The sequence below is a fragment of the Bombina bombina genome, chromosome 2, assembly GCF_027579735.1.
Source record: "Bombina bombina isolate aBomBom1 chromosome 2, aBomBom1.pri, whole genome shotgun sequence".
Classification (NCBI taxonomy): Eukaryota; Metazoa; Chordata; class Amphibia; order Anura; family Bombinatoridae; genus Bombina; species Bombina bombina.
In genome coordinates, this window is record NC_069500.1 from 1,084,424,701 (window position 1) to 1,084,568,879 (window position 144,179).

Sequence of the window (144,179 nt, forward strand, 5' to 3'; positions counted from 1 at the left end):
GAAGAATAAGTGAGTGCACACACGCCCCTCCCCCATGCAGCATTGTCTAGTGCAGGGTGAGAGGGAACTTGTTCCTAGAAAATAAGTGACATGTGCTGCTGTGGCTGATGTATAATGTCATGCTGATACTTCACACATTAAAGTAAGGTTTATTGTTATAGTTTTTTTTGCTCTGTCTCAGATTTTACAGCTTCCCATAGTAGTTCTGCTATTCCAGTCAGTAAACTTATATTTGTCTGCACCTCCATGCTTCCTCCTCAGTCTTTACCTTGCTTTGCTCCTGTTGGCTGCCCTAAATCTCTTTAACCAGCTAACCTCACACCAGAATCACATTCAAAAGCATATTAAATTAATCCACAGTGGAGGAATTTATATATTTATTTACTTATTAGTACTGCTTAGGTCCAGTTTCACATGTTGCAATTTATTTCACAGTGGATGATCCACTGCTGAGCTAATAATTTAAAAAACAATTATAAAATTAATTGATTTAGTTGTTTTTTGGCATGTTGGGGTGTAGAGTAAAATTGCATGGGGGGGGGGCAAGAAAATGTTTGCCCAGGGTCCAGTCAATATTAAAGACTGCCCTGACAAAGCGTAATATTAAACTTGCTACACTTAAATAATCAGTGGTATTTTAGCAATATATTATAAATACATGCGCTGCTCTCAAACGTGCTGCTACTTAGTTTAACTCTAAATCAAGCTCTGGGATGTGCACAATTAGCATTCACATTCATTAAGACAATGGCCTAGACCATTTGTAAAAGTAACATATCATATATTGGGTATATCACACATCTATAGATGTTAATGTTACTATAGTTGTTAATATAGTTGCTTTTTGTTCTCCCCCAAAATATTATACCACCTGTAGGTGATTGGAAATGGTTGGTAGGTGTGGTCACACATAAGGTCTTCCTTTGACCGCAACCTTGACCCCACCATGTATATTTTTACAACTGAACAGGCATTTTATTCCCTCTGGCTGCCAGTAACTTACCAATCAATGTGTTATTATATTTGGCTGCAAGTAACACATGTACACAGTAGTTACTTGACCCCTTTACAGCCAGGAGCACACACTGAGCAGTTATTTAACACACCCAGGACCGCCAGCAACATAAAACTGTGTTTTCTTTCATAAAGGTGGTGAGAGTCCACAATCCATTACTCCTGATAATTACCTTTCTTGACCAGTAGAAGGAAGCAAAGATTCCCAAACTTCAAAAGCTCTATAAAACCCCTCCCACTTTACCAGAAACTAGTCTTGTTTTTGCCTCTGCTGGAGGGAGGTTGAGAATTAAGATGTGCATATGATTCTTCAGTGAGAGGAGCTTTCAGTCTATGTTGAGGTCCATTTTTCTCCTCAGAGTACAGTGTTTGTCAGAGGGATGTATATGGGGTATGGTTAGCAGCTCTTTTTTCACCTCAAGGGAAAGTTTTTCCCAGACCTTCCATAGTGGTCGCAGGGACTTGTGTTTTGCATCCTCTTATGGATCATCAATATACTCCTATTCCATAACCTCTGCTGATATGTTTCTGTACTGGTTTGGCTTTCTACTGGTTGTTTACTAGTAGATGAGTGTCTGTTGGTAAGTATCATATTTTTATTTATGACACTCTGTAGCCTTGTTGGGCAATTATAATTATGTATGTATGAATATATATAGCCTTGAGACAGAATCTTTATATTTATTATTATCCCCTTTAAATCTTTGAGTGCATCAGATTTTTGGAGCGCAGGGTTTAGTTTGAATTTTGTTACCGCACATCGGCCCTCAGGTTTTACTTTAGGGGTCAAAAACTCTAAGGGCTCTAAAGGTTGAGCCTTATAATCACTTAGATTGAGTCATTAAAACTGTTGCTAAAACCCCTGAGGTTTTTCCTATTCCATATGCTGTCTCTAAGATAGTTTCTAGGGAATGGTCTAAGCCAGGTAATTATTTTAATACCTTCTGCAAGGTTTAAGAAGTTATATCCCTTACCTGCCTTTAATATTGAACTGTAAGAGACTGTCCCTAAAGTAGATAAGGCCATTTCCACTCTGGCTAAGCATACTGCTATCCCTTTTGAGGACAGTACTTCTTTTAAGGAGCCTTTAGATAGGAAGTTAGAATCCTTTCATAGACAAGGCCTTCTGCAAGCAGGATATTTGTTGAGATCAGCTATCTCTATTGCTAATGAAGCTGCTGCTTCTTATTAAGAGTTAACTAGTCTTTCATAGCAGTTTTTGAATTATTCTGCCAGTGAAGTTTTTTTTAACCTTTTGGGATTACTCAAGAGTGCTAATTCCTTTATTTGTGATGCTGTATTTGACATATAAAGATTAATGTTAAAAACATGTCCTTGGCAGTTCTTTCTAGAAGACCTTTATGGCTTAAGTCCTGGTCTGCTGATATGGTGTCTAAATCCAGACTTTTTCTCTTTTTTTTTCAGGGAAAGAAATTGTTTGGTTCTAATTTGGATTCTATAATTTCTATGGGAGGTAAAGGGGCTTTTCTTCCTCATGACAAGAAGTCCAAGGGGAAATCCAAAGCCTACAATAGTTTTTGTTTCTTTTGTCAGAACAAGTGGAGGCCTAGTGCTAATTGGAAAAGACCTAGACAAGCTAAAAAATCCACCCCTACTTCTAAGTCTGCATGAGGGTGGTGTGGCCCCTGATCCAGGGGCTCTAGTAGGGGGCAGGTTATGGCTTTTTTTTCAGGATGCTTGGTTTCAATCTGTTCCAGATCCCTGGGTTCTAAATATAGGTTTTCAGAGTTATTGGATAGCTTTCAGAGGCTCCCTTAAGAAGGTTTTTTTTCTGTCCAATGTTCCAAGGAATCCTTGAAGCCCCAAGTCTTTTTTCAGTCAGTTTTAGATTTAGAAATTATGGGAGTTATTGCTCCAGTTCCTTTGCAGGAACAGGGAATGGGATTTTATTCAAATCTCTTCATTGTTCCAAAGAAGGAGGGGAATTTCATACCAGTTCTGGATCTAAAAGTTTGTCAGAATTTCTATTCTGCCTTTTATTCAGCAAGGTCAGTTTCTGTCCACAATATATTTAAATGATGCTTATCTTCATGTTCCAATTCACAAGGAACATTACCATTTACTGAGGTTTGCCTTTCTAAACAAGCATTTTCAGTTTGTTGCTCAACTATTTAGTCTGGCTACAGCTCCAATAATTTTCTTAAAGGTCTCCATGAATCTTTTTCTAATAGATCAAAGAAGCCTAAACTTTGTGTCAGCCTGTCTGAGCCTTCAGTCTCTCTCTCTTTTCCTTCTGTTGATCTTTGTATGGAAGTACTAGGTCTTATGATTGCAGCTTCAGAAGCAATTCCATTTGCTTAATTTTATATGAGAACGCTTCAGCTTTGTATGCTTCATCAGTGGTGCAGGGATCATACTCTGCTGTCTCAAAAGATTTTTCTTGATGACATAACAAGTTAGTCCCTGACTTTGTGGCTGTTCATTATTCAGGGGGATTTTTTTTACTTGTACTACCTGGACTGTGATTACTACAGATGCAAATCTTTCAGGTTGGGGAGCTGTTTGGGGGACTCTGAGAGCACAATGTGTTTGGGCTCCTTGTGAGGCGAGGTTGTCAATAAATGTTTTAGAACTCTGTGTTATTTTCAGAGCTCTTTAGACTTGGTTTCTGTTGAAAAAAGAGTCCTATCTCCGTTTCCAATCAGACAATGTCACAGCAGTGGCCTATATCAATCATCATGATGGAACCTGCAGTTCCCTAACCATGAGGGATGTGTCTTGAATTCTTTCATTGGCAGAAGCCAATTCTTGTCTGATTTCTGCAGTTCATATTTTAGGAGTGAACAACTGAGAAGCAGATTCTTTTACTCATCAGTCTTTGCATCCAGGGGAATGGTCTCTTCACCAGGATGTGTTCAGATTGTGGGTCTTTGGGGTCTTCTATAAATAGATCTGATAGTGTCTTGTTTAATCCTTTGAGTGCTAAGCACTTTCCCTGTTTCCCACATGGGTGCTAAGCTTTTTTAAGTTTTTTTTTTATTTTTTGCAAAAAAATGTTTAACTTTTTTTTCCAGACTTACATTGTTGGAAAGGTAAGTCGATTATCTTTCCAACGATGGGTCTTGGGGGTCTGTAGCTGCTTAGATGCCTGAGATAAAAGCTTCTAAGCAGCATACCCTTGCTCCTATACTTAACATTGTTAAGTTTAAATAAAGTTGCGCGGTGACATCATCACGTCATTGTGAGTGAAGTCACCACACATAACGTGAAGACCCGGCAATGCCTGTCACTATGCAGGGCCGATTGCCAGGGAAGGAGCGGGTGGGAGAGTGCTAGCGACGGCTCTGAGCCAGCTTGGCCTTACAGGATTTGGTATGCAGATCTGGTTCAGATGTCCAGTTGCCCTACTTAGCTTCTTCGTTTATGACCAGACTGTCTCAAGGTCCATTTTTCCATCTAGATCTCAAATCTATAAGCTTGATTGCATGGAGATAGAATGGTTAGTTCTTAAGTATCAAGGTTTTTCAGATTCTGTGATTGAGACTTTGATCCAGGCTCATAAGCCTGAAACAAGGAAAATTTATCATACAGTCTGGAAGGCTTTTTATTCCTTTGTGTATGGATCATGGTTTTTCCTGGCATTCGGGGAGACAGGGGCCCCCATTTTGTCATCCTGCCTTGGGCCCTGCAATGGCTTGGGCCGGCCCTGCCTGCATTCTGAGTTCCACACACCCTAAATTCCTCACACATGGTTTGTTCAGGCTTTGGCATGGATTAAGCCTGTGATCAAGCCAATTTATCCTCCCTGTATTCTTAACTATGTGTTAAAGGTTTTACAGGCTGTTCCATTTGAGTCTATGCATAAAGTAGATATTACGCTTCTTTCTTGGAAAGTTTTGATCATTTTGGCTATCTCTTCTGCTAGAAGAGTATCTGAATTAACTGTTCTTTCTAATGATCCTCCTTATCAGGATAAGGGTGTTTTAAGAACTAACTTTGACTTTTTACCTAAGGTGGTATCTTCAGATAACATTAGTCTGGATATTGTTGTCCCTTCTTTATGTCCTAATCAAAAAACTTCTGCAGAGAGGCTTCTTCATAATTTGGATGTTGTTAGAGCCTTGAAGTATTATGTTAATGCTACTAAGGATTTTAGACAAAGTTCTAGTTTTTTTGTTAGTCTTTCAGGTTACAGACAAGGGCAGAATGCTTCTGCTGTTTCTTTTGCTTCCTGATTGAAACTTTTAATTTATAAAATGGATTACAGCTCCTTCTGCCAAGTCTGTGACTACATCCTGGGCTTTCAAGAATAATTCCTCTGTTGATCACATTTGCAAAGTGGCTACTTGGTCTTCTTTGCATACTTTTATTAAATTCTACCATTTTTATGTTTTTTGCTTCTTTTGAGGCAGCCTATGGTAGGAAAATCCTTCCAGCAGTGGTATCAGCTACATACATACACATATATACACATACATACATATACACACACACACATATATACAGTGTGTCCGGCGAAACATGTCAAGAGAAGGGGGAGTTGGGACCCCTTATTTTTAATTATCTAGGTGAACTTTAGGGTTGTTAAATTACTATGATATCTGAGCTGACATTGATCGTATACTCAGATTAGTCAGAATTTCATTTGGGAGCGTGATTCTAGTAGCATCAGACTTAGACCAGAGGTCTTGTATGTTCTGGCTACCTACTTTCTCAAGAAAATGTGAGAAAGTCCCTACGTCACTGGGACAAAACGCGTAGAGCCCCGCCCCTTTTAGTCAGCTATCAGATCCTGTGAGGCCGTCCCTAGTTCCAAGTCTGCAGCCGGGAACTTTGTGGTTTGAGAGCCTAGGATCGTTTGTACTTGTGATATTATACATACTATTTGGTAGCTTATCACCCTCTATTTTGTTTATATCCTGAAAACTGACTTTGTACTCTTTTTTCTCTGCCAGCCTGGTTTCTGGCATCCGTGGGAACAAGTCAGGCTGTCTCTCCTGGAGCTGTCCTGGATGCACTCGTTGAGGGGATAAGTTACTTGGTGTTTTTAACACTTTATATGCTGTTTTATATTATGCATCTTGTGAGTTGCCATTTGTCTGTGTGAATGTTATATTAAACGTTTTATACTCTACGTTTGAGTCTGCGCTCCTCTCCTCTGTTTTTTTAGATTCTGTGTATACAATCAAGGTCTGTGGATTCACCTGTTATAGAGGAGCAGCTGGATTTCTTTGCACTACCTGCAAAACTTTGGATTTGAACATTGTTTATGTTTATACATTGACTTTTACTGCTTATTATTCTATATTAAGTATATTTATTTATATATTATCTAGTATATGTGCTTTTAATACAGTTTCTATATATATTTTTAACTTTTAAATTTAAAAGGATTCGCGCTACTTTGGTGTGTTTTCAACACATCTTTTTCCGTTTGAATTCTTGGTGAGACTAAGCAAGGTTATTAATAGAGCTTCAGTGTACATTCTAACAATATGGCGACTATCTAACATAAGCAATCGCTGCAATTCATATGCAACCTCTTATGACCATACTATCATTGTAACAATTATATGGCTTAACATGGGGCGTTACTAAACAAAGTATAGAAGTTACAATAAAGTAACTAAGTTGTAATATAAGCTGCTTTAGCAGCTGTAACGCTAAAGATATTAGTCCTTGGGGCACACTTAATGCAGTTACTACGTCTATTATTTTCAAATGCAGCGATATCACTCATGTTATAACCCTCTTCATTTGCTGAAATTTATGCAGCAACTGTCATAGATTATAACGTCATTTTTTGTTGGCTAAATATTATACTTAACCGGTAATCTGGACAAATAGGCCTGTTTTAATAGACCTATCATTTTTTGTCATAATTCCTATTATATATAATATTTGGACATTAAGTCTCTGATCCCAAGTGGGAGTATTTCTAACACAATATATTGCCAAATGTACGGCACTATTTAAGGAAACATCATAATAATCCCCACTGCTACTCTATAAGTAACTAAGGGGTACTACATCCACCATATAATAGGTGCAGAACCAACCAGCACATTGTTCTAATAATAAACACCTACCCAATACTAAGATGTTGATATTAGGTTTTACTATTTGCACCAAACACTGCTATAATGTTTGATTAAACAGCTTCATATGCTACATAGCTATTAACCAATAGGTAAGGATTACATATAGGCGACCTCGGTCTATCCCAAAGCACAACTTACTGGTTCATATTATAACTTATCCTGGTTCAAACTAATTCCAGGCAAATATATAATGATCATCCATATAGTTCTCTAGTAGTTTTTAATGAGTGCCCATTTTTAACCGAATCTATTAAAGTTTGATGTTTTAATAACTTGTAATTTTTTCACACACACCACGCCACATTCATAATAATTCTTGTGGGATTAGAGTGCTGCAAGTGTACCCTTTTTTGCAACTGTCTTTGGTTGTATAAGTAAATAAGTGTTTGTATGTACACAGCACCTACGGGTCATCATTACTGTCTATGAGGCCAGTCGTATATTATTATTAGCCCATCCCAATATATTACTAATTAGTAGTGCCATCACCTTCTGTTCTTTTTTTGTTCCAGTCAAACCTCATCAACAGAGCTAAACTGGAAGCTTCTAAGTAAGTTTTTAAAAGGTTTTATATTGTATTTTTAGATCAACATCTGTGCATATTCTTCTTTATAGTAGTGTCTATTACATGCAGTTATATGAACATTGGTGTATACTGTCCCTTGAACTCATTACTTGTAATACAAGCTTAATGAGCGCACTACTCACACTCCCTGCACTATTCATTAAAAATATAGAGGATCCTAAAACATTTCAGCCATGTTAAGATGCTTGGGTTAAAATATTTAACCATCCACTTGTAATGCCAGATACAAAAGGTAACAGACCCTGTCCTTTCACTTATGCTCCACCCGTTTGTAAGGGTTTAAACACAGTTATATGCAAGAAGCAGTGCAGTAATAAAATAATTTGTTAGAGCATTTTCTTTTTGCACTTTTATTTCCCTTTAAGAGACGATCCCTAGTTAAACAAAACACACACAAATGAAGGTACATGTTGTCATGTGACCTAAGAGCATAACTCTTACATAATGTTGCACATTCATCATCTCACTACTTGACAGCCCATATTAACAGCGGTATTACAATAAATCTTATTACTTTTTCATTGTCTGTCAAGTACCTCCCATATCCTGCTTCTTGTCCCTGCATTGGGCATTTTATAATCAGTCTTGGAAACCGCTCTGAACTCTGCACTCTAAGGGAAATTTTATTGATACTTTGAGCATTGGGACCTACTTTAAAGGGATATAGAGCATGTATTTTTAAGCAGCTTTCTAAATTACTCCTATTAACAATTTTTCTTCGTTTTCTTGGTATCTTTATTTGAAAAATGTAGCAATGTAAGCTTAGGAGCAGGCTCATTTTTGGTTCAGTATTGTTCTATATTTAGCTACCAATAAGCAAGAGCAACCCAGTTTCTGAACCAAAAATGTGCCGGCTCCTAAGCTTTCTTGCTTTTCAAATATAGATACCAAGAGAACGAAAAAAATGTGATAATAGGAGTAAATTAGAAAGTTGCTTAAGATTGCCTGCTCTATCTGAATCATGAATGTTTAATTTTGACTTTAGTGTCCATTTAACCCCTTAACGACCGGGCATTTCAGACAAAAACTTCCCCAAAAGACCAGAGCATTTTTGCCATCACTACATTTAAACAGAAATAGAACCTTTTTTTATATTTACCTATCAAAACTATTTTTTAATTTATTTTAGTAGACAACCCAAAGTATTGATCTAGGCCCATTTTGGTATATTTCATGCTACCATTTCACCGCCAAATGCGATCAAATAAAAAAAATTGTTCACTTTTTCACAATTTTAGGTTTCTCACTGAAATTTACAAACAGCTTGTGCAATTATGGCACAAATGGTTGTAAATGCTTATCTGGGATCCCCTTTGTTCAGAAATAGCAGATATATATGGCTTTGGCATTGCTTTTTGGTAATTAGAAGGCCGTTAAATGCCACTGCGCATAACACTTGTATTGTGTCCAGCAGTGAAGAGGTTAAATAGGTAGCGTGCAGGGTTAATTTTAGCTTTAGTGTAGACATAAGCCTCCCACCTGACACATCCCCCCCCGATCCCTCCCTGACCCCTTTCAAACAGCTCTCTTCCCTCCCCCACCCCCCAAAGGTCACCCCTATCTTAAGTACTGGCAGAAAGTCTGCCAGTACAAAAATAAAAGGCTGCTTTATATATATATATATATATATATATATATATATATATATTGTTTGTTTTCTGCAGTGTATTATCCCTCCTTACCCCGCAACCTCCCTGATCCCCCCCTAAACAGCCCTCTTAGCCTCCCCCCTCTATCTGTTTGTCGCCATCTTAGGTACTGGCAGCTGTCCAGTTTGCAGCAAATTAGGCATTTAAAAAAAAAAAAATACCTTTTTTCCCTGTAGTGTACCTGCCCCCCCTCATTACCCTACCCCCCTTCCAATCCCAGATCACTTTCCCTCAATGGAATTTATATAGGATCCCCCTTATTGCCCTTCCTCCCTCCTTCCCTCTCACTTCCCGGTGTAACCGGCACTTTTTTTTCCCTAACGTGTTGCGTGGCGTAGCGATCCCACCCACTCCCGTCCTCCTCCCACCTCCTCCAGCGATGGGCCGCCCATCCACCCCCCTTATTACACTCACACCCACCAACGATCACCACCACCGCTGTGCGATGCAGAGAGGGCCACAGAGATTGGCCTTCTCTGCATCGACAACTCTGCAAATCTATTTCTGCAGTGCCCCACTTCCTCCCTCCTCCTTCCTTCCCGGTGTAACCGGCACTTTTTTTTCCCTTAACGTGTTGCGTGGCGTAGCGGTCCCACCCACTCCCGTCCTCCTCCCAGCTCCTCCAGTGATGGGCCGCCCACCCGCCCCCCTTATTACACTCCCACCCACCAACGATCACCACCACCGCTGTGCGATGCAGAGAGGGTCACAGAGAATTGCCTTCTCTGCATCGACAACTCTGCAAATCTATTTCTGCAGTGCCCCACTCGTGGGGCATGCCGTTATAGCGCAATCTCGCTATTTTGAGCGAGATCGCGGCAGAAAGAAGCCCAGGACTGCAGCGACATCCTTAGGGGCATAACGACCAGCATCGTACAGGGTACGGCGCTGGTCGTTACGGGGTTAAGAATATATTAAAAGCCTTAAAAATATGTACATTTCAATAGTTTTTCCTTTATTGTGACTTTGTGTGAAAAACAACTGCAGTAAAAATAGTATTCATAAACTTTTGACACTTATCTAGTATTCTATTATTATTATCATTTATTTGTAGAGCGCCAACAGATTCCACAACGCTATATTCTATTTGAAATACTTCACAAAAGTCTTTGAGTTACAAGGTATTTTAGGTTCCTTTAAATTATTAAAACAAAGCATCATACAATTAATTTTGTACTATAAACTGCTTTCATAAACTAACAATTCTATTGCCCAGTGGCAAGTAGTATTTTTGTATTTAATATTTTTGATATCATGTAAGGAGAATGTTAAATGTAGAGAAATAATATTTTTTTGTTTACAGCTTTGTTCTACTGAAAATGTTGTTATTTCTAAAAAATATAATAGCATATTATAGTCATTAGTTATAATACTAACAATAACAGATTAATGATACTGTATATCTTTTTTTACCTAACACAGAGCTTTAGAGAACTAAACATGATAGTATTCTACATACTCATTATAATAAGTGATTTTCTTTGTAAACAAAAAATAAGATGGAGGATGGAATAAATACCAAGATTTTCCTCTTTGGATGGACCTGTATCAGCCTGTATTTCATTTCTTCCACTGCTGCTTTCTCGCATGGTGCCAGCCTTAGTGCCTGCTCTGACATGAGACCAAAGCATATCCGAGCGCATCCTCAGAACCCCAAGAAGACCTACATCACCATATACACTAACAGGTCATTCTATGTACCTGGAGACAGAGTACCAGGTGAGTTGAATCTTCAATGTCTATGGCACCAGTAATCATTGTTATCTCAAACTTAAAAGAACATGAAACCTATCATTTTTCTTTTATGATTTAGGTAGAGCATACAATTTTAAAAATCTTTCCAATTTACTTCTATTATCAATTTTGCTTCATTATCTTAGTATCCTTTATTGAAGAAGCAGCAATGCACTACCGGGAGCTATTTATGTGCAGCCACCAATCAGCAGCTAGATCCCAGCTCCTGAGCCTACCTATGTATGCTTATCAACACACGATACCAAGAGAGCAAAGCAAATTAGATAATAAAACTAAATTTGAAAGTTGTTTAAAATTGTATGACCTATCTGAGCCATAAAAAATTGGTTTTATCTCCATTTAAACCACCACCCCACACTCAAATTTGATATTGCTCTATACTGTGTATGTTCATATATCACACACAATGTTTTAGAGTTACACTTTTATTTGTTTACAAAGATATTTGCTACAAGGGATATGTGTGTTGATTACACATTAATTACGTTGTGACATTATTGTTTATATGCATAATGAATCACAGAACACCAGTTTTTACACATTGGGGGAGCGAGTACATTGTTCATTATAAATACACCTTTGTTTCACTGTTCGCACTGTTCCAAAGAAAGGGCAAATACTTCCTCGAAACATCAATAAAAGTTCTATGATTTTTTTTTCAAAGCCTCTGAATGCTGTACTGTTTTTGTTTTGTTTTTGGATATATTTATATATCTCCCATAATTCCTGTTGTGCAAAGGATTGCCGGACGTCAACTGTAGTGCTTCTTTGATTCTAGGGACTGGACTGGGAAGTATGAAAATACCATTTTCCAGGCAAATGTAGTTAGATTGTCAAACATTGCAAACACCCTTGAATATAGACATTTTGTAAAATTGTGCCTGAATATTGAATGCCTTGCCAATTGAGAAGATTGGCTTTTACATTTGCATATATACAATAAAGCATTAAAGGTAAGCTTTCTCCCTCCAACTCCCTGCTATGAATTCAGTGGCTTAAAGATAACTCTGGTTGGGACTTACCTCCATTTTTTCAACAGCATTGCACAGGTAACGTATTAAAAAGAAACAAAAAAACAACAACATGGTCACCGTAAAATTTGCTGCTGCTGCAAAGAACACTTGGAGGCCCATTTATCAAGCTCCGTACGGAGCTTGTGGGCCCGTGTTTCAGGCGAGTCTTCAGACTCGCCAGAAACAGCAGTTATGAAGCAGCAGGCGGACAGGAATCACCACAATTTGATTGACACCTCCCTGCTGGCAGCCCATTGGCTGCGAGTTTGCAGGGGGCGGCGTTGCACCAGCAGCTCTTGTGAGCTGCTGGCGCAATTCTGAATATGGAGAGCGTATTGCTCACCGCATTCAGCGAGGTCTTGTGGACCTGATCCGCACTGTTGGATCAGGTCCGCAAGACCGTTGTTAAATAGGCCTCATAGGGCTAGATTACAAGTGGAGCGCTGAATTATTAGATTTTATTAGATTAGATCTTCTTAGATTTTCTAAAAGTGCCCCAAATGCCCTCAAAATAGAGGGCACTATTGTTTTTGAATACAAAAAAACTGCACTAGGCAGTTAGGGGCTTTAAAGTTGGTGGGAGTGGGTGATAGAAAAAAAAGGCACTGAAAAGTGCCTTTACATTGCGGCCTATGGGGACTGTGTATTCCCATAGACCACAATGTAAAAATATATGTATATGACTATATACATATATATTTATGTTTAAATATATGTATAAACACATATCAACGCATAATATATATTATATATTCATATACATATATATTTATGTTTAAATATATGTATAAACACATATCAACACATAATATATATTATATATTCATATACATATATATTTATGTTTAAATATATGTATAAACACATATCAACACATAATATGTATTATATATTCATATACATATATATTTATGTTTAAATATATGTATAAACACATATCAACACATAATATATATTATATATTCATATACATATATATTTAAAAATGCTGCCTATCGCTGTGCGAGGTTCTGATGCCGTCTCTGACGGCATCAGGAAGAGGCTACCATAGGAGCCTATGGAAGCACGTTCTCATGAGGGCAATGCTTCCTAGCAATATGAACGTGAGCTTGCATTTGCATTGCGATTTACTTGTAATACCAGCGCACTTTATCGTGCGCTGGTATTACACAGTGGAGCGCTAATATCGCTTGCATGCAAGTGATATTTAGTGCTCCACTTGTAATCTAGCCCATAATCTAGTGTTATTTAACCTATAGTACGGTTAACTGTCAGAATGCATGCACAGGTTGCTGGCTCATCTAGATGGGCCAGGTTTTAGGGAATCATGCTAATTATCATAAATATATATTTATTTTAACTTAACAGGGGAACACACTAATATACATCTAAATAATACAATATTTATAATGGAAGAATTGTATGGTTACAGCTTTTTCTACTATCTATTAAGATCTCTTATAAAATATAAAAGATATTAAAACGGCTGCTATCTATCTAGTTATAATCTATTATTGTTGTAACATTAGTCTGGCTAAGTATTTTTAAATTTGAATTTATATCAAATATAATAGACATAATTTTGTTAGAATTATGTTCCTCTAGTTAGGAGTTCTATCCTATTATATTTATTCAAGATTGAATTGCAAGTTACAAATAAACAATAGGGAGGAGTGACAATCTCAACATGATTTTATTGCAACCAATGAGAATTTAGAGAAGGGTACTAAAGGTTTAATGCAGGTGTGCCCATTAGCTATGATTACAGCTGTGTGCCGAAACATGTCAGCTATTTGTTCTCATGTTTGATTTTTGTTTTTCATTCTATTTTTATGCTGGTACCCCCATGTTTTAATGAGTGTGACTACACTTGAATAAAGTTTATGTTTTTACCGCTATTTTGCACTTTTTGCTGAAAAACTTTGGGCTTGTGGATTCGTGTACTTTTTCAGGTCAGCAGATGTGCAATAGCTGTGTTTAAGTGCTCCATCATACCCCAGTTTGGCGTGGACAGCTAGACTTCCCTATTGAGGCTTGCTATCATTCAAGAAATTTGTCCCGGAATCTCTCCAATCTGATTGGATGAGCACGTACACGTGGTACGTCACACACGCATTCACACGTATTCACGCTGTTTCCAGTGTTTGGATATCAGAAGGGCATCGGAAGTACAGAGGGCTGCTTCGATGCTGAAGTAAGAGTACGGACATAGCGGTGGATAACGACTTCCAGGACGCCAAGAGCAATCACTTATCGAGGAAATATCCGGTGAGGTCGGTAAGTGGGTAGCCGCATAGCGGTTTCTTGCATGAGTAAGACAATTTTTAACCCCTTAACGACACATGTCGTACAGGGTACGTCGCACACAACCTGGTCTTTAAAGACCAGCGACGTACCCTGTACGACATCAGGGTTTAAAGCGGCTGGAAGCGATCCTGATCGCTTCCAGCCGCTTTCAAGGTATTGCTGTGATGCCTCAACATTGAGGCATCACTGCAATACCTTTTTTCCCAAACCGATGCAGAGAGAGCCACTCTGTGGCCCTCTCTGCACCGGTTGCGATGGGCCCGATCGTTGGTGGGTGGGAGCAGCTTCAGGGAGGCGGGTGGGCGGCCCATCGCTACCCGGCATCCGGTTCCTGAATGTGCAATGTGCACGCCGGGTGCCGGGAGCGTGCAGGGGGCCTGCAGGGAGCGCGCGTGCGCGCGCATATGTGCGCGCGATCGCGTAACAGCCACTGCCACCAATGAATTTATGAATGGGAGAGAGGGAGAGGGAGGGGGGGAGAGAGGGAGAGGGAGGGGGGGAGAGAGGGAGAGGGAGGGGGGGAAATAATTTTCAAAAGGATCTGGGAGGGGGAGAGGGAGGAGGGTATTAGGGGGGGCAGCTACACTACAGAAAACATTTAATTACATGAAAAAAAATAAAAATAAACATTTTTTGGAGGCAAATTGGGTACTGGCAGACAGCTGCCAGTACCCAAGATGGCAGCAAATAGGATGTGGGCAAGTGTTATAGAGCTGTTTGGGGGGGATCAGAGAGGTTAGGGGCTAAGGGGGGGGTCCATCACAGCTAAACATATATTTTTTTTTAAAAAAAAATTCATAAAAAAAAAAAAAAAGCCTTTTATTTTAGTACTGGCAGAGTTTCTGCCAGTACTTAAGATGGCGGGGACAATTGTGGGGTGGGGGAGGGAAGAGAGATGTTTGGGAGGGATCAGGGGGTGGGATCTTTCAGGTGGGAGGCTGATCTCTACACTAAAGCTAAAATTAACCCTGCAAGCTCCCTACAAGCTATCTAATTAACCCCTGCACTGCTGGGCATAATACACGTGTGATGCGCAGCAGCATTTAGCAGCCTTCTAATTACCAAAAAGCAACACAAAAGCCATATATGTCTGCTATTTCTGAACAAAGGGGATCCCAGAGAAGCATTTACAACCATTTATGTCATAATTGCACAAGTTGTTTGTAAATAATTTCAGTGAGAAACCTAAAATTGTAAAAAAATTTAACATTTTTTTTTATTTGATCGCATTTGGCGGTGACATGGTGGCATGAAATATACCAAGATGGGCCTAGATCAATACTTGGGGTTGTCTACTACACTACACTAAAGCTAAAATTAACCCTAGAAGCTCCCTACATGCTCCCTAATTAACCCCTTCACTGCTGGGCATAATACATGTGTGGTGCGCAGAGGCATTTAGCGGCCTTCTAATTACCAAAAAGCAATGCCAAAGCCATATATGTCTGCTATTTATGAACAAAGGGGATCCCAGAGAAGCGTTTACAACCATTTATGCCATAATTGCACAAGTTGTTTGCAAATAATTTCAGTGAGAAACCTAAAGTTTGTGAAAAAAAATTATGAAAAAGTGAATTTTTTCTTTATTTGATCTCATTTGGCGGTGAAATGGTGGCATGAAATATACCAAAATGGGCCTAGATCATTACTTTGGGATGTCTTCTAAAAAAATATATATACATGTCAAGGGATATTCAGGGATTCCTGAAAAATATCAGTGTCCCAATGTAACTAGCGCTAATTTTGAAAAAAAGTGGTTTGGAAATAGCAAAGTGCTACTTGTACTTATTGCCCTATAACTTGCGAAAAACGCAAAGAACATGTAAATATTGGGTATTTCTAAACTCAGGACAAAATTTAGAAACTATTTAGCATGGGTGTTTTTTGGTGGTTGTAGATGTGTAACAGATTTTGGGGGTCAAAGTTAGAAAAAGTGTGTTTTTTTCCATTTTTTCCTCATATTTTATAAATTTTTTTATAGTAAATTATAAGATATGATGAAAATAATGGTATCTTTAGAAAGTCCATTTAATGGCGAGAAAAACGGTATATAATATGTGTGGGTACAGTAAATGAGTAAGAGGAAAATTACAGCTAAACACAAACACCGCAGAAATGTAAAAATAGCCCTGGTCCTTAAGGGAAAGAAATTGAAAAATGGCTGTGTCCTTAAGGGGTTAAGGAAGATTGTGTATTAGACCCACACCGACATTTACTCACAACAGTGACTGCGCTCTATGATTGATCTAATTGTTTCTGATGAGACTGTTGTTGCCTCTCACATGAAGTCTTAGGGCAATAGCCATGTGGGGTTAATAAAGGATAAGACTATCTTTGGACATATTTTCATATATTTAATGAAGGATTGAAAACACTTTCTTTATTTTTGTTTAATTATCTGTGCATACCTGATAAAGCACAGTTTATTCATATCCTCATTTATCTAATTTGTCCATGAGCACTTCAAACATGGAGGGTACTGAAAATTCAAATTTTTATTCACTTATGCCAGTGACTGATAGAGAATGTATGGATTTGGACAGAATTTTTTCTACGAATATTATGGACTACAACTTGAGTTGCTTGTTTGACGAAATGGAGAAACTACTCATTAAGGAAATGAAATTGCAATATGATATTTGGACTTTTGAAAGATACTTGAAATTAAATATGATACCAAGAGGACTTAGGCTCAATAAATTTCCAACCTTTGAGGTCCAGGATGAGGAATTTATTGAGGCCTGGAATAGTATTCTCACTGAGTGTTCTGTTCGACTAATGTTACATTTGATATCATATAAAGTTAAATTGTTAACAACAGTAAGAGAGGAAATTGGGATACTGCAAATTGAAATGAACAGCAGAAAAAATGAAATAGATTTCCCTAAGTTTGATAATATTCTGAAAACATCTCTTACTGAGATTAAAACTTCTGTCTTGAATTTAAAGCACACAAAATATGTGAGAGATAAAACAGATTTTGATAACAAGAATGTTTATGTTTGGAACAAGACAGATAGATCAAACACAAGGAGATCACAGAATAGGGGTAGATCCAGGAGTAGGAATAGGAATAGCAATAGACATAATAGATCTCCAAGTAATACACTTACACCTGCACCCCATTCTGAAAGTAACAAGAATTCAGAAGTATTAAAACAACAAGGAGAAAGTAATCAGGGTCAGAGCACACAGACTGGTATCTTAAAACCCAGTACACATCATAATGTTAATTTTCAGATTCCCAATTCACAAGTAGCTATATACAATGATGATCAGGGAGCGAAACAGAAGGAGATAGTGTCACAAGCAGCAGCTAGTAGCAAAGGTTCTAAATATGTGATGAGTCAACATACTAATCAATCTGGTCAGGCAAACCAAGATAAAGCAGAATTTGAGAAGGTTTTTCACATAGCATCAGAAAAAACAGGTATAGGTCACGAGCAAATAAGGTACCCAGTAAGAGGGAACAGGACCAACACGAAGTACAAATAAACAATTTCATCTAGAATACTCACTAAAGAACATCTTAATGTATTGAGTCTGGGTCTTAACTTTGCACCAACAAATATGTTCAATGTTTTTGAGACTATGCTAGATCTAAATAAATTGATAAGGAACTTAACTTTACAGAAATTTTTTAGGGAATCACCATTGAAGGAGGAAACCAGGGTTGGAAGTGGTATACCTGAAGCATGTGAGGGTAATTGTACCTCTTTTAAGGATGCTTGTGACATTAACACCCTTAATGCTTTGTCTATTGAAGGTCATATTGATCAGGACCACCATTCTGTAAATGAGTTTAGTGGGTTTAAACCCTCATCTGACTTTTACCCTATACATTATAGGGGCACAATACTAGAGACCTTTTACAGAAGGGTGGAGAATGATCTTTTGAGTTTAAGAGAAACGGCTGTTTCTCATGATAATTTATCACGCAATGCAAAAAGGGCATTAAATGAATTGAAAAGAATGGATGATATTACAATACGCAAGGCAGATAAGGGTGGTTCAATAGTCGTTCTCGACAGGACCGATTACGTTAAAGAGGCCTTACGCCAATTACAAAATACTGACAATTATGTTCCGTTACCAGGTGACCCTACACAGATGTACCAAGCTACTCTAAAGACCATTTTGGATGATGGTTTGGAAGATGGGCACATTAATGAATCCACGAGGGATTATCTATATGTAACATGTCCCGTTGTGCCCATCTTCCATCATCTTCCCAAAGTGCATAAGAGCATTGATGACGTTAAAGGCCGCCCGATTGTGAGCGGTATAGGTTCTGTATCAGAGCATTTATCAGAGTGGTTGGATTCTATTCTGAATCCATTAGTTCTCAGATTACAAAGTTACTTGAGAGACACTAAACACGTCATAAATCTCTTAGAAGAAGAAAAGTGGGTGGAAGGAGAGTATAGTTGGGTGACAATTGATGTCACATCACTCTACTCCTCCATACCACATGAGAGAGGGCTTGAAGCTATAACATATTTTCTGCACAATTTTACCAACTTTTCTGATGAATTAAAGGATTATGTACGAAGAGTCACTATGTATCTCCTGACACACAATTACTTCAAGTTTGAAGGACTATTCCATCTCCAGAGGTGTGGGACAGCAATGGGTGCCAAGTTTGCACCATCTTTCGCCAACCTGTATATGGGTTGGTGGGAGCTGTCCCACATCTTTGGGGATAAGAATGTATTTAAAGATCAGATTGTGTCTTACAGGAGATACATAGATGACTTGCTTCTTATATGGAAGGGCACGGAAGATGAGTTGAACAACTTCATTTCCGGGATCAATAATAATGATATGGGTTTGAATTTTACTTTTGAACACCATAAAGAGAGCATTTGTTTCTTAGACTTTGACTGGTACTGGAAACGGGCGCATAATATGTGACACATACCGCAAGCCAATAACACGCAATACACTTTTGCATGCTAGGAGTTGCCATCCTCCACATGTACCCTTTTCAGTGGCAAAGGGACAATTTATAAGGTTAAGGAGAAATTGTACGGAGGATGGAGCTTTTAGCATGCAAAGCGAGGAGTTGAGAAAAAGACTCAAAGAGAGAGGCTATGCAGACACTATCCTGGATAAAGCACAGGGGCAGGTAGCCAGGATAGATAGGAAGACATTACTCAATACAAGAAAGAGATCGGATAATATCAACCCAGTGAAAAAGAGTGAGTCTTACTTTGTCACTGAGTACAGCGCCCAATACAGAGATATCTGTAGAATAGTGAAAAAACACTTTAAAATGCTGGCAGCAGATGATGGTCTAGCAGAGTGTGTGGACAGAGGCCTAAAATGTTCATATAGGAAATGTAGAACTTTGGGTAATATTCTGTCCCCCTCTTGTTTACCAAACCAAAACCTAATAGAAAGTCTGAGAGCTCATGGATACAACACAAAGGGCTATATAAGTGTGGTAAACGTAAATGCAGACCTTGTGAATATGCAATATTTTCTGATAGCTTCCATTCTACTAGTACAGGAGAAACATTTAAGATTGATACATGCCTCAACTGTACTACTACATATGTTATTTATTTAATAACATGTATAGAGTGTTCTGTACAGTATGTAGGATTAACCTCGAATGATGCCAACACGAGAATTAGGAATCATTTATCCACAATCAGTTCAGGCACAGCGACAACCCCTCTTGTCCAGCACTTTGCTAAAAGGCACAATAAGGCTTTGACCACTTTTCGCTGGCAGGCTATTGAAAGGGTGGCTACCCCCCTAGGGGAAGGGATAGAGACAAATTGCTGGGCAAGAGGGAGATGTTCTGGATATTTAGACTGGGTACCAGAGTCCCCTCAGGTTTGAACTCTGAGTTCGACTTAATTAATTATTGGAAATAGATTTTTTCCAATTTCTCTCAATTTGTGTAATGAATGTGGATTTGGTATAGTATATACTTAAATAAAGATAGGAATAATCCAGAATGAATAAATTTGATTATATTTGTCAATTCATTAGCTATATACCAAGTCCAAATTCGTTGCTGTATTGGGTGTTAGAAAATACTATTTTAAATAGTTAGAAAATACTCTTTTACACTTTCATAGAATTTTTCATACATTCTTTATCAACATATTTGGATGCAGTTAGTTTTTTCAATATTTATAATGGAAGAATTGTATGGTTACAGCTTTTTCTACTATCTATTAAGGTCTTTTATAAATATATAAGATATTAAAACGGCTGCTATCTATCTAGTTATAATCTATTATTGTTGTAACATTAGTCTGGCTAAGTATTTTTAAATTTGAATTTATATCAAATATAATAGACATAATTTTGTTAGAATTATGTTCCTCTAGTTAGGAGTTCTATCCTATTATATTTATTCAAGATTGAATTGCAAGTTACAAATAAACAATAGGGAGGAGTGACAATCTCAACATGATTTTATTGCAACCAATGAGAATTTAGAGAAGGGTACTAAAGGTTTAATGCAGGTGTGCCCATTAGCTATGATTACGGCTGTGTGCCGAAACATGTCAGCTATTTGTTCTCATGTTTGATTTTTGTTTTTCATTCTATTTTTATGCTGGTACCCCCATGTTTTAATGAGTGTGACTACACTTGAATAAAGTTTATGTTTCTTTCATGTAATTAACAAGAGTCCATGAGCTAGTGACGTATGGGATATACATTCCTACCAGGAGGGGCAAAGTTTCCCAAACCTTAAAATGCCTATAAATACACCCCTCACCACACCCACAAATCAGTTTTACAAACTTTGCCTCCAAGGGAGGTGGTGAAGTAAGTTTGTGCTAGATTCTACGTTGATATGCGCTCCGCAGCAAGTTGGAGCCCGGTTTTCCTCTCAGCGTGCAGTGAATGTCAGAGGGATGTGAAGAGAGTATTGCCTATTGAATGCAGTGATCTCCTTCTACGGGGTCTATTTCATAAGGTTCTCTGTTATCGGTCGTAGAGATTCATCTCTTACCTCCCTTTTCAGATCGACGATATACTCTTATATTTACCATTACCTCTACTGATTCTCGTTTCAGTACTGGTTTGGCTTTCTACAAACATGTAGATGAGTGTCCTGGGGTAAGTAAGTCTTATTTTCTGTGACACTCTAAGCTATGGTTGGGCACTTTATTTATAAAGTTCTAAATATATGTATTCAAACATTTATTTGCCTTGACTCAGAATGTTCAACTTTCCTTATTTTCAGACAGTCAGTTTCATATTTGGGATTATGCATTGAATTATCATATTTTTCTTACCTCAAAAATCTGACTTTTTTCCCTGTGGGCTGTTAGGCTCGCGGGGGCTGAAAATGCTTCATTTTATTGCGTCATTCTTGGCGCGGACTTTTTTGGCGCAAAAATTCTTTTCCGTTTCCGGCGTCATACGTGTCGCCGGAAGTTGCGTCATTTTTTGACGTTATTTTGCGCCAAAAATGTCGGCGTTCCGGATGTGGCGTCATTTTTGGCGCCAAAAGCATTTAGGCGCCAAATAATGTGGGCGTCTTATTTGGCGCTAAAAAAATATGGGCGTCGCTTTTGTCTCCACATTATTTCAGTCTCATTTTTCATTTGCTTCTGGTTGCTAGAAGCTTGATATTTGGCATTCTTTCCCATTCCTGAAACTGTCTTATAAGGAATTTGATCTATTTTGCTTTATATGTTGTTTTTTCTCTTACATATTGCAAGATGTCTCACGTTGCATCTGAGCCAGAAGATACTACAGGAAAATCACTGCCTGCTGGATCTACCAAAGCTAAGTGTATCTGCTGTAAATTTTTGGTAGCTATTCCTCCAGCTGTTGTTTGTAATAATTGTCATGACAAACTTGTTAAAGCAGATAATATTTCCTTTAGTAATGTACCATTGCCTGTTGCAGTTCCCTCAACATCTAAGGTGCAGAATGTTCCTGATAACATAAGAGATTTTGTTTCTGAATCCATAAAGAAGGCTTTGTCTGTTATTTCTCCTTCTAGTAAACGTAAAAAGTCTTTTAAATCTTCTCTCTCTACAGATGAATTTTTAAATGAACACCATCATTCTGATTCTTTGGACTCTTCTGGTTCAGAGGATTCTATCTCAGAGATTGATGCTGATAAATCTTCATATTTATTTAAGATGGAATTTATTCGCTCTTTACTTAAAGAAGTACTAATTGCTTTAGAAATAGAGGATTCTAGTCCTCTTGATACTAATTCTATACGTTTGGATAAGGTTTTTAAAGCTCCTGCGGTTATTCCAGAAGTTTTTCCTGTTCCTAATGCTATTTCTGCAGTGATTTCCAAAGAATGGGATAAATTGGGTAATTCATTTACTCCTTCTAAACGTTTTAAGCAATTATATCCTGTTCCGCCTGACAGGTTAGAATTTTGGGACAAAATCCCTAAAGTTGATGGGGCTATTTCTACCCTTGCTAAACGTACTACCATTCCTACGTCAGATGGTACCTCGTTTAAGGATCCTTTAGATAGAAAAATTGAATCCTTTCTAAGAAAAGCTTATCTGTGTTCAGGTAATCTTCTTAGACCTGCTATATCATTGGCTGATGTTGCTGCAGCTTCAACTTTTTGGTTGGAAACCCTAGCGCAACAAGTAGCAAATCGTGATTCTCATGATATTATTATTCTTCTTCAGCATGCTAATAATTTTATCTGTGATGCCATTTTTGATATTATTAGAGTTGATGTTAGGTTTATGTCTCTAGCTATCTTAGCCAGAAGAGCTTTATGGCTTAAGACTTGGAATGCTGATATGGCTTCTAAATCAACTCTACTTTCCATTTCTTTCCAGGGAAACAAATTATTTGGTTCTCAGTTGGATTCTATTATTTCAACTGTTACTGGTGGGAAAGGAACTTTTTTACCACAGGATAAAAAATCTAAAGGTAAAAACAGGGCTAACAATCGTTTTCGTTCCTTTCGTTTCAACAAAGAACAAAAGCCTGATCCTTCGTCCTCAGGAGCAGTTTCAGTTTGGAAACCATCTCCAGTCTGGAATAAATCCAAGCCTGCTAGAAAGGCAAAGCCTGCTTCTAAGTTCACATGAAGGTACGGCCCTCATTCCAGTTCAGCTGGTAGGGGGCAGGTTACGTTTTTTCAAAGAAATTTGGATCAATTCTGTTCACAATCTTTGGATTCAGAGCATTGTTTCAGAAGGGTACAGAATTGGTTTCAAGATGAGACCTCCTGCAAAGAGATTTTTTCTTTCCCGTGTCCCAGTAAATCCAGTGAAAGCTCAAGCATTTCTGAATTGTGTTTCAGATCTAGAGTTGGCTGGAGTAATTATGCCAGTTCCAGTTCCGGAACAGGGGATGGGGTTTTATTCAAATCTCTTCATTGTACCAAAGAAGGAGAATTCCTTCAGACCAGTTCTGGATCTAAAATTATTGAATCGTTATGTAAGGATACCAACGTTCAAGATGGTAACTGTAAGGACTATATTGCCTTTTGTTCAGCAAGGGAATTATATGTCCACAATAGATTTACAGGATGCATATCTGCATATTCCGATTCATCCAGATCATTTTCAGTTCCTGAGATTCTCTTTTCTAGACAAGCATTACCAATTTGTGGCTCTACCGTTTGGCCTTGCTACAGCTCCAAGAATTTTCACAAAGATTCTCGGTGCCCTTCTGTCTGTAATCAGAGAACAGGGTATTGTGGTATTTCCTTATTTGGACGATATCTTGGTACTTGCTCAGTCTTTACATTTAGCAGAGTCTCATACGAATCGACTTGTGTTGTTTCTTCAAGATCATGGTTGGAGGATCAATTTACCAAAAAGTTCTTTGATTCCTCAAACAAGGGTAACCTTTCTGGGTTTCCAGATAGATTCAGTGTCCATGACTCTGTCTTTAACAGACAAGAGACGTCTAAAATTGATTACAGCTTGTCGAATCCTTCAGTCACAATCATTCCCTTCGGTAGCCTTATGCATGGAAATTCTAGGTCTTATGACTGCTGCATCGGACGCGATCCCCTTTGCTCGTTTTCACATGCGACCTCTTCAGCTCTGTATGCTGAACCAATGGTGCAGGGATTACACGAAGATATCTCAATTAATATCTTTAAAACCGATTGTTCGACACTCTCTAACGTGGTGGACAGATCACCATCGTTTAATTCAGGGGGCTTCTTTTGTTCTTCCGACCTGGACTGTAATTTCAACAGATGCAAGTCTCACAGGTTGGGGAGCTGTGTGGGGATCTCTGACGGCACAGGGAGTTTGGGAATCTCAGGAGGTGAGATTACCGATCAATATTTTGGAACTCCGTGCAATTTTCAGAGCTCTTCAGTTTTGGCCTCTTCTGAAGAGAGAATCGTTCATTTGTTTTCAGACAGACAATGTCACAACTGTGGCATACATCAATCATCAAAGAGGGACTCACAGTCCTCTGGCTATGAAAGAAGTATCTCGAATTTTGGTTTGGGCGGAATCCAGCTCCTGTCTAATCTCTGCGGTTCATATCCCAGGTGTAGACAATTGGGAAGCGGATTATCTCAGTCGCCAAACGTTGCATCCGGGCGAATGGTCTCTTCACCCAGAGGTATTTCTTCAGATTGTTCAAATGTGGGGGCTTCCAGAGATAGATCTGATGGCCTCTCATCTAAACAAGAAACTTCCCAGGTATCTGTCCAGATCCCGGGATCCTCAGGCGGAGGCAGTGGATGCATTATCACTTCCTTGGAAGTATCATCCTGCCTATATCTTTCCGCCTCTAGTTCTTCTTCCAAGAGTAATCTCCAAGATTCTGAGGGAATGCTCGTTTGTTCTGCTAATAGCTCCGGCATGGCCTCACAGGTTTTGGTATGCGGATCTTGTCCGGATGGCATCTTGCCAACCATGGACTCTTCCGTTAAGACCAGACCTTCTGTCGCAAGGTCCTTTTTTCCATCCGGATCTGAAATCCTTAAATTTAAAGGTATGGAGATTGAACGCTTGATTCTTAGTCAAAGAGGTTTCTCTGACTCTGTGATTGATACTATGTTACAGGCTCGTAAATCTGTATCTAGAGAGATATATTATAGAGTCTGGAAGACTTATATTTCTTGGTGTCTTACTCATCATTTTTCTTGGTATTCTTTTAGAATTCCGAGAATATTACAATTTCTTCAGGATGGTTTAGATAAGGGTTTGTCCGCAAGTTCCTTGAAAGGACAAATCTCTGCTCTTTCTGTTCTTTTTCACAGAAAGATTGCTATTCTTCCTGATATTCATTGTTTTGTACAAGCTTTGGTTCGTATAAAACCTGTCATTAAGTCAATTTCTCCTCCATGGAGTTTGAATTTGGTTCTGGGAGCTCTTCAAGCTCCTCCGTTTGAACCTATGCATTCATTGGACATTAAATTGCTTTCTTGGAAAGTTTTGTTCCTTTTGGCCATCTCTTCTGCCAGAAGAGTTTCTGAATTATCTGCTCTTTCTTGTGAGTCTCCTTTTCTGATTTTTCATCAGGATAAGGCGGTGTTGCGAACTTCTTTTGAATTTTTACCTAAGGTTGTGAATTCCAACAACATTAGTAGAGAAATCGTGGTTCCTTCATTATGTCCTAATCCTAAGAATTCTAAGGAGAAATCGTTACATTCTTTGGATGTTGTTAGAGCTTTGAAATATTATGTTGAAGCTACTAAATCTTTCCGAAAGACTTCTAGTCTATTTGTCATCTTTTCTGGTTCTAGAAAAGGCCAGAAAGCTTCTGCCATTTCTTTGGCATCCTGGTTGAAATCTTTAATTCATCTTGCCTATGTTAAATCGGGTAAGACTCCGCCTCAGAGGATTACAGCTCATTCTACTAGGTCAGTTTCTACTTCCTGGGCGTTTAGGAATGAAGCTTCAGTTGATCAGATTTGCAAAGCAGCGACTTGGTCCTCTTTGCATACTTTTACTAAATTCTACCGTTTTGATGTATTCTCTTCTTCTGAAGCAGTTTTTGGTAGAAAGGTACTTCAGGCAGTGGTTTCGGTTTGAATCTGCTTATGTTTTTCATTAAACTTTATTTTGGGTGTGGATTATTTTCAGCAGGAATTGGCTGTCTTTATTTTATCCCTCCCTCTCTAGTGACTCTTGTGTGGAAAGATCCACATCTTGGGTATTCATTATCCCATACGTCACTAGCTCATGGACTCTTGTTAATTACATGAAAGAAAACATAATTTATGTAAGAACTTACCTGATAAATTCATTTCTTTCATATTAACAAGAGTCCATGAGGCCCACCCTTTTTTGTGGTGGTTATGATTTTTTTGTATAAAGCACAATTATTCCAATTCCTTATTTTATATGCTTCGCACTTTTTTCTTATCACCGCACTTCTTGGCTATTCGTTAAACTGATTTGTGGGTGTGGTGAGGGGTGTATTTATAGGCATTTTAAGGTTTGGGAAACTTTGCCCCTCCTGGTAGGAATGTATATCCCATACGTCACTAGCTCATGGACTCTTGTTAATATGAAAGAAATGAATTTATCAGGTAAGTTCTTACATAAATTATGTTTTTTACCGCTATTTTGCACTTTTTGCTGAAAAACTTTGGGCTTGTAAATAATACCACTGATATACATCTAAATAATACCACTAAAATACATCTAAATAATACCACTAATAGACATCGAAATAATACCACTAATATACATCTAAATAATACCACTAATATACATCTAAATAATACCACTAATATACATGTAAATAATACCACTAATATACATGTAAATAATACCACTAATATACATGTAAATAATACCACTAATATACATGTAAATAATACCACTAATAGACATCTAAATAATACCACTAATATACATCTAAATAATACCACTAATATACATCTAAATAATAACACTAATATACATGTAAATAATACCACTAATATACATGTAAATAATACCACTAATATACATGTAAATAATACCACTAATAGACATCTAAATAATACCACTAATAGACATCTAAATAATACCACTAATAGACATCTAAATAATACCACTAATAGACATCTAAATAATACCACTAATATGCATCTAAATAATACCACTAATATACATCTAAATAATACCACTAATATACATCTAAATAATACCACTAATATAGATCTAAATAATACCACTAATATGCATCTAAATAATACCACTAATATACATCTAAATAATACCACTAATATACATCTAAATAATACCACTAATATACATCTTAATAATACCACTAATATACATCTAAATAATACCACTAATATACATCTAAATAATATACAAGTACAAGCAGGAAAGGAGATTTCCCTTCTTGTGCTTATTTACAAGTACTACAGGTGCAGATGTAAGGTACAGCAATTTTCACAGTTACCTGCATTAGAGCACAGCAATAAATTGCCCTCAACATCAATAAATATTGTATTTTGCACTACCTTACTTGTAATGTTTATAGGTAATAACGGTGCACACATATGTGGCAGCTGGGCAGACCAGCAGAGGTTTCATGTCACAGTAAGCTCCCTGGCAGATTGCTGTAGGGTCACGTTGCCTATCTGGGCATGACCCCTTACTGCTTGCAGTGTATTTTGCCAGAAGCAGAGCAGGGTCTAGTACATCAGCAACTTTACAGTTTTAGGGCCAATAAGAATTCTCAAAAGTAGGACATTGTCAATCAGTAGATTTAAAGAGACAGTCTAGTCAAAATTAAACTTTCATTATTCAGATAGGGCATGCGATTTTAAAAAACTTTTCAATTTATCATCAAATTTGCTTTGTTCTCTTGGTATTCTTTGTTGAAAGCTAAACCTAGGTAGACTCATATGCTAATTTCTAATCCCTTGAAGGCTGGCTCTTATCTCAGTGCATGTTGATAGTTTTTTTTTTTTACAGCTACACACCCCTATACCACCGTTACCAGACATCGCCAACGCTAACTTAACCTATTAACCCTTAAACCGCTGGCCCCCACATCGCAACAACCTAAATTAAACTATATTAACCCCTAAACATAACACCCTCTAACTTTAACATAATTAAAATAGTCCTAAATTAAAGTTACAATTATTAACTAACTACCTATTTAAAAATAAATATAAACTTACCTGTTAAATAAAAATAAAACCTAAGCTTACACTAATTAAACCTAACCATTACTAAAAATAAAAAAACTAACATTATTAAAAAATAAAAAATCTAAGATTACTAAAAAAATTAAAACTACAATTACAAAAAATAATAAACACTAAAATTACAAAAAATAAAAAAACTACCATTACAAAAAATAACACGAAATTATCCAAAATAATAAAAATTATTCCTATTCTAATACCCTGTTTTTAAAAATACAAAAAAACACCCCAAAATAAAAAAACTCTAATCTACAATAAACTACCAAGGGCCCCTAAAAGGGCCTTTTGTAGGGCATTGGCCTAAAGCTAACAGCTCTTGTGCAAACTAATAAAAACAAACACCCCCTAACATTACAAACCCCCACCCCCCAAAACCCCCAAAATAAAAAAAAACAACTAAAAAAAACCTAATCTACCCATTGCCCTGAAAAGGGCATTTGTATGGGCATTGCCCTTAAAATGGAATTCAGCTCTTTCACTGCCCTTAAAAGGGAATTTTAGCTCTTTTTCAGACCATTAAAATAAAAAAAGCCCTATTCTAAAAAAAAAACAAATAAAAAAACCTAAAACTAACCCCAAAATCGGTACTCACAGTTGCTGAAGTCCAGCGAAAGATCTTCATCCCAGTGGCGAAGCATCTTCGTCCAGGCGGCTCCATCTTCATCCATCGCGGGACCGGCATATTCTTCATCCGTGCAGAGGCGAAGTGGTCAATGCGTGAAGTCGGAGGTCCATTGGCCCGACGTGGAGGTCCTTTTCGTGCTATCGTCCACTACACACTGAGTATTCAATGCAAGGTATCCCTTTTATATTGGGGTACCGTTGCATTCCTATTGGCTGAAAAATTAAAATCAGCCAATAGGAATGAGAGCTGCTTAAATCCTATTGGCTGATTTAAACAGCCAATATAATTTAAGCAGCTCTCATTCCTATTGGTTGATTTGATTTCGCTGGACTTCAGCAACAGTGAGTACCGATTTTGGGGTTAGTGTTATGCTTTTTTGTTTTTTTTGGGGGGTGTTTTTATTTTTTAGATTAGGGCTTTTTTTATTTTAAAGGGCAGTAAGAGAGCTGAATACCTTTTTAAGGGCAATGCCAACACAAATGCCCTTTTCAGGGCAATGGGTAGATTAGTTGTTTTTTTTTAGTTAGTTAGGTTTTTTTATATTGTGGGTTTGGGGGGTGGGGATTTGTAATGTTAGGGGGTGTTTGTTGTAATTTTATTTAGGGGGTGTTTGTTGTAATTTTACCAGACATCACCGACGCTAACTTAACCTATTAACCCCTAAACCGCTGGCCCCCACATTGCAACAACCTAAATTAAACTATATTAACCCCTAAACATAACACCCTCTAACTTTAACATAATTAAAATAGACCTAAATTTAAGTTACAATTATTAACTAACTACCTATTTAAAAATAAATGCAAACTTACCTGTTAAATAAAAATAAAACCTAAGCTTACACTAATTAAACCTAACCATTACTAAAAATAAAAAACCTAACATTATTAAAAAATAAAAAACCTAAGATTACTAAAAAAATTAAAACTACAATTCCAAACAATAATAAACACTAAAATTACAAAAAATACAAAAACTACCATTACAAAAAATAACACGAAATTATCCAAAATAATAAAAATTATTCCTATTCTAATGCCCTGTTTTTTAAAAAACAAAAAAACACCCCAAAATAAAAAACCCTAATCTATAATAAACTACCAAGGGCCCCTAAAAGGGCCTTTTGTAGGGCATTGGCCTAAATTTAACAGCTCTTTTGCAAACAAATAAAAACAAACACCCCTTAACATTACAAACCCCCACACCCCAAAACCCCCAAAATAAAAAAAACAACTAAAAAAAACCCCTAATCTACCCATTGCCCTGAAAAGGGCATTTGTATGGGCATTGCCCTTAAAATGGAATTCAGCTCTTTCACTGCCCTTAAAAGGGAATTCAGCTCTTTTTCAGCCCATTAAAATAAAAAAATCCCTATTCTAAAAAAAAAAAATACCCCAAAAAAACAAATAAAAAAACCTAAAACTAACCCCAAAATCGGTACTCACAGTTGCTGAAGTCCGGCGAAAGATCTTCATCCCAGTGGCGAAGCATCTTCGTCCAGACGGCTCCATCTTCATCCATCGCGGGACCAGCATATTCTTCATCCGTGCAGAGGCGAAGCGGGTCAATGCGTGAAGTCGGAGGTCCATTGGTCCAACGTGGAGGTCCTTTTCATGCTATCGTCCACTACACACTGAGTATTCAATGCAAGGTATCCCTTTTATATTGGGGTACCGTTGCATTCCTATTGGCTGAAAAATTAAAATCAGCCAATAGGAATGAGAGCTGCTTAAATCCTATTCGCTGATTTAAACAGCCAGTATAATTTAAGCAGCTCTCATTCCTATTGGTTGATTTGATTTCGCTGGACTTCAACAACAGTGAGTACCGATTTTGGGGTTAGTGTTAGGTTTTTTTGTTTTTTTGGGGGGGTGTTTTTATTTTTTAGATTAGGGCTTTTCTTATTTTAAAGCGCAGTAAAAGAGCTGAATACCCTTTTAAGGGCAATGCCAACACAAATGCCCTTTTCAGGGCAATGGGTAGATTAGTTTTTTTTTTTAGTTAGGTTTTTTTATATTGTGGGTTTGGGGGGTGGGGATTTGTAATGTTAGGGGGTGTTTGTTGTAATTTTATTTTGCAAAAGAGCTGTTATCTTTAGGGCAATGCCTTTTTAAGGGCCATTGGTAGTTTATTATAGATTAGGGTTTTTTTATTTTGGGGTGGGTTTTTTTTTTAAACGGGGTATTAGAATAGGATAATTTCATTTGTTATATTTTGTGATGGGATTTTTTTTTATTTTTGGGGTGTTTTTTTTTTTTTAGATTAGGCATTTTTTATTTTTAATGGGCCGAAAAAGAGCTGAATGCCCTTTTAAGGGCAATGCTCATACAAATGCCCTTTTCGGGGCAATGGGTAGATTAGGTTTATTTTTATTTTGTGGATTTGGGGAGTGGGGTTTGTTATGTTAGGGGGTGTTTGTTTTTATTGATTTGCAAAAGATCTGTTGGGTCCTTTGTAGTTTAATATAGATTTCTTTTTATTTCTTTCTAGTTCTTTTTATTTTGGGGTGTTTTTTTTTTTTAAATGGGGTATTAGAATAGGAATACTTTTTATTTTTTTGGATAATTTCGTTATTGTTATTTTTTGTAATGGTAGTTTTTTTATTTCTTTCATGTAATTAGCAAGAGTCCATGAGCTAGTGACGTATGGGATATACATTCCTACCAGGAGGGGCAAAGTTTCCCAAACCTCAAAATGCCTATAAATACACCCCTCACCACACCCACAATTCAGTTTTACAAACTTTGCCTCCCATGGAGGTGGTGAAGTAAGTTTGTGCTAGATTCTACGTTGATATGCGCTTCGCAGCAGGCTGAAGCCCGGTTTTCCTGTCAGAGTGCAGTGAATGTCAGAGGGATGTGAAGAGAGTATTGCCTATTTGAATACAATGGTCTTCCTCTAGGGGATCTATTTCATAGGTTCTCTGTTATCGGTCGTAGAGATTTCTTCTCCTACCTCCCTTTTCAGATCGACGATATACTCTTATATACCATTACCTCTACTGATTCTCGTTTCAGTACTGGTTTGGCTATCTACTATATGTAGATGAGTGTCTTGGGGTAAGTAAATCTTATTTCTATTTATGACACTCAAAGCTATGGTTGGGCACTTTATATGTAAAGTTCTAAATATATGTGTTTAAACTTATATTTGCCATGATTCAGGATAATCAGTATTCCTTCATTCAGACTGTCAGTTTCATTATTTGGGATAATGCATTTGAATAAATAATTTTTTTCTTACCTTAAAAATTTTCAATTTACTTTTTTCCCTGCGGGCTGTTAGGCTCGCGGGGGCAGAAAATGCTTCAATTTATTGCGTCATTCTTGGCGCAAACTTTTTTGGCACAAAATTCTGTCATTTCCGGCGCCATAGTTGACGCCGGAAGTTTGTTCGTGGTTGCGTTATTTTTTGCGTCATTTTTTGACGTATATGTGTTACAGACGTTTTTTTGCGACAAAAAATGTGGGCGTCATTTTTTGACGTCAGAGGATGTGGCGTCATACTTGACGCCAAAAAATATGGGCGTTGTATTTGGCGCCAATAATGTGGGGATTCATACTTGGCGCCAAAAAAATGTGGGCGTCATTCTGGTCTCCACCTTTTTTCACATTATTTCAGTCTCACTTTTTCATTGCTTCTGGTTGCTAGAGGCTTGTTTATTTTGCATCTTTTCCCATTCCTGAAACTGTCATTTAAGGAATTTGATAATTTTGCTTTATATGTTGTTTTTTCTATTACATATTGCAAGATGTCACAACCTGACCCTGGATCAGAATCTACTTCTGGAAAGACGCTGCCTGATGCTGGTTCTATCAAAGTTAAGTGCATTTGTTGTAAACTTTTGGTAACTGTTCCTTCGGCTGTAGTTTGTGTTAGTTGTCATGATAAACTTTCTAACGCAGATAGTGTCTCCATTAGTAATAATGCTTTACCTGTTGTTTTTCCTTCAACATCTAATGTTCAGGATGTCCCTGTTAATGTAAAAGAATTTGTTTCTAATTCTATTAGGAAGGCTCTGTCTGTTATTCCTCCTTCCAGTAAACGTAAAAGGTCTTTTAAAACTTCTCATATTTCAGATGAATTTTTAAGTGACCGCCATCATTCTGACTTATCTGTTTCTGATGAGGCTCTATCTGGTTCAGAAGATTCTGCTTCAGATATTGACACTGATAAATCTTCATATTTATTTAAGATGGAGTTTATTCGCTCTTTACTTAAAGAAGTGTTGATTGCATTAGATATGGAGGAGTCTAGTCCTCTTGATACTAAATCTACTAAGCATTTAAATTCAGCTTTTAAACCTCATGTAGTTATTCCAGAAGTTTTTTCAGTTCCTGATGCTATTTTAGAAGTAATTTCTAGGGAATGGAATAGTCTGGGTACTTCATTTACTCCTTCTCCAAGGTTTAAGAAATTGTACCCTGTGCCATCTGATAGATTCGAATTTTGGGACAAAATCCCTAAAGTTGATGGGGCTATCTCTACTCTTGCTAAACGTACTACTATTCCTACGGCGGATAGTACTTCCTTTAAGGATCCTTTAGATAGGAAGCTTGAATCCTTTCTAAGGAGAGCTTATTTATGTTCAGGTAATCTTCTTAGACCTGCTATTTCTTTGGCTGATGTTGCTGCAGCTTCCACTTTCTGGTTGGAGGCTTTAGCGCAACAAGTGTCAGACCTTAATGCTTATAGCATTGTTAAACTTCTTCAATATGCTAATAACTTTATTTGTGATGCCATTTTTGATATCATTAGAATTGATGTCAGGTATATGTCTTTAGCTATTTTAGCTAGAAGAGCTTTATGGCTTAAATCTTGGAATGCAGATATGACTTCTAAGTCAACTTTGCTTTCTCTTTCTTTCCAAGGTAATAAATTATTTGGTTCACAGTTGGATTCTATAATTTCAACTGTTACTGGGGGGAAAGTAACCTTTTTGCCTCAGGACAAAAAATCTAAAGGTAAATATAGGGCTGCTAATCGTTTTCGTTCCTTTCATCAGAATAAGGAACAGAAGCCTGACCCTTCCCCTAAAGGAATGGTTTCCGTTTGGAAACCTTCTCCAGTCTGGAATAAATCCAAGCCTTTTAGAAAGTCAAAACCAGCTCCCAAATCCGCATGAAGGTGCGGCCCTCATTCCAGCACAGCTGGTAGGGGGCAGGTTACGATTTTTCAAAGATATTTGGATCAATTCGATTCACAGTCTTTGGATTCAGAACATTGTTTCACAAGGGTACAGAATAGGTTTCAAGGTAAGGCCGCCTGTGAGAAGATTTTTTCTCTCACGCATTCCAGTAAACCCAGTGAAGGCTCAGGCATTTCTGAAATGTGTTTCAGACCTAGAGTTGGCTAGGGTAATTGTGCCAGTTCCAGTTCTGGAACGGGGTCTGGGGTTTTACTCAAATCTATTCATTGTACCAAAGAAGGAGAATTCCTTCAGACCAGTTCTGGATCTAAAAATATTGAATCGTTATGTAAGGATACCAACATTCAAAATGGTGACTATAAGGACTATTCTGCCTTTTGTTCAGCAAGGGCATTATATGTCTACAATAGACTTACAGGATGCATATCTTCATATTTCAATTCATCCAGATCACTATCAGTTCCTGAGATTCTCTTTTCTAGACAAGCATTACCAGTTTGTTGCCCTTCCGTTTGGCCTAGCAACAGCTCCAAGGATCTTTTCAAAGGTTCTCGGTGCCCTTCTCTCTGTAATCAGAGAACAGGGTATTGCGGTATTTCCTTATTTGGACGATATCTTGGTACTTGCTCAGTCTTTACATTCTGCAGAATCTCATACGAATCAACTTGTGTTGTTTCTTCAAAGACATGGTTCGAGGATCAATTTACCAAAGAGTTCCTTGATTCCTCAGACAAAGGTAACCTTTTTGGGTTTTCAAATAGATTCAGTGTCCATGACTTTGTCTCTAACAGAAAAGAGACGTCTGAAGTTGGTTTCAGCTTGTCAAAACCTTCAGTCTCAATCATTTCCTTCGGTAGCTTTGTGCATGGAAATTCTAGGTCTCATGACTGCTGCATCGGACGCGATCCTCTTTGCTCGCTTTCACATGAGACCTCTCCAGCTTTGAATGCTGAACCAGTGGTGCAGGGATTATACAAAGATATCACAATTAATATCCTTAAATCCCAATGTTCGATCTTCTCTGACTTGGTGGTTGAATCACCATTGTCTAATTCAAGGGGCCTCTTTTGTTCGTCCAACCTGGACTGTGATCTCAACAGATGCGAGTCTTTCAGGTTGGGGAGCTGTATGGGGATCTCTGACAGCGCATGGGGTTTGGGAATTTCAGGAGGCGAAATTACCAATCAACATTTTGGAACTCCGTGCAATTTTCAGAGCTCTTCAGTTCTGGCCTTTTCTGAAGAGAGAATCGTTTATTTGTTTTCAGACAGACAATGTCACAACCGTGGCGTATTTCAATCATCAAGGTGGGACTCACAGTCCTCAGGCTATGAAAGAAGTATCTCGGATACTTGTATGGGCGGAATCCAGCTCCTGTCTAATCTCTGTGGTTCACATCCTAGGTGTAGACAATTGGGAAGCGGATTATCTCAGTCGCCAGACGTTACATCCGGGCAAATGGTCTCTTCACCCAGAGGTATTTTTTCAGATTGTTCAAATCTGGGGACTTCCAGAAATAGATCTGATGGCCTCTCATCTAAACAAGAAACTTCCCAGGTATCTGTCCAGATCCAGGGATCCTCAGGCGGAAGCAGTGGACACGTTGTCGCTTCCTTGGAATTATCAACCTGCTTATATCTTTCCGCCTCTAGTTCTTCTTCCAAAAGTGATTTCCAAAATTCTAATGGAACGTTCGTTTGTATTGCTGGTGGCTCCAGCATGGCCTCACAGGTTTTGGTATGCGGATCTTGTTCGAATGGCAAGTTGCCAACCTTGGACACTTCGGTTAAGGCCAGACCTTCTATCTCAAGGCCCATTTTTCCATCAGGATCTCAAATCATTAAATTTGAAGGTATGGAGATTGAACGCTTGATTCTTAGTCATAGAGGTTTCTCTGACTCAGTGATAAATACTATGATATAGGCTCGTAAGTCTGTGTCTAGAAAGATTTATTACCGAGTTTGGAAGACTTACATTTCTTGGTGTTCTTCTCATAAATTCTCTTGGCATTCTGTTAGAATTCCTAGGATTTTACAGTTTCTTCAGGATGGTTTGGATAAGGGTTTGTCTGCAATCTCTTTGAAAGGTCAAATCTCTGCTCTTTCTGTTCTTTTTCACAGAAAGATTGCTAATCATCCTGATATTCATTGTTTTGTACAGGCTTTGGTTCGTATCAAGCCTGTCATTAAGTCAATCTCTCCTCCTTGGAGTCTTAATTTGGTTCTGAGGGCTTTGCAGGCTCCTCCATTTGAACCTATGCATTCTCTGGATATTTAATTACTTTCTTGGAAAGTGTTGTTCCTTTTGGCCATCTCTTCTGCTAGAAGAGTTTCTGAGTTATCTGCTCTTTCTTGTGAATCTCCTTTTCTGATTTTTCATCAGGATAAGGCGGTGTTGCGGACTTCATTTAAATTTTTACCTAAGGTTGTGAATTCTAACAACATTAGTAGAGAAATTGTTGTCCCTTCATTGTGTCCTAATCCTAAGAATTCTATGAAGAGATCTTTACATTCTTTGGGGATGTAGTAAGAGCTTTGAAATATTATGTTGAAGCTACTAAAGGTTTTAGAAAGTTATGAGAAAAACAAGAGGGCGACCCCTAGTGCAAATCAATTGAGGACATATAATGGATATCGGCTTGTGCTGACAAAGGGATACTCACAGATGATATTGCACACTGTAGTGCAAATGAAGCGTACTAGGTATATTATAGTGAGCTAGTGCACATAAAAACCCAGGTAGTACTGCTGCAATTGAAGATAGACTCCGGATACAAATGGTGAACGTCAGGACAGTAGAAGAAGACTCCAGTATCAATATATATAATTAAAATGTTTAATAAAATGGATAAAAGAAGTACACAGATAAACCAATAAACCTGTTGTACAATGCTACGCGTTTCTAAGCACTCACCGCGCTTTTTCCTTGGCATTTTGGTTAAAGTCTTTGATTCATCATGCTTATGTAGAGTCGGGTAAGTCCCCGCCTCAAAGGATTACGGCTCATTCTACTAGGTCAGTTTCTACTTCCTGGGCTTTTAGGAATGAAGCTTCTGTTGATCAGATTTGCAAAGCAGCAACTTGGTCTTCTTTGCATACTTTTACTAAATTCTACCATTTTGATGTTTTTTCTTCTTCTGAAGCAGTTTTTGGTAGAAAAGTACTTCAGGCAGCTGTTTCAGTTTGATTCTTCTGCTTATAATTTCAGTTTTTTTCATTATAAGATTAAAACTTTTTGATTTGGGTTGTGGATTATTTTTTCAGCGGAATTGGCTGTCTTTATTTTATCCCTACCTCTCTAGTGACTCTTGCGTGGAAGTTCCACATCTTGGGTATCTGCTATCCCATACGTCACTAGCTCATGGACTCTTGCTAATTACATGAAAGAAAACATAATTTATGTAAGAACTTACCTGATAAATTCATTTCTTTCATATTAGCAAGAGTCCATGAGGCCCACCCTTTTTTGTGGTGGTTATGATTTTTTTGTATAAAGCACAATTATTCCAATTCTTTATTTTTTGATGCTTTCGCTCCTTTCTTATCACCCCACTTCTTGGCTATTCGTTAAACTGAATTGTGGATGTGGTGAGGGGTGTATTTATAGGCATTTTGAGGTTTGGGAAACTTTGCCCCTCCTGGTAGGAATGTATATCCCATACGTCACTAGCTCATGGACTCTTGCTAATATGAAAGAAATTAATTTATCAGGTAAGTTCTTACATAAATTATGTTTTTTTGTAATTTTAGTGTTTATAATTTTTTGTAATTGTAGTTTTAATTTTTTAGTAATCTTAGCTTTTTTTTATTTTTAGTAATGTTAGGTTTTATTTTTATTTCACAGGTAAGTTTGTATTTATTTTAACTAGGTAGTTAGTAAATAGTTATATTGTAGCTAACATTCGGCCAGATTACGAGTTTTGCGGTAAGAGGGGTGCGGTGCTAATTTGCACGTTATTGTCACCACTCACCTACAGCGCTGGTATTACAGGTTTTTATAAACCCGGTGTAAAAAATCAGGAGGTGAGCGTAGAGCAAAATTGTGCTCTATACCGCACTCCAATACCAGCGCTGCTTAAGTCAGCAGTGAGCTGGTTGTACGTGCTCGTGCACGATTTCCCCATAGACATCAATGGGGAAAGCCATCTGAGAAAAAGTCTAACACCTGCAATAAAGCAGCGTAAAGCTCAGTAACGCAGCCCCATTGTTTCCTATGGGGAAACATATTTTATGTTTACACCTAACACCCTAACATGAACCCCGAGTCTAAACACCCGTAATCTTACACTTATTAACCCCTAATCTGCCGCCCCCAACATCGCCGACACCTACATTATACTGATTAACCCCTAATCTGCCGCTCCGGACATCGCCACCACTATAATAAACATATTAACCCCTAAACCACCGCACTCCCGCATCGCAAACACTAGTTAAATAGTATTAATCCCTAATCTGCCGTCCCTAACATCGCCGCCACCTACCTACGTTTATTAACCCCTAATCTGCCGTCCCCAACGTTGCCGCCACTATACTAAATTTATTAACCCCTAAGTCTAACCCTAACACCCCCTAACTTAAATATAATTAAATTAAATCTAAATCAAACCTACTATTTAGGGTTGCACTGATACCATTTTTTTAAGACGAGTACAAATACCGATACTTTTTTTCAAATACTCACAGATACCAATTACCGATACTTCTTTTTTAATGTCATATGACAGTTTACCAACCACAATACAGACTAAGGATTTAAGATAGCTTCTTTATAATTATGAACTGTAACTCAAAAGACATTTTAAAATAATAAAACAGTTTTATTTGATTGCTGTCACAAAGTTCACAGAACATGTTTATGAATAAAAATATTACAATAAAATATATTAATAATTAATGACAACAATAAATAACAGCTGCAGCAGCTGGGGCTTGAAAGCTAAGGGGTGATTACTGGATGCAATTGGGTTGTAGGGTGCCTATATAACATCAATCTGACATTTGTATTTAATACAAAGTAATATAATTTAATTCTGAAAAAAATATTGGGGAAGGAGTGTCCCAGTAATCCCCTTTGAGAAAAATGGGGCATTTGCATTCTACTGACTCAACAGAAAATAGGGCTGGTCTTCATATTTTTCCAGGACTGTTTTTTATTCCCAGTCCAGCCCTGGCTAAGGATGTTCCTCAGAGTACAGTATGTTTTGAGCACAAGATGAGAACTAGCAGCAGCAATCTAGATATTAGAATAATTTTTCAAAAGTTAGTGGCAAGTTCTTTTTAAGAAACAGAAGCATCTATGCATTTTCTATAACTCTGTTTCTGCTATCAGTAAGGACATTTGACACTAAGCTGGACAGTCTTTCACTTTTGATACTACTGCATGGGGCAGAAAGATATTTTTGGGGCATTTTAGCTAGAGCTAGAAATCTCAGTTTATTAACTGCCCAGTACTTCAGGGGTTTGCCTGAACGAGATACAGAGGTCTCTCCCAGGTAGGCTTCCAGCTGTATAGTAGCGGCTTTTTGAGCACTGCTCTGACATAAAATAATACAAATAACAGAAATTTGTATTGGCAGAACAGAAGTGAACAAGTTTTAGTTAAATCTCTACTCCAGCTTAAAATGAAATTGGAACATGGAGTTTGAAAAATGCCACAAGATGGTGTATGGGTAGGAGGTTGAGGTATCGGTTTAAGTATCAGTGCATTTGCACGAGTACAAGTACTCATGCAAATACTTGGTATCGGCACCGATACCGATACCGATACTAGTATTGTTATCGGTGCAACCCTACTACTATTAATAACTAAATAATTCCTATTTAAAAATCAATACTTACCTGTAAAATAAACCCTAAGCTAGCTACAATATAACTAATAGTTACATTGTATCTAGCTTAGGGTTTATTTTTATTTTACAGGCAAGTTTGTATTTATTTTAACTAGGCAGAATAGTTACTAAATAGTTATTAACTATTTACTAACTACCTAGCTAAAATAAGTACAAATTTACCTGTAAAATAAAACCTAACTTGCCTCACACTAACACCTAACCTTACACTACAATTAAATCAATTACCTAAATTAAATACAATTAACTAAATTAAATACAATTAAATTAATTAAATACAATTACCTAAATTACAAAAAAAACCCCACTAAATTACACAAAATAAAAAACAAATTACAAGATATTTAAACTAATTACACCTAATCTAATAGCCCTATCAAAATAAAAAAAAAAGCCCCCCCAAAATAAAAAAACCCTAGCCTAAACTAAACTACCAATGGCCCTTAAAAATGGCCTTTTGCGGGGCATTGCCCAAAAGAAATCAGCTCTTTAACCTGTTAAAAAAATACAAACAATAAAACCCACCACCCACACAATCAAACCCCCCCAAATAAAACCCTAACTAAAAAAACCTAAGCTCCCCATTGCCCTGAAAAGGACGTTTGGATGGGCATTGTCCTTAAAAGGGCATTTAGCTCTATTGCAGCCCAAAGCCCTAACCTAAAAATAAAACCCCCCTAATAAACCCTAATAAACAGTTTTGAAGACCCGACGAAGCCGGGGGAAGTCTTCATCCAAGCCAGGAGGAGTGGTCTTCCAGACGGGCAGAAGTATTCATCCAGACGGCATCTTCTATCTTCATCCATCCGGTGCCGAGTGGGTCCATCTTCAAGACATCCGGCGTGGAGCATCCTCTTCTTACGACGACTCCCGACGAATGAAGGTTCTTTTAAGTGATGTCATCCAAGATGGTGTCCCTTAGATTCCGATTGGCTGATAGAATTCTGACAGCCAATCGGAATTAAGGTTGAAAAAATCCTATTGGCTGATGCAATCAGCCAATAGGATTGAACTTCAATCCTATTGGCTGATCCAATCAGCCAATAAGATTGAGCTCGCATTCTATTTGCTGTTCCAATCAGCCAATAGAATGTGAGCTCAATTAACTGATTGGATCAGCCAATAGGATTGAAGTTCAATCCTATTGGCTGATTGCATCAGCCAATAGGATTTTTTCAACCTTAGATCTGATTGGAATCTAAGGGACGCCATCTTTGATGACGTCACTTAAAGGAACCTTCAATCGTCGGGTAGTCGTTGGAAGAAGAGGATGCTCTGTGTCGGATGTCTTGAAGATGGACCCGTGCCGGATGGATGAAGATAGAAGATGCCGTCTGGATAATGACTTCTGCCCATCTGGAGGACCAATTCTCCCGGCTTGGATGAAGACTTCTCCTGCCTTCGTTGAGGACTTCTTGCCGCTTCGATGAAGACTTCTCCCTGCTTCGTTGAGGATGGATGTTGGATCTTCAGGAGTTAGTGTTAGTTTTTTTTAAGGGTTTATTGGGTGGGTTTTATTTTTAGATTAGGGCTTTGGGCTGCAATAGAGCTAAATGACCTTTTAATGGTAACGCCCATCCAAATGCCCTTTTCAGAGCAATGGGGAGCTTAGGTTTTTTTAGTTAGGGTTTTATTTGGGGGGTTGGTTGTGTGGGTGGTGGGTTTTACAGTTGGGGGGTTGTTTGTATTTTTTTTACAGGTAAAAGAGCTGATTTCTTTGGGGCAATGCCTTGCAAAAGGCCCTTTTAAGGACAATTGGTAATTTAGTTTAGGCTAGGGTTTTTTTATTTGGGAGGGCTTTTTTATTTTGATAGGGCTGTTAGATTAGGTGTAATTAGTTTAAATATCTTGTAATTTGTTTTTTATTTTGTGTAATTTAGTGTTTGTTTTTTGTAATTTAGGTATTTATATTTAATTTAGTTAATTGTATTTATTTTAGGCAAATTTATTTAATTGTAGTGTAGTGTTAGGTGTTAGTGTAACTTAGGTTAGGTTTTATTTCACAGGTAAATTTGTATTTATTTTAGCTAGGTAGTTAGTAAATAGTTAATAACTATTTAGTAACTATTCTACCTAGTTAAAATAAATACAATCTTGCCTGTAAAATAAAAATAAACTCTAAGCTAGATACAATGTAACTATTAGTTATATTGTAGCTAGCTTAGGGTTTATTTTATAGTTAACTATTTAGTTTTAAATAGGGATTATTTAGTTATTAATTGTAGGTTTTATTTAGATTTATTTTAATTATATTTAAGTTAGGGGGTGTTAGGGTTAGACTTAGGTTTAGGGGTTAATAAATATAGTATAATGGCGGCGACGTTGGGGGCGGCAGATTAGGGGTTAATAAATGTAGGTAGGTGGCGGCGATGTTAGGGACAGCAGATTAGGCGTTAATAATATTTAACTAGTGTTTATGATGTGTGAGTGCGGCGGTTTAGGGGTTAATATGTTTATTATAGTGGTGGCGGTGTCGGGAGCGGCAGATTAGGGGTTAATAATTTTATTTTAGTGTTTGCGATGCGGGAGGGCCTCGGTTTAGAGGTTAATAGGTAGTTTATGGGTGTTAGTGTACTTTGTAGCACTTTAGTTACGAGTTTTATGCTACAGCTTTGTAGTGTAAAACTCATAACTACTGACTTTAGAATGCATTACGAATCTTGCGGGATAGGCTGTACCGCTCACTTTTTGGCCTAAAAAAAAGCTTCTAATACCGGCGATATGAAAGTCCCATTGAAAGTAGACTATTCGCAAATTGCGTAACTTGATTTGCGGTAAGGCCAAAAAGTGTGCGGTACAGCTGTTCCTACAAGACTCATAATCACAGCGGTAGTAAAAAAGCAGCGTTATGAGCCTTAACGCTGCTTTTTTACTCATAACGCAAAACTCGTAATCTAGCCGTTAGTTTTTATTTTCACAGGTAAGTTTGTATTTATTTTTAAATAGGTAGTTAGTTAATAATTGAAAGTTTAATTTAGGTCTATTTTAATTATGTTAAAGTTAGGGGCAGTTAGGTTTAGGGGTTAATATAGTTTAATTTAGGTTGTTGCGATGTGGGGGTGGAGGTTTAGAGGATAATAGGTTTAGTTAGTGTTGGCCTTGTGGGTGTACGGCGGTTTAGGGGTTAATAGGTTTAGTTAGTGTTGGCGATGTGGGTGTACGTCGGTTTAGGGGTTAATAGGTTTAGTTAGTGTCAGTGATGCCAGGGAACTGCGGTTTAGGGGTTAATATGTTTAGTTAGGGTTGGTGATGTTTGGGAATGGCCGTTTAGGGTTTAATAGGTTTATTCAGTGTTTTAGTTAGTGTCGGCAATGTTGGAACTGCGGTTTAGGGGTCAATAGGTTTAGTTAATGTCGGCGATGTTTGGGAACGGCGGTTTAGGGGTTAATAGGTTTAGTTAGTGTCGGGGAACTGCGGTTTAGGGGTTAATAGCTTTATTTAGTGATTTAGTTAGTGTCAGGGTACTGTGGTTCAGGGGTTAATAGGTTTAGGTAGTGTTGGCAATGTGGCGGGACGGCGGTTTAGGGGTTAATAGCTTTATTTAGTGTCGTCGTCGTCGGTTTTAGATCATTTTGTTTCAGCAATCGCCGGCATATTAGTTATGTTAAGTTAAATCGTTTTTTCAGATCCATTCTTTATTCATATGCATTATTCTATTCTAAACTTTAAACTTCAGAATAGATTAAAGCATACGAATAAAGAATGGATCAAAAAAAACGATTTACCTAATTTGCCGAAACAATTTTTTTTTTTAAACTTAACTAAACTAATTTGCAGAAATAAAATTATTTATTTGATTATTGAAAACGAAACGAAATTTTAGCATTGCACGTCTAGTTTTTATAATCATATTCTGCAAAACAACTACACAGAACACAAATTGCTTTAGAGTCCTTATTTTGCAACTGGCACTGTTTTATTTGACCATTTTACAAACAAGTAGGTCCAACTCTCAACATCTGACCACTTTTGGTATATTGTGTGTAGGACAGGGGTGGAAAACATATACCGTGTGTTTCTAAGGTAAAACTGATAAGAAAAAGTGCTATTATTTTACCTCTGGGCAGCCACTGAAACCATGCTATATATCAGCAAGTTAAATTGTAATTGTTTATATATTTTATAGGTTTAAAGGGAGAAATAATGTGAATGTTCCTTTAATGTACCTTAAAATCGAATGTTCCTTTAATGTACCTTAAAATCTAAAAAAATGTACTGTGGGCTTTTTTTTTTTTTGTAAAGGTTATTGCTCACATTCTCAACAAAGTTCCTCACCCACTGATTAGGGACATAATCCATAAAAAATATGCTTAATATGTTTTTGCTAATACACATACAGTATATTACAAAAATGCTTATATTCAAACCTAAAATGCACCCATAGGCATTTCAATTTTGGCTGGAATGTCCTTTAACAAAACCAAGTTTTAAAAAAAAAAAAAGTATGCCCCACTGTAAGAAAAGACCTGACATCAACCTCTAACAAAGAAACAAAAAATATTTATGCGTCTTTCTCCCCATATGAACCCCTCCTATACCCTGTGTAATGGTAATTTTACCTCTCCTCTGTAATACACAACCTCCCACAAACCAATATCAGTCAAGTGAGACCACAGTCTCCTTTCACCCTCCTTAAACAAAAATGTGTATATATTGTCCAAGTCTTACCATGAAAGAGTTTTATCCAGCTTGAAGAAATCATAGGCCTAGATTTGGAGTTTGGCAGTAGCCGTGAAAAACAGCGTTAGAGGCTCCAAACGCTGGTTTTAGGCTACCGCCGATATTTGGAGTCTGTCAGGAAAGGGTCTAACGCTCACTTTTCAGCCGCGACTTTTCCATACCGCAGATCCCCTTACGTCAATTGCGTATCCTATCTTTTCAATGGGATCTTTCTAACTCCGGTATTTAGAGTCGTGGCTGAAGTGAGCGTTAAAATTCTAACGACAAAACTCCAGCCACAGAAAAAAGTCAGTAGTTAAGAGCTTTCTGGGCTAACGCCGGTTTATAAAGCTCTTAACTACTGTGCTCTAAAGTACACTAACACCCATAAACTACCTATGCACCCCTAAACAGAGGTCCCCCCCACATCGCCGCCACTCGATTAAATTTTTTTAACCCCTAATCTGCCGACCGCCACCAACGTTATACTTATGTACCCCTAATCTGCTGCCCCTAACACCGCCGACCCCTATATTATATTTATTAACCCCTAATCTGCCCCCCACAACGTCGCCGCCAGCTACCTACACTTATTAACCCCTAATCTGCCGTCCGCACGCCGCCGCCAGCTACATTATAGCTATGTACCCCTAATCTGCTGCCCCTAACACCGCCGACCCCTATATTATATTTATTAACCCCTAACCTGCCCCCCTCAACGGCGCCTCCACCTGCCTACACTTATTAACCCCTAATCTGCCGAGCGGATCTCACTGCTACTATAATAAAGTTATTAACCCCTAATCCGCCTCACTCCCGCCTCAATAACCCTATAATAAATAGTATTAACCCCTAATCTGCCCTCCCTAACATCACCGACACCTAACTTCATTATTATCCCCTAATCTGCCGACCGAATCTCGCCGCTATTCTAATAAATGTATTAACCCCTAAAGCTAAGTCTAACCCTAACACTAACACCCCCCTAAGTTAAATATAATTTAAATCTAACGAAATAAATTACCTCTTATTAAATAAATTATTCCTATTTATAACTAAATACTTACCTGTAAAATAAACCCTAATATAGCTACAATATAAATTATAATTATATTATAGCTATTTTAGGATTTATATTTATTTTACAGGTAACTTTGTATTTATTTTAACCAGGTACAATAGCTATTAAATAGTTAAGAACTATTTAATATCTACCTAGTTAAAATAATTACAAAATTACCTGTAAAATAAATCCTAACCTAAGTTACAATTAAACCTAACACTACACTATCAATAAATTAATTAAATAAAATACCTACAATTACCTACAATTAAACCTAACACTACACTATCAATAAATTAATTAAATACAATACCTACAAATAACTACAATGAAATAAACTAACTAAAGTACAAAAAATAAAAAAGAACTAAGTTACAAAAAATAAAAAAATATTTACAAACATAAGAAAAATATTACAACAATTTTAAACTAATTACACCTACTCTAAGCCCCCTAATAAAATAACAAAGCCCCCCAAAATAAAAAATGCCCTACCCTATTCTAAATTACAAAAGTTCAAAGCTCTTTTACCTTACCAGCCCTGAACAGGGCCCTTTGCGGGGCATGCCCCAAGAAATTCAGCTCTTTTTCCTGTAAAAAAAACACATACAATACCCCCCCCCCAACATTACAACCCACCACCCACATACCCCTAATCTAACCCAAACCCCCCTTAAATAAACCTAACACTAAGCCCCTGAAGATCTTCCTACCTTGTCTTCACCTCACCGGGTATCACACCGATCCGTCCTTGCTCCGATATCTTCATCTAACCCCAAGCGGGGGCTAGACATCCATCATCCGATGGCTGAAGAAGTCCAGAAGAGGCTCCAAAGTCTTCATCCTATCCGGGAAGAAGAGTAGATCCGGACCGGCAACCATCTTCTTCCAAGCGGCATCTTCTATCTTCATCCGATGAGGACCGGCTCCATCTTGAAGACCTCCACCGCGGACCCATCTTCTTCCGACGACGACTTCCCGACGAATGACGGTTCCTTTAAGGGATGTCATCCAAGATGGCGTCCCTCGAATTCTGATTGGCTGATAGGATTCTATCAGCCAATCGGAATTAAGGTAGGAAAATTCTGATTGGCTGATGGAATCAGCCAATCAGAATCAAGTTCAATCCGATTGGCTGATCCGATCAGCCAATCAGATTGAGCTTGAATTCTATTGGCTGATCGGAACAGCCAATAGAATGCGAGCTCAATCTGATTGGCTGATTGAATCAGCCAATCGGATTGAACTTGATTCTGATTGGCTGATTCCATCAGCCAATCAGAATTTTCCTACCTTAATTCCGATTGGCTGATAGAATCCTATCAGCCAATCGGAATTCGAGGGACGCCATCTTGGATGACGTCCCTTAAAGGAACCGTCATTCGTCGGGAAGTCGTCGTCGGAAGAAGATGGGTCCGCGGTGGAGGTCTTCAAGATGGAGCCGGTCCTCATCGGATGAAGATAGAAGATGCCGCTTGGAAGAAGATGGTTGCCGGTCCGGATCTACTCTTCTTCCCGGATAGGATGAAGACTTTGGAGCCTCTTCTGGATTTCTTCAGCCGTCGGATGATGGATGTCTAGCCCCCGCTTGGGCTTAGATGAAGATATTGGAGCCAGGACGGATCGGTGTGATACCCGGTGAGGTGAAGACAAGGTAGGAAGATCTTCAGGGGCTTAGTGTTAGGTTTATTTAAGGGGGGTTTGGGTTAGATTAGGGGTATGTGGGTGGTGGGTTGTAATGTTGGGGGTGGTATTGTATGTGTTTTTTTTTACAGGAAAAAGAGCTGAATTTCTTGGGGCATGCCCCGCAAAGGGCCCTGTTCAGGGCTGGTAAGGTAAAAGAGCTTTGAACTTTTGTAATTTAGAATAGGGTAGGGCATTTTTTATTTTGGGGGGCTTTGTTATTTTATTAGGGGGCTTAGAGTAGGTGTAATTAGTTTAAAATTGTAATATTTTTCTTATGTTTGTAAATATTTTTTTATTTTTTGTAACTTAGTTCTTTTTTATTTTTTGTACTTTAGTTAGTTTATTTCATTGTAGTTATTCGTAGGTATTGTATTTAATTAATTTATTGATAGTGTAGTGTTAGGTTTAATTGTAGGTAATTGTAGGTATTTTATTTAATTAATTTATTGATAGTGTAGTGTTAGGTTTAATTGTAACTTAGGTTAGGATTTATTTTACAGGTAATTTTGTAATTATTTTAACTATTTTAGCTATTAAATAGTTCTTAACTATTTAATAGCTATTGTACCTGGTTAAAATAAATACAAAGTTACCTGTAAAATAAATATAAATCCTAAAATAGCTATAATATAATTATAATTTATATTGTAGCTATATTAGGATTTATTTTACAGGTAAGTATTTAGCTTTAAATAGGAATAATTTTTTTAATAAGAGTTAATTAATTTCGTTAGATTTAAATTATATTTAAGTTAGGGGGGTGTTAGTGTTAGGGTTAGACTTAGCTTTAGGGGTTAATACATTTATTAGAATAGCGGTGAGCTCCAGTCGGCAGATTAGGGGTTAATGTTTGAAGTTAGGTGTCGGCGATGTTAGGGAGGGCAGATTAGGGGTTAATACTATTTATTATAGGGTTAGTGAGGCGGATTAGGGGTTAATAACTTTATTATAATAGCGGTGCGGTCCGGTCGGCAGATTAGGGGTTAATAAGTGTAGGCAGGTGGAGGCGACGTTGTGGGCGGCAGATTAGGGGTTAATAAATATAATATAGGGGTCGGCGGTGTTAGGGACAGCAGATTAGGGGTACATAGGGATAATGTAAGTAGCGGCGGTTTAGGGAGCGGCAGATTAGGGGTTAATAATAATATGCAGGGGTCAGCGATAGCGGGGGCGGCAGAATAGGGGTTAATAAGTGTAAGGTTAGGGGTGTTTAGACTCGGGGTACATGTTAGAGTGTTAGGTGCAGACGTAGGAAGTGTTTCCCCATAGCAAACAATGGGGCTGCGTTAGGAGCTGAACGCGGCTTTTTTGCAAGTGTTAGGTTTTTTTTCAGCTCAAACAGCCCCATTGTTTCCTATGGGGGAATCGTGCACAAGCACGTTTTTTAAGCTGGCCGCGTCCGTAAGCAACTCTGGTATCGAGAGTTGCAGTGGCGTTAAATATGCTCTACGCTCCTTTTTTGGAGCCTAACGCAGCCATTCTGTGGACTCTCAATACCAGAGTTATTTAAAAGGTGCAGCCAGAAAAAAGCCAGCGTTAGCTACGCGGGTCGTTACCGACAAAACTCTAAATCTAGCCGATAGTCTTCAATATCTCTAAAGCAGTTTATAGATTAGGAAGGAGTAAAATCTTTCAACCAATTTCAATCTAATTCCAATGTCACTGCTAAGAGAAGATAAATACAGAGAGCCATTTGGGCCTTTGGTATACTCTGTAAACAAAAGACCCAGTTCCCACAAAGAATGAATCTAAGGAGCAATTCCATAACAAAATCGAAATACCCTTTCCCATAGTTGGTAAATATTTGGATGTGGCCAACAAACATGAAGGGCCAAACATAAAAAACCTCAGTTGCCACAAAATTTCTCTGAATGCAAGGTTCCTCTTATATAGGGGTGCCCTTGCATTCCTATTGGCTGGTTCATAAACCAGCCAAAATGAATGCAAGGTAACCCCTATTTAAGGGGAAACTTGTAATATGAGCGCACATTGATGCTTAACGCTGCACATAGAAAATCTGAATATGAAATATGAGGTTACGCAAACAAATTTGTGGTAATTTAAACAATCGCGCCACTTGTAATACAGAGACGAGCAAACATTTGCCATCCATTTGCAATCTATCCCTTAGTCAGAATCCAGACAAATGCAAGTAGAAAAAAAAGTGCAAACCAAAAAATAAAGGTTTTAATTCATCCCCAGTTCTCTTCCATCTTACTGTTCCCATGGACAGAAGGAAATAACAGAAAAAGAAAAAACATAACAATAATATAGGACTGTGTTTCAGACCCAGACGCCCTACATCTTTCTGACAAAAGAGAATGGACCTCTAGGTCAGGCAATTTCCCCACTAGAGACATTATATGCCCAGGATGATATTGTGTGAATAAGAGACTTAACTGGCATGGTCAACATCTTCCTGCTTTCTCTCCAAGGCATGTGTATACTCCTTAATAGGGTCTAGGTCCCTCTTTAAGCCAGCAAAGGATGTATCAAATATTTTCATGAGAAATTCATGGTCACTGGCTAGCAAGGCTTAGATGGCATATTTTATTTTTATTTTTATTAGGAATAACAGAGTTCATACATTGTCATAGCAGACCACATACAAAATAAAGATACTTTTAACAAAGTATAAAGGTCTTCTTGGAATTATTTAGGTTACCTCAATTTATACAATCATATGAATAGATACATCACATTCTACCTTTATATCATCCATTAAATATGGGTTTACACCACCCAAAAATGTTTTTTTTTTTTTTTAAATATACATCATAACTTGTTATAACATAGAATTCCATATACATCTGGAAAAGCATGATACCACTATATCAGACATAAGGTAGAAGTATACAAAAAAGAAAGACAAAAATAGATACAAAGGGAAACATAGATCATACTTAACTATATACTGTTTTAATACCCTGTTAGTCTATTTAAATCATAATAGGAATAGCTTTTCATCAAAAAAAGAGGAAAAAACGAGTAGAGCATATCTCTTTACTTCTGAAGAGTCCTCACACTTGACTATGCAAAAATATAGTGACGATAACTGCAACAAACAAAATGAGAAGAAAAAAATAAATAAAATTGAATAATGTCTCTCTCCCTCTCTGTTCTCTTTCTCTCCCCCACCTCCCGCCTGCTATCTATTTAAGAGAAATAATCTCCCACCCAGAATCGTAGAATTGATAAAACGTGTATTAACATGTCTAAATGTGTCAAAGTCAAGCAATAAGAAAATATGATGTTTCTCTAACTTAATTGAGACCTGTAATGTTTTACTTAGCCAAAAGCTTATTCTTGACAAGAATTGGTGAATTTTAGTGCAATTCCAAAACATGTGTATTAAACTGGCATTGACGTTTGAACACCGGGGACAATTATTGATTGTATTAGGGAACCATTTACTTAAAGTAACAGGCACAATATATACCCAGTTAATTAATTTAATATGGCTTTCTTGCCAGCTTGCCGCTAGTGTAGCTTTTTCCAGTTTTCGAATACTACTAATAGCCTTTTTTTTTTATCTATCTCTGGTATATCTGATTGCCACTTTAATACTAACATTTTTAAGTTTAGGTAACCAGAATAGTTCAAAATCAGTTTAAGCCAATATTTAATTGAGTGAATACCTGCAGTATATAAAATGAGACCCGATTGTATCCCTGGGTGTATCCATTTACTAGATTGTATTGTTGCTTTAAGTCTGCAAATGAGAAGATACTAGAAGATTCTGGATCTTTTAATTGGTAAATATATTTTAACCCTTTATTAGCCCAAATTTTAAATGTTTTATTATGTACTCCTTTAATGAAATATGTGTTTCCAGCAATTGGTAATCGATTGTAATAATGTACATAGAGCATGCCAAGCTTTAATAATTCTATATATAGAGATATGTTTCTTCACCTTTTGTTGGTAATTTCCCCACATGGCAATGGAGTAGTGTTTGTAAAGAGTATGGAGATACTATATTTTCTTCAGCCACTAAAGATGCAATATAATTACCTTATACAATGAAGGAAAAGCGAACCCTCCCATATTTTTTGCCTCTATTAGCTTATTTAATGCTATTTTTTTACGTCCTTTCCCCCATAGAAAAGATCTAAAACTTTTATGTACCGCCTCAATATCTTTTTTGGGCATAAGGACCGGAATGTTGTACATAAGATATACAAATTTGGGAATTGCTATAATTTTAATTAGATTAATTTTAGCGGTCAAAGATAATGGGAGTTTTGACCAATTTTCTAGATCTTGTTTTAATAATAGGAACAAAGTTAATCTTGCACCACTGTTTAGGGTTGCAGCATATATTAATACAAAGATAGGTAAATTGAATCTGTATTTCTTTAAAGGGTGTCTCTGTATTCCTTTTAGGATCTTGAAAAATCCATAGGAGTTCAGATTTTAGAGCATTAATCTGATAACCAGAAAAGGAGCTAAATATTTGTATTACATCTAATAACTTAGGGACTTCTAATTTTGCATCTTTAATAAAAAGGAGATTGTATGCATATAGTAGTAATTTGAACTTACTTTTTCCTATAGAGATTCCCTCTAAAATTCCTCTAAGTTTAATGGCTAAAGGCTCAATAGCCATATTAAATATATTAAATATATTAAATATTTATTAAGAGGGAGGAAGATGCTTTACTATAAACTGAATTAATAAAATCTGGGAGTTGGTTTCTGATCCCAAAATGTTCAAGTGCAGTAAATAGGTGATCCCACATTATGGAATCGAATGCCTTTTTGCGCATTGATAGATAAAATAGCAGAATTTTGTAGATGGCATAATTTATATAATTTGTACGGTCACTAAGCACAACGTACTTAGAAGACACAAGTCTCAACTGGAAGCAGTGACCTTCCTTCATAGATTTTGCAGTTTTAAATAGTTCATCTTCTGACAGTTCATTGTCTCCCATACTTTGACTTTGGAAATAATCTATCTATTTGCACTTGGGGTGGCTAAGACCTTTTGCATTTTTTCAAACGTTAGGACAGAATTAATCACACTACATTATATATCAAACTGTAGTGGAAACAAGAATCCAAGACTGCTCTGCTACTGACTTTTGCCATTAGATATAAAAGGAACACACAAAACACCTCCACAATAAGCAGATTCGCCTTTAGCAAGCTCTTCAGAAGGTTTGTTAGACACTACTATAAAATGACCTGAGCTAAGATAATGCCAGTTCCTATGACAGGAAATCAGCCGGAGAGGCAGAGGAATTCTCTGCACGAGCAGGAGCATCTCAAATTCTGTTTAAGGCACTAGTAGCAGAGATAATGTCATCACATTCACAGATGATCCACAATAATTGAGTTTAAAGCAATAAGTAAAAAACTGATTAAGCCTCAGTAGAACATATCTGCTCAAGGAACAGCCTAGTTCTGCACCCTCCTTAATTCTTATTTTATATTCAGCATATAGCTACACCCAGATGATTTCAAAGGATACTCAGGGGTCGAATTATCAAGCTCCGAATGGAGCTTAATGCCCCTGTTTCTGCGTGAGCCTTTAGGCTAGCTGGAAACAGCAGTTGTGAAGCAGTGGTCTAAAGACCGCTGCTCCATAACTGATCCGCTGCCCTGAGGCTGCGGTCTGCAATTTGTCCGATCCTATACAATTGGGCTGATTGACCCCCCCTGCTAGCCGCCGGTTGGCCGCAAATCTGCAGGGGGCGGCATTGCACAAGCAGTTCTGGTGAACTGCTTGTGCAATGATAAATGCCAACAGTGTATGCTGTTGGCATTCAACGATGTCTGTTGGACCTGATACGCTACAGCGTATCATGTCGGACAGACATTGATGAATCAGTCCCTAAGTATCTCTGCTTTTCCTCTGACAAGATTGTGAATACAATTATCTTCAGATTTATATTCCAACAGGAGACTTATTTTAATGATTCAAACAGAACTAACATCAACACCTGTAATATGTCCTTTTCATTTCTGCTTGAAGCTTTTAAAGAAGCCGTCTGTCTTAATGTACATCTGAGCCCCTTCCTGCAAGAGTGGGCTGCACTTCCCTTTCTCAGCAGTGACTGACAATGTCTTTTGATTTTTTTTTTTCTTCTGCACTTCTATACAGTTGCGCTAACACAGTGCAATGATAGGGACCCTACAAAAATATGAAGCTCAAGAGAATCTTTTAAGATAGCTTTTTGAGGTGAAAATAAGCATTGTCTTAAAAAAAGAATGATGAAACAACAGAACAGGGTTGGCTGGAATTAGGATTAAGGTATGATCCCCACTATTAGGTGAAGTTACCAGCACTGTGAGGGGATACTAGACGAGAGAAATACCTTGCAAAGAGGCAATAATTTTAGAAGATGAATTGTTAGGTGAATTTATATTCATGACTTGTTTATTGATCCAGGGATTAATACAGTTAGGATCCTAATGGTTAGCACATTCTTTCTGACAGGTGTTTGTTTGTAGGGGCTTATAAATTCATAGGGAAGTTGTTACGTGGGGCATATTAATGTGCTAGTAGATTAATTAGATGTCCAGCTGGTTGGAATAGAAGCGTTTGGGTAATCCTAGGATTAGCCTAGGATTACCTGGGTAAAGCCAGATGTATGATCTTACATTGGGCTTTACCTAGGATTACCCAATATCTGACTTTATTCGTAACATATCTATAGCGCGTCTGTCAGTGTCGCCAATACGCATGAATCCTCAAAGGCTGCGTTCTGCGTGCGTGGATTCTTTCACCACCGTGCCTGCACGAAACAATGAAAAACTGCCTGCACGAAACAATGAAAAAACAAGTAACCACCCGCAAGAAATAAAAAAACCTAACCGCCTGCGCGAAGTATAACAAAAAAAACTAACCTCCCGCACAAAGTATTAACACCGAAACCGCAAACATCACAAAATAATAAAGTAATTAACTGCTAATCCGCAAATAACATAATTAAAATATTAACCACTAAACCGCCAACCCCCACATCACAATAAACCTAATTGACCTATTAATCCCTAAACCGACAAACCGCCACATCGCAATAAACCTAATTAACATATTAACTCCTAAACCGCCACCCCCACATTGCAATAAACCTAATTAACCTATTAACTCCTAAACCGCCAACCCCCCACAATGCAAATAACTAATTTAATTACTAAGCCCCCTAACCTAACACCCCCTAAATTAACCCCAATACTTACTAACAGTTAAATAAATCCTAACATTAAATTACAAAAAATAAAAAACTCTAAAATTACAGAAAAAAATAAACAAATTTATCAAAAATAAAAAAAATTAAACCTAATCCCTATGAAAATAACCCCCCCAAAGTAAAAACGCCCCGTAATCTAAACTACCAATAGCCCTTAAAAGGGCCTTTTGTAGGGCATTGCCCTAAGTTAAACAGCTCTTTTACATTTAAAAAATACTAAGTCCCCCCTAACAGTAAAATCCCCCACCCACCAAACCCCCCCCCCAAAAAAAAAAAAAAACACCACTAAAAAAACCTAAACTACCCATTGCCCCTACAGGGGGATTTGTATGGGCATTGCCCTTAAAAGGGCATTCAGCTCTTTTACTGCCTTTAAAAAGGGCAATAAGCTCTTTTCCAGCCCAAAAAATCCATAATCTAAAAAAAAAAGCCACCCTAAAAAGTAAAAAAAAAAAGCTTAAGACTAAGCCCCAAATAGGTACTCACCGTTCCCTGAAGTCCGGCAGAGAAGGTCTTCTTCCATGCGGCTCCATCATCTTCTATCTTCATCCAGAGCGAAGGCAGCGCGGAGCAGAGGTGCGAAGCTGGCTTCCCCGATGTGGGGATCCTCAGTGGCGGTCCTCCTCATGCGATCGTCCGTCGCACTGAATGCAAGGTACCCCATATTTATGGTGGTAACTTGTATTCCTATTGGCTGAAATTTTGAAATCAGCCAATAGGATGAAAGCTACTGAAATCTTATTGACTGATTTGAGCAGCCAATAAGATTTCAGTAGCTCTCATCCTATTGGCTGATTTCAAAATTTCAGGCAATAGGAATGCAAGGTTCTCCAAATTGAATGCTGTACCTTGCATTCAATCTTCAGTGTACGACGGACATCAGATGAAGAGAAGCCTCCACACCGCTGTAGACCGCCACCGTTGATGATCGCCGCTGAGAATCCACGCAATCAGGAAAGCCAGCTCCGCACCTCCTCTCTGTGCCGCCTTCTTCCGGATGAAGATAGAAGATGATGGAGCCACCTGGAAGAAGACTTTCTCCGCCGGACTTCAGGAACAGTGAGTACCTATTTGGGGCTTAGTCTTAGGCTTTTTTTTATTTTTTGGGGTGGCTTTTTTTTTTTTAGATTAGGGTTTTTGGGCTGGAAAAGAGCTGATTGCCCTTTTTATTTTATTATTTTTTTTAAATATATATATAAGTGTATACATATGTATTTATATGTTTATATGTGTATATACATCTGTAAATACATATATACACATATAAATACATATATATATATATGTACGTACATATTTAGATACATATATGTATGCATGTATGTATCTCTACATGAGACCTCATATCTTTGAGCTCTTAAAACTTTTTGTGCAATATTTTTTTTAATAATTTTTATTAGATAATTTTATTATGAGAGTAACTGTACAGGCGTATCTCGGAGATATTGCGGGTTCGGTTCCAGGCCACCACAGTAAAGTAAATATAGCAATAAAGTGAGTCACACTATTTTTTTTGTTTCCCAATGCATATAAAAGTCATTTTTAAACTATACGGTAGTCTATGAAGTGTGCAATAGCATTATGTCTAAAAAAAAACAAATGTACATGCTTTAATTTAAATAAAACTTTATTGCTAAAAAATGCTAACCACCATCTGAGCCTTCAGTCATAATCTTTTTGCTGAAGGTGTGGTATGTATGTATATATTTAGGTGTGTATTCATGTGTATTTATGTGTTTATATGTGTATATATGTTGGAAAAAATGGCACAGATAAATTTGCTCGACACAGGGTTGCCACAACCCTTCAATTTGTAAAAGGAGCAAAATCTGGGAAGCGCAATAAAGTGAAGTGCAATAAAAGAGGTATGACTTTACTTTAAAATGTATTTATTTATATGTTTTGAGACACTTTTTTCTGTTTTGCAAAACAGTTAACCAGAGCTCTTGACGAACATTAACTTCAATTGCGCTCAAGCGATCATGCTTACTTTCAACTTGTAATACGAGTGCTACACACGATGCATACAAACAAACACGATAAAAACCTTTTCACTAGTAATCAGGCCCAAAGTTGCTCAGGAGAGTAAAAGTGGGGAGGGCTGGGCTAATTCTTAAAATGCTGATCAACGCTGCCTTTTTGCTATAATTAAGAAACCATTGTTGTAGAGTTTGTTTCAATAAAGTGCTTCTTCCTCTCCCATCAGAGAAGCTGGAGAACTGGAGTAGATACTGCAGTTATCTTAATCCTTTGCCCAGGAGACTGCTATAGTGAGTCTCAAATTCCACCTTAGAACAGAGTCTCTGATTGGCCCCAGTAAAGGGGCCAGGCTCGTCTTTTCCACTAGGCCTTTCTTGCGCAGCGTCCCGGAACTTTTGTGAATAAAAAACACCTGCTTTTATAAAGCTTTGTTTTGTATGGAGATTGTTTTGAAATGCATTACCTAAATACTGATATACTATGCATATATGAAAATGAATTATATCTTGTTTTAAATGTAAATACATATTTTCTAAAAGCCAATATATTTATACTATATTATATAAAAACAAATTATAAGGTGCCTTACAAGCACATGCATTGATATGGGTGAAGTAGAGGACTACTGACCAGTACTTTTGTACTCTGCAAAATCCTTTAGACCCACTACTTTTGGAAAACCATGTTAAAGGGACAGGCTTCTCCAAAATATTTATTGTTTAAAAGATAGATAATCTCTTTATTGATAGATAATCCTTGTACTGGCATTTTTTATTTATTCATTTGCGGTCAAAATTGTATCCCCATTTTAGCTCTTCCACTGCTTACAATGAAAGGAAAGTTGTTTAAAATTGCATGCCCTGAATCGTGAAAGTTTAATTTTGACTATACTGTCTCTTTAAATATTTCCTTGTATAATCAAACCTTTAAAGAAACCCTAAACCCAAATTTTTCCTTTCATGATTCAGGTAGACAATACAATTTTAAACAACATTACAATTTACTTATTTTGTCTAATTTGCTCCATTCTTTAGATATCCTTTGTTGAAGAAATAGCAATGCACATGGGTGAGCCAATCACACAAGGCATCTATGTGCAGCCACCAATCAGCAGCTACGGAGCCTATCTAAATATGCTTTTTACCAAAGGATAATAGAAGTAAAGTAGAAAGTTGTTTAAAATTACATGCTCTTCCTAAATCATTAAATAAAAATATTGGCTTCCATGTCCCTTAAAGTAACAGTAAATTACCTTGATCTTTTTCATTACCTTTATTTCAGTCACTGTAAGGAGCTCAAAGGATTTCATGGGCTTTCTTCTTCAAGCTCGCAGAGTATCTAATGACCAAGTTGCTGGATCCTTTGTTTTTATTCCACCTGGCACAAAGTTACTTCGTTGCTTTGAAGATGGAGACACCGTGACCCACTCTGACAAGTCCCTGAAGCGAAATCTGTCTTTTGTGTGGAAGTCACCAGATCAGCCAGTTGGAGACATTAAATTTTTGTAAGTGTATTTTTCAAAAAATTTGTTAATTTACGGTATGGTACCACTTGTTTAGAATCGGGTCCAACTAGCCCTAACCTCCACTGATACAAATACACTCACTTATGTTTCTAAGGATTTTTTTCTAGTTTCTGATGAGGGGGGACAGAACAAAAACAGAATTTATGCTTACCTGATAAATTACTTTCTCCAACGGTGTGTCCGGTCCACGGCGTCATCCTTACTTGTGGGATATTCTCTTCCCCAACAGGAAATGGCAAAGAGCCCAGCAAAGCTGGTCACATGATCCCTCCTAGGCTCCGCCTACCCCAGTCATTCAACCGACGTACAGGAGGAAATATGCATAGGAGAAACCATATGATACCGTGGTGACTGTAGTTAGAGAAAAAAATTCATCAGACCTGATTAAAAAAACCAGGGCGGGCCGTGGACCGGACACACCGTTGGAGAAAGTAATTTATCAGGTAAGCATAAATTCTGTTTTCTCCAACATAGGTGTGTCCGGTCCACGGCGTCATCCTTACTTGTGGGAACCAATACCAAAGCTTTAGGACACGGATGAAGGGAGGGAGCAAATCAGGTCACCTAAATGGAAGGCACCACGGCTTGCAAAACCTTTCTCCCAAAAATAGCCTCCGAAGAAGCAAAAGTATCAAATTTGTAAAATTTGGCAAAAGTGTGCAGTGAAGACCAAGTCGCTGCCTTACATATCTGGTCAACAGAAGCCTCGTTCTTGAAGGCCCATGTGGAAGCCACAGCCCTAGTGGAGTGAGCTGTGATTCTTTCAGGAGGCTGCTGTCCGGCAGTCTCATAAGCCAATCAGATAATGCTTTTAAGCCAAAAAGAAAGAGAGGTAGAAGTTGCTTTTTGACCTCTCCTTTTACCAGAATAAACAACAAACAAAGAAGATGTTTGTCTGAAGTCTTTAGTAGCCTCTAAATAGAATTTTAGAGCACGGACTACGTCCAAATTGTGTAACAAACGTTCCTTCTTTGAAACTGGATTCGGACACAAAGAAGGTACAACTATCTCCTGGTTAATATTTTTGTTGGAAACAACTTTCGGAAGAAAACCAGGCTTAGTACGCAAAACCACCTTATCTGCATGGAACACCAGATAGGGCGGAGAACACTGCAGAGCAGATAACTCTGAAACTCTTCTAGCAGAAGAGATTGCAACCAAAAACAAAACTTTCCAAGATAATAACTTAATATCTACGGAATGTAAGGGTTTAAACAGAACCCCTTGAAGAACTGAAAGAACTAGATTTAGACTCCAGGGAGGAGTCAAAGGTCTGTAAACAGGCTTGATTCTAACCAGAGCCTGAACAAACGCTTGAACGTCTGGCACAGCTGCCAGCCTTTTGTGAAGTAAAACAGATAAAGCAGAGATCTGTCCCTTCAGAGAACTTGCAGATAATCCTTTCTCCAAACCTTCTTGTAGAAAGGATAGAATCTTAGGAATTTTTATCTTGTTCCATGGGAATCCTTTAGATTCACACCAACAGATATATTTTTTCCATATTTTATGGTAAATTTTTCTAGTTACAGGCTTTCTGGCCTGAATCAGAGTATCTATTACAGAATCTGAAAACCCACGCTTTGATAAAATCAAGCGTTCAATCTCCAAGCCGTCAGTTGGAGGGAAACCAGATTCGGATGTTCGAATGGACCTTGAACAAGAAGGTCCTGTCTCAAAGGTAGCTTCCATGGTGGAGCCGATGACATATTCACCAGGTCTGCATACCAAGTCCTGCGTGGCCACGCAGGAGCTATCAAGATCACCGAAGCCCTCTCCTGATTGATCCTGGCTACCAGCCTGGGAATGAGAGGAAACGGTGGGAATACATAAGCTAGATTGAAGGTCCAAGGTGCTACTAGTGCATCTACTAGAGTCGCCTTGGGATCCCTGGATCTGGACCCGTAGCAAGGAACCTTGAAGTTCTGACGAGAGGCCATCAGATCCATGTCTGGAATGCCCCATAATTGAGTTATTTGGGCAAAGATTTCCGGATGGAGTTCCCACTCCCCCGGATGGAATGTCTGATGACTCAGAAAATCCGCTTCCCAATTTTCCACCCCTGGGATGTGGATTGCAGACAAGTGGCAGGAGTGAACCTCCGCCCATTGAATTATCTTGGTCACTTCCTCCATCGCCAGGGAACTTCTTGTTCCCCCCTGATGGTTGATATATGCAACAGTCGTCATGTTGTCTGATTGAAACCTTATGAATTTGGCCTTTGCTAGTTGAGGCCAAGCTTTGAGAGCATTGAATATCGCTCTCAGTTCCAAAATGTTTATCGGGAGAAGAGATTCTTCCCGAGACCATAGACCCTGAGCTTTCAGGGGTTCCCAGACCGCGCCCCAGCCCACCAGACTGGCGTCGGTCGTGACTCTGGTCTGCGGAAGCTCATTCCCTGTGACAGGTTGTCCAGGATCAGCCACCAATGGAGTGAATCTCTGGTCTTTTGATCTACTTGAATTGTCGGAGACAAGTCTGTATAATCCCCATTCCACTGTCTGAGCATGCACAGTTGTAATGGTCTTAGATGAATTCGTGCAAAAGGAACTATGTCCATTGCTGCAACCATCAATCCTATTACTTCCATGCACTGCGCTATGGAAGGACAAAGAACAGAATGAAGTACTTGACAAGAGCTTAGAATTTTTGATTTTCTGACCTCTGTCAGAAAAATCCTCATTTCTAAGGAATCTATTATTGTTCCCAAGAAGGGAACTCTTGTTGACGGGGACAGAGAACTTTTTTCCTTGTTCACTTTCCATCCGTGAGATCTGAGAAAGGCTAGGACGATGTCCGTATGAGCCTTTGCTTTTGACAGAGACGACGCTTGAATCAGGATGTCGTCCAAGTAAGGTACTGCTGCAATGCCCCTTGGCCTTAGAACCGCTAGAAGGGACCCTAGTACCTTTGTGAAAATTCTCGGAGCAGTGGCTAATCCGAATGGAAGTGCCACAAACTGGTAATGCTTGTCCAGAAAAGCGAACCTTAGGAACTGATGATGTTCCTTGTGGATAGGAATATGTAGGTACGCATCCTTTAAATCCACCGTGGTCATAAATTGACCTTCCTGGATGGTGGGAAGGATCGTTCGAATGGTTTCCATTTTGAACGATGGAACCCTGAGAAATTTGTTTAGGATCTTGAGATCTAAAATTGGTCTGAATGTTCCCTCTTTTTTGGGAACTATGAACAGGTTGGAGTAAAACCCCATCCCTTGTTCTCCTATTGGAACTGGATGAATTACTCCCATCTTTAACAGGTCTTCTACACAATGTAAGAATGCCTGTCTTTTTATTTGGTTTGAAGATAATTGAGACCTGTGGAACCTTCCCCTTGGGGGTAGTTCCTTGAATTCTAGGAGATAACCTTGAGAAACTATTTCTAGCGCCCAAGGATCCTGAACATCTCTTGCCCAAGCCTGAGCAAAGAGAGAAAGTCTGCCCCCCACCAGATCCGGTCCCGGATCGGGGGCCATCCCTTCATGCTGTTTTGGTAGCAGTGGCAGGCTTCTTGGCCTGCTTACCCTTGTTCCAGCCTTGCATCGGTCTCCAGGCTGGTTTGGGTTGTGAAGCATTACCCTCTTGCTTAGAGGATGTAGAATTAGAGGCTGGTCCGTTTCTGCGAAAGGGACGAAAATTAGGCTTATTTTTAGCCTTAAAAGACCTATCCTGAGGGAGGGCGTGGCCCTTTCCCCCGGTGATGTCTGAAATAATCTCTTTCAAATCAGGACCAAACAGTGTTTTACCCTTGAAAGGGATGTTAAGCAATTTTGTCTTGGAAGACACATCCGCTGACCAAGACTTTAGCCAAAGCGCTCTGCGCGCCACGATAGTAAACCCTGAATTTTTCGCCGCTAATCTAGCAAATTGCGAAGAGGCATCTAAAATAAAAGAGTTAGCCAATTTAAGTGCATGAACTCTGTCCATAACCTCCTCATACGAAGATTCTTTATTGAGCGACTTTTCTAGTTCTTCGAACCAGAAACACGCTGCCGTAGTGACAGGAACAATGCATGAAATTGGTTGTAGAAGGTAACCTTGCTGAACAAACATCTTTTTAAGCAAACCCTCTAATTATTTATCCATAGGATCTTTGAAAGCACAACTATCTTCTATAGGAATAGTAGTGCGTTTGTTTAGAGTAGAAACCGCCCCCTCTACCTTGGGGACTGTCTGCCATAAGTCCTTTCTGGGGTCGACTATAGGAAATAATTTTTTAAATATAGGGGGAGGAACAAAAGGTATGCCGGGCCTTTCCCACTCCTTATTTACTATGTCCGCCACCCGCTTGGGTATAGGAAAAGCATCGGGGGGCACCGGAACCTCTAGGAACTTGTCCATCTTACATAATTTCTCTGGAATGACCAAATTGTCACAATCATCCAGAGTAGATAATACCTCCTTAAGCAGTGCGCGGAGATGTTCTAATTTAAATTTAAATGCTACAACATCAGGTTCAGCTTGTTGAGAAATTTTTCCTGAATCTGAAATTTCTCCCTCAGACAAAACCTCCCTCCTGGCCCCTTCAGATTGGTGTGAGGGTATGTCAGAACAGTTATCATCAGCGTCCTCTTGCTCTTCAGTGTTTAAAACAGAGCAATCGCGCTTTCTCTGATAATTAGGCATTTTGGATAAAATGTTTGCAATAGAATTATCCATTACAGCCGTTAATTGTTGCATGGTAATAAGTATTGGCGCACTAGATGTACTAGGGGCCTCTTGTGTGGGCAAAACTGGTGTAGACACAGAAGGGGATGATGCAGTATCATGCTTACTCCCCTCATTTGAGGAATCATCTTGGGCAATATTATTATCTGTGGCATCATTGTCCCTACTTTGTTTGGACACTATGGCACAATCATCACATAAATTTAAATGGGGAGAAACCTTGGCTTTCATACATATAGAACATCGCTTATCTGATGGTTCAGACATGTTAAACAGGCTTAAACTTGTCAACAAAGCACAAAAAACGTTTTAAAATAAAACCGTTACTGTCACTTTAAATTTTAAACTGAACACACTTTATTACTGAATATGTGAAAAAGTATGAAGGAAATGTTCAAAATTCACCAAAATTTCAACACAGTGTCTTAAAGCCTTAAAAGTATTGCACACCAAATTTGAAAGCTTTAACCCTTAAAATAACGGAACCGGAGCCGTTTTTACATTTAACCCCTATACAGTCCCAGGTATCTGCTTTGCTGAGACCCAACCAAGCCCAGAGGGGAATACGATACCAAATGACGCCTTCTATAAGCTTTTTCAGTGGTTCTAAGCTCCTCACACATGCATCTGCATGCCTTGCTCTCCAAAAACAACTGCGCATTAGTGGCGCGAAAATGAGGCTCTGCCTATGACTAGAAAAGGCCCCCATCTGAAAAAGGAGTCCAATACAGTGCCTGCCGTTTTTTTAAAACAATCCCCAAGATTATAATAACTATTAAGAGTTATAATCTGCAAAATATGCTTAGCAAAGTAATCGTTTTAGCCCAGAAAAATGTCTACCAGTTTTCTAAGCCCTTATGAAGCCCTTTATTCTTTTACTTAATCTAAGAAAATGGCTTACCGGTCCCCATAGGGAAAATGACAGCCTTCCAGCATTACAAAGTCTTGTTAGAAATGTGGCCAGTCATACCTCAAGCAGAAAAGTCTGCCAACTGTTTCCCCCAACTGAAGTTACTTCATCTCAACAGTCCTGTGTGGAAACAGCAATCGATTTTAGTAACGTTTGCTAAAATCATCTTCCTCTTACAAACAGAAATCTTCATCTCTTTTCTGTTTCAGAGTAAATAGTACATACCAGCACTATTTTAAAATAACAAACACTTGATTGAAGGATATAAACTACATTTAAACACCAAAAAACTCTTAACCATCTCCGTGGAGATGTTGCCTGTGCAACGGCAAAGAGAATGACTGGGGTAGGCGGAGCCTAGGAGGGATCATGTGACCAGCTTTGCTGGGCTCTTTGCCATTTCCTGTTGGGGAAGAGAATATCCCACAAGTAAGGATGACGCCGTGGACCGGACACACCTATGTTGGAGAAATAACATTTCTCAGCTATACATAATTTCAAAGAAGCCTCTATATAGTTGGGATTAGCATATATCCAATTTTAAAACTGTGAAGCATGTAGTACATTAATATAATTGACCCTGTGATCTCTAGAGATTCATGAGAAGGATCTACTCACTATAATGAGCGGTGTCAAATGTGTAATGGTTTATTTTTATAGAGATTTATATTCCTTGTCCACTCTAAACATGCTGTATAGTGAGATATCTCTTACAATTATTTATTAATGAGGTGAAATCTAGAGAGTAATATATGCCTCATTTGAAAAAGAAGTTTATTTTTATTAATAATGGATCATATGATGTACAAAAATCTTTTCACTCAAGATAGTTACACAATTTATAGCAACCTTTGACTTTCAACCTTTTAGTAAACCTGGTGTATGTGTTAAGAAATTACCATCTGATATCTAGAGGTTCATTTAACCTTTCATTTGAGGTGTCTTATGAGGCACATATTAGGAAACTGCTATTCATATCAACCGATAACCAGAGGGACGCGTGACCCCTAGTTTTAAAGAGGCAATTTTTCTTTCTCTACTGCATGGTATAATTTCCCTCTAGGTTACAAGGAAGTAGGTTGAGTGGATTTTTTACTACATAGAGCCAGGATCATACACCAAACGTGTAAAATCGGGGGTGGTTCCTCTTGTTCCACTTGTGGGCGTCCATGCATACAGTGGAGGCTCCTCCATTTGTGCACTCCTGCACATGAACCCCCAAGCAGGCAGAAAATTAAAAAACTTTTTGCTGAATAAAATATAATTTTTCAAATAGCCCCCTATTTTAAAAATTATATTTTATTTTTACCCCCAAAAATTGAAATCCAGGCTTTTTTTAAAAAAAGATAAAAAAAACCCTATTATGTGTATTTTTTTTTTCTCAACCGCACGTGCGGTAGAGAGCCCTATGCCTGTCAGTCAGTGATCGATTGTGCAGCACTGCACTAGATGTCGCTCCCAGCTCCTTCCTATAGAGGCTTTAATTGCACAGGCTGAACTGTGCAAGTGGAACTTCAGCCTGTGCTCTGCCTCTGTCTGATACGCTGTACCAGGCCACGCTGCCGCATACGTCATGGCTCCTCCCCCTCAATGGCGCTCGGCGCGAAAATCTCATTGTGGAGATAGCTGTTGAGCGGAGAGGAGCTCATTTGGAAGTTGGTGGCGTGGGCATTTTAAAACAGAAGTTGACGGTAGAGGCTGGATCTAAAAGCCCCGGGAGTGCATATGACAGAGCAGGCAGCTTACTAGCTGAATGCGTTGATGTGATTCGACCTGTGCAGTGTTGTGTCTTATGAATCTCCCAGAGCGCTCATGGGAGTAAATATAGGAAGATACTGTTTATCTTTTTGAAAAAAGTGCACAATTAAAAGTTATTTTGATTGATTCATTGACTTGTTCTTATATTCAGAATATAAGAACAAGTCAATGAATCAATCAAAATAACTTTTAATTGTGCACTTTTTTTCAAAAAGATAAACAGTATCTTCCTATATTTATTCCCATGAGCGCTCTGACAGGACATAGTATTTCTTAAAAACATTCCTTCCATTCACTTTCTATTTTGATCATGTTTGCTGTTATACCAATTAGAACATGTGTAGTTATTACAATAATACCCTAATACAAGCATCAACCCAGTGTTGGGAGAAACATCTACTGTATATAACAACAGTGGTTAAGCAGTGTTTTCTGGCTATTGAGTGAAGTGACCCATAAGAGGATGATGACCTGTAAAGAGAAATGCTGTGTAGGAGGATAAAACATTGACCTTATGCTTGGAAGTTCTAATAGTTCTAATATGATAATGCAACATGAATTTAGTGTTCAGTGAAGAATACTACATTTATATATACAGTTGTAATGTCTTTGCATAGAAGTACTTTTGCATTTTAAATATTTTTAAAAAAGTGATATAAAACTGCACAATACACTAACACTTAAGATCAACATTAGGCTGCATAAAGTTTATACAGAGATACATCTAAAAATGTCTGGTTCTGCTTCGTTAAACACCAGGAGCCCGATCCGATATGCAGCGTCGCCCGCAAAAGCCGGCGATGCCGAATTTTGAGCGGGTTTGGTATCCTATATACGGCGTAACCTAGAAGTTACGCTCGTATATTTCTGCCTTCGGCCTTAGTTTTTTGGACCATAGGCAGGTATACCAAACCATGCAGTTTGGTATCCAATATACAGCGTAAGGACTTACGTGGCGAAAATTGAGAAATCTTACTCCATTTTCACCTTGCCACAAAATGCAGCCATGGTAAGCCTTACGCTGTCTATTGGAGCCCCGTAACTCCCTAAACTACATGCAAATAAAACCTAACACCTAACGCATGCGCAATGTCTATCTACCTGTCAACCGTGATCTGCTAAATAAAACCTAACACCTAAGGCATGCGCAATATCTATCTACCTGTCAACCGCGAACCCCCTGCCACACTCCATAATAAAGTATTTAACCCATAAACCGCCGCTCCAGGACCCCGCCGCCACCAACATTAAAAGTATAACCCCCTAATGTGATCCCCTACACCGTCGCCAGCTACATTACATACCCCCTAATGTGAGCCCCTTACACCGCCGCCATCTACATTACCTACCCCCTAATGTGAGCCCCTTACACTGCCGCCATCTACATTACCTACCCCCTAATGTGAGCTCCTACCCCGCCGCCAGCTATATTAAAATTATTAACCCCTAATTTAATCCCCCTACCCCGCCGCCAGCTATATTAATTACATTAACCCCCAATTTAATCCCCCTACCCCGCCGCCAGCTATATTAATTACATTAACCCCTAAATTAATCCCCCTATACCGCCGCCAGCTATATTAAATTAATTAACCCCTAATCTAATCCCCCTATACCGCCGCCAGCTATATTAAATACATTAACCCCTAATCTAATCCCCCTACACCGCCACCAGCTATATTAACTATATTAACCCTAATTATATTAGGGTTAATATAGTTAATATAGTTATTATATTATATATATTAACTATATTAACCCTAATTATATAAGGGTTAATATAGTTAATATCGTTATTATTTTATATATATTAAGTATATTAACCCTAATTATATTAGGGTAAATATAGTTAATATCGTTATTATATCATATATATATTAAGTATAATAACCCTATCTAACTCTAACATCCCTAAATAAATTCTTTTTAAAATAAATCTAATTAATATTAATATTATTAATTAAAATATTCCTATTTAAATCTAAATACTTACCTATAAAATAAACCCTAAAATAGCTACAATATAATTAATAATTACATTGTAGCTATTTTAGGGTTTATATTTATTTTACAGGTAACTTGGTATTTATTTTAGCTAGGTACAATAGCTATTAAATAGTTAATAACTATTTAATAGCTACCAAGTTAAAATAATTACCAATTTACCTGTAAAATAAATCCTAACCTAAGTTCCAAATACACCTACACTATCAATAAATTAAATAAACTACAAATATCTAGACTAAAATACAATTAAATAAACTAAACTAAATTACAAAAAACCCCACTAAATTACAAAAAATAAAAAAAGATTACAAGATTTTTAAGCTAATTACACCTATTCTAAGCCCCCTAATAAAATAATAAATCCCCCCAAAATAAAAAAATTTCCCAACCATATTCTAAATTAAAAAAGTTAACAGCTCTATTACCTTACCAGCCCTTAAAAGGGCCTTTTGCGGGGCATGCCCCAAAGAAATCAGCTCTTTTGCCTGTAAAAAAAAATACAATACCACTCCCCAACATTACAACCCACCACCCACATAGCCCTACTCTAAACCCACCCAAACCCCCCTTAAATAAACCTAACACTACCCCCCTGAAGATCTCCCTACCTTGTCTTCACCCAGCCAGGCAGAACTCTTCATCCGATCCGGGCAATGTCTTCAATCAAGCGGCAGAGAAGAGGTCCTCTGCCGCTTGATTGAAGACATCGCCGGATGGAAGACTTCTTCTTTGCCGCTTGGATGAAGACATCGCCGGATGGAAGACTTCTCTGCCGCTTGATTGAAGACATGGCCCAGATCGGATGAAGAGTTCTGCCTGGCTGGGTGAAGTCAAGGTAGGGAGATCTTCAGGGGGGTAGTGTTAGGTTTATTTAAGGGGGGTTTGGGTGGGTTTAGAGTAGGGGTATGTGGGTGGTGGGTTGTAATGTTGGGGGTGATATTGTATTTTTTTTTTACAGGCAAAAGAGTTGTTTTCTTTGGGGCATGCCCTGCAAAAGGCCCTTTTAAGGGCTGGTAAGGTAATAGAGCTGTTAACTTTTTTAATTTAGAATAGGGTAGGGAATTTTTTTTATTTTGGGGGGCTTTATTATTTTATTAGGGGGCTTAGAATAGGTGTAATTAGCTTAAAAATCTTGTAATCTTTTTTTATTTTTTGTAATTTAGTGTTTTGGTTTTTTTTGTAATTTAGTTTAGTTTATTTAATTGTATTTTAGTTTAGATATTTGTAGTTTAATTTTTTGATAGTGTAGGTGTATTTGGAACTTAGGTTAGGATTTATTTTACAGGTAAATTGGTAATTATTTTAACTTGGTAGCTATTAAATAGTTATTAACTATTTAATATCTATTGCACCTAGTTAAACTAAATACCAAGTTACCTGTAAAATAAATATAACCCTAAAATAGCTACAATGTAATGATTAATTATATTGTAGCTATTTTAGGGTTTATTTTATAGGTATTTAGATTTAAATAGGAATATTTTAATTAATAATATTAATATTAATTAGATTTATTTTAATGAGAATTTAGTTAGGGATGTTAGAGTTAGATAGGGTTATTATACTTAATATATATATAATATAATAACGATATTAACTATATTTACCCTAATATAATTAGGGTTAATATATATAATATAATAACTATATTAACTATATTAACCCTAATATAATTAGGGTTAATATAGTTAATATAGCTGGCGGCGGTATAGGGGGATTAGATTAGGGGTTAATTAATTTAATATAGCTGGCGGCAGTGTAGGGGGTTTAAATTAGGGGTTAATTAATTTAATATAGCTGGCGGCGGTGTAGGGGGATTAAATTAGGGGTTAATACATTTAATATAGCTGGCGGCGGTGTAGGGGGATTAAATTAGGGGTTAATGTAATTAATATAGCTGGCGGCGGTGTAGGGGGATTAGATTAGGGTTTAATTCATTTAATATAGCTGGCGGCGGGGTAGGGGGATTAAATTAGGGGTTAATAATTTTAATATAGCTGGCGGCGGGATAGGGGGATTAGATTGGGGTTAATAATTTTAATATAGCTGGCGGCAGTGTAAGGGGCTCACATTAGGGGGTTGTTAATGTAGGTGGCGGCGGGGTAGGAGCTCACATTAAGGGGTAGTTAATGTAGGAGGCGGCGGGGTAGGAGCTCACATTAGGGGGTAATATAGTTAATATAGGTGGCGGCGGGGTCCGGGAGCGGCGGTTTAGGGGTTAATAACTTTATTAGGTGGCGGTGGGGTCCGGGAGCGGCGGTTTAGGGGTTAATACATTTATTGTTAGGATAGTGAGGGGGGATAGCGGATAGAGGGTTAGACGTGTCGGGCTATGTTTGGGAGGTGTGTTAGACAGTACGGGAGATTTAATAATTTAGTCAGGTTTTGTAGGCGCCGGCAGTTTCTAAAGTGCCGTAAGTCACTGGCGTCTCCAGAAATTTGTACTTACGCTGGTTTATCCGACTTACGGCACTTTAGCATCTGACTGCGCCGTATATGGGATAGCTCGAGTTGCGAGCTGAAACTACGGGCGGCGGGGGTTCCCTCGCTTGCGCCGCAAACTACGATCTTTATCGGATTGCGCCCCATGCTTTTGTCATGCTGAGTAACTTTATTTATACATGTCTTTAAAAATCTCTGTAACCAGTATATGTTCCCTATTTCATTTATGCAATGTTCACACAGCATAACACCAAGCTGAGTGCAGGATACTGAATGGAAGTCAGAATTAAAGTTTGATGATTCTTATAAAGTGTGCAAATTAAAAAACAATCCAATTTACTTCATGTGACACATTTACAAAGAATATCAAGACAAATAATTAAAGTAAATTGGAAAGTTTTTATTTTTATTTTTAAAAAAAACAGTATGCTTAATCTAAGTAATCAATTTTGAATCGTATGTCCCCAACCAGAAAGCAAATTTGATGATAAAAACCCTGAATCATGAAAGTTTAATTTTGACTAGACCATCTCTTTAATTGAGTCTGAAAAGGGAACTATTGCTATGTTTTTGTTCAAATGGGTGGGGCCATTTAAGGGGTGGGGTTTACTTAAAGGGCGGGGCCTTGTGCACCACCATCTTAAAAATTCACCAGCCGCCACTGCATGCATATAGTGTTAAGAAAAACTGAGGGATATCTATGCATGGTATATAGAGACATAACCTGAAGTATATTCATCTTCACAGTTGTGCCATATGTAGGGGTCACCTTTTTAATTCTTCATGAACTCCACTAGCTAGTATCATATATACATGCTAATGGGCAAACAGAATATTCCAAAAATGTTTCACAGAACAAGTCAGCTAGGTGTTCTGTATCTTAATTCCTATACCTCAAATATAATTTACTTCAGTGAGCTGTAATTTATGTAGTTCAGTTCAACAGCAGCAAAATCATTATACATTACATTTACTTAGTTTAGAAGATAAATGTCAGTGTTGTTATATCATAAACATGATTACCTTTTAGCCTTCCTGATCTGGTGCATGATATTTAATTGACATTTTAGAATTTTGCATTCACACTTTATCGCTGATTTATAGACATTAAAAAGCTCTTTGTTATATTCCCTCAGTAGTAGAAATTGTAAATGTTATATATATATATCATTTCTGTTCTTGTAAGTCCTATAATAAACTTGTCTACTTTTTCTACTTTCCCCATATTTTCCTGTACTGTAAATTAAACAAGACTGACCATCCCTTTATCCATTTGTTACTCTGTCATATTCTTATCCGGGTGGTGGCCCCTGCCCTAGTTTTTGTGTCCGCAAGAAAAAGCAAAGCTAAAAATCTGGTCATTGTTAGGAAACATATTATTTCTGTTTTTCATAATCGGAAATGTATATGTGTCCCTTAAGATTTCTAAAATATAATATTGTGGTTCTATTTCCTCACTGTTTTTATTATTTTATTTACTAGCATGTCAGTATCATTTTAATGATCCTATGAAGCACAGATGTGTTGTTAGCTGATGTAGACTGTAGGACTTAAAGGGCCATTATAGTCATAAAATTACATGTGCTGATCCGTTAGAGCATGTCATTTTAAGACTATCCACCCTAGAGTACTGTGTTTTTAATCCCCGCAAAGGGTTTAAACACACAGTAGAAATTCCACTTGGGATTTTAAGAGCACTGCAGGTCCGGAGAGGAAAATGACACAGATCCAATCAGCAGCGCCAGTTCCACATATGAGTTTTGCGATCAGATTGGATCAGCAGCAGTTTCTGCTCGGGACCAGCAGTGCTCTGCCAGTCCTGAACGGTACTTCAACTATGTGTTTGTAGGGATTAAACACAGTAGTTTCTGATAGTCTTAAAATGACATGCTGTAACGGATCAGCGTATGTAATATTTTGACTATAATGGCCCCTTTAAGAGTTATTGTCCTCCATTTCAAACATTTAAGTGAGCTAAGTGAGCTGTACAAAAGCTTCAAACTCAGCTCATGTGTTTGTTTTTTGGCTTCCTATTCTTTCAGCATTCCAATCACTTAGAATACATTTTAAGAATGTTATATGATCTTGGCATAGACATTTGTATAGGTTTCATACCCCTTACCCACCCAACACATTTGCTTTTCTTTCCTAAACAGATGTGACTTCCCATAAACCCAACATTTTCTTTAATTATTCAGATAGAGCATACAGTTCTAATTCATTTAACTGCTATTATCAAATTGTCTTCATTCTTTTGGTATCCTTTGTTAAAAAGCAGGAAGGTAAGCTCAGGAGCGTGAATGTGTCTACAATAAGGCAGCAGCTTTGCTTAAATGTTATGTATTAGTAAGAGCACTAGATGGCAGCCATGTTGTGCTCCAGACATCCCCTCGCTACCGATTTAGATACCTCATCAACAAAGCAAATTTGATAATAGAAATAAATTGGGAAAAAAATGTATGCTCTGTCTGAATCATGAAAGAAAATGTTGTGTTTCATGTCTATTTAATATACTCAGTAGCTTATTCCTTGTAAGTACCGATTTGTAAGCACATTCTATAACAATGATAAAGTTTGATGACTTAGAGTTTGAACATAAACCTTTTAGGCATAGGACTGCCATAGACAAGAGTGAACAGTATGAAGCAACACAGAAAGATTTGCAAATAGGTCTGAATGTGTTCAGCTTCCTAATTCCTTATAGGAAAAATAACATTAATCTTACTGTAGTTTTATTTTCCTGAACATCATCTGTAGTAATAGTCTTTGAATTCCCATCCTGGTTTAGAATTTCATTTTGGCACCAGGTTACAGTTAGTTGCAATGTTTTATCCTTAATTTGTTTCCAATTAATTTTTACCTGTTGCAGAGTATAAAATGTAAAATTTCACCTTTGTGTTTATTTTTGGATATGAAACAGCATTTTTTTCTATTTGAACATTTAATCCATTAAAATAGGATGAGCTTGCATGGATAACGGATCTCATTATCTTATCACTCTATATACATACTTTGTCTTTCTTATCTGATCTTTGTCTGAGATAACAATTGGAAATTAACATCATAGTAACTATCTCTCCCACCCCCACTGGAAAAGTGATTTCTCCTGCTGGATCTTGTTTACATAGCCTTTCTGTACCCATTACTGCAGGTGGTGGTTTGAACAGACTAAATCTGCTATTTCAATGACAAAGTAGAGGCAAATAAGCTATTTGTAAACAATTGAATGCATTCCAGCAGGTCAAATAGATAATTTGGGAACGCATTAAAAGAGGGAAAAAAATTACAATACACTGTCCCTTAAAGGTGGTGTATTTTGGTCATAGAAATAGTATAGGTGATAAGCATGAACAGAAAATATATATGGCTAGATTACAAATGGAGCTCTGACCTATTGTGCGCCTGCAAACGGGCAAATTTTCCCTTTTACGGGCACACGATAAATCACTAGCCGTTATAAGTAGCTGGTTATTGCTACCGCAAGTTTACGGTAGCAATTAGCACTCACAAAATTAACCAGCGATCAGATCATCAGAGCAGGCGGACAGGGTTATGTTATGGAGCAGCGGCCTTTAGAGATCAGATCTAAAAGTCCCCCAATTGCCCCCAAATAAAGTGGTGTGTTTTGGTTTAAAAAATAAATAAATAAGCATCTTTTTTTTCTTTTTCTTTTTTCAATAACTGCTAAAAGCAGTTGTAAGGGGTTAAAAGTGGTGTAGGGTGCCTTTACATTGCTGTAAATGTAAATATATAGGTATATGCTAATATACATATATATTAATGTGTTAGTATTTGTATGTACACATATTAACACATAAATATACTGCCTATCACTGCACAACTTACCCCCTTCGCTGCACTAGTTCTCATGCCGTGTCCCATGGCATAAGAACAAGGCTCCCATTGGAGTCTATGGAAGTGTGCGCTTGTGAGCGCAATGCTTATGAACAATGCGAACGCGAGGTCGAGTTCACATTGCACCTCACTTGTAAATACATTTGTGTGCACTGGTATTACTCAGTTGAGCGCAAGTATCGCGGAAGCTATATTTTCTGCTCAACTTGTAATCTGGCCCATAGTGTTTGGCACAGTCTAAGGCCCCTATTTATCAAAGGTCTTGCGGACCTGATCCGACAGTGCGGATCAGGTCCGCAAGACCTCGCTAAATGCGGAGAGCAATACGCTCTCTGCATTTAACATTGCACCAGCAGCTCACAAGAGCTGCTGGTGCAACGCCGCCCCCTGCTGACTCGCGCCAAATCGGCCGCCAGCAGGGAGCTGTCAATCAACCCGATCATACTCTTTAGACCGCTGCTTCATAACTTGTGTTTCTGGCGAGTCTGAAGATTCGCCAGAAACACGGCCCTTCAAGCTCCGTACGGAGCTTGATAAATATGGGCCATAGTCTTGTATTTTATATTTATTTTACCATAACTTTGTTATACATTGTCTATACTATTTAATGTCACAGTCAAATATAATAAACATTTAGGTGAAGTATATAGAAAGAGAAATGGATTTGCAGAATGTTAGACACATTATGAGAAAGAAATTATATCTATGAGATGAGACCTTGGTGCAAAAATGAGGTACAAGATAATTCAAAGCAAGATTGACTTTTTGTGAATAGCAGTGGTCATTTATTTGTTTATTTATTTTCTGCTTATTTTTCAATCTTTACAACACTTACAACTTTATAAAATGATGTGTTCAAGGAGTATATTAATCCTACTACATAAAGCACACAACACATTCCAGGGTAAAAAAAAATTCAGGGAGGTTTTTAAACTAATTAATTAGTGATGAGGAGGATAACTTTGCGTTACAGGTACTAATAATTAGTATTAGTAAATGTGCTGTTACTGAATAAACATTTTAATTTATCAAACACCTATACTAATCATCAGAAAGTTTTTGCAAGATGATTTATCATGACATTTATAAACAATCATTTTAATATGGTCTAGAAAATGTAATCAACCAAATGTATTGTGTGAAACTTAAGGATGACAAGCTCTGGTTGTTTCAAGTTTACATGTAATAGATACATTTTTACTCAACATAGACTGTCAAGTCGTCCAGGAATGACACACATGCTGAGTTTTATTGGCGTTTTAAAGGAAGAGGAAACCTATTTTATCATTTTATATTGTTTTATATATTCATTAATGGTTTGAGATGGTCTAATTAATAAGATGTCATCAAATGTGTTTAATAAATGACTTTAAAAATAAAAATTTTACCATTTTTCTAACAGCTTATCAGTTGTTCAATCATATTTTGTTTATTGGGCACGGCTTGAATCAACCATAGTGTCAGGACAAACCCAAAACAGTACATTGGTTTCTACATCAGCAAATGTGTACACACCTACATACTCTACAGCTCTGCCAGAGAACCCCAAGCCAAAGAAGACTCATTTGGTCACATCACCAACATACGGTAAGAGAACATTCTCGCTTATCAACAACACTCTGTGGGTTAATAGTGGTGATGTAGTGGTTGTTTTTATGAAAAACATTTTGGCACCTACTTCTCAAAGCGTCGACTTTCTTGCATTCAATGGCACCAATACGCTCTCCTAAGTTCGCCTAATATCACTGCCGCGGACATGAATACGTTCTCCAAAGTTACCAAAAAAGCTGTCAAAAAGCTGCGCACCAAGTACGGTGTGATGAGCAGCTGACTGTTATTAACTAACAGTCATCGATCTCGCTGCTCTTCGGCTTTTTTTCAGCTTCTTGGTACCCTGTCACTAAACACCTACACTATACTAACTGTTTTACCCCCTATACCGCCACTCCCATAGCCCACCGCAACTCTAATAAATGTATTAACCCCCAAACCGCCGCTCCTGGAGCCCACCGCCACCTACATTATACATATTAACCCCTAATCTGCCGCCCCCTATACCGCCGCCACCTACATAAAGTTTAACCCCTAAACCGCCGCTCCCAGAGCCCACCGCCACCTACATTATATTTATTAACCCCTAATCGCCCCCCTACACCGCCGCCACCTACATTATATTTATTAACCCCTAATCTGCTCCCCCTACACCGCCGCCACTATATTAAATGTATTAACCCCTAAACCTAAGTCTAACACTAACCCTAACACCCCCTAACTTAAATATAAATTAAATAAATCGAAATAAATTATTCCTATTTAAAACTAAATACCTGTTAAATAAACCCTAAGCTAGCTACAATATAACTTATAGTTACATTGTAGCTATCTTAGGATTTATTTTTTATTTTACAGGCAACTTTGTATTTATTTTAACTAGCTACAATAGTTATTAAATAGTTATTAACTATTTAATAACTACCTAGTTAAAATAAATACAAAAGTACCTGTAAAATAAAACCTAACCTAAGTTACAATTACACCTAACACTACACTATAATTCAATTATTTCCCTACATTAACTACAATTAACTACAATTAAATAAAATTAAATAAAATGATCTAAAGTACAAAAAAACAAACACTAAATTACAGAAAATAATAAAATAATTACAAGAATTTTAAACTAATTACACCTAATCTAATCCCCCTAACAAAATAAATAAGCCCCCCCAAAATAAAAAAAAGCCCTACCCTACAATAAATTACAAATAGCCCTTAAAAGGGCTTTTTGCGGGGCATTGCCCCAAAGTAATCAGCTCTTTTACCTGAAAAAAAAGTAAAATACCCCCCCAACATTAAAACCCACCACCCACACACCCAACCCTACTCTAAAACCCACCCAATCCTCCCTTAATAAAACCTAACACTAACCCCTTGAAGATCACCCTACCTTGAGACGTCTTCACGCAACCGGACCGAAGTCCTCAACGAAGCCAGGCGAAGAGGTCCTCCAGACGGGCAGAAGTCTTCATCCAAGCTGGGAAGAAGAGGTCCTCCAGATGGGCAGAAGTCTTCATCCAGGCGGCATCTTCTATCTTCATCCATCCGGCGCGGAGCGGCTCCATCTTCAAGACATCCAATGCGGAGCATCATCTTCCATCGACATCGACTGTAGAATGAAGGTTCCTTTAAATGACGTCATCCAATATGGCATCCCTTCAATTCCGATTGGCTGATAGAATTCTATCAGCCAATCGGAATTAAGGTAGGAACATTCCTATTGGTTGATACAATCAGCCAATAGGATTGAAGTTCAATCATATTGGCTGTTCCAATCAGCCAATAGAATGTGAGCTCAATCCTATTCACTGATTGGATCAGCCAATAGGATTGAACTTCAATCCTATTGGCTGATTGCATCAGCCAATAGGATTTTTCCTACCTTAATTCCGATTGGCTGATAGAATTCTATCAGCCAATTGGAATTGAAGGGACGCCATATTGGATGACGTCATTTAAAGGAACCTTCATTCTACAATTGACGTCGCCTGGATGAAAGGACCTCTTCTTCTCGGCTTGGATGAAGACTTCTGCCCGTCTGGAGGACCACTTTGCCCGGCTTCGTTGAGGACATCGGCCCGGTTGGGTGAAGACGTCTCAAGGTAGGGTGATCTTCAAGGGGTTAGAGTTAGGTTTTATTAAGGGGGGATTGGGTGGGTTTTAGAGTAGGGTTGGGTGTGTGGGTGGCGGGTTTTAATGTTGGGGGGTATTGTACTTTTTTTCAGGTAAAAGAGCTGATTACTTTTGGGCAATGCCCCGCAAAAAGCCCTTTTAAGGGCTATTTGTAATATAGTGTAGGGTAGGGCTTTTTTAATTTGGGGGGGCTTTTCTATTTTGTTAAGGGGATTAGATTAGGCGTAATTAGTTTAAAAATCTTGTAATTATTTTTTGTACTTTAGATAATTTTATTTAATTTTATTTAATTGTATTTAGCTTAGGGAAATAATTTAATTATAGTGTAGTGTTAGGTGTAATTGTAACTTAGGTTAGGTTTTATTTTACAGGTACTTTTGTATTTATTTTAACTAGGTAGTTATTAAATAGTTAATAACTATTTAATAACTATTGTAGCTAGTTAAAATAAATACAAAGTTGCCTGTAAAATAAAAATAAATCCTAAAATAGCTACAATGTAACTATTAGTTATATTGTAGCTATCTTAGGGTTTATTTTATAGATAAGTATTTAGTTTTAAATTGGAATAATTTATTTCGATTTATTTAAATTATATTTAAGTTAGGGGGTGTTAGGGTTAGTGTTAGACTTAGGTTTAGGGGTTAATACATTTAATGTAGTGGCGGCGGTGTAGGGGGCAGATTAGGGGTTAATAAATATAAAGTAGGTGGCGGCGGTGTAGGGGGGCAGATTAGGGGTTAATAAATATAATGTAGGTGGCGGTGCGCTCCGGGAGCGGCGGTTTAGGGGTTAAACATTTTATTTAGTTGCGGCGGGGTCCGGGAGCGGCGGTTTAGGGGTTAATAAGTATAATGTAGGGGGAGCAGATTAGGGGTGTTTAGACTCGGGTTACATGTTAGGGTGTTAGGTGTAGACATTACCATAGGAATCAATGGGATATCGGGCAGCAGCGAACATAAGCTTTCGCTGCTTTCCGACTCCCATTGATTCCTATGGTATCCGCTGCCTCCAGGGCGGCGGATTGAAAACCAGGTACGCTGGGGCGGAAGAGTGCCGAGCGTACCTGCTAGTTATTTGATAACTAGCAAAAGTAGTCAGATAGTGCTGAACTTGCGTTCGGAACATCTGTAGTGATGTAAGCATCGATCTGTGTTGGACTGAGACCGGCGGATCGTATGTTACGTCACTAAATTCTACTGTCTGTAGGGTTTGATAACTAAGGTGAATCAGGCTCACCACAAATACGCTGCGGAATTTCAGCGTATTTGCAGTTGACGGCTTGATAAATACATGCCTTGGGATGTACTGAAAGAGACAGAAAAATCAAAATGAAACTTTCATGATTCATATAGAGCGTATCATGTTTAATTACTTTACAGTTGACTATTATCTAATTTACTTCGTTCTCTTTGTATTCTTTGTTGAAAATCACACCTACAAAGACTCAGGAGCAGCAATGCCGTACTGGGAGCTAGCTGCTTATTGATGGCTGCACATATATGCCCTTTTTTATTGGCTCACTCACCAGGTGTGTTCAGCTAGCTCCCTAAAGTGCACTGCTGCTCCTTCAACAAAGTATACCAAGAGCTTGAAGTAAATTTGATAATAGAAGCATATAGGAAAGTTGTTTAAAACCGTTAACTTAATCTGAATCATGGAAAAAATGTGTTTCATGTTCCTGTAACATTCTTAAAGGGACATGAAACCCAAATTTTTTCTTTCAAGATTTAGAAAGAGCATGCAATTTTAAACAACTTTCAAATTTACTTCTATTATCTAATTTGCTTCATTCTCTTGATATACTTTGCTGAAAAGCATATCTAGATAGGCTCAGTAGCTGCTGATTGGTTGCTGCACATAGATGCCTCATGTGATTGGCTCATCCATGTGCATTGCTATTTCTTCAACAAAGGATATCTAAAGAATGAAGCAAATTAGATAATAGAAATTTATTTGAATGTTGTTTAAAATTGTATTCTCTACTTGAATCATGAAAGAACATTTTTGGGTTTAGTGTCCCTTTAAGATATCTAACATTGAAGTAACTAAAATGTATGATTAGTTTACCTATGCACACACAGATATGCTTTATATACTCCCAAAAGATGTTGTTTAAAAACATTTCAATAAAACCATTGTTTACTTAGTGAAATGTGTAGAACATAGCAGTCCAAAGATAAAGTCCTTGAAAGGTCTGAAAATCCTGGTGTTTTTTATGTTCCTAGTCTCCCATACAGTGGCCTAGCATGAAACTTAAATTAATATAACATTACCCTGTACACAGGAAAATCTTAGGATAACCGCACTCCTGCCCTTCTGAGCGCGGAGGGAGAAAAGCACATATTGCCCAGGAATACTGCAACAATATCAAGCAATAAATAATGAATGTACACGGTTAAGTTTGCTTAAAGGGACATTCAACACCCGACACAACAGGATTTAATATGTTTGTAACGCAATTGAAGATCCGCCTACCCCGCCTCCCTTCTCTATTACCTCTATCCTTGTCCTAGTAATGCTTCCAAATACATCTGTTAATCTACTCGAAATATGTCCGCCAAAATCCCCCCACTGTTACTTATTAACCTTCTCTTTCAAGCAAGCCTCCAATTAGAATGAAATCCTCGGTCAGAATCTTGAAACTCGTTCACGGCGTTAAGCGCATGCGCAATTCAATTTTTGAAAGCTAACAAAAGAATTTGCTGCGACAAGTCCGATTGCTGTTTCAGATCTGACTGAATTACAAATGCGCAATGACATATGGAGCGCGTCATCAATCCCTACATCAATGAGCCTGAAATGAAATAGAGATGGGGAAGAAGGAGGAGGGGGAGGAGCTAGGCGGCCATATTTCAAGTCGATTAACGGATGTATTTGGAAGGATTACTAGGACAAGGATAGAGGTAATAGAGAAGGGAGGCGGTGCAGGAGAATCTACGTTTGCGTTACAAACATATTAAATCCTGTTGTGTCGGGTGTTGACTGTCCCTTTAATGTCTATTTATTTTAAACTTGTTGCAATCTTTGTCTTTATAATTCCTATAAATATATTTTTTGTGGTACAGCTAGGTACACCAGCATTATTTTCCGCTAGTTCTGGTATTGATACTATTATCAGTATGACCGAATGAGAATAAAGTTTCATAACTTCTTTCAGTAATTTTATCATTTCATAAAAGATGTTAAGTATGAAGGAGACAACTGCAGCGAAACAGACCCAAGTGTGATACTTTAGTACTGTATATTATATAATGTAATCCTCTGTTACTTATTTTTAAAATTTGTATAGCGAATCTAATATTTATTAATTGATCTTTAGGGAGTATACATTTATATTTTTATTTGCATACTTTCCATAAGTATATAGCATATATGATTCCTTAACAATACTTATATATATTATACCGTTAATACGCAAATAACTCAACAACGGCACTGCATTAAAAAAAATATGTACCTTATGAGAAAAAAACAGTTTTGTAAGGGGAAGTAAGATGGGGGTTAAGGAATATAATGATTATCTAAATAAAGTTGTAGCGCAGCTTCAATTCCAATTCATGAATGAAGGTTTATTTAAACTGTTGCATAGATTCATAATAGACTTTCTCAAACCTTAAAATACTACTATCACTTTAACGGTTATACATTGTCATATAGAACCAAATAAACAGCTTCAACCTCTCATCAAAAATGTTGTCACTAACTAGTTTAATTATGAATATTTTAATTTCTCTTAGCAGGAATCATAACTGCTAGACCTGTGGCCAATACAATAAACTCATCCTTTGCCAGTCCTGTTGGCACAGACCCTACAAGAATGTCTGTTGTACATGGAGTGGTCACCAAGACTACTGACACAATTCCTACAGAACCAGTGACATTGTCTTTCAGTAACGGAACATCTGGACTTGGAACAACTAAACCATCACTTCAGTCTCACGTAACACATAGGGCATCACTGCAAACGTTGCTGTCTCAGACTGGTGTATCCATTTTCAGTTTTAGTAACAGGTATGGCAAGAAAATGTCAATTAAAATAAATGACACATTAGAAGTTAAAGTGAATGTATAGTTTAATGAATGAGTGCCCGGTATCTAAAAATAATCTTAAAAACAGGGGCACTTTCATTCATTAAACTTTACAAAGACGTTTATTGTTTTTTTAAATATTTACCTTTGCGTTATGGTAAACATAAAGCCGATCCTCCGCCCGCAGCTCCTGAAATGAATGAAAGTGCCCCTGTTTTTAAGATTATTTTTAGATACCGGGCACTCATTCATTAAGCTTTAGAATCACTTTCACTACTATACTACATGTAAAAATAGATAAGTATTTGCATAGCTGAAACAGACATTTTCTTAAAGGGACAGTAAAGTCAAAATTAAACTTTTGTGATTCAGACAGAACATGTCATTTTAAACAACTTTCCTATTCACTTATCTTATCAAATTTGCTTTGTTCTATTGGTATCCTTTATTCTAGTACATACCTAGGTGTGCTCAAGAGCAGCAATACACTGCTAGGAGCTAGCCAGTAATTCAACAAAGGATACCAGGAGAACAATGCAAATTTGATAATAGAAGTAAATTGGAAAGTTGTTTACAACTGCATGCTCTGTCTGAATTATAAAAGTTTAATTTTACTGTCCATTTGAGTGTTTAAAGGGACAGTCTACACTAAAAAAAAATATTGTTTTAAAAGATAGATAATCCCTTTATTACCCATTCCCTAGTTTTGCATAACCAACACAGTTATATTAATATACTTTTCCTTCTTAATATAAGGAGCGTCCATGGCATCATTCCTTACTGTTGGGAAATACTGAACCTGGCCACCAGGAGGAGGCAAAGACACCCCAGCCAAAGTCTTAAATACCTCTCCCACTTCCCCCATTCCCCAGTCATTCTTTGCCTTTCGTCACAGGAGGATGGCAGAGAAGTGTCAGAAGATTCAGAGTAGTTCCTTAGGAAGAGTATCTGCCCTTTGATATGGGACTGGAGTTTTAAGTAGTCTTGTCAGCCTCTCAGTGAGAGCATTGACGAAAGTTAGAGTCTGGAGATGCAGGTAGAGTCTTTCTGCGAACCCATCCAGACTACCTTCTAACAGTGTTGACAAGTTTCCCTGCCTGCTTGTTTTCTCACTCAAGTCCATGGGGCCTATTTATTAAAGGTCTTGCGGACCTGATCCGACATTGCGGATCAGGTCCGCAAGACCTCGCTGAATGCGGAGAGCAATACGCTCTCCGCATTTAACATTGCACCAGCAGCTCACAAGAGCTGCTGGTGCAACGCCGCCCCCTGCTGACTCAAGACCAATCGGCCACCAGCAGGGAGGTGTCAATCAACCCGATCGTACTCGATCGGGTTGATTTCCGGCAATTCCTGTCCACCTCATCAGAGCAGGTGGACAGGGTTATGGAGCAGCGGTCTTTAGACCGCTGCTTCATAACTGGTGTTTCTGGCGAGTCTGAAGACTCGCCAGAAACACGGGCCCACAAGCTACATTCGGAGCTTGATAAATGGGCCCCCATGTCAGAAACGATGCTACAAGACTGTCACACTTGAGAGGCTGTGTTTCTGTTCCACAGCATGGATTCTGATAAGATCGTTTCAATTTTTTCATATGTTGAAAACGCTAGAAGACAGGGTCACAGTGTGGCTCCTTTTATCTTAATAGAATCATGGGTTAATATCGCCTGCGGGGGATTATTAAACAGTGGGGACTAACCAAATGTGATGCTCTGATTTTATGCTGCTTTATGTGTGAGATTTTATTGGGCTCATAGGCTGTTTGTTATGTGGCTGGAACGCACAGGTTTTTACTTTCACTTTGAGTGCTGCGCAGCTTTTAGCTTGGCACACCATGTGACCAGGAGTAGTCTAGCTTTCATTTCCTTTTTCCTGACCGAGCTGGCTGTTGGAGAAGATGCTATTTCTCTGTATTGTCTGGGTCTAGGAGGTGGTGAGTGCCCCAGCCATTGGGAGTATAAAGGTGCCGTTTTTGAGAAATAAAGATGGTTTATTTTCTGTTTCCTGTTGTTATTAGCTTAAGCTATGGAGGATTCTGATATATTAGAGGGTACTCCCTCTGTTCCAAATAGTAATAACTGTTTATATTGCGTATGCCCGCCCTCTGTTATGTTCCACATGCCTTGACAACGTTATTCGGTCAAAAGAAGGTTAACCCTTTTATTACCACTGAGCCGTCCACCTCTGAGGACTCGCTGTCCCATGAGGTGCATACCCAACATTCATCTCCTTCTACACACACAGCTTCCCATAGCACTCTAAATCCTCCATCTGGAGGGGGCCCTTTACCACCAGATTTTACCACGCAGTTACAAACGGAGGTGTCTGCGACCCTCAGTGCTTTACCTTGCCCTGCTAAACACAAGCAAAAGGTTAAACATAGCTCTGCTGCCCTGGGGTCATCATGTAATTTATTGGATTTTACTGCTCTGTCTCAGTTATCCGAGGATGAGTTGCACTCTGAGGCTTTAGAGGATGAACTGTCTGGGACAGAGTCTGCTGCCTCTAAGCCTCCTGCTGTGGAGGAACCAGCCTTTAGATTTAAGATTGAACACTTACGTTTTCTTCTAAAGGAATTCCTGTCTACATTAGAGGTTCCAGAGGCCAAGCTGCCTGTTGAACCTTTGATTCCTAAATTAGACAGAGTTTACGAGGACAGGGTAGTGCCTTTAACTTTTTCTGTGGCTGTAAAGATGGCGAACATTATTATGAATAAATGGGACAGAATTGGATCTTCCTTTTCCTCTATGTCTTCCTTTAAAAAAATATTCCCGGTCCTGGACTCTCAATTGGAGTTGTGGGGTTCCGTCCCTAAGGCTATCTCCACGCAAACGCACTACTATCCCGCTTGAGGATAGCTTGGCGTTCAGAGAGCTGATGGATAAGAAGATGAAAAAAAAAATATTTCAACATACAGGATATTTGTTTCAACCAGCAGCGGCTGTTACTGCAGTTGCTGGAGTAGCTACCTACTGGTGCAACTCCTTATCAGATTTAATCAAGGTGGAGGGTCCCCTCAACGTTATCCAGGAAAAAATTAAGGCCTTAAGAATTATTTTATCTGTGATGCAAACATGCAGATTATTCGTCTAAATGCTAAGGCTTCTGGCTTTTCAGTTCAGGCGCGTCTGGCACTCTGGCTGAAGTCCTGGTCTGCAGATATGACTTTTAAGTCCAGACTTCTTTCTCTTCCCTTTAAGGGAAAGATTTTATTTGGTCAAGCCTGGACTCCATTATCTACATGGCTACAGGGGGCAAGGGTACCTTCTTACCGCAAGATAAAAAGATCAAGTCTAAGGGACAAGTTAGACTAATTTTCGTTCCTTTCATTCTGATAAATCCCAATGACAGCAGTCCTCGCTAAGCCCAAGCAAACCAAGAATACTTGGAAGCCGTCTCAGTCCTGGAATAAGTCCAAGCAGAGCAAGAAGCCCGCTGAGACTAAATCGGCATGAAGGGACAGCCCCCAATCCAGCTCTAGATTGTGTAGGGGCAGACTGTTGCTCTTTTCAGATGCTTGGTTCAGTGACGTGCAGGATCCATGGGTCCTGGAGGTCATAGCTCAGGGATACAAGATAGGTTTCAAGTCTCATCCACCCAAGGGCAGATTTCTTCTTTCAATCCTGTCTTCCAGACCAGAAAAGAGGTAAGCCTTTCTGTGGTGCATACAGGATCTGTCCTCCTTAGGAGTCATTGTCCCAGTACCTATCGCAGAAAGAGGTTTGGGATACTATTCAAACCTTTTCGTGGTCCAAAAGAAGGAGGAAACTTTCCGCCCTATTCTGGACCTAAAGTGCTTAAACACATTTCTAAATGCCCCCTCGTTCAAAATGGAGACGATAAGCTCCATCCTTACCTTAGTTCAGGAAGGACAGATCATGACCACTATAGATCTGAAGGATGCTTACTTTCATGTTCCAATCCACAAGGACCACTTCCAGTTCCTAAGGTTTGCGTTCCTGGACCAGTACTTCCAGTTCATTGCACTTCTGTTTGGTCTATCTACTGCTCCAAGAATTTGTACGAAGGTTCTAGGGGCTCTTCTAGCCGTTGCCAGAACCCGGGGTATAGCAGTAGCTCCCTACTTGGATGATATTCTGGTACAAGCACTATATTTTTTTCTGGCGGAAGACCATTTGGAATCTCTTCTCTCTTCTTCGATCTCATGGATGGAAGATAAACCTAGAAAAAGTTCTCTTATACCAAGCACCAGGGTGGAATTCCTGGGTACTATAATAGACTCCATATCCATGAGCATATTTCTAACAGACCAGAGATGTTGCAAGCTAGCTTCGGCATGTCTTGCCCTCCGGACCTCCTTAAGGCCCTCTGTGGCTCAGTGTATGGAGGTGATTGGTCTCATGGTGTCTAGCATGGACATCATTCCCTTTGCCAGGTTCCGTCTAAAACCGTTGCAACTGTGCATGCTGAGGCAGTGGAACGGCGATCAGGTTCTGTCTGGTGGCTCTGTCCAGATTATCTGTCCCAAGGGACATCCTTCTTAAGACCATCCTGGGAGATTGTGACTATGGACGCAAGTTGACATTAAATAGTTGTCCTGGAGGGTTCTTTTCTACTGGTTATTACTACTGCGCACAGTGTATCTGAGATTGCTGCCTTTCAATATGAGCCTCCTTATCTGGTATTCTATTCTGATAAGGCTGTCCTACGTACTAAGTTAGGTTTCCTTCCTAAAGTCGTGTCAGACCTCAACATCAATCAAGAGATTGTGGTTCGTTCCTTGTGTCCCAATCCTTTTTCTTCGAAGGAACGTTTGCTTCATAATTTGGACGTGGTTCATGCCTTGAAGTTCTATCTTCAGGCTACTAAGGATTTTAGACAAACTTCTTTCTTGTTTGTTGTCTATTCCGGGAAGCATAAAGGTCAGAAAGTCTCTTCAACTTCCTTATCTTTTTGGTTAAGGTGCGTTATCCACTTAGCTTATGAGACAGGGGGACATAAACCTCCTCAGAAGATTGCTGCTCATTCTTCTAGAGCAGTGGCTTTCTCTTGGGCCTTTAAGAACGAGGCCTCTATGGATCAGATTTGTAAGGCAGCTACCTGGTCCTCCTTAAATACTTTTTCTAAATTTTGCAAATTTTATGTTTTTGCTTTGGCTGAAAGGTTTTGCAGGCTGTGGTGCCCTCAGATTAGGGTCCGCCTCTCTTTTTGTCCCTCCCATTATCATTCAGTGTCCTCCTAGAGCTTGGGTATAGTTTTCCCAACAGTAAGGAATGATGCCGTGGACTCTCTCCTTATATTAAGAAGGAAAACATAAATTATGCTTACCAGATAATTTAATTTCCTTCTGTATAAGGAGAGTCGACGGCCCCCGCCGGTGTTCTCCGATGGGTGGCCTTCTAAATTATGTTTTTATTCTGGCACCAATTATAACCTGATATTTCTCCTACTGTTCCTTGTTCCCGCGGCAGAATGACTGGGTGATGGGGGAAGTGGGAGAGGTATTTAAGCCTTTGGCTGGGGTGTCTTTGCCTCCTCCGGGTGGCCAGGTTCACTATTTCCCAACAGTAAGGAATGATGCCATGGACTCTCCTTATACAGAAGGAAATTAAATGATCTGGTAAGCATAATTTATGTTTTTACCTCTGTAATTACCATGTATCTAAGCATCTTCTGACAGCCCCCTGATCACATGAATTTTTATTTATTATCTGTTCACTTGCATTTCAGCCAATTACTGCTGTGTTTTGCTGACTCTTAAATAACTCCAAGGATGTGAGCACAATGCTATCTAAATGGCCCACATGAACTAGCAGTCTCCTGTTGTGAAAAGCAAATAAAAAAGCATGTGATAAGAAGCTGTCTGTAGTGGCTTAGAAACAGGCAGACATTTAGAGGTTTAAATGTTATAAAGTATATCAATATAGCAATGTTGGTTGTGCAAAGCTGGGGAATGGGTAGTAAATACATTATCTATCCTTTTAAACAATAACAATTTTGGTGTTGACTGTCCCTTTAAATGAAAAAATGCTTACACGTTACTACCAGAATCATCTCAGCTTCTCATCATCTTTAGTGACTTGATTTTTAAAGGGACATAAAATGTAATCAATAAATAAACAACTTTTTGAAATGGACAGTTTACTCAAAAATGTTCTCCCCTTTAATTTGTTCCCAATGATCCACTTTACCTGCTGTTGTCCTGTTGTTTACTAGTATTTCCATTGCCCTTATATTGGCATTTGAAATTGTTTATTTAGCCTGTGGTATCCCCACCCATCCTAAAAGTTTTTGGTCTTAAGGCCAAGTTGTGTAAACACAGCCAGTAGAATAAATTACACTCCCAGGTAATAAAATGTTAATTTTCCATTGTTCTCTCCAAGTATTGGTGATTGGTTTATGGACAGATATAAGATAAAGAAGCATGTATATGTATACAATGTGATAAAGTAATGTGATCTGATTATACTTACAAGCTCAACCCATTTTTATTAAGTTGTGGCTTCAAAACACAAAATCAGCGAATTCATATACACAAATAAACCTTAAAAAAGCAAATATCATACATTTTATACTGGTTATACAGCTGGTAAAAAAAGTAATTGGAAACACATTAAGGGAAAAACAATTTTATAGTATACTATCCCTTTAAGTTACAGCAGTTTAGTTTTTGAAAAGTCTCTCTGTATATGTGTTTAAACCCTGATAAACGCCAAGCAAGGATGCAGAAATGATCACTGCATAGTTCATCTGTTGATTGTTTGTGGTTAAACACAAGTTGTTTCACTGATAACATAATCAAATATGAAAGAATGGAATATAAAGAAAATAACTACACTCAGTGTGGGATTTTATTAATTTAAAAAGCTACAATAAAGATCAGTTTCTCATTTGGATATTCTTTAAAGGGGATGTAAAGTCTTTGCAACTTTAAACTTAAAGGGACAGTCTACTCCACACTTTTTTTGTTTAAAAAGATAGATAATCCCTTTTTTATCCATTCCCCAGTTTTGCATAACCAACACAGTTATATTAATACACTTATTACCTCTGTGATTACCGTGTATCTAAGCATCTTCTGACAGCCCTCTGTATTTCAGTTCTTTTGACAGACATGCATTTTAGCCAATCAGTGCTGACTCATAAATAACTCTGTGGGAGTGAGTACAATGATATCTATATGGCACACATGAAACTAGCGATGTCTAGCTGTAAAAACTTGTCAAAATGCACTGAGATAAGAGGCGACCTTCAAGGGATTAGAAATTAGCATATTAGCCTATCTAGGTTTAGCTTTCAACTAAGAATACCAAGAGAACAAAGCAAATTTGAGGATAAAAGTAAATTGGAAAGTTGTTTAAAATTGCATGTCCTATCTGAATCATGAAAGTTTATTTTTGACTAGACTGTCCATTTAACTTGTTGTTCACAAATAACGTGCAGCTTTTTCATTAGAAAAATTAGCCTTGGTTGTTTTTTGTTTATAAAAGCTTTTTTTACAGTAGAAAACTATTTCTGTGTTTTGGAAATTAAAGGCACATGAAACCCAAAACATTGCTTTCGTGATTCAGATAGAGCATACACTTTTAAACAATTTTTTCATTTTATGTGTGAAGAAGTGAAATAAAATGAAAGGAACGTTTGTTTGGCAAATCCTGCTCCATTTTGTATCTGAACCTAAATGATCAGAAGTTGCAGGAATTCTGGCCTTTTCATTCAACAATCAGTTATTTAGTTATTTTGGTGTAGTTTTATCCCAGCCTTTTTTACTACTATTCAAATATTAAACTGGGTTACTATATAGAACAATATTTAACTGTAGAATTCTAAAAATTAAGTACAACAGGAAATAATTTACACAGATAATTTTAAATGTATTCTCACTTTATTCTTTATACAAAATGTTATCATGGGAGGTGGGAAATTCAGACCAACAGCTGTTGCGTGTACAAGTTAATATTAGTATTGCTTAAAGGCACTTCCATGACTCAGTTAGATTGTACAATTTGAAATAATTTAAAATTTAATTCTTCTAAAAAGTTTACTTCTTTTTCTTTGTTTCTTTTTTTTTTTAACTTGGCTAATATCCATGAGAACATACTGAGGTAGGCGTAGGAGCGTGCACGTTAGTTGAGCATTATATGGCAGTAATGTTTCCAATAATGTTTTTAAAAATGTTATACATATAGTGCCCAAGGTACGTATACTCTCCGTACCTAAGTGTAATCCAATGGAAAGAAGCTAAATTTAAACAAAGGATGTCAGAATGAGGTTACTTTTGATAATACAATTATAATCTGAAATCTTTTAGAGAATGTACACTCTCTAAATCATGAAAGTTTAAAGGGACAGTCTAGTCAAAATTAAACTTTTATGATTCAGATATGGCATGCAATTTTAAACAACTTTCCAATTTACTTTTATCATCAAATTTGCTTTGTTCTCTTGGCATTCTTTGTTGAAAGCTAAACCAAGGTAGGCTTTTATTCTATTTCTAAGACCTTGAAGGCCACCTCTAATCTCAGTGCATTTTGACAGTTTTTCACAGCTAGACAGTGTTAGTTCATGTGTGCGCCATATAGATAACATTGTGCTCTCTCCTGTGGAGTTATTTATGAGTCAGTACTGATTGGCTAAAATGCAAGTCTGTCAAAAGAACTGAGGTAAACTGAGGTCAATCTGCAGAGACTTAGATACAAGGTAATCACAGAGGTAAAAAGTATATTAATATAACATTTTTGCTTATGCAAAACTAGAAAATGGAAATCCCGCAATTGTGCATGCGATTGCGAGATTTTAATGATGGAATCGGGTCAGGGGGCGTCACTATGATGCTAGGCACGCCCTCCAGACCACGATCACATCCAGGAAGTGCCGTTGGATTCAGGACAGCCAAACGGCTATGATGTTGTATTTTGTCCTAACGGCACTAAAACTCAGCGCCGTTTGGATGTAATACAACGCCATAACGGCGGTAAAAGGTTAATTATGGAAATATGCTTACTCACTGCCATCAGTAAATATATGTGAATAATGTACTAAATATGAATCTAGATATTGTCATTGTCGCGCATAGCAAAAATGTATGTAATGACAGAAGTAGACTGGGACTGATTACAGTTCTGACATTTACAATTATGCAGACAGTGACTTTATTTTGGATATTCTATCTTGTCGCTGGCACCAAAGGCCCAAAGACATTGTTATTAACTGAATAATAGGAAACTAACAACTTAAAACCCATATGTCCATTTTTTAAATAGCCTATTATAATTTTAAAGCAGATATTTTTTTAAATATAGACGGCTAAATTATGAGCTTTGCGGTATGAGTGAAAAAGCAGCGTTATGGCTCTTTTTCACTACCGCTGGTATTACGAGTCTTGCAGGTTTAGCTGCACCGCACACTTTTTTGGCTGTAACACAACATAACTACCGCAGCTTTCCAAAAGTCCTTTTTCAATGGGACTTCCTTTGCGCTGTATTACGAGTTTGCTTGGGAGGCCAAAAAGTGAGCGCTACAGCCAATACCGTCAAGATCCATACCGTAAACTGAAAGTCAGTAGTTTTGGGTTTTATGCTACAACACCATAACATAAAACTCATAACTAAAGTGCTAAAAAGTACACTAATACCCATAAACTACCTATTAACCCCTAAACCGAGGCCCTCCCACATCGCAAACACTAAAAATTTTTTATTAACTCCTAATCTGCCACTCTGGACATCGCCGCCACTATAATAAACATATTAACCCCTAAACCGCCGCACTCCCGCATCATAAACACTAGTTAAATATTATTAACCCCTAATCTGCTGTCCCTAACATCGCTGCAAACTACATTACTGCTATTAACCCCTAATCTGCTGTCCCTAACATCGCCGCCACTATAATAAAGTTATTAACCCCTTAACCTAACCCTAAATCTAACCCTAACACCCCTAACTTTAATATAAATAAAATAAATCTAAATAAAAATTACTATCATTAACTAAATAATTCCTATTTAAAACTAAATACTTACCTGTAAAATAAACCCTAAGCTAGCTACAATATAACTAATAGTTACATTATATCTATCTTAGGTTTTATTTTTATTTCACAGGTAAGTTTGTATTTATTTTAACTAGGTAGACTAGTTAGTAAATAGTTATTAACTATTTACTAGCTACCTAGCTAAAATAAATACAAACTTAAAATCCAAACTTACTACAAGATAGCTTGGTCAGGAGCACCCTTCAGCAACAAATACAGGAATTTATCTCACTCAACAACTGTCCGCCTGCTCTAAGCAGGCGGACAGTCATCGCCGGAAATCAACCCGATCAGGTTGATTGACACCCCCCTGAGTCTGCAGGGGGCAGCGTTGCCCCAGCAGCTCTTGTGCTGAATATGATCTGCCAGACCTTAATAACTAGAGGCCATTGTCAGAGGTCTACTGATCACAGAATCCAGTAAACAACATAAACTTAGAAAAGCCCAGCTTGAAAAGTTAAGATCAGAGATTGACCTTCTACGGACCCAAATTCTAGATAACCCTGCCAAAGTTTTACTAAAACAATTTAAGACCAAAAATGAAAAACTAGACCACCTCTTGAATAAAGATGCAATTAGGTCAATCAAAATGATTGATACCCAATACTATATTTACGTTAATAAACCAGATAGGATGCTGGCCAACAAATTGAAAGAGTTTACTAGAATTACCACAGTCCCTCAACTACAGCTCCCTGACAATAAAACGACTAATGATCCATTATCCATCGCGAACACATTCGCGGATTACTATCATAAATTATATAACCTTCCGCTAGACAAAGCAGACGCAGATAAAACAACAGAATTGGACAAATTTTTAGAAGATGGCGCCTTACCCTCAATAATGGAGAAGGATAGGGAGTCCCTAAATAACCCAATCACTTATGAGGAAGTCAGAATAGGCATAAAAAATTTGAAAAGCTCAAAAACACCAGGACCGGATGGGTACTCGGGAATTTTTTACAAACTATTGCAATCTACTTTAATACCACAACTGGTACAAGTATTTAATTCCATACTACAAAATAAGAAAATCCCTAAAGAGATGCTAATGGCAAGAATTGCAGTAATCCCGAAACCAGGCAAAAATAAGCAACATTGACAAAATTATAGGCCTATTTCTTTGATAAACCAAGACATAAAACTATTTACAAAAATATAAGCAAATCGTCTTAACCCCATTCTTAATAATTTGATACATTTAGATCAGATAGGATTCGTATCTAGCAGAGAAGCACCAGATAACACACGCAAAGTGATAGATTTGATTAACATTGCCACTGTCCGGATAGCGCCTTCTCTGTTTCTTGCCCTGGATGCAGAGAAGGCGTTAGATAGAGTTAATTGGAAGTATATGTTCGCTGTCCTTTAAAAAAATAGGTATTACAGGAGATTTCTACGACACCCGTGCTACTCTTTACTCATCCCCAACGGCATTTGTCAAACTGTCGGGCTACCATTCCAAATCAATACATATTAATAATGGTACTCGCCAAGGTTGGCCGCTTTCGCCTCTGCTATTCGCGCTCTGTATAGAGCCGCTGGCAGTCAAAATTGGAGACAATCATAATATTGCTGGTATTATCGATGGTGCTCTGGAACACAAGCTGTCCTTATTCGTGGACGATATCATCCTGTCATTGTCCAAACCATTGCTGTCCCTCCCTCCCTTATACCAGATCTTGCAACAATTTGGCAGCCTTTCAGGCTATAAATTTAATGAGGAAAAATGTGAGGCATTAAGCTCCCACAACACACTAAGAAATTGCTGGAACTAAATTTCGCGTTTAAATGGGCTAAAAAGTCCATCAAATATTTGGGGATCAATCTACCCACTAACATATACACCCTCTACCAAGCTAATTACGTCCCCATGTTTAAACACATTAGAGATTTAATTGCAAAATGGATCAAACTTAAAATCTCCCTATATGGTATAATCATTTCCACTAAAATGACCTTATTACCAAAATTATTATACCTGTTTAGAGCTCTTCCTATATCAGTACCACACCCAGAACTACATAAACTTCAAAGAGACCTGTTACGATTTATCTGGCAGGGGAAAAGAGCTAGAATCAATAAAAAAGTGATGTGTACCAACAGGAGGGAAGGAGGGGTGGGAGTACCCAATTTAATGCCATATTATTATGCAGCAAGGATGTCCCAGACCTTACATTGGTTTAGAGGGTGTCAAAAAAAGCGATGGACTCATATTGACTCAAACATTATGGGGACAGACTTCTTGGCTAGACTGCTATGGGCCCCAAATCTCATGAATTTCCCACAGAGTGGAAGCTACGTCTCAATTAACCATACAATTTATTTATGGAAGTTACTAAACTCTAAATTCTTCCTTACTAGAGATAGATCCAGATTAACCCCACTGGTGACTCTTAATTCCTCTGTAGATCTGAGAGTGCAGCAGAAATGGTCTAATAATGGACTTTACAGAATAGCAGACATTGTTATAGCAGATAAAAAATTATCTTTCGAACAATATCAGAAATTAGACACAAACTATAAAAATATATGGTATCACTACTTACAGTTGAGATCGCAGGCAAACGAAATACTAGGCAATACGAATCTTCTCCCAAATACACCACTTCCCAAATATGAGCAGCGATATCTATATTATACTCCATTTTCAATTCCCCTCGTAGTGAAGTTAAAACGCAAACCATACTTAGATGGGAGCGAAATATAGGCAAAACCTTGCCAATTAAAACATGGAACACAAATCTGTTGAACGGATTATCCTTCACACAAAATGCATTGCTTAAAGAAAACTATATAAAAGTAGCTTTCAGATGGTACCTTCATCCCACTAGGTCACATGAATCAGAGGGCTCGCTATCTCACCTTTGTTATAGAGGATGTGGAGAAAGAGGTACATATATTCATATGTGGTGGGAATGTGAAAGAATTAGAAAGATTTGGGACTATACATCGCAACTATTAAGCTCCATTTTCCAAAACCAAATAACGCTAACAATAGAACATGCTTTACTTCACTTCCCGATCTCAGGTATCCCTAAGATCCATCTTAAATTAGTTATGATGATATGCACCACACAGTTAGAATTAGCGTGGCTCAATTCTGGAAGTCTACCCCATCTGATTTCTCCTTTATACATAATAAACTAGAGAATCACTATAATATGGCATGGGCAGCCGCTGAAACCCTTAACGATACAGAGAGATTTTTAGCAAGATGGGAACCTTTCATTATGTACTATGAATTGAATAGAATACATAGGGAGTAATTGTATTACCATAAAAGTTCTGCATAAAAATACAAGCCGAGACCCACGACAAAGACAATTGCAATCGCAATTGTATCTTCATTGGTTTTGAAAGTTAAAGAGTGATATAGAGAGGCACAAAACCTTGTTCCGATACCAAGACCTAGTATTGGTATTCACTTAAACCGAATGCATACACTCGAAGTTTGTTTTAGAACTGTATCATCTAACACATGAATAATGTAAATCAGAATGTTTGACAAATGTATATTTTATTTTATATGTAAAAACTTAATAAAAACAATTTCAACATAAATACAAACATAAATACAAACTTACCAGTGAAATAAAACATAACCTGTCTTACACTAACACCTAACCTTACACTACAATTAAATAAATTACATTAATTAAATACAATTAACTAAATTACAAAAACACAAACACTAAATTACACAAAATAAAAAAGAGATTATCAAATATTTAAACTAATTACACCTAATCTAATAGCCCTATCAAAATAAAAAATCCCCCCAAAATAAAAAAAAACCTAGCCTACAATAAACTACCAAAGGGCCTTTTGCGGGGCATTGCCCCAAAGAAATCAGCTCTTTTACCTGTAAAAAAAAAATACAAATGACCCCCCCAACAGTAAAACCCACCACCCACACAATCAACCCCCCAAATAAAATCCTATCTAAAAAATCCTAAGCTCCCCATTGCCCTGAAAAAGGGCATTTGTATGGGCATTGCCCTTAAAAGGGCATTTAGCTCTTTTTCCGCCCAAACCCTAAGCTAAAAATAAAACCCACCCAATAAACCCTTAAAAAAACCTAACACTAACCCCCGAAGATCCACTTACAGTTTTTGAAGACCCGACATCCATCCTCAACGAAGCGGCAGGAGTCCTCATTGAAACTGGCAGAAGTCTTCATCCAAGCAGGCCGAAGTCTTCATCCAACCGGGCAGAAGTCTTCATCCAGACGGCATCTTCTATCTTCATCCATCTGGCGCGGAGCGGCTCCATCTTCAGGACATCCGGTGCGGAGCATCCTCTTCAATAGACGGCTCTTCCAGAATGAAGGTTCCTTTAAGGGACGTCATCCAAGATGGCGTCCCTTGAATTCCGATTGGCTGATAGAATTCTATCCGCCAATCGGAATTAAAGGGTAAAAAATCCTATTGGCTGATGCAATCAGCCAATAGGATTGAGCTTCAATCCTATTGGCTGATCCAATCAGCCAATAGGATTGAGCTCGCATTCTATTCAAGGGACGCCATCTTGGATGACGTCCCTTAAAGGAACCTTCATTCTGGAAGAGTTGTCGATTGAAGAGAATGCTCCGCCGCCGGATGTCTTGAAGATGGAGCCGCTCCGCGCCAGATGGATGAAGATTGAAGATGCCGTCTGGATGAAGACTTCTACCGGCTTGGATGAAGACTTCGGGCCACTTGGATGAAGACTTCTGCCGGCTTCGATGAGGACTTCAAAAACTGTAAGTGTATCTTCGGGGGTTAGTGTTAGGTTTTTTTAAGGGTTTATTGGGTGGGTTTTATTTTTAGCTTAGGGTTTGGGCGGAAAAAGAGCTAAATGCCATTTTAAGGGCAATGCCCATCCAAATGCCCTTTTCAGGGCAATAGGGGGCTTAGGTTTTTTTAGATAGGATTTTATTTGGGGGGTTTGGTTGTGTGGGTGGTGGGTTTTACTGTTGGGGGGTTGTTTGTATTTTTTCTACAGGTAATAGAGCTGATTTATTTGGGGCAATGCCCCGCAAAAGGCCCTTTTAAGGGCTATTGGCAGTTTAGTTTAGGCTAGGGTTTTTTTTTATTTTGGGGGGGCTTTTTTATTTTGATAGGGCTATTAGATTAAGTGTAATTAGTTTAAATATTTGATAATTTCTTTTTTATTTTCTGTAATTTAGTGTTTTGATTTTTTTGTTATTTAGTTAATTGCATTTAATTAATGTAATTTATGTAATTGTAGTGTAAGGTTAGGTGTTAGTGTAATTTGGGTTAGGTTTTATTTTACAGGCAAATTTGTATTCATTTTAACTAGGTAGCTAGTAAATAGTTAATAACTATTTACTAACTAGTCTACCTAGTTAAAATAAATACAAACTTAGCTGTGAAATAAAAATAAAACCTAAGATAGCTACAATGTAACTATTAGTTATATTGTAGCTAGCTTAGGGTTTATTTTACAGGTAAGTATTTAGTTTTAAATAGGAATTATTTAGTTAATGATAGGAATTTTTATTTAGATTTATTTTAATTATATTAAAGTTAGTGGGTGTTAGGGTTAGACTTTAGGGGTTTATAACTTTAGTATAGTGGCAGCGATGTTAGGGGCGGCAGATTAGGGGCTAATAAGTGTAGGTAGGTGGCGGCGACATTGGGGGCGGCAGATTAAGTGTTAATAAGTGTAATGTAGGGGGCGGCTGTGTCGGGCGGCAGATTAGGGGTTAATAAGTATAATGTAGGTGGCGGCGGTGGCGGGGCGGCAGATTAGGGGTTAATAAGTGTAATGTAGGCGTTGGCGATGTCGGGAGCGGCAGATTAGGGGTGTTTAGATGCGGGGTTTATGTTAGGGTGTTAGGTGTAAACATAAATTTTCTTTCCCCATAGGAATCAATGGGGCTGCGTTACAGAGTTTTACGCTCCTTTATTGCAGGTGTTAGGCTTTTTTTTAGCCGGCTCTCCCCATTGATGTCTATGGGGAAATCATGCACGAGCACGTAAAACCAACTCAAAGCAGCGCTGGTATTTGTGTGCGGTATGGAGCTCAATTTTGCTCTACACTCACTTATTGCCTGCTAACACCGGGTTTATGAAAACCTGTAATACCAGCGCTGTAGGGAGGTGAGCGGTGACAATAACTTGCAAGTTAGCACCGAGCAGCTCTTACCGCAAAACTCGTAATCTAGCCGAAAGTTAATATTACTTTATTAAATTAACATAAATGTTGTGCATGTAATGTCTACACATTCATTTGACATTTAAACGCTTCTCTGTATTCAACAGTATAAAAATGTAAATGTATTCAACCCATGCATAACTTAAACACATAAAATTGTTAAACACTATCTCAAGAATTTTAATTCAATTGCAATACAACTAAATCTTTCCTTATAATTTGCTAATTTGGATTTTTATCTAAAAAGCCTGATCTTATAATTCGCTTTATGCATTGCTGAAAACCCTTGCTAAAAGGTAACTGCTGGAAAATACTTATCTTCAACTTCCTAAATTCATTACTACTTTTTCTAGTATTCTTTATTGGTACCATTCCCACACACATGCTTACACACTCACACACACACTCACACACACTCACACTCTCACACATTCAGACACACACTCACACACACACTCACATACACTCACACTCTCACACATTCAGACACACACAAACACACACTCACAAAAACACACACTCACACCCTCTCTCACACACACACACACTCACACCCTCTCGCACAAATACACACAAGTTATAAGCATCCTAAGATAAAAATAAAGCACAATAAATAAAGATATGAAAAATACACACACGCACACTCACTCAGACACACACACTCACACATACACTCAAATAGAAGTTCTAAGAATCCTGAGATAAAAATAAAGCACAATAAATAAAGCTATATGAATAAAAACACATTTAAAATTTTAAACATTAAAGAAAAAAAAACAATAAATATGTTTCCTTTTCTTTGAAGGAAGGATATATAGGATGTTGGACATTGAAAGGCACACTATGAAAGGTAAACCCACCCATCATTTTGACTTCAGCCAATCCAAGTAAACGGGGCCTTAAAGGGACACCCAAGACAAAATTAAACTTTCCTGATTCAGATAGAGCACACAATTTTAAAAAAACTTTCCAATTCACTTCCATTATCTAAATGTGCACAATCTTTTTATATGCACACTTTCTGAGGCACCAGCTCCTACTGAACATGTGCAAGATTCACAGGATATTCATATATTGGTTAATGGCTGTCACATGATACATTAGGAAGGAAAATGTAACTAACTTCTGTCAGAAAAAAAAAAATCTACTAATTTGCTCTTGCATTGTCTCTTTATTATGTATTTATTTATTATGATATTCTACCATGTAGTGGTCCTTTAACACAGAAATCATTACCGAATATGATTTCAAGGGCACAATCCTTGAAGTACAACCTAACATTACATACTGCACTTTTACTTTATTTCTAAACAATAGCTGTTTACAGCAAACTGTATGTTTCCTATCTCAGCATGTTTTTTTCTTTTAATTTTAGCAAAGAATCCAGGGATTATTTGGTAACTCCATGTATAATAAAATGAATAAAGTAGTTTTGGAATAACACCAGGAACTAGACTAAAAAAATAAATCTAAAGGATATACACATTGTTGTATGCCTTGGTGATGTGTTCCATCATGTTAAAGAGTACATGAATGGAGATATTTGGTTAATAGTTATTCGCACAACATTTGTGTTCCCAAATCATATAGTTAATAATCTGTGTTTTTCTTTGGGGTGTTGCAGACCGCAAAGCACAATAAAGACAACAACTTCACACCCGTGTCCTCTTTGCAGAGCAGACACTAAGGTAAGAATATATTAATGTATAGATCAATATGTTATGCTTAATGATATGGATCATATTAACTGATTAAGCAATAGCCTCATTTACATAATAACAATGAGGAGATCCAATAGTGTAATACAATTTATAACTGTTTTAATTGTGTAAAGTTAAAATACCATTAACAAAATAGTTACAAACAATGTGCATATCACAAGACAATGCTTTGCCCATTCATTCAGTGGTACAGTGTTTTCAGTTTAACAAACGGCTTTGGCAAGTGAAGTTACCACCCGGGTTCCTAATATCAACGATCTCCCATTCCACTTAGTCTTGCGCTCCTGTATCCCTGAGTACAACTGTAACACATTTCCTGACCTTTCCAGTAAACAGCTGTCTTGAATTTCAAGAAGACGTTAAATCTGCTTAACATTAGTTTAATATGTAGAAATATTGTTCTGAAGCTTTTCGAAAGTGAGAGTACAATGCTTTACTTACTTTGTATCTAACACTTAGTGAACTGGTATCTATCAGTTCATTAAAGGGACATGAAACCCAATTTTTTTCTTTCTTGATTCAGATAGGGAATACAATTTGAAGCTTTGTTCTCATGTTATTCTTTGTTGAAGAGCTAACTAGATAGGTAGCGTGCACATGTCTGGAACACTACATGACAGGAAATAGAGCTGCCATCTAGTGCGCATGCTAATGCATAACATTGTTTCAAAACTTCTGCCATATAATGTGGCAGACACGTGCACACTTCTAACTTACGTTGCTGCTTTTCCACAAGACAATAACAAGAAAATGTGATAATAGAGGTACTTTAGAAAGTTATACGTTCTATGTGAATAATGAAAGAAAAATGTTGGGTTTTATGTCCCATTTAAATCCTAAAGGGCAATGCATAAAGTTGATGTTTAACCTTGGCCTGATGATCTAAATGTCTCCTGGCTGGTGAGATTAGTAAGAATGCTCACCAGTACTTCTATTTCCCTGGTGGAATGATCTAAATGTCTCCTGGCTGGTGAGATTAGTAACAATGCTCACCAGTACTTCTAGTTCCCTGGTGGAATGATCTAAATGTCTCCTGGCTGGTGAGATTAGTAAGAATGCTCACCAGTACTTCTATTTCCCTGGTGGAATGATCTAAATGTCTCCTGGCTGGTGAGATTAGTAACAATGCTCACCAGTACTTCTAGTTCCCTGGTGGAATGATCTAAATGTCTCCTGGCTGGTGAGATTAGTAAGAATGCTCACCAGTACTTCTATTTCCCTGGTGGAATGATCTAAATGTCTCCTGGCTGGTGAGATTAGTAAGAATGCTCACCAGATCTTCTATTTCCCTGGTGGAATGATCTAAATGTCTCCTGGCTGGTGAGATTAGTAAGAATGCTCACCAGTACTTCTAGTTCCCTGGTGGAATGATCTCAATGTCTCCTGGCTGGTGAGATTAGTAAGAATGCTCACCAGTTCTTCTATTTCCCTGGTGGAATGATTTAAATGTCTCCTGGCTGGTGAGATTAGTAAGAATGCTCACCAGTTCTTCTATTTCCCTGGTGGAATGATCTAAATGTCTCCTGGCTGATGAGATTAGTAAGAATGCTCACCAGTTCTTCTATTTCCCTGGTGGAATGATCTAAATGTCTCCTGGCTGGTGAGATTAGTAAGAATGCTCACCAGTACTTCTATTTCCCTGGTGGAATGATCTAAATGTCTCCTGGCTGGTGAGATTAGTAAGAATGCTCACCAGTACTTCTATTTCCCTGGTGGAATGATCTAAATGTCTCCTGGCTGGTGAGATTAGTAAGAATGCTCACCAGTACTTCTATTTCCCTGGTGGAATGATCTAAATCCACTTTTTACCCTAAAAACAGGGTGTCTCGCTAAGGGGCGTATACTGCATTTTCGTATGAGGAAGAAATGCATATTTTAAATATCTTACAAAATGAATAATTGAACAATTCACACAAAAATATGCAGGAAAAAATTGTATTGTGAAGGTGCATCTAAAATCGTAACAAAATTCTTCACCAAAAATCGTATTTTATCAAAACGATAAAATTTGTATGCACATTACACAGGAATAAATTGTATTAAATATGCACAGCATAAATCATAATTTAAGTGCACTGGATCTGCACACAGAAATTATTACTTAATACAAAGCATAATTGTTGTTATTTCGTAAAATGGGCTCAACATGGGTGTTCCATAGGCGTAAATGAAATTGTCTCTCGAATCCCAGAGATTTTTGCTCTACAGATCTCACAGTTATTTCCTGCAAACTAATAGGTTGCAAGTTTTTCTCAAAATACTTATAACCCTAATAGAAAATATAGGCAATTGCAAGATGCTATACACAGAAAGCAGCGTAATGTAATTTATTTTGGCTGCAGGATTTAATTTTTAAAGTACACCCCCTGCTCACTTCACTCTTTGGAGCAGTGTCCCTTTCCAGCCAGCAACATTGCTTTCAATAGTAGACATCTCGCCACTTTTTTATGATAATTCCACCAGGGCAAACCCTGCGAGGGTCATCATGAAAAACCACTCTTTAGTAAATGGAGACCAAATTTATAATGTATTGTTAATAATAAAAATTGCAACATACATTAATTATCTGTCTTGTCAAGGATATTGATGGGTAATGCAACAAAATGACATTTATATTTTATGCAGGTGTTTTTCTATATTTTACTTATTTGATATGCATTGACTTTACCATCCATTTACACAACCACTTGACTCAATATTGTCAAGGATATTATAGATCTTAGTGAAGATTTTTACAATAAAGGTAAAATTGTGCTCTATAATGATTATAATCTTTCTACTGCAAAGAAAATCAACTTATAGTTTAATCAAGATGACTGTATCATGATGGTAATGTATTTTAGCTATGGTACTGATTCCCATCAAAATAAATATTGGGTATTGAATTTAATTTGTATTTTTAAGACAGGATTTACATCATCCCCACCTGGACCAACATTCCCTCCTGATTCACAGATTCTAAACACAAACGCAGTTCAAACCACTGAAGAAATATTCCATTATCCAGAAAGATCCAACCTAAAGGAGGCACAAAGCAGGAAGTTCTTGCATTCTACATCTGTGGATAAAGGGCAGATGGTAACCAAAAAAATTCTGCCTATTTTTTTATACCGGCCAGAAGATGCAACTTTTGTTAAGAATACTGTTATTGCAAATGGAGTGACTTCTTCATGGGTAACCAAGTCAATTAATGAATTTGTTGTCCCAGGCAAAGGAGGAGAAAACCAAAATAGGGGCATGCATCTTGCCATGACTCAGCTGGGCATCTTGTTGGGGTGTTCAGCAGTTTTAGGGATGGTCCTTGCTGCAGGGCTGCGCTGCATTCATGCTCAGTATTGTCATAAAAGGACAGAGGTGTCCTTTAGTGAACCAGACAACAATGTTATGACTATGAGAGATAACAGAGAAATGATGCATTTCAAAAAGGTTCGTGAAAACAGTTTTGTGCTAGTTCAAGCTGAATATAACTGGATAGCTCCATCAAACAATGGAACAGCACAGTAGTTGTGTACGGTTTTTATGATTTATAGGTCATTTTAGTTTTTTCACATTTTATACAAAATGTATAGTATTCTCAGATCAAATGAAAAGTGCCAAAAGTTTAATCTATTGAACTACTATATTATATATCGTGTATAGATTATTATCCCTACATTTTTGGATTATGTTACCTTAAATAAATGCTAATTTTCCTTGTAACTGATAACGTCTTTAAATACAGGTGGCCCTCAGTTTATAACGGTTCAATTTACACTGTTTCAGAATAACAACCTTTTTTTCCAGTCATGTGACTGCTATTGAAAAGCATTGAGAAGCAGTGCATTTATTAAAATAGCCAGTAGGTGGAGCTGTCCGCTTGTGTTGCAGCAAAGCCAAGTGGGCTGAAATTAATTGAGCAGATTTCAAAGGAACAAGATCTTTCTGTCTATAAATCAGTCCAGATTGGAATGCATAGAAAGAACTGTTTGCAGAAAAATGCAAGTAAAGTCTGTGTTGTGTGGTTATTTTATTAGGTTTATAATGCTGTTTAGCAAATATTTTTGTTCATTTAACTTAGTTTAATTATATATTCTGTGTCGTATGATTATTTTATTAGGTTTATAATGCTGTTTAGCATTTAAAGTCTTCATTTCAAAGCTTTAAAAATAATGTATTAGGTGTTACTTATGACAATTTTGAGAGGGGCCCGAAACCTAACTCCCTCACTTCCTATTGGCTTACATTATAAACTGGGTTTCATTTTACAATGGTTTCGATTTACAACCATTCCTTCTGGAACCTAACCCCGGCGTAAACTGAGGGCTACCTGTATTACATCACTTATGCACAATTAAACATTATAGGCCTAAAGCAATTACATTTCTTGATATTGTAATTTTTTTTTTATTAACCATTATATACAATTTAAGGGAAAGAGAAGCTACTAGGAAAATGAAATACATTTCTAAGATACTGTAATAAGAGACATTTTAAAATACAAACATTGAAATCCAAATTAAAAAGGGTCTCTAAAGACCTTTCAATGTATCAATTTTAGAATGGTATTTCATAAACGTAGCGCACATTTATTTTGATTTAACCGTTGCAATAAAATCATTTATCTCACGCTGTATAAATAATGTAACCGTGTCACATATGTTGCTTATTTTTCACTAACATTACGATTATTGAAATAGTTGGTGATTTATTTAGAAATTACTTTTAGATTTTTATGAAAATAAATTAAATTTGGACTTTTCTTCAGTCATTTGTTTTTTTTGTGCAAATGTACATAACTCTTGCTAGAATATGGAAGGGACACATTTAACAGTTGACTAACAAGTTAGATAAGAATATTGATTGCAAGAAATACAGACCATGGAAAGTGTGATTAGAAAACACTAACCTAAAAGAAGAATGGAATAAATTCTAGTTTATAGAACCAAACATGCATTTTCATCAGGTGCAAATGGAAAAGGAGACTTCCTGTCCATTCACACCTGATAAGCAGACATGTTTAATTCTAACAGCATGAACATTCTTTACTTTTACCTAAGGTCAATTCAATACAGTTATTGTCACATTTTTACTATGATTGGTAAAAATATAACATTTTTACTGTTTCAGAAAACAATGGAAGCTCCATATAGCTATATCTATCTGTCTGTCTGTCTATCATATATATGTCTACCTTTCTGTCTGTCTATCTGTTTATCTGTCTCTCTATCTCTCATATATGTAACATCTGAAGATTTTATCATGCTATTGTTTTGATTTTATTTTAAAACATTACTAATGATTTCCAACTAATCTATCCATTATCTTATTATAAAATACATTGCTTTCATATAGGTGGCGAGAGTCCACAATCTAGTTACTTATGGGATATACATTCCTACCAGGAGCTGGCAAATATTCCCAAACCTCAAATGCCTATAAATACACCTTCCACCTCACTCATACCTCAGTTTTAAAAACTTTGCCTCCATAAGAGGTGGTAAAGCATGATGTACTTGATTGTTCAGTGAAAGGCGCTTCTAAGCATTATGAAGCCCAGTTCCTCTCTTAGTACAGTGTTTGTCTGATGGATGTGAAGGGAGTATTGCCTGATGATACCATGTTTTCGTCTAGGGGAAAGGCTCCCTTTAAATCAGTCGCAGGGATTCATCTGATGCCTTCCTTTATAGATCGACAATATACTCTTGTACCATTGCCTCTGCTGATATGGTTCAGTACTGGTTTGGCTGTCTGCTATATGTAAATGAGTATCTTACACAGTAAGTATATACTTTTATTATAAGACACTCTCAGCTATGGATTGGGCACTTTTTAAGTAAGTTGTTATATATTGTTTGTATACATGCCTTGAGTCGGTAATTAAGTGCTTTTTTTGGGACTTTATTTGGTGGCTACATATTTGTCAAGGTTCGTAGAGTCTGTGAAACCTACTGGGGTTTTTCTGTAGACAGAGGCGTAACTAGAAACCACAGGGCCCAGGTGCAAGAATCTAAGAAGGGCCCCCTACCCCCCCAAAAAAAAAGTGAACTTGTTTTGACAATTTGTTAAATGCTGATAATATATCTCTGAGTACAAATGCACCCACTATTATTCCATCTCAGTCTAATGTGCATAGTATTCCTGCAGAAATGAAAGATTTTATTGTTGCAGCTATAGAGAAGGCAATGACTGCTATTCCGCCTTCAAATAAATGTAAAAGGGTTTTGCAACATTTTCATAAACCTAGTGAATTAAGTTCTGACCTTCAGCATACTGATGTATCCTCTTATGATGGGGTTTCCTCTGATTCAGAGGATGCCACGTCAGAGACAGATATAAACAAATCATCTTTTTTATTTAATATATAATATATTCGCTCTCTTTTAAAGGAAGTTTTGTTTACTTTGGGTATTGAGTCTAAACCTTCTGATGATAAAGCTAGTAACTGTCTAAACTCTGTATTTAAGACTACTGTTATTACTCCTGAAGTATTTCCTATTCCAGATACTATCTCTAATGTGATTGCTAAAGAATGGTCTAAGCCTGGTACCTCTTTTAACCCTTCTTCTAGGTTAAATAAATTGTATCCTTTACCTGTGGCCAATTTAGAACTTTGGGAAAAAGTACCTAAAATTGATGGGACAATTTTCAATCTTGCCAAACGTACTACTATTCCTATGGAAGACAGCCCTTCTTTTAAGGATCCTTTAGATAGGGAGCTTGATCTAATCTAAGAAGGGCATATTTACATACTGGCTATATTCTTAGACCTGTTATATCTATGGCTGATGTTGCTGCTGCTTCTACTTTTTGGTTGGACAGTTTAGCACAGCAGTTGTCTTCAGATTCTGAATGATCTAACATTATTGTTTTACTTCATCATGCAAATAATTTTATTTGTGATGCTATATTTGATGTTATGAAGATCAATGTCAAATCCATGTATTTAGCCATTCTAACTAGAAGAGCTTTATGGCTTAAATCTTGGAATACTGACATGGGGGCCAATTTATCAAGCTCCGTAAGGAGCTTGTGGGTCCGTGTTTCTGGCGAGTCTACAGACTCGCCAGAAACAGCAGTTATGAAGCAGCATTCACAAAGACCACTGCTCCATAACCCTGTCCGCCTGCTCTGAGCAGGTGGACAGGAATCGCCGGAATTCAACCCGATTGACTATGATTGGGTTGATTGACACCCCCTGCTGGTGGCTGATTGGCCCGCGAGTCTGCAGGGGGCGGCGTTGCACCAGCAGCTCTTGTGAGCTGCTGGTGCAATGCTGAATACGGAGAGCATATTGCTCTCCGCATTCAGCGAGGTCTTGCGGACCTGATTCGCACTGTCGGATCGGGTCCGCAAGACCTTTAGTAAATAGGCCTAAATGTGTCTAAAACTAGGTTATTATCTCTCTCTTTTCAAGGTAAAAATCTTTTTAGTTCACAATTGGATTCTATTATCTCCACTGTTACTGGGGGTAAGGGAGTTTTTTTGCCCCAAGACAAGAAATCTAAGGGTAAATTTAAAGCTCCCAATCATTTTCGTTCCTTTCGTCAGAATAGAGAACAGAAAACCACTCCTTCCCCTAAGGCCTCTGGCTCTAATTGGAGACCATTTCCGAATTGGAATAAATCCAAGCCCTATAAGAAACCGCATCCTGCCCCTAAACCTACAAGCCAGTTATTCTGGTAGGGGGCAAACTAAAGCTATTTTAAAGAGTTTGGACAGATTCTGGCCAAAATCAGTGGATTCAGAATATAATTTCTCAGGGGTATCGAATAAGATTCAGAATATGACCTCCCTTGGGAAGATTCTTTCTTACCATGTACCAAAAAAAACAGTAAAAGCTCAAGCCTTTCTAAAATGTGTTTCAGATCTAGAACTTTCAGGGGTAATTGTCCCAGTTCCACAGCAGGAACAAGGATTGGGTTTTTATTCAATTCTATTCATTGTACCAAAGAAGGAAAATTCTTTCAAACTAATTTTGTATCTGAAAACTTTAAATCATTTTGTAAGAGTCCCAACTTTCAAAATGGTGACTATAGGGACTATTCTAGGTTTTGTTCAGCAAGGTCACTTCATGTCTACAATAGACTTACAGGACGCTTACCTTCACATTCTGATTCATCCAGATCACTATTGATTTCTGAGATTCTCTTTTCTAATCAAGCATTACCAATTTGTCGCTCTTCCATTTGGCCTTGCAACAGCACCAAGAATATTCTCAAAAGTTCTAGGTGCCCTTCTATCTGTAATTAATCTGTAATCAGAGAGCAGGGTATTGCTGTGTTTCCTTATTTGGACGATATCTTTGTACTAGCTCAATCTTTTCATTTCAACTTACCAAAGAGTTTCTTGATCCCTCAGACAAAGGTCACCTTTTTAGTTTTCCAGATAGATTCAGTTTCCATGACTCTATCCCTAACAGAAAAGAGGTTTGAGATTGGTTTCAGCTTGTCTAAACCTTCAGTCTCTATCATTCCCTTCAGTGGTTATGTGCATGGAAGTTTTAGGTCTCATTATTGCAGCATCGGACGCAATCCCTTTTGCTTGTTTTCATATGGGACCTCTACAGCTTTGCATGTTACACCAAAGGTATAGGGATTAGACTCAAATATCACAACTGATATACTTAAATTCCAACACTCAACTCTCTCTGACTTGTGTTTAAACCATCACCAACCTGCTTACATTTTTCCAACTCTGTTTCTTCTTCCAAGAGTGATCTCAAAGATCAAAATGGAACAATCTTATGTATTTTTCATAGCACCGGCATGGCCTCACAGGTTCTGGTGTGCAGACCTTGTCAGAATGTCCAGTTTCCAACCTTGGTCGCTTCCTCTAAAACCAGATCTTCTGTCTCAAAGTCCGTTTTTCCATCAAGATCTAAATCTCTAAATTTGAAGGCATGGAAATTGAACGCTTAGTCCTTAGTCATAGAGAGTTCTCTAACTCTGTGATTAACACTATGATACAGGCTCATAAGCCTGTTTCAAGGAAAATATATCACAAGGTTTGGAAAACCTATATTTCATGGTGTTCCACTCATGATTATTCTTGGCATTCTTTTAGAATATCTAAGATTCTACAGTTTCTTCAGGATGGTTTAGATAAAGGTTTGTCTGTCAATACTTTGAAAGGACAAATCTCTGCTCTTTCTGTTTTGTTTTTTTCACAGAAAGATTGCTAATCTTCCTGATGTTCACTATTTCATACAGGCTTTGACTCGTATCATTCCTGTTATTAAATCTTTCTCTCCTCCTTGGAGTCTAAATTTGGTATTAAAGACTTTGCAGGCTCCTCCTTTTGAGCCTATGCATTCTTTCAACATTAAACTACTTTCTTGGAAAGTATTATTTCTCTTAGCTATCTATTCTGCTAGAAGAGTTTTTTTTAATTGTCTGCTTTCTCTTGTGAGTCTCCTTATCTGATTTTCCATCAAGATAAAGCTGTTTTGAGGACTTTGTTTAAATTGTTGCCTAAAGTTGTGAATTCTAACAACATTAATAGGGAAATTATTGTTCCTTCCTTGTGTCCTAATCCTAAGAATACTCTTGAAAGATCTTTACATTCTTTGGATGTGGTAAGAGTTTTGAAGTATTACGTTGATTCTACTAAAGATTTCAGAAAGACTTCTAGTCTATTTACCATTTTTTCTGGTTCAAAAAAAGTGCCGAACGCGTCTGCAATTTCTTTGGTATCTTGGTTGAAACTTCTGATTCACAAAGCTTATTTGGAGGCGGGCCAGTCTCCCCCTCAGAGAATAACAGCTCATTCTACAAGATCAGTTGCCACATCTTGGCCTTTCAAGAATGAAGCTTCAGTTGATTAAGTCTGTAAAGCAGACACTTTGGTCTTCTTTGCATACCTTTACTAAATTTTACCATTTTGACGTGTTTGCTTCTTCGGAAGCAGCTTTTGGTAGAAAGGTTCTTCAGGCACCTGTCTCAGTTTGATTCTAGTGCCTATAATTTAAGTTTTTTTTGAATTTTTAAGAAAACTTAATTATTTTTTTGGATTCATTTTCTCAGCAGAAATAGCTGTTTTTATTTTATCCATCCCTCTATAGTTACTCGTGGACTTCCAAATCTTGGTTATTATATCCCATCAGTAACTAACTTGTGGAGTCTCGCTACCTATATGAAAGAAAACATAATTTATGTAAGAACTTACCTGATAAATTAATTTCTTTCATGGTGGAGAGAGTCCATGAGACCCACCCATTTTTTGGGGGGGTTATGATTTTTTTGTAGAAAGTATATTATTTATCCTGTTCCACTTTTTTTATGCTTGTACTCCTTATACACCTCACTAACTTGGCTATACGTTAAACTGAGGTATGAGTGAGGTGGGAGGTTTATTTATAGGCATTTGAGGTTTGGGAAACTTTGCCCTCTCCTAGTAGGAATGTATATCCTATCAGTAACTAGCTTGTGGACTCTCGCCACCATGAAAGAAATTAATTTATCAGTTAAGTTCTTACATAAATGATGTTTTTCAATGATTATTACTCTTAATCATAGTAATACATTTGACTAAAATGTATTGCCTTCTAGAGCTGCACTACAAACCCTAAACATTTGAATTAAATTGTTTTAGTATTTTTAAATAAATAAGAGCCACAAAAATTATTTTATAGCCAATTAGCACATCTAGGCAAGTACCCCTGTTTGTTTCTCCCCATAAATATTCTGTATACAGTTACCAATTCACCAGAGAACTGCAAAAGAGATATACAACACCTCATGCTTTTTGCTTCCAGTACTATTTTGAACTGCACAAATCTCCTTATGGGGTAGGTACAGCAGATTAAAAATCACTTCTGGGTAGCTGTTTCAAGCTCATTAGCTCTCATAGCAGAATATTTGCTGCTAAGTGAAGCTTATTTCCAGAGCAAAACCAATATTCATTTATGGTATTGCGGAGATAAAATTGTGAGAGTAAAATCCTCCATTTCATAAATGTAAGAGCCACAAAAAATATTTGTATAATTTTTTTTTTATAGCCAATTAGTACATCTAGGCAAGAATTTCTGTTGCTTTAGCACATCGTACCCAGAATTCTCTGGTGTATTTGCTTTTCCCCTGAAGTATACAGAATACTCTGGGTACGATATGCAACATTGATTTTTCTGCACCTACCCCATAATGGGATTTCTGTGGTAAGGGACATGAAACTCAAACAAATGCTTTTGTGATTCAGACAGCGCATACAATTTAAAAAAATAAGTTTCGAATTTTCACCTATTATCAAATTTGCTTAGTTCCTATGGTATTCTTTGTTGAAGAGATACCTTGGTAGATGTCTGGAGCACTAAATGGCAAGAAATAGTGCTGCCATCTAGTGTTCTTGCTACATTTTGGTAAAACCACTGCCATATAGTGCTACAGAAATGTGCATGCTCCTAAACTTACGCCCCTGCTTTACAAAGAGAACAAAGAAAACTTTATAGAGCTGCAAAATTATTTATCTTTAGAAAGTTAAGTTTTCATGCTTTATCTGAATAATAAAAGGAAAAAAATGGTGTTTTGTGTCACTTTAAACGCAGTACTGGAAGCAAAAAGCATGAGATGTTGTATATCTCATTTGCATACCTAACCCAGAGTTCTCTGGTGCATTGGTAACAATGTATAAAGAATACTTCTGTGGAAAAGCAAACAGATTCTTGCCTAGATTTGCTAATTAGCTATACAGTAATGTTTGTGGCATTTACTTATATAAAATGGAGAATTGTAATCTCATGCTTTTATTTCCACCATAAATTAAATGAATATTGGTCAAAATATATATGAAAATATATCCATATATAAATAAATATATATGTTCAATATAAAATATTGGAGGGGAGGGGTTAGATATCACTGTTTTGTTGTAGTTGATTTTATACATTTGGCAGGGAAATTCTATTGCGTTTGAATTAAATTGAATACATCAAAGTACCATTAGTTCATGCTAGGAGCAAACATATGAATAAAATAAAGGTCAGACATAACATGATTTTTAGGGCTTGTTATAATACTGAGGTAGTGTGTGATGCTTGATATCTGCAATACATCAGACATCAGCAATGCAGCTTATACTGTATAACGCTAATAACACGTTGCCTTCTACTACGTCTCTGCTTTTGGAACCATGTGCTTGGGTGTTTATAATAAAGACCTTTGAATCCTGCCTCCCTAAGTACCCTGATAACTGAAAATGGGAAAGCTTTGACTTCCTGGCTACAGAATATCAGGCAACCGCTGAGAGAGAACAATCATTCAAATAATAATGAATTATAGTTGTGTTCTCCCATAGACAGCTTGATAGATTACTTACAAGTCAGTGTAATGTCCTAATACACTGATGAAGCAGACAGGACTATTTTACTGCTGTGCAGAAACAAATGAGGATGTCAACGCTGATTCATTATAACATTTTAAGGTGATGCTCCTCTAATCAGAAGGTTGGTAAGCAGTGACCCCAGATTGTTCTGGCGGGCTGAGAGGTCACTAATGCTCTAGGTGCACTTGTAAATTGTGCTGCCAATTACAGCCGACACCTCCTATTTTAATGTACAATTGAGCTACAAACAAAAACTACCATGTTAAAGATCACAGGCCCTGAACAAGATGCCATTGGTTAAATACTCAAAAAGTAAGAAATTCATTCTCTTGAAATATGGAGAGTATTGTTTAATAAATCAGGTGAGTGTCACATTTTACACTGGAAGTGCCTATTTTCATTTATGCACCTAAACGTATTATTGATATATTCACATTCATAGTCTGTAGCGCTTATTAAAGTTACATAGAACAATGGATTAGGCCAGTGCATGTAATGTATTTAATGGAAATTTGAAATGTAATCTCTGCACTCCCTCAACACACTGCATGCAAGTGCAGCTCAAAAAAGAGTTGTATCACCCTAACCAGAGGCCCTTAGTTTGTCAATTTCTGGTTCAGATTATGTATAGGGGAAGGGCAGAGGTCAAAGGGACATACAAACATTTAATATTACAATCACAATGTGTTTAAATTATGCACAGTACTTCACTATATGTTCTTTTTAATATTTATTTTGCCCTTTATTTTCAGTCATTTCAATTTGTGTTTTCCAACATGGCCGGACTGTTACCCGACGGACATTTGTCCGACGGCTAATAATCCAATAGACAAATGTCCGGCCACGGCCAAACGAGTCTGATTCTACTCACGCATTCTGTCCGTGAAGCGTTAAAAGCACGGGGGTGGGATCTATGGCTAGGTTCCCAGAAGTGGGAGCTGCGCCCGAGGCACTGATAAGAACAGAACTCTCTGGAGCATATCTGTCCTCGGCCGAATGTATGTCCACTCATAATATAGTCTCTCGGACATATGTCTGACGGACAAATGTGCTCCGGCATTCTGTCCAAGGACCGTTTTCAAATTCTTAGAAATGGAAATGTATTCTACAGACTTCTCATGTTTCATCCTGTCACACTTCTGTCTGTAACTGGACTCAGGAGAGATTATAAACTATTGCCAAGCACTGTTAGCTTTACTGACAAAATACTAGCCGTGTCTAGTTATAAGTCCGTATTGGCTTCCCCAAATAAGGCACGTGGTAGGGGGAGTTTGGCCACTGAAAAAATTGCAACACACACTTTGTAAATATATTCAGAATACTTAAAATATGATGTGATCACAAAAAAGTTATATCAAGACAAAAACTGTGAAAAATGAAAAAAATCTCTCACTGGTGAAGATTCTGTAATGGAAAGAAAAAACTTATGGTGAAGTACGTTCCAGTTGCATAAGTAAAGAGGAGAAATGCCAAATGTAACATATGCTTCCATTATATGATTTCCCAATAATCGTTTGATTCAGCCAAAATATAAAACAGTAGTATTTATTAAATATATATATAGTACAACTATTATCAATTTTGCTTCATTCTCTTTGTATCCTTTCTTGAAGAAGCAGCAGTACACCACTGGGCGCTAGCTGAACACATGGGTAAGCGAATAACAGGAGGCATATATGTGCAGCAACCAATCAACAGCTTAGCTCCCAGCATCCGACCCTACCTAGGTATACTTTTCAACAAAGGATACCAAAAGAACAATGCAAATTAGATCAAAGAAGTCAATTGAAAAGTTGCTTAAAATTGTATTCTCTTTCTAAATCACAAAATATTTTTTTGTGCTTTCACATCCATTTAAATCCAGTCTGGTCAACTTTCCAAAGGAACAAAAACAAAGAACAAATGGAGTGGACAACTGGTTTCATGTTCCATCTCTGTATATATTGGATTCAATACAGGATGTGAAGAGAGGGGTGGAATATACAACACAACACATGAGTTGATAATTGTAACATTTTGATATGAAGCAGGTTTCAGGTGTAGTTAAACATTATCCTGAGGAAAAAATTCATTTTAATTGAGTTTATTCTGCTTACTGATTTCATTCTTATATAAAGTAGCTTGCTTACTCAGTGACACACTTTCATTTGCACTTGGAGGTGCTTTTATTTGTGAATTGATTTGATCCTCTTTATCTATCCATTTTAAAGAAGATAATACACAATCTTGTGTCCCCTCTTTTTTTTGTTTTTTGTTTCTCATATAGAGGAGACAGGTTTCAACAAAGGATACCAAGAGAAACAGGTAAACATGATATAATAATATAAGTAAAATGGAAAGTATTATTTTTAAATCCGCTATCTGAACTATGAACATTTAATTTTGACTTTCATGTCTCTTTGATAGCTTAAAAGACACTGACCCAGTTGACTTCAGATGCACAGGGATTGCAGTAAACCACTATTACAAAGTGCATGAGGGTTATATAGAATACTTGCTGAAAGGTAAAATTAAACAGTTATATTTCTCTGTGCTATGTTAATATGGTTAGAAATATCATTTAATTGTAAACTATTTATTTACTATTTAACTTTCTGAAATTGAATTAGTTACTAAGTCTCACCATATCTGAGCTCTATAGCCACTGGTTAATGTGCTAGTAATATCTGACTGATTTCATAAACAGAACAACCAATTTTCCCACAGTTTGCTGTGCAAAAAAATAAAACACAGCTGGTTTTGGCTTCCTTTTCTATTGCATATTTTAATCCATAAGAAGTGCCGTCATTTGAAGTTATGCCACCTTAATTTTGAATAAAATGTTACCAAAACATAATTTACTAAACATACCAAAACTATGGGCTCGATTTATCAAGCTACCCCTGTCCGATGCAGCTCACCTCTGGTGGACAGAATTCCCCTGGCGCCACCTGTCCGCAAACACAGCCAATCACGCGACGGCGGGAGCTATCAATCTCCCCAGTTGGACGAGACCAGGGAGATTGAAATTCTCCTTCTAAGTGGTGGAGAGGAGTATAGGAAGCTGCTTGATAAATACGGACTGCAGGTTCTCTTGTGAGAACCTGCAGCCGTAGATGGGCAAAGCCTTTAATAAATCGAGTCCTATATGAGGCAAATTGTTTTTGTGTGTTTTGTCGTTTCTCACAAACCTACACAGAAGCAAAGGCTTCTCCAATCACAATGATAAATTGATTCAGTATTGATAACAAATGCCTAGTGCATTTGTATGCAATTTTTTTCCATTTATGCTATGATTTTAAAAATCATGTGAAAGTTGGTGGAAAAAGTTTTTTATGATAGACTGTTTTGATCTCAGTACAAAGTATATGAGGGATTTTAGTAGTTAAAAAATAAAGAAAAATAAAAAACATTAGAAAATGCAAAAACATAATTTATGTCTTACATGATAAATTCCATTCTTTCATGGTGATAAGAGTTTGCGATCTTACCTTTTCTGCCACTAGGAGGACGCAAAGATTCTTAAACTTCGGAGCTCTATATAAACCCTCCCATCTCTATAGTAATCAGCCGGACTTATAGCCAGGCTGAAAGAGGTGAGAATGAAAAAGACCAAATTAAATAGAGGAAATGGGAAAAAGGATGTGACAAAAATAGAACAAATAATAATATAAAAAAATCAGGGTGGGGTCTTGTGGACTCTTATCACCATGAAATAGAGGAATTTATCAGGTAAGATATACGTTATGTTTTATTTCATATAGGTGATAAGAGTCTACAATCCATTACTCCTGGGAACTAATACCCAAGCTGTGGCAGAGGCCATGAATAATGCATGAAAAAAGGGAGGGATTAAACAATCTTTAACCATAAGAAAAAACACAGAAGAACAGAAAAAATCATTATTATATAATTTTATAAATGCAATTTAAAAACAGAAAAACTGAGCCCTAGACAGCAACAACTGCCTGAAGCACTTTACTACCAAAAGCAGCTTCAGATGAAGCAAAAGCATCAAAATGGTAGAATTTAATAAAAGTATGCAAAGATGACCAAGTAGCTGCCTTGCCAATTCGTTCCCCAGAAGCCTCATTCTTGAATGCCCAGGAAGTGGCTATAGAATGAAAAGAATGAGCTGAGATACACTTAAAAGGAGTTTGACCCGCTTCTACATAAGCCATATGAATTATTTGCTTAATTGAAGAAGCCAGAGCATCAGAAGACACCTTCTGCCCCTTGCACTTACCTAAAAAATGAATAATCAAATCAGGAGTTTTTCTGAAATCTTTAGAAATCTCAAGATAATATTTCAGAGCCTGGACAATATTGAAGTTATAAAAAGTCTCTCAGAACAATTCTTAGGATCAGGACAAAGGGAAGGAACTACAAGTTCCCTACTGATATCGACAGAAAAAGCAACTTTAGGCAGAAAATAAAAAAAGATTCTCAAAACTGCTTAATCTTTATGAATAAACAGGAGGATCAGTGGAAAATGCAGACAACTCATTCACTCTTCTAGCAGATGAAATAGCCAAAAGAAATAAAGCTTACCAGAAAATACCTACCTTATGCATAGGTACAAAAGGAGGAAACTGGGGGCGGAGCTAACTGGCTAACTAGAGAGACGCATATTGAGGGAGCTCTCTCTTACTAACTTTACTTTTACCCAAATAAAGTGCACATTTTACTGAATATAGCCTAAATTATACCACTCCAGAACACCTACGGATTGAAGGCACACCTGAGACAAATGAAGTTTGCGCTACTCTAACACTAAGTAGCAGGAATAGCAAGCGGGCATACTACAGACCTGGTTCAGGAGCGGCGGCGCTGCCTTGCAAGAGTTGGAGGTAAAGGCTCATTGAGCTCAGTCTGCAACATCTCTCCGGTCTCAACTTTACCCAACTCCGGTCCTGATTCTACCTATCCTCCTGCACACATACCACTACTGCCCGGAGGGTCGGGGCTCCGTTCCGGAGCAGTAACTCAGCACCGCACATCAGTCTTCAGCAACGTAGGGATACTCAACCTACAGAGAAACTTTTCCTTGTGACCTTCCTTCTCGCCTGAGGAGCAGATTGACTTAGGGATCAGTCCGGTCCCAGCCCAGTACCTGCCGGAGCTTACAGAGGTCCCCTAGTGAGAGGAAGACAAGGGCTCAACACTTCGCCATTCGTTTTGGCGCGAACCATCGCCATATTGCGGCCTAGACCTGCGATATATCGCTGGGCTCAAAGTGCATCGCATCTGCGACGGCTATCAACAGTCAGCCTAAGAGGAGGATGAGAAACAATAATGCTGTTTTACTATATTATTTGCCCTCACTAACATAGACTGTACTACTCCAGACATAAATTGAGCAACATTAGCAGTTACACAGCCTTCCACTGCAAAGATATCACACCGGTCCCTGCATTACAGGCCTAGGCTCCCTGTCACGGTTCTGGGTCACTTGTTTGAGTGAGCCAACTTAGGTTCACCTATATATTCTCTCTAATACAAGTTTGCAGGATTAGGCTTGTTAATGATACATACTAGCTGAAAGTACATCTTTGTCAAGCTGGACTGGTAGGGGAATTGCAATATTTAGGTAAAGGATCCCACTTTGAATTAATTCTATAAGATCCAGCTCCTCTTCTATAATAGGTGGAAACTTGGGCCCCTGTCTGAAGAGTCACAAGTTTTCTTCAGACTTATGTGATAAAACTCTGCTCTTATAGAACCCCACCGAAAAGCACAGACTTTCTGCAATTGTAATGTTCTCCTATGTGATCTGCATTTATTGGGATTACACCTGTTGGTAGTGAGGTGTGGTGTGTAATACAACTGTGACACTTTCCTCCTTGTGTGGCCCCTATTAGCCTGCATCTAATTCTTCCTGAATCATTTCTCTAGCATCAACAGCTGTTTGCCCATCAATATAACTAGAGAGGATACTAACACCTCTCCCTATGTCTGGACACCCTCTCATCCTTTCCCGCTGCCCTTGGTGACAGTGGGTCATACCCAACATCCTTCTCCTACTTCGCCCAAAAGGGGGCACTCCCCTGGGAGGGGGTCATACATAGATTCTGAATTTCTAAGGCTGGTACCAGCATCCTGGACATACTAAGATCATCACAGTATAAGACTAAAATTACCCCACTAGGGGTCTGAAACTTTATATCTTCACAGAAATCTCTTAGGTGGCTAGGGAATCTGCCTTGGCTCTGAGCCCACCATATCATTGGAAAGTGAGAGGCACAGGACTACCTTATTAAATTCAAGGACACTCTCTTAGACCACCAATGTGTTGCTAAATCGCATTGTTGTGGGGGGAGGGAGATTTTAAGTCTCTGGATCCTGATACATATACTTACTACTTTAGTCTAACTTGCAATTCTAAGCTTTGTTGTTACCTCCTCTGGTCTTGGCTTTAAACCCTACTCACTGGCGGTGCCCCACGCAGTTCTACAATGGCACAGTCCAACAAAAGGAAACCAAAAATAACAACTGGACCCAAAAGAACTGTGGTAGATCACTTTCATCCTATGCCGTTGCCTACTAATGAAGATTCACAAGACAGCTCAAGCACCTATACACCAGGATCAGACATGGTGGCTGCCACTCTGCAGGATCTACAAGATGCTGCCCCATCAACTGTGACACCTTCATTCATTTTGTCATCCCTGCAATCCTTACTTGAGGCACACCACTCTTCTTTCCAATCCCAAATCACTGTCTCATTGGCTGAGATGAGGCGAGATCTGACCTCTACTACAGAAAGAGTGGACACAATTGAGAGGAAACAGGAGGACATGGTAGTTGAACAAGCCAATGTCCTGGCATATGCGCAAAGTCTAGCAGAGCAGCTTTCTATGCTAGAAAATAAAGTTGCTGATGCTGAAGACCGATCTCGTCGGAATAATCTTCGTCTTAGGGGTATTCCTGAGAGTGTGGCCTCTACTGATCTAGTCACCCACCTGTCTGAGTTCTTTAATCTTCTAGCACCACCAGGGAATCCAAATGAGGGTCTCATTGACAGAGCACATAGGGCCCTCCGTCCTAGAAGCTTGGCGACTGACAAACCAAGGGACGTCATAGTACGTCTACACTTTTATACGTATAAAGAACGGCTTGTTAGAGCTTCCCTATCCAAACCTATTTTGCCAGACCAGTTCAAGGACATCATCATTTTTGCTGACCTATCTCACCACACCCTTCAACAGCGAAAGACTTTTGCCACCTTCACGAAGTTCCTTAGAACACACAATATAAAATACAGATGCGGTCATCCGACAAGACTGTTTGTTTTGAAAGATAACCAGCAACATATAGTCACCACCATTGAACAAAGTCGAAGTCTCTTGGAGAGATGGAGCTCTACATCTTTACAGGAGACTTCACCCCAAAGCTCTTTAAATCCTTTAGTCCCACAATGGAGCCCACTACCTCAAAGGTTACTCAAGGACTCATCTGCACCCAGTCAGTCCCAAGAGGAGGGTGAGGACTGAATAGGAGGTGCAGGGTTATATAAAGATTGCAAGTGACTCTCTTATTGATACAATTCTTTCTTTGTCATTGCTCTGATATATGCAAAGTTCTCATTCCTAATGTATATGTATCCCTTCCCATCTGCCCCTCTATTCTCCTTTCGTTTCTCTCCCCTCTTCTTCCCTCTCCCATCTTATCTACTTTCCCCTTTCCTTCTCTTTATCTCTTCCCCTATCTTCCTTCCTCTCTTCTTCTCCTTTTGTCTTGTACCCTCCCTGACTGATATACCCTCCCATACTCAATCCATAAATGTGAAATGCACTTAAGTCTTTGGGAATGTATTTGTAAATTTGCCATTGCTTGAATGCTATACTCTGCTTGAATGGGGGGGTAGACACATTCGAGCAATCTAATACTGAGTCCACTAAATATCAGTTATGATGTTCTCTTATGCTCTGTTATTTTAGCTATATTACTTTCTCTATAATTGAATTATACCCTAAGGAATGTCTACTATACTGTGTATGCCACCTTGTGTCGCACATTCCCTTGTCTACAAACAGCTTGTTGATCTACCCGCCTAGAGGTGGGATTATGCGCTGCCTGCAATTTGCAACGCTGAGAGGCATAGTGTTTCACAATTGGCATATTTGTTCTTTCTGTTTTATTTGTTAAATGTCTTGGTGAGGTTTTACAACCATGCATTGTTAAAGCTTAAATGTTAATCTTGTTGTGACTGTTAGTGTTCTATTTATGCTTTATGAATATTGCTGCTGATTGACCGCATATTTCTCACTCAACCCTCAGACTCCTTTATTTTTTCTGTTATTTTCTCACACCTCCTTTGCCCCTCTGGGCTGCATGTTACTTTTACCACTGTTGCACTATTGATCCTATCTACCCTAGGGTGAGCCCGTAAGTTATTTGCTATTTGCAGTTCCATGAGGGTAGGGTGTTGTTCAAATGGCATATTTGCTGTCTCCACTTTGACTGTTATTAGTATACGGTCGTTTAATAGCCAATAGTGCTGACCTGGCATTTATAGCCCACATACAGCCCTAACTTCTTGCCTCCACCCCCCCACCCCTCCTTCTTCACCTACTAACTGGGTACTAGGTTCGGGTCTGTTCCTTCTTGTTTCTGTATTTTCTGATATAGTGTACTTTGCACCCCCCTGCCTTCTTCCTCCTCCTCTCTTTCTCTATCCTTCTTCTCTATCCCCCTTTCCTCCCCTTCACTGCCCCTTCTTAGATCCGGAGACTATAGCTTCCTCCCCTCCTACTCTACCACCACGCTCCTCTTTCTCTTATCTGTATAAATAATCTCCTAATGCTCAATTAACAACCCTTTGGTTACCCCCCCCCCCCACTTAAGGTACTCTGGAAGTACACTCCAGAGGCTACACACGCGGTTTACCTTGTTTATATACCGCATCCTTTGTATTCATTTTTATTATTCTTGTTTGCTGTGTTTGCCTGCCTGTATTTTTATCAGACATTGTTTGCACAGTTAGTTCTAGTTTATGATCATTTGAGACTGTGCTGAGTTCTATCTAGCTCCCCACCCCCCTTCCCCCTTTTTTTGTTTTTTTGTTCCTTCCCTTCCATTCCCATTCCTTCACCTTATCCGCCCCCCCCCCAACTACTTTTTTCTCCATAGTGAACTTCATCTCTTGCCTGACAACCCTTTGAGTGTCTAACCATTGGAGGTAGGTAAACGGGTGAGTCATGCCACTCTGCTGTGTAACTCACAATGTGAGGGGGCTTAATTCCCCGACTAAGCGCAGTATCTGCCTTAGGTCGCTGGCAAAATCTGGAGCCCACCTAGTTTTCCTCCAGGAAACCCATTGGGTGAGGGGCGCAGCGGTGCCCATTCAATCTAAATTATACCCAATAATTGAGACTGCCAGCTTCTCCCAGAAGTCGAGAGGTACGGCTATCCTTATTCACAAGGATATCTCTTATGAAAATATCTTTGTTGAATCCGACCCACAAGGCAGATATTTGATTCTGATCTGCAAGTTAGATGGGACTACTTATACTTTGGCCTCCTATTACGGCCCTAACAAGCAACATATTCGCTCCTTACGTAGATTTCTCCAGAAATTGGAGGCCTTGCGTCAGGGCCTCTTACTTCTTGCCGGTGATTTCAATATTATATGGGATCCCGATCTAGATAGACGGTCGGATGCGAACCGTAGATCAATTAAGCCAGTGGCTGATTTGTCACACAAATTTTGGAATTTGATATACCAGTTTAACTTGTTTGACATATGGCGTGCCCTCAATTCGACTACTCACGATTACACCTATTTTTCTTCGGTGCATCGCTCCTACTCGCGATTGGACTTTTTTTTTTGTGATCCGGGTCTCTTGGACGGGGTAACTCGCGCTTGGATTCCCCAATGCTCGTGGTCGGATCACGACCCTGTACATATTACTCTGCGCTCCCGTTTGGACCTTCAGCGTCTCTCAACGTGGCGCTTGCACCCACATTTATTTACAAACCCCGGGACAGAAACAACTATTGCCAGGGACCTAACAGAATTTTTAATCCTAAATGACACTGGTGAAGTGGATGATTTCACTTTGTGGGCCACGTTAAAGGCGTACATCAGAGGGTCGTTTATAAAAATAGCGGCAGCCTAGAAAAAGCGTAAAGGAGACACTTTAGCGCAGCTTACTGTGAGTCTTCGCAAAATTTCTGAGGAGCATAAGGTGACTCCCACAGTTGTGCTGTCTAAGAGGCTAGCAGACCTCAAAACACGGATAGTCCACCTAGAAACCGAGAGGTCAGCCGTAAGGCTCTTACGGCTTAAAGAAATCTACTACCACAAAGGTAATAAGGCCGATAGGCTTCTTGCCAATAGGCTGCGCCAAAAAACTGCATTAGCACGCATTCCCCTGCTGAAGGTAGACGGACAATACGTCACAAAACCAACTGATATTGGCAACGCCTTCGCAGATTATTATGCTTCTCTCTATAATCTGAAACAAGGGGGCTTGACTCTGCCTCCAACATCTGAAATTATTGACACATTCCTGACCACGCTAAACCTTCCTTCGGTTCCCTTGGATCGCATTGACTCTCTGCAGGGCCCCATTCTGCCAACAGAAATTAAGATAGCCATCAAGTCCCTCAAAGCTTTCAAATCCCCGGGACCAGATGGTTTCTCGGACTTATTTTATAAGAAGTTTCAAACTCAGCTGATCCCTATTCTAGGGCGACTTTTTTCACTAGCAAGGGCGCGGGGAACTTTCCCAGCGGAGTTTTTGCAGGCTACTATTATCACCCTCCCGAAGCAAGGGAAGGACTCGACACTTTGTGGAAGTTATAGACCAATTTCACTACTGAATCTTGATGTCAAACTCTATGCTAAAATTCTAGCCTCGCGCCTTAACTCCTTACTACCTATGCTAGTTAACCCTGACCAGGTGGGCTTTGTCCTGCGGCATCAGGGCCCAGATAATACCAGAAGACTCCTAAATATTTATTTTGAGCCTCATAGACTGCAGCTGCCCTGTGTCACCCTGTTGTTGGACGCCGAAAAAGCCTTCGACAGGGTGAACTGGGATTATATGTTTGCCGTTTTGCGACGATTCAGCTTCCCAGAGTCCTTTATCACGGCAATTACGGCGTTATATTCTAATCCATCGGCAGTGGTTAAGGGCCTAGGATTCTGCTCTAAGTCCTTTTTGATAACGAATGGTACGAGACAGGGGTGTCCCCTGTCTCCACTCATATTCGCCCTTATGATGGAACCCCTCGCTGCAGCTATCCGATCATGTCCCCAGATCAAAGGAGTTTCTATATATCAGACAGAGCAGAAAACAGCCTTGTTTGCAGACGATTTAACAGTACTCATTTCTGAGCCTCTTACATCTCTCCCCCACTTGTTCTCCCTGCTGGACAGATTTGCCCTGGTTAGCTACTATAAATTAAATGTGCTCAAAACGGAAGCTTACGCGATCAACATATCTGAAGAGTCTCTTAACACACTAAAAAACACATATAAGTTCCTATGGTCCACATCGCATATCAAACATCTCGGGGTATATTTATCCCATAATGTTTCTGAGATGATAGCCTTGAACTTTATTCCCCTGTTATCGGATGTAGAGAAATCTACAGGCACGTGGAATGTTCCATCACTATCATGGCTGGGTCGGATAGCGGCTTTTAAAATGAGTCTTCTCCCGAAACTTACTTACTTGTTTCGCTCCTTACCCATTCCAATCCCTAGGTCCACAATTTATAAATTCCAACAATTGTGCAATAAATTCATTTGGCGCAACAAGGTCCCGAGACTAGCTACCAACATCCTACAACAGCCCTTGTTGGCTGGCGGGGCGGCGGCCCCAATATCTTAAAATATCATGAGGCAGCCAGGTTGTCCAATGTGACCCAGTGGAACTCGGTGTCGGTGAGCCGGTGGGCTGAGATTGAGCAAGCATCCCTTCCAGCGGGGTACACCCTGAGAGATCTAACATGGATCCCTAAGCACTCTAGGCCACCTGGCCTCTTGATGAACCCTATCATAAAATCGAATTTGCGGTTCTGGGATAAAATACACAACCTTCCGTCAGTAGCGCCTCATCCTTCCCCGTCGCACTCATTACGAGGGCTGCTATTGTCTTTGCCAGATTCTCATCCTAATCTATGGCTTGTTTTAGGCTTAACCAAGCTAACAGACTTCTATACTGGGGATAAATTAATCACCTATCAAGATTTTCTTCGAAAGTTTAACCCGTTCTGGAGACTACGTAGTCTCCTTTTGTCGTGGGGCTTTGATAAGGGTCCTTTGCGAACCAAAACCATTTGGGAAATAAAATGGGACTCTCCGTCCTCCTCTACCAGACTCCTATCTGTCTCATATCGTGTACTCCTGAATTCTCCGGTCTTTTACAAATCTCCTCCGATACGACACTGGGAGTCTTCCTTAATGGTCTCACATGACCCTCGCCAATGGCAAGAAGCAGCCCAATTAACCAAAAAAGCTATACACTGTATTACACTATATGAGTTGTTTCTCAAGGTCCTGCTACAATGGCATATGACCCCTATTCGTCTTTTTGAAATATCGCCCGTTAATTCACCTAAGTGTTGGAGAGGATGTGATGATCTGGGAACCCCTCAACATATATGGTGGTCCTGCCCACAGATTCAGCCGCTTTGGCAGAAGGCAATCCAATTTTGCTCTTCCGGGGGAATTCATCTACCTATGTCACCAAGTGCATGTCTGCTTCATATTCTGCCTAGGCAGCTGACCCTGCCTCAAAAATTGTTTTGTATTTACCTATTCTTAGCCGTTAAGCTGGCTGTGGCCCGCATGTGGCTACAGCGTACCTCACCCTTATGGGAACAAGTGACTGACATATTAAACTTTGTGAGGAAAATGGAGTCCTATGTCTCACACATTCATGGATCTGCAGATCTCCAAATCAAAATTTGGGAGTATGGCCCAAAGTAATTCTCGCTGTATATACCACAGGGCACTCACAGACCCTGCACACTGTCTTACTCTAGCCCCTCCTGAATACTTTCACCTGCCCCACCTCCTTCCTACCCTCCCTAGAATGAATCCAACTCTCCCTGCCTTCTCCCCTAAACCCCCCCTATAACCCCTCTTTTTTTTTTTTTTTTTTCCTTTCTCCTCCCCTCTCCCCCTAACTGATAGCTAGACACAGTCATTATCTGGATCGGTTGATATACTTGCTTTGCAACACAGTATGTTTATGCTTTGATGTTGGTAAGGACAGCCATGCTTAGATTCTTATGTTTTATGAAAATGCTGCCTTAATTAGATAACTTGCTACATGTTTGCCTTTTTGAAGCAGCCAACAGTTGGCCCCCATATCTGTTGAGATGGGGGTATAGCTGATAACCCATAGGCATTTGCTTTCAGCATTCAGTGTTCTCTTTTGTATCTTTATTATTATGCATGTCTGTTCTACATATTGTAATTTCCAACTAGTACCGTACTCTGTACTACTGATATTCAAATGTACGCTTTTGATGTTCTTATGTTTACTCATTTATTGAAATAATAAAAATTATTATATAAAAAAAAAAAGGAGGAAACTGCAAAACTTTCAGAAGAAAATTAAGATTCCAAGGAGAAGAGTAGGGTTAGATTACAGGCTTTATTCTAGATAATGCCTGAACAAAACTATGCATATCAGGAAGATTAGCTATTTTCCTGTAAAAAAGAACAGAGAGCAGAAATCTGATTTCTAACCACTGATTGCGCCTACACAGAAAAAAAGGGTTTCAAATGTATTGAGCTACTGATAGGAAGAAGCAGAATTCTAAGACAGACCTTCTGAAGTATATTCTGCATGAATCCAACAACAACAATAAACACATTAGCATAGAATCTTAATATCTTCTAGAAAAGACACCTTCTAAGCTGAATATGGGCAAAGTTAAAAGACCATAAATAAAAAAGCCTGCACAAAAATAACAACCTGATAAGGGACAATTAAGAACCCCTAAACACTGCATCCAAATGAAACAGAAAGACAACAAACAGTGAATGTCTATGAATGGGATCCAGAGCATGCAACGGTAATCTTAGTGGATAAGGATGTGCAGATATAGATCATAATACAAATTGCTTTCAATTTGAGACCAAGCACCCTTATTAATCCAAAAACAATAAAGAAAAGACCCTTATTTCTTGGCATAACGATCAAGTTCAGCCCTGAGACAAAAACAGGGACAATCAAAACAATGTCCTTCAGCCCTAGACACAAAAGATAAACGCAGCCACCTTAACAGGAGTCTCCTTTTAAAACAAGCAGCCATAGCTGGATTACAATTTACAACCTTCAGTTTCCATGCGTACTTAGATCATTCCTGCATCAGGGGACTCTTCCCAAAGAGGTTCCGGTTAGCTGATTAATTAGGAGGAATCTGCTTCTTACGAAAAGAAAAACTCCCAATCTCCTGAAAGACAAAGGAATGAATCCAGAAATCCTGATTTACTTCATACTAAAATATATAATTTTATGCAAAAAATAATATCAAGTTTTATATAACAAGAAACAACAGCATACACAAAACTCTTGCATATACAATATGTATAAATTCTGTATGAAATTTGGCCTGACTGTTTAGACAAGCACCATATAAATAGATATACTGCAGATACTGAAAAAAAAACTGATTAGAAAAGCAGAGACTGTAATTACTAAAATACTTACAAAGTAAAAAACACTTAGGGCTAGTTTACAAGCGTAGCGCTAAATATCGTTTGCGCCCAAATGATATTAGCACTCCACTAAGCAATACCAGTGTGCGTTGCTATTAAAATTAAAGCGCAATCGCATTAGCATTGCTAGGAAGCATTACACTCACGAGAGCATGCTTCTATAGGATCCAGAGACTGTATCAGAACCTAAGCGCAGCGAAGGGGGTAAGTAAAGCAGTGATTTCAGCATTTTTAAATATATATGTATATGAATATATACGTACATATATATGTATGTGTTTATATAACCCCAAAACTGCCAGGTGTAGTTATTGTTTATTACATTTTATTATTTTAATAAAAAACTACATTGCCCTCTATTTTGAGTGCATTTGGGGAACTTTTAGGAAATTATCCAGACATCTTATCTCTGGTTAATTTTCTGAGCACTAATGGGTAGCAATAACCAGCCGTGGCCGCGAGATAATTTAACGCTTATCTTGTAATCTAGCTCTCAATTTCTACCAAGTATTAAAAGTAGTTACTGTTTTTAGGTGTATGTATCATGTTGGGGTCTTTTCACAAACCTACAGTATTTAAGGGATGATGCAGCTTAATGCTTTGAAAGTTGGAATCCATTCATATTCTTTCAGTTGCAAGAAACAAAAAATAAACTTTCTCAATTCAAGACAACATAGCATCTATCTGGCTATCTCCTCTCTAACCGTGGTGCATCTACTCTAACACATCATGCTTTGTCATCTTAAGTAATGATTGCATATTACAGACTATAACTAGCACATAAAAAATCAACATTTCTTCTCAAATACTATGATTAATTATGTTGTTTGTCATTATTTATTTTGTTCTAATTATATCTCAGCATACATTGAAAGGCAGTTTTTTAATTCTTCCATTTTCCCACTAGAGGGCAATATTGTTAAATCTATTTTACTATATTATTTTATATATGTTTATTATAGATATGAAGTTAACGACAATGCTGTGATAGTAATTTGTGCTCCTTCTATTGCAGAAGCCTATATAAGAATGTGTGTGTATGTATGTATATATATTTATATTTATATATATATATATATATTTATATATACACACTCTGCTTATCCGCATCTCCGGACCAAAAAAATAAAAAAGGAATATATAAAAAATTATCACAACTTTAGTAGATTTATTTTTTTATTTAAAATCCTTTGCATGTAAAAACATGAAAAATCAGCTACAGGCCTGTAACTGAATATAACAACAGCAGCCAATATATATCTGATAGGTGTAAATATATTTATACAATTATAATCCAAATCTTATAAGAAATATAAGCGTTTGTATATTTCACAAACAAGAATCTGGTTATGTTAAAAGTGGTCTTTCTGGTCATTTCATACATTTAGCTAAAACTTAGATTGTATGTTTCTTTATAATGTTTTGCTTTAACTACTTAATATTTTCAGTGGCTAGAATAATATAAGAATATTCACTTATATTACTATTTATGCAGCCGCATAGGTGGTCTTGTATTGTTATTGAACTCTTTATACTAGGTAATTATTCCAAGGGTTTTATTTTGTCTTGTTTGTATTGCACCATCGATTAATATCTTTAGGTTAATGGTTTATACTTTCTACCTTACTTTTTGGGGACTGTGTTATCTACCTCCATATTTAACAGAATCGGAATAACAGATGATTCTACGCCACTTCCTATATTTATTTATTTTATTTCCAGGTTCTAATTATTGTTTGGTTTAAGTTTTGTTTATCATGTTCTCTCAGACGTAAATGCCTAGCCTACACCGTTACAGTTTGCCAGAACTAAAAACCTAAGTTCTAACATTGCAATTTAGATGGTATTCTTGGAACATAAACTGAATATAATTTACAGAAAAGGAAAACATAATTTTTTTAATTTTTTTTTTTACATAATTTTTATTGAAGATATTATAAACATATACAGCATATGAAAAATCGCTAAAAAATTAAATATTACAAACATTGGCATATCATTCACAATAGTAGACAGCGTATAATCAGGTAAATACAGATACAAACTGTAATGGGCAAAAATAACGATATCCTAATTTTTTAAATAAGGTTGAAACAGATTCCCACGTCAAAAGACGGTCACTCATGGACCCACAACAAAGACAGTACAATTGTTTGGGAATAGTATCATAAAACTCAAAAAGGTAGGGGAAATATATGTGAAGAAGCATATACGATAAAATTTTAGTTTGTTAATATTAGTATCCGGACTATTTCCCACTTATAAACCGTGCCTAGTAGAAATATGGAACATTAGGGAGTGTTAATATTACAATTAAAGGGTAAAAGAATATTCAGGATTCAGGAACTAAAAATAATTTGTAATAACTTTAACCAATATTAATTTAAATGAACTGTAAATGGAAATATGCCACTATATCGCAATATAAACATTTCGTAATGATTCAGGGGAGAAGTTCCAAGGTTGCAGTTACCGTCTGTTCACGAAGTGAACTCAGGGGTATTGGGGGGGAGGGGGGGTATGAGATATTAGGTCGGATGGAAAAAAAAATAAAAAAAATATTGCAGGTAATTAATCTCTACTGGGATCTAGTATAGTGGGGTAAAAACTAGGTAGGAGCTGAAAAGAATGCTTAATGGTCTGTATATTGGTGGCAGACCATATATAAATGTATGGTACATCAAAATGAAATTAGTATAGGAGCATGTCTATCTGAATATGAAGTGACAACCGAGTGATGTAAACTGAAATTTTCAAAAGTAGTTAGCCTCCCGCACGGGCATGGGCCCAATACCCTGCGGCATAAGGCTTATAGTTCCAGCACTCTAGTATCTGTAACACGCGATCACCATAAGTAGACTTGTCTGTTATCCTAAACTTCACAGTTCTCCCCTAACCTCAGCTTATATAAAAATAACAAAACTGTCTAAAGGCTATAAGAAGAGAATATTTCCGATAATCCTATTATAGTTGGTTGGACTAGATACCAGTCCATGAAAAAATTAAACACATACCCCACAGGGTGCATAGAAAAAAAAAATCGGACTAGCTAAATACACAGTCAAATCCATTAGAACTCCCGTAGCTATGGCCTGGAACAAAAAACATTATCAAATGCTCACCTCGAAAAAAGGAAACAAGTATTAACAAGTAGTTATAATATATGTCTTAGCTAGCAGATGTGTCAGTATGTAGGTAGATTCCAAAGAGTGTACCTTTACAGGAGAGGGCAGGATACCAATACAGGTAGGAAAATTCTGATTGGCTGATGGAATCAGCCAATCAGAATCAAGTTCAATCCGATTGGCTGATCCGATCAGCCAATCAGATTGAGCTTGCATTCTATTGGCTGATCGGAACAGCCAATAGAATGTGAGCTCAATCTGATTGGCTGATTGAATCAGCCAATTGGATTGAACTTGATTCTGATTGGCTGATTCCATCAGCCAATCAGAATTTTCCTAGCTTAATTCCGATTGGCTGATAGAATCCTATCAGCCAATCGGAATTCGAGGGACGCCATCTTGGATGACGTCCCTTAAAGGAACCGTCATTCGTCGGGAAGTCGTCGGTGAAGAAGGATGGATCCGCGATGGAGGTCTTGAAGATGGAGCCGGTCCTCATCGGATGAAGATAGAAGATGCCGCTTGGAAGAAGATGGTTGCCGGTCCGGGTCTACTCTTCTTCCCAGATAGGATGAAGACTTTGGAGCCTCTTCTGGACTTCTTCAGCCGTCGGATGATGGATGTCTAGCCCCCGCTTGGGCTTAGATGAAGATTTTGGAGCCTGGAACGATCGTGATACCTGGCATGGTGAAGACAAGGTAGGAAGATCTTCAGGGGCTTAGTGTTAGGTTTATTTAAGGGGGGTTTGGGTTAGATTAGGGGTATGTGGGTGGTGGGTTGTAATGTTGGGGGGGGGGGTATTGTATGTTTTTTTTTTACAGGCAAAAGAGCTGAATTCTTTGGGGCATGCCCCGCAAAGGGCCCTGTTCAGGGCTGGTAAGGTAAAAGAGCTTTGAACTTTAGTAATTTAGAATAGGGTAGGGCATTTTTTTATTTTGGGGGTCTTTGTTATTTTATTAGGGGGCTTAGAGTAGGTGTAATTAGTTTAAAATTGTTGTAATATTTTTCTGATCTTTGTAAATATTTTTTTATTTTTTGTAACTTAGTTCTTTTTTATTTTTTGTACTTTAGTGTCAGGGTTTTGTTAGGACTATGTACTGTTCCTTTAAGTCTTGATTACTTTACCCCTATTTAAGGCCCCTCCTCACTCTAACCTATGCTTGGTAATTTGTTGCACTTGATCTCCTCAAGAGCCTGTGAAGACACCTAGCCTATCCCTGCAGCTCTGCTCGGATCTTTGCTTTCCTTACTCACTAGTTTGTGAGTTCTCCTGCCTAAAGACCCTGTTCGTTCATCAAGGTATTGGGGGACATACCTTCTCTACCCTCCTTGAAACTTGAAGCTGTTTCTTTTTGCCGGTTCCCCTGCTGATCCGTTCAGCGTGTGACGTCAGACCCGGCATCCGGTCCTGCAGATTCAGCGTCTGCTCCTCTCTCATCGCAAGCTGTGTTTTCCTGTCGCAGCACCATAGCTAACTCTGCAAGACTTACCTGGTATTTCTCCGGATCCTGGTCTGTATCTGTTACTTATTTACTGTCAGTATTATACTTGCCTGTGTACTTGTACTACGGACTGCCTTATACACCTACTAAAGACTGCCTACAGGTGTTATACAGACTTCCTCCCAAGAGTCATGTTTATAGTGCTTAAGGGCAAATATACTCAGTATCGATTCCTGTGTCACTCCTCAGCTTAATTCATCTTCTGCCTAACTGTCTAATTGTGTATCACCTAATTGAGATATAGACATTTCCTCATTGTCTGATCTGTATCATATTAAGCACTATATTTATATGTTACCTAAGTTTACCAACTATTCATATACTTCACAAACCAGAGCATTGTGACATTCATCCTGCAACATATATATCTCAATCATGTGTGATTGCGGGTGTGTATGAATATTGTATATATTTTATTTGTATGAGATGTGTGTATGAAGTTCCTTATGCCAAAGGATTTCAATTTAGCTCAACTCCAAACTACCTTTGCCTATTCTCTGTACACTGCTTACATAACTTCTAAGTTGCGTGAAGGCTCCGTATCTCTCTGTATCCCTACAGTAGAGACCCTCAGTACGATGAGCACAACAGAATTCTAATAAGTTAAGTCTTATGGAATTCGAGGTATGGTGTGAGGCTGAGTGGTCCTGCAAGAATAAGGATACTAGTTCACCCATTCAAAGTATATATCATTGCAGTGTTTCACATCCTTACATATTACCAAGCCATTAAAAAGATAGTGTACTGGTATCCAGCAATATGGATATAAGTGAGTTAGCAAACAGGGTTGGATCCCTAGCCCAGAGCATGGATAACATGATCCAGGGGTTGAGAGAGATACAACTGGAGAATCAAAATATCAGAAAGTTTATAAATGAACATCTTGCTAGCAAACCACATGTTGCTGAAAGTACATCAGAGCCTGTGGTCAGTCCTCCTGACAAATTCTATGGGGATAGGTCTATTTACAGAGACTTCAGAAATTCATGCACCTTATTGTTTACTTTAAGGCCTAAATCCTACCCCACAGACAGGATTAGAGTCCTAACTGTCATCTCTTTTTTGAGAGGTGAGGCTAGATCTTGGGCTAACGCCTTTTATGAGAATGATGATCCTATCTTAAATTCTCTGGATGCTTTTTTTAGTTCTATGTCCCTTTTGTATGAAGACCACAATAAACAGAGTACAGCAGAAACAAATTTAAGATCCCTACGCCAAGGGAAAAGAATTGTTGAAGAATATATAACGGACTTTAAAAGATGGGCACCCGATACCTTGTGGAATAACCCGGCACTGAGGAACCAGTTCCGTCATGGCCTCTGTGATGCATTAAAAGATGAGTTAGCAAGAGGTATCATTCCTGAAGATTTGGAGACCCTAATGACTCTCTGCATAGGAATTGATAGAAGACTTAGAGAAAGAAAGTCTGAAAAATCTACTGTCGACTCTAGTACTAAGAAGCACTCTACATACCATTTCTACCCTTCCACTTTGCCATCTAGGTCCACAGATGAACCCATGGATGTAGCTGTAATTCGAGGTCCATTAAAACCAGAAGAGAAAGCCAGACGTAAATTACTCAATTTGTGTCTCTACTGCGCAGAAAAAGACCACACTGTCAGGGACTGTCCTGCACTCCTTCGACAGAAAAAGGGTAAGACACCACTGAGTGAACATGCTCTCAATATGGTTAATAAAGTAACATCACACTTATCACTGCCTCTCTCCTTACAGTGGCATCACTTGAAGATAAACGTGCAGGCCGTAGTTGACTCTGGAGCTTCTGGGAATTTTGTGGATACTGCTTTTGTCATAAATAATAATATCCCACTAATAAAAAAGAGTGTTGCACTGGATATCCGTTTGGTTGATGGCTCTTTCTTTAGTTCCGGTCCTATTACACACCACACTATCCCTATTACTGTTGTATCAGGTTCAGGTCATACAGAGTTGATCTCTTTTGATGTGCTCCCTACTTCTGTATACCCCATGATACTTGGTTTAAAATGGTTAATCAAACATAACCCTTCTATATCTTGGAAGGATGCTTCTGTTACCTTTACATCACAGTTTTGCAAGCAGTTTTGTTTTGCTTCACATACCCACTGTCACATAACTGAACATACTCTACCTAAGTGTTATGATGAGTATGCGGATGTATTCGACAAGGTTGAGGCACAGTCATTGCCGCCCCATAGACCGTATGACTGCCCTATAGATCTTATACCTGGTAGTACCATTCCATTTGGGCACATATACCCTTTGTCACAACCCGAGTTGGCTCATTTAAAAGAGTACTTGGATGAGAACTTGAAAAAAGGGTTTATTAGACCCTCTACTTCTTCAGCAGGGGCAGCCATGTTTTTTGTAAAAAACAAAGATGGTAGTCTTCGGCCTATTATTGACTATAGACAGTTAAATAAATGTACCAAGAAGAACAGATACCCCCTGCCTCTCATTCCTGAACTAATTGAACGTTTACAGGGTGCCACCATTTATACCAAACTTGATCTCAGAGGTGCTTACAATTTGATCAGGATGAGGGCAGGGGATGAATGGTTGACAGCTTTCCGTACACGGTACGGACTTTACGAATACACGGTTATGCCGTTTGGGTTATGCAATGCCCCAGCGACATTTCAGTGTTTTATAAACGATGTTTTTCACGACCTATTAGATGTTTGCATTGTCATATATTTAGATGACATTCTTGTTTATTCTGACACTTTTGAGAACCATTTGTCACACGTAAAACAAGTTTTAGATCGCCTAAGGGCTCATCGTTCATATGCAAAGTTAGAAAAGTGTATTTTTAACACTAACACTATTTCCTTCTTGGGTTATTGCATTTCACCTACTGGCATCTCTATGGAGTCTAGTAAAGTTGAAGCCATCACCAACTGGCCTACTCCAACTAGCAAAAAAGAAATCCAAACCTTTAACTACTTTAACACGGAAAGATGTTAAATTTCTATGGAATCAGAAAGCTGAGGATTCCTTTATCACTCTCAAAAGCAAGTTCATTTCAGCCCCTATTCTACAATTCCCAGACCCCAGATGTCATTATACGCTTGAGGTTGACGCTTCAGAGTATGCTATAGGGGCTGTTCTCTCTCAGAGACCCTCTCAAAGCAAACCCATGCACCCGGTGTCATACTACTCCAGAGTCATGAGTTCCGCTGAAATCAATTATGGCATCGGAGATAAAGAGCTTCTTGCCATTAAATCAGCTCTGGAATTTTGGAGGCACCTTCTCGAAGGTACAACCCATCCTATCACCATATTTACAGACCATCGTAACTTAGAGTATCTGAAGTCCAATAAAACTTTGACTTCACGACAGGTCCGATGGAGTCTGTTTCTTTCACGTTTTGATTACGTGATTACCTACCGACCAGGGTCAAAAAATCTTAAGGCCGATTCCCTATCTAGAAAAGACCCTAGACCACCTAACTTGGAAGTTCCACGGTCTATTATACCTCAAGACAGATTCATATGTCTAACAAAGAATTTCAAATCTGCTTTGAAAGAACAACAAAGTCTGCATCCTACTCTAAATCGACTTGATGTAAGTAAACATTCTGATGATCTGTTTTATCATGCCAACCGATTATATATTCCACCAGCTCTCAGGGATTAGGTGATTGCCACTGCTCACGACTCACCCCTGGTGGGTCATCCTGGAGTCCACAGAACCTTGCATCTGCTTATGAGGACTTATTGGTGGCCTAAGATGATTGACACTGTTACTCAGTTTGTTCAAACCTGCCTAGTCTGTACCACTAGGAAACATCACCATATCCGTCCATATGGATACCTTCTATCTTTACCTATACCTGAGAGACCGTGGGTTGACATTGCAATGGATTTTATTGTAGATTTACCACCATCTCTAAATTACAATACCATTTTAGTGGTGGTTGATCTATTCTCTAAAATGGCTCACTTTCTACCTCATAGAGGTCTTCCAACAGCTTCAGAAACTGCTGCATTATTCCTGAACAATATAGTAAAACTACATGGTCTACCTGATTCAATCACCACGGATAGAGGTACACAGTTTACCTCTAGATTCTGGAATCAGCTTTGTCGTTCTCTTAACATCACTAAAAGACTAAGCACTGCATACCATCCACAGACAAATGGGCAGACAGAGAGGACTAATCAGTCATTAGAACAATATCTCCGCTGTTACTGCACATTAGAACAGGACAATTAGCATGCTTTGTTGGCAACAGCCGAGTTCGCCCATAATAATTCACTTAATTCTTCTACCAAAACAACACCATTCTATGTGAATTATGGATTCCATCCAACATATAACCCTGTTTCCTTGAGTGACTCCCCAATGCCTGTTGTCACTGAATTGGTGAATACCATTGCTAAAGGATTTGCCTCTTTGAAATTGGTTTTACAGGAAGCTCAAGCTTCGCAGAAACACCATTACGATCTACGTCGTTCAAGACCCCCTGACTACAAAGTTGGTGATAAGGTTTGGTTAAGCAGAAAGAACCTCAGGTTAAGAATTCCAACAAAAAAATTGGGTGCACTTTATTTGGGGCCCTATGAGATTACGAAAGTAATCAATGCTAATGCAGTGACTTTGCTCTTGCCCACTTCTTTAAGGATACACCCAACGTTCCATGTCTCCCTTTTGAAACCCTATGGCATGGTCAGGGGTGAACGGCAGTTTTCGTCGCCACCTCCACAGGGGGGGGATGATATGGAGTATGAAATTGAATCCATCCTGGACTCCCGTTTCCTTCGCAACCAACTTCAGTACCTGGTTAGTTGGAAGGGGTTTGGTCCTGAAGAGGATTCCTGGGAGCCTTGTGCCAATGTGTCTGCTCCTCGTCTTCTGTCCTTGTTCCACCGTAGGAACCCCGACCATCCTGGTCCTTGATCCGCTGAGCGGCTCCTTGAGGGGGGTGTCCTGTCAGGGTTTTGTTAGGACTATGTACTGTTCCTTTAAGTCTTGATTACTTTACCCCTATTTAAGGCCCCTCCTCACTCTAACCTATGCTTGGTAATTTGTTGCACTTGATCTCCTCAAGAGCCTGTGAAGACACCTAGCCTATCCCTGCAGCTCTGCTCGGATCTTTGCTTTCCTTACTCACTAGTTTGTGAGTTCTCCTGCCTAAAGACCCTGTTCGTTCATCAAGGCATTGGGGGACATACCTTCTCTACCCTCCTTGAAACTTGAAACTGTTTCTTTTTGCCGGTTCCCCTGCTGATCCGTTCAGCGTGTGACGTCAGACCCGGCATCCGGTCCTGCAGATTCAGCGTCTGCTCCTCTCTCATCGCAAGCTGTGTTTTCCTGTCGCAGCACCATAGCTAACTCTGCAAGACTTACCTGGTATTTCTCCGGATCCTGGTCTGTATCTGTTACTTATTTACTGTCAGTATTATACTTGCCTGTGTACTTGTACTACGGACTGCCTTATACACCTACTAAAGACTGCCTACAGGTGTTATACAGACTTCCTCCCAAGAGTCATGTTTATAGTGCTTAAGGGCAAATATACTCAGTATCGATTCCTGTGTCACTCCTCAGCTTAATTCATCTTCTGCCTAACTGTCTAATTGTGTATCACCTAATTGAGATATAGACATTTCCTCATTGTCTGATCTGTATCATATTAAGCACTATATTTATATGTTACCTAAGTTTACCAACTATTCATATACTTCACAAACCAGAGCATTGTGACATTCATCCTGCAACATATATATCTCAATCATGTGTGATTGCGGGTGTGTATGAATATTGTATATATTTTATTTGTATGAGATGTGTGTATGAAGTTCCTTATGCCAAAGGATTTCAATTTAGCTCAACTCCAAACTACCTTTGCCTATTCTCTGTACACTGCTTACATAACTTTTAAGTTGCGTGAAGGCTCCGTATCTCTCTGTATCCCTACAGTAGAGACCCTCAGTACGATGAGCACAACAGAATTCTAATAAGTTAAGTCTTACGGAATTCGAGGTATGGTGTGAGGCTGAGTGGTCCTGCAAGAATAAGGATACTAGTTCACCCATTCAAAGTATATATCATTGCAGTGTTTCACATCCTTACATTTAGTTAGTTTATTTCATTGTATTTATTTGTAGATATTGTATTTAATTAATTTATTGATAGTGTAGTGTTAGGTTTAATTGTAGGTAATTGTAGGTATTTTATTTAATTAATTTATTGATAGTGTAGTGTTAGGTTTAATTGTAACTTAGGTTAGGATTTATTTTACAGGTAATTTTGTAATTATTTTAACTATTTTAGCTATTAAATAGTTCTTAACTATTTAATAGCTATTGTACCTGGTTAAAATAAATACAAAGTTACCTGTAAAATAAATATAAATCCTAAAATAGCTATAATATATTTATAATTTATATTGTAGCTATATTAGGATTTATTTTACAGGTAAGTATTTAGCTTTAAATAGGAATAATTTATTTAATAAGAGTTAATTAATTTCGTTAGATTTAAATTATATTTAAGTTAGGGGGGTGTTAGTGTTAGGGTTAGACTTAGCTTTAGGGGTTAATCCATTTATTAGAATAGCGGTGAGCTCCAGTCGGCAGATTAGGGGTTAATGTTTGAAGTTAGGTGTCGGCGATGTTAGGGAGGGCAGATTAGGGGTTAATACTATTTATTATAGGGTTAGTGAGGCGGATTAGGGGTTAATAACTTTATTATAATAGCGGTGCGGTCCGGTCGGCAGATTAGGGGTTAATAAGTGTAGGCAGGTGGAGGCGACGTTGTGGGGGGCAGATTAGGGGTTAATAAATATAATATAGGGGTCGGCGGTGTTAGGGACAGCAGATTAGGGATACATAGGGATAATGTAAGTAGCGGCGGTTTACGGAGCGGCAGATTAGGGGTTAATAATAATATGCAGGGGTCAGCGATAGCGGGAGCGGCAGAATAGGGGTTAATAAGTGTAAGGTTAGGGGTGTTTAGACTCGGGGTACATGTTAGAGTGTTAGGTGCAGACGTAGGAAGTGTTTCCCCATAGCAAACAATGGGGCTGCGTTAGGAGCTGAACGCAGCTTTTTTGCAGGTGTTAGGTTTTTTTGCAGCTCAAACAGCCCCATTGTTTCCTATGGGTGAAGCTGGCCGCGTCCGTAAGCAACTCTGGTATTGAGAGTTGAAGTTGCGTTAAATATGCTCTACGGTCCTTTTTTGGAGCCTAACGCAGCCATTCTGTGGACTCTCAATACCAGAGTTATTTAAAAGGTGCGTCCAGAAAAAAGCCAGCGTTAGCTACGCGGGTCATTACCGACAAAACTCTAAATCTAGCCGTAGGTCTCTAATTTCTCTGGTGTGTAATGAATAGACAGAGGACCTTGTCAGACGCTAGTATAAACACAGGAGAAGGCTACTTGTCTGTGGTGTACTTAGAATTAAGCGCAATGGTCTGTGAATGTGAGTACATAGGTGGCAGATAATATTAAGAGAGTAGTATAATAGTATAATAACATATTGCAACATCAAAATTTTCCTATATCTCATTAGGACAGCAAGAGATTGTACCAAGTATAGGCAAACACATCCACAGAGCTTTTATCACAGTTTAAGAACACACTACAAAGAGATATTTTAACTGATACTATGCAATGTAGAGATAGTAAACTGTAGCATTGAACATTAGATAGGGTTGGCTGGTAGGAAACATTGGTTCAGCAACTATAGGTGGCTCCTTCTGTAATCTTAGGCACACTTCTTATAACAATAGACAACATAGCAAACCAATTCCTAGTAGTGAATTTGCATGGGGGTAAAGAGACTATGGTATAACACTCACTAAGCTAAACTAGCAGTGACCTCATCCTGTTTGAATATACAGTAAACTAACTACACTTGGTAAATAAACAATTTTGTGCATATGAACAAGTTTTAGAGCTTTGCCAAAATACATAACATTAAGCTTGCCCCTTAAAAATAACGAGGAAAGAACGGTCTAGATGTGAATTATAACGGAGTCTCAGTGGACACATATGTTTCTCCCATCATAGCCAGTGGAGTTATTAAAGTCAGCCAATTCCATGTTTATGAGCTGGATAACTGTTAGCATTAACTATAGAACATGGAAAACCATATATGACCATTACACCAACGTGCAATAGAAGTGAAAGTCTCCCCCTTGTCAGCCAGGAATCAAATATCTAAAAGACATCATCATAAATGTAAACCATTATGTCCGGTCATCAAACAGACATATATCAGGGGAAGCAACTATGACTGCATCAGGGCAACACCTTCAGTGCATACTGGCTGTCAGGACCTCAACCAACGCCATGCTTGAACAGTGTCCCCATGATAGCGGGTAATCTCCGGACTGAGCCAGCCGCATGGTGTCTCCCCGCTGAGGCCATAGCAGGGTGTCGGGTCGTGTCAGATGTTTCCCATGTGAGCAGGTACGTTTCAGCAGTACCCCTTTCTCTTCCGTTGTCAATCCCCGCAGTTCCCAGAGCGGGACTCACCCGCATAAGCAGGTAACTCCAGAGCGCCAAGTCCTCGTCAGACACAAGAAGAAAGTTACCCCAGGTAAGTACTTCTGTCATCTGGGTATCGTGGTAGCTTTTACTGTCTAGCTGCGGGGCTTCGTTACCAGATGCTGTAGCTGGGGCATGTTCACTGCGCGGTCAGCTAGCCCATTACTTGCGGTCGCAGCCGCTGCGGCGAATAGGTTTTCAGTGGACTCAGCTGCCTCAGCCAGCTCCCGCATCTGTACTTCATGCGTTGGCTTGCATTCCTCATCAGAGGATGTTAGTGCAAGTATAACTTTATGCTCTAACTGTAGAAGCCGGGCATTCAAGGTGTCTATGAGCCTTTTCACATGGCTATGTCCGCTGCTTCGAAAGTCCCGGCTCAAAAGAAATAAAGTGGATTTTCTTTGCCTGCTGGCGTCCCTTAGTTACCGGGCCATTAAACACCTTAAGTGCCCAAATTGTGCTGAGCTGAGTGGTCAAGTATATATTAGAAAGTAATATATAGCCGGAGCTATGGTAATATGCGACCACTCAGTTCCCAAGCTTGCTCCGCCCCCCCCCCCAGGAAAACATAATTTATGCTTACCTAATAAATTCATTTATTTCATGGTGGTGAGAATCCACAATCCATTACTCCTTGAAATTACTCTTCCCTGTCACTAGGAGGAGGCAACGATTCCCAAACCCCAAGAGCCCTATAAAACCCCTTCCACCTCACTATGTAGCCTGATGAAACAGCTGTATTATATGCTGAGAAACACGTCGCTATTTGTCTGTACAAATAAAAAATTGTACTTTTACACTATCCGTGCTTCTGTTTGATTTTCACGGACCTCTGGATCTGCCTACTTCCGGCTTGTTTTGGACCTCCTGATTGGCCTGCCCGGGTACTCGCCTCCTCTGACATGTGTCCTGATGCTGCTACTGTATCTTATGGGCGACTGAGAAGGTCCTGTGCTGCCCTGTATGGCACTCCGGTTGCGCCACTATTTCTGGTGAGAGGCTTTTAATAGAGCCTCCGTGCTTCCTCTGCTCTATTCTTAATCGATAATACTGTTCTATGTGGCGCCTCTGTTCTTCCTTTTTAGGTTCCCTCTGATTCGTCTTCTGTTTGAAGAGAGCAGCCTTCCACTGTCAGATATTCTACTCCACATGTGGCCATAAGCGCACCTCTTGTGAGGATCTCCTGAATCCTCCTTTACTTGCATTTTTTTAATAGAAATACTTCAAATACATATGTTCTTCATTTAATGCATCTTTGACTTAAGTGCAGTTGTCCTAGCGCACGTTTGTGCAAAGGCAGAAAAGGTTTTTTTGGCACACCCCATAGAAGTCTACGGGAAAAGTGAGTTAGTGCCGTAGCGTTATCTAAACCCCCATTATTAGAGTGCCTGAATCTTTCGCTTGAGCAGTAACTTTTTACTTTAAACAGCACAAACATAGGGGCTCTACTTATTTAACTTAAGCAGTGTTAACAATCAACAGCACTAAAATCCACTTGTAATCTAGCCCATAGTTGATTAATACAATTAGTGTTGCCAGGTGTCTATTATTCTACCAGATAGTTCAGTATTTTAGCAGGCTGTCCAGTAAAATCTTCATAAAATTATGGACACTTAAATGTCTATTTTTTAATAAAGTATTTGAGTGTAAGCTAAATGTAAGTGGCATCCTAGGCTTTAACACATTGCAAATAAGGAGTGATGGGCAGTCAAGGGAGTCAAAATACTTCTGTTTACATGTGTTACTGTCAGCCAAAGGTAACATTATTTATGTTACAGACAGCCAAGGGGTAATATGACTGCTCAGTTATAAAAAAATATATACATTGTGGGATCATGAGTGGGAGCTAAGATAGAGCTTTGGGTTGACCCCACCAACCATCAATGACCGACAGATTATCCAGTATTTTTGTGAAGGACAGCTGGTTACCCTAAATATAATCATCTTCTTACTGAAACAGTAAAAAAATCCAACTCTGGCATAATGAAATTCAAGTTAAGATATAACAAAAAAATTGCGTTGTGGTGAAGAAAATTTGATTTACTCAGAATGGTTCATTTTCAATCTTTGAGAAGTTTAGGAATTTGTGCTAAAAGATTAGATATGTGCAATCGGGTCCTTCGTAAGATGCACAAATCTTAGTATGGTGATCTTTCACAAGAATAAATCTGGCTCCAATATAAGGCCGAACAGAGTGGTTGCCTACTTACAGATTCAAATCCTCGTGAAGGATCAGATTGCACATATCTATAAAAGACTAATATGATGATTTCTTGTTCGGTTACATTTTGTGATACTTTAATAAAATATTTACCTTTGTTTAACCAAGCCTCTAGGTTAAAGGGACATTAATCAACTCTTGCTTTTTGTATAAAAAGTGTGCTTTGTACAATGCTCCCTAGTGGGGGCAAAAAATTAAATCTGTAACCGAGGTTGTCAAAATGCTGCAAATTTCCTATATCAGCCATTTGATTTGCAGCACTTGAAGGTTACAGAATTAGCTTTTTGGCTTCTCTAAAGAAAGTGGGACAAGCACATTATTATGTTTTTTACAAAAGCAAGATGTTTTTATTGTCCTATTAATGACGTTGAGTATCAGTAGAACTAAATATAGGACAACTGCCCCTCTCTAAATGCCAAAAGGAAGCTTTGCATCTCTATTTAAAACTAACTTAAAGGATAGTGAGTTTTTTCTTTTTTCCAGTAAACTGAAATAATGTTTTGGGAATAAAAAACAACATCTCAATGCTATCTGTTGTAAGAGGTTGCCTTGATTAAATAGAACGTTAAAGTGAACACAGCTTTCAGAGTGTACAATTTTAAATAATTTTCCATTTTATGTTTATTATCAGATGAACCCACTTTCATATGAAAGCATACTGAGGTAGATTTAGCAGCATGTACAAGCTATCTGGATCAGGAAAGTTTAATTTTAACCTTTATGCCCCTTTAAACCCTTTGAAAAGATGGGAGAGAATGAAGCCATAAAGGACTAGTCTAGTCTGGTATATGGTACCTGTGAAATGCAGTCATGCATTATTGCTACGGTGTCACATGAATTGTAAAATGAGAGGGGATTTTAAAAAAATCAGGATACATTTCAAGTTCTGAGAATTCAAAAATCCTACATTTTCAGAGCTAAATTACATTACTGTATTATTATCATTTAGTTGTATAGTGCCACAAAATTTTACAGCAGTAGGTACAAAATAAGGTGTATACAATGGCAAATACACAACAGATCAAACAAATCTAGTATAGGAGGAAGAGGGCCTTGCTCTGAGAGCTTACAGTCTACATGTTAAGGGTGCAGAGACATAAGGTTTGGGATAGCTTGTCAGGGATTGTAGTTGCAGATTTATTTTGGTATTTTGGATAGGATGAAAAGAGTTAGAGGGGACTTTATTGCAGTAGTCAATACGTGACAAATAAGGGAATTAATTAGCATTTTGTATTTTTTTAATAAGGAAAGTGCTAATTCTGGAAATGTTAAGTAGGTGTGCACAAAAGGATTTGGTAAGAGCTTGTATACGTGGAGTGAATGTTAGTTTAGAGTTAAAGTGAAGGTAAAGTTACCTTGACACTGATCCCGAATCAAATTCTTTGTTAAAAAACAATAGGAGTTTCATTCATGATTTTTTTTACATTTGTATTCGAAATCCAGTAATCGCAATTTTATTTCCCTTTTTGCCGGTCCACAAATTCAACCCGTTTGTTTTTATTGTTTTTTTTTATGTCTAGGTCACGTTTTTCAATCAGCCGTGACCCCACGTCATCCGCCTTCTTGATTATATGCGCATGCGCGACAATCTAATTCTTCATGTCTGAGTACACGCGCGTTCCCGTTAGCGCATTGGAGAATGGTTTTACCGACTATCCGATCCCAGTCTCAGATTTGCGCATGTGCATTTTACACAGTTCGTCGCGAACGTGCTTCTGAGATTACGTATAGAGCGGGTGGGACCGCTCTATACGTCACAGGACGATAACATCAGGAAATAGAGGTTAGGAGGAGTTATCGTCGAAACAGTAGGGAAATATAAAGATATAAAAACAAGAAAAATAATAACAGATTTTAAAAATAAAGTTAGCGATCAGCTTATGGTATGACTAAAGATTGTATTGATAGATTATAATTGACTAAACTTTACCTTCACAAGGGACACTGAACCCACATTTTTTTCTTTCGTGATTCGGAGAGAGCATGCAATTTTAAGCAACTTTCTAATATACTCCTATTATCTCTGGACAGCAGTTTTTTATTGGTGGATGAATTTATCCACCAATCAGCATGGACAACCCAGGTTGTTCACCAAAAATGGGCCGGCATCTAAACTTACATTCCTGCATTTCAAATAAAGATACCAAGAGAATGAAGAAAATTTGATAATAGGAGTAAATTAGAAAGTTGCTTAAAATGTCATGCTCTATCTGAATCACAAAAGAAAAAAATTGGGTTCAGTGTCCCTTTAAGTAAGACAGTGGACCTGAGATAAGGTGTTGAGAACAGAGTCTCCTACGGTAAGAGAAATGTCAGGTGTGGGGTGGCTAGGGGAGGGGGGAATAAGAAGCAGCTCAGCTTTAGACAGACTAATTTGGAGGTAATTTGAAGACATCCAGGAGAAAACTGCAT

The 144,179-nt window shown here is 38.2% G+C and overlaps 1 protein-coding gene across 1 annotated transcript; it reads left to right on the forward strand.

Moving 5' to 3' along the window:
* Positions 1 to 10,810: 10,810 nt before the first annotated feature.
* Positions 10,811 to 102,965, forward strand: REELD1 (reeler domain containing 1). The gene is made up of 5 exons (XM_053700215.1): positions 10,811 to 11,030; positions 57,975 to 58,197; positions 75,260 to 75,444; positions 81,291 to 81,490; positions 102,366 to 102,965. Exons 1-5 carry the CDS (start codon positions 10,811 to 10,813, stop codon positions 102,963 to 102,965), a joined length of 1,428 nt encoding a protein of 475 aa, XP_053556190.1.
* The last annotated feature ends 41,214 nt before the right edge of the window (positions 102,966 to 144,179 follow it).

Bases quoted from the DNA above. Each gene is read 5' to 3' on its own strand.
- REELD1 (XM_053700215.1), top strand. From the start codon at position 10,811: ATGGAGGATGGAATAAATACCAAGATTTTCCTCTTTGGATGGACCTGT. The intron at 11,031-57,974 runs GTGAGTTGAATC...CCTTTATTTCAG, and splicing joins ACCTGGAGACAGAGTACCAG to TCACTGTAAGGAGCTCAAAG. The intron at 75,445-81,290 runs GTAAGAGAACAT...TTCTCTTAGCAG, and splicing joins GGTCACATCACCAACATACG to GAATCATAACTGCTAGACCT.